At 49.7% G+C, this 144,179-nt stretch overlaps 2 protein-coding genes and 1 long non-coding RNA gene across 7 annotated transcripts; all 3 read right to left on the bottom strand.

The window, feature by feature from the left end:
• Window positions 1-51,056: 51,056 nt before the first annotated feature.
• On the bottom strand, window positions 51,057-92,840 carry LOC144729610 (uncharacterized). The gene is made up of 3 exons (XR_013587735.1): window positions 90,875-92,840; window positions 53,003-53,169; window positions 51,057-51,478 (listed from the first exon to the last, which is right to left on the bottom strand). It is a non-coding gene; the product is annotated as an uncharacterized LOC144729610 (long non-coding RNA).
• A 1,491-nt stretch (window positions 92,841-94,331) lies between these two features.
• On the bottom strand, window positions 94,332-110,175 carry URB2 (URB2 ribosome biogenesis homolog). 2 transcript variants are annotated; one of them, XM_078609991.1, is made up of 16 exons: window positions 110,061-110,138; window positions 109,187-109,334; window positions 108,471-108,627; window positions 106,680-106,847; window positions 105,777-106,097; window positions 104,588-104,772; window positions 104,171-104,387; window positions 103,407-103,698; window positions 102,055-102,284; window positions 99,397-101,953; window positions 98,703-98,863; window positions 98,451-98,561; window positions 97,714-98,070; window positions 96,855-96,951; window positions 95,756-95,901; window positions 94,332-95,383 (listed from the first exon to the last, which is right to left on the bottom strand). In XM_078609991.1, the coding sequence occupies exons 3-16, from the start codon at window positions 108,600-108,602 to the stop codon at window positions 95,174-95,176; spliced, it is 5,184 nt and encodes a 1,727-aa protein (XP_078466117.1). In that variant the 5' UTR covers window positions 108,603-108,627; window positions 109,187-109,334; window positions 110,061-110,138; the 3' UTR covers window positions 94,332-95,173. The 2 variants fall into 2 exon arrangements, with proteins under 2 accessions (XP_078466117.1, XP_078466116.1); XM_078609990.1 differs by lacking the exon at window positions 109,187-109,334 and having other exon boundaries at window positions 110,061-110,175.
• Window positions 110,176-111,975: 1,800 nt separating this feature from the next.
• LOC144729608 (uncharacterized) lies at window positions 111,976-139,782 on the bottom strand. Of its 4 annotated transcripts, none has more exons than XM_078609985.1 (22): window positions 139,611-139,782; window positions 137,962-138,069; window positions 136,315-137,186; window positions 135,717-135,770; window positions 135,226-135,351; window positions 133,583-133,718; window positions 131,223-132,031; window positions 130,743-130,904; window positions 129,668-129,786; window positions 128,266-128,379; window positions 127,546-127,644; window positions 126,837-126,985; window positions 125,711-125,817; window positions 124,930-125,090; window positions 123,976-124,171; window positions 122,114-122,307; window positions 121,064-121,196; window positions 120,223-120,428; window positions 119,248-119,446; window positions 118,517-118,639; window positions 117,116-117,368; window positions 111,976-115,936 (listed from the first exon to the last, which is right to left on the bottom strand). In XM_078609985.1, exons 2-22 carry the CDS (start codon window positions 138,066-138,068, stop codon window positions 115,705-115,707), a joined length of 4,551 nt encoding a protein of 1,516 aa, XP_078466111.1. In that variant the 5' UTR covers window position 138,069; window positions 139,611-139,782; the 3' UTR covers window positions 111,976-115,704. The 4 variants fall into 4 exon arrangements, with proteins under 4 accessions (XP_078466111.1, XP_078466112.1, XP_078466113.1 ...); XM_078609986.1 differs by having other exon boundaries at window positions 111,976-115,933; XM_078609987.1 differs by having other exon boundaries at window positions 117,281-117,368.
• Between the last annotated feature and the right edge of the window lie 4,397 nt (window positions 139,783-144,179).

Raw genomic sequence — 144,179 nt, 5'->3', positions numbered from 1 at the left:
CGCGCGCGTGTGGTCAGCGCGCACGCGGCCGGCGTACGAGTCTGACCACGGACGGATTCAGCCCGCGTAAAGACGCGTTCCAAAGACAAACATCCCCGATTCCCCTTCTCCTCCCCCCCGGAACCGTGTTAGCCCTTAACAGACTGTTGGGGGCAGGTGGTGTTAGCGAGCACCTCTGGAGGTCGGCACGAAACGCGAGGGTGTGCCAGCAACCGCGCCCGGCCGCCTTTGTCCGCCTCGCGGCGACGTTTACGCACCGCAGCGGGTTACTCATTTGCGGCTGAGTCGACCTAGGGGAGGCCCAGGATCGGTTCAGACCAGCGTCGCTGGTGCTGTTGGCCGCGAGCGGGCATCGAACCCGGCTCGGCCGGTGCGTAGCGCGACGCGCACTAACCCGCTACGCGACAGCTTCCCAACCTAATATTTTAACATTTACACACGCACACACCAACACCACCACCACTGCCGTCACCCACCCCCACACCCCTCCTTTGCGAGGAAGTGGCTGGGATGCAAATTTGCAGCGAGCGGTCGTGTCCTGGGTGGCTTTCTTTCGAGGGAAGTGAGATTTGGGTACGGAAATGCACCGCCGAGTGGATAGCGCCTCGTCATCGAATCTCCTTCCCACAACGCAATGTGGCGGCACACACACGTTTTGTTGTAAATTATTATCGATGCGTTTAATTAATAGTAAAAAATATATATCATTGAAGAGTTTGGCAGTTACTCAATACCTACTATTAGGTAAGTATTCATAAGCCAATAAAAATGGTCATCAATAGACGTTACAATTTAATGTAATTCTCACCAGGCTCCATTTATGCGCCATGAAAAAGGGGAATTGCCTGAAACGTCGCCTTTTATATATTTTGTTTACTCTTAAGGCCACAGCGTTATTGGAGAACGCGTTGAAATCTGAAGCAGTCTCATTATTGCAACCACAGTCTCCTGCTTTCCATGGGTGAGACGTTAAAACGATGTGAAATGAAAAAAACATAAACAGAGCATTTCCTTCGCTGAGTGTTTCAGGTGTTGCGATGCTGGGCGGCTCTAAAATACCTGCATTGCGCGATTCGTCACGCCTGGACAGCTTTGAGAGATATTTGTTTATGCTGGCCTTTAGCCGTCAATCTCGCTGCCTTTGCAACTATGTTCCAAGTCAGATCAGCAATACAGGCAAAGGGGAAGCTTTTAGGTCAAGTTTCAGAACACATTTGTTTGCACGAGCCGATCCTTGAACTAGATTGAATGGCAAATGATTGCATTATTATTGCTGTAATCATATTGCGATCAGAGATTCAATTGTAAAGTGCCCTGGGATAGTGTGCATGAAGAGCGCTGTATGCAAGCAAAGCGTATTGTAATGCTTAACCAACGTATTGTTTACATTTTCATTGTTCGGGATGCGGGTTGTGTGCTGGTAATCGGAATGTATTGCCCATCCCGAGTGGCGCTGAGCTTTCACCTTGTGCTGCTGCTTCTGCTGCTGGAGCCACGGTGGCGATGGTGGCGATGGTGGCGAAGGTGGTGATGGTGGCGATGGTGGCGATGGTGGTGATGGTGGTGATGGTGGCGATGGTGGCGATGGTGGCGATGGTGGCGATGGTGGCGATGGTGCCCCCCCCAGCCCCCCCCCCCCAGCCCCCCCCCTCCCAGCCCCCCCTAGCCCCTCCCCCACAATGCCATTCACCAGGGAGTTCCACGATTCTGACCCAGCCATGATGCAGTGCTTCACGGCGCACGTCCGACTCGCGTGCGAATTCTTGCAATCAACAGCAGGCATTAACATCTCCGGTGACATGAAGATCGCGTGGTCGGGTTGCGAACCAATCCGCTCCACGATGAAAGCGAGAAGGGCCATCGCTCCCCTCCGCCCGACCATCCTCGTCTGTGAAACGTCACACCTCGGTGGCAGCTCTGCTCTGGAAGAATAGCGCCAACAACAAACGGTACTAAATTAACACATTCCTGCGGAGGGAGCTGGTAGAAACGTTGGGTTGCTCGGTCAATGGCCAGGTTCAACGGCGGCGTGACCTATTCCGCAAATATTCCCGACTGTGAGGGCGGGCACAAGCCGGCGTGAGTAGGTTAAACGTTGAGTTTTATAATGACCAGCCCCTCCCCACCCCTCCCCACCCAGCCCCTCCCCACCCCTCCCCTCCCCACCCAGCCCCTCCCCACCCCTCCCCTCCCCACCCTCCCCACCCAGCCCCTCCCCACCCAGCCCCTCCCCACCCTCCCCACCCAGCCCCTCCCCACCCTCCCCACCCAGCCCCTCCCTCCCCACCCCCTCCCTGCACGACTGACACAATAATCCCCTGTGGGCTGGTGTAACCAGGAGGTTCCTACCAGTAAGAGAGATTCCTAATCTCTGTCTCTCGCTCTGATGTTTACTCAGAGCACTTGGAACAATCCACTGCTTGATGAAGACATCCACACTCACCGCGCTGGTCGAGTGCGGGATGGTGAAAATAGATCAGCGTACTCTTCGGTTCTTTCGGTAAAGTCACGTAGGTAAAAAAATAATAATAATAATAAAAAAATGAAAATATCTAAACTTAATTTAGTTATTTTCATTTATTATCATTTCATTTAGTTTTTCTTATTTTTTTACCTACGTGACTTTACCGAAAGAACCTAAGAGTATGAATCCTTGCAGTCACGAAAGCTTCAAATCTAGAAGTAGATCAGCAGTCAGGGGCCCAGGCATCGTATTGAAAACACACTAAACGAACGTTGAGTGAATGTTGCAGTCACGTTTTACCGACTTGTATTTGCACGACTAGAAAAACAACCTCTATACCAGGATGGGGGGGGGGAGAAAGCCCGATCTTCTTATGCCATTTACATAAATTACAAAAGTAAATCCAAAACAGGTTTTTCTGGGTTAGATCACATAAATATATAAATGTGTCGTTAAACCCGCCACCACCCGACACAGCCAATTGGTAAGGTTTGTTACGTAAACACCAATTCGTCACTAGTACAGCACACCGGTGTGTTGGAGAGCCACGCCACAACATTTACGATCTGAGCACGACGTTTCGCCAATAATTACAATCGGCATAATTTGAACGACACATTTATATTTACGCGATCCAACCACAAAAAAACCCATGGATGATATTGGTCACGAAAGCCAACGTGTTAGGCTACAAAACTAAACATTTACTCTCTCAGGAGTTGCAATTCCACGCACGCTTGTCACCATGCACGCGCACACATCCTAGTTCAACTCGGGTTGGGTCCGTTCCAGGTATCCTTAGATCCGTTCTCTCGGTGGCAGAAGATCTTCTCGAACGGCCGATCGAAATTGCCTTCGTAGCTTTGTAACTCATCGGGTTTCTCCAGGATGAGTGAAGGTTCTGATTCTGGCCCCTGGCTTTGTAACTCGTGGGTAACAACGCGCCTGCTGGGGCGGTGACATTGCCCAGCGGTAGGCAGCGTCTACGCATTTTGTTGTACTGTACAATATCTATGGAACCCTTTTTTTTTGCCGGCACGATGTCCGACGTTTTGCAACCGCGCGCTTGGACCCTTTTTCAGGAAACGAATAATTAAAACGACGGGGACCTGCGCGGAACGGCAAGGGCGTGCTGCAATCCGAAGGTGCATCGGAGTGAAAACGGGCACAACCGCGACAAAAAACCTTACGTAGTCGTGTGACACATTAACTCGTGTGTCACAGCCTATTACGCAACACCGTGATCATGCTTACGCAGGGCTATGTTCAAATACTCATTTGAACATAGCCCTGCGTTTATTGTTCAATTTAAATCACAGTTCCTATGATTACTGTTGTTACATTGTTTTTATAGCTTTATTTTAGTGATTTGAAAACATATGGTTAATCTAAATTGTCTTATGGTTGTTGTTGTTGTTGTTGGCTTGCACCACATTGTGATTTTTTCACACAGTGTTTTAATACTTTTTTTTGGCGGGGGGGGGGGGATATTTGCTGGTTTATTCCAGGAAGTTTCTGTTACGCGTCATCGCTTTGGGATGTTCTGTGTTCATATTTTGTTTGTTGCGGTTGCACCCGACTCAAGAGCCGCATGGCTCACAGGGCTACACCTAATAAATGAAACTTTAAACTTGTATTTAAACACTCTAGAGATGCTAGCGCAGCGTGGAGATGAAGCGACGAAGCCTGGAGCCACATCAGAATATCTCTGGAGAGTGGAAGGAATCCGATGAGCTATGAAGCTCTTTTCACAGACGTCCAGTAGAGGCAGGTCGGAATGTAGCAACAACTGATAATAGCAAAAGTTTAGTAAAGGTGAACAAACAATAACAAATACACACAAATAAAACTAAACAATGGTTTGTATCTTACTAGGTAAAGTCTACTGAGCTATCTCCTTGGTTCTTTCGGTAAAGTCACGTAGAAGGGAAATAATGAAATAATAAAAATAAAACATAATAAAATAATTCTCACGACGTTTCGGCCACAACGCAAGCAGCCGTCCTCAGGTGAAGAATGAAACACCACCAAGCTTGGAGCGTATATTTAAGCTTAGAGTCGTGAGAATTATTTATTATTTGTATTATTTTATGATTTCCCTTCTACGTGACTTTACCGAAAGAACCAAGAAGATGAATCCCTGCAATCACGAAAGCTTTAAATCGAAATCTACTGAGCTATTTGCTTATTTTTCAGCAGCGAGCTTTCCACAGATGATAGCTAAAATAAAGTGGCTTGTCACGTGGAGATTTCAAGCAGCAAAACAATCTAAGTAATGTAGACATTAGATTTCACCTGATGACGATTTCTCGTGTTGCGATCGAAACGTCGTGATATTGTTATTATTTGTATATTCATATTTATTATTTCAATCTACGGGGCTTCCCCGAAAGACCCAAAGAAAATAATTGTAGACAACCTGTTTGTAAATGCGGAGGGGAAAAAAAACGGAGGATCCGGAGAAAGTTTTCCATCGGACAAGTCCCTAAGAGCACGCTGCTGCTTCCCGAAACCGTGACGGATGGCGGGGGGAACGGGGTGGGGGGGTTGTCCTCATTCAGCAGTGGATAGACCACGGCCGTTGATGGCAGAGGTGATGCCGACGGCTGTGCACGTGTCAACTCGCTGCTTTACAGCGTCGCATTTTCTCCGATGATGATGATGATGATCCGTTCAAGTTTCCTCGAGCTAAAGCGATGAGCCAAAGTATTACGTTTTACATTCAAGGTGACGTTCCGTGCTGATGTCTCATTCACGTGGAGAGATCATTGCTGAGAGATGGTGGGTGGGTGGGTGTGGTGGGGGGTTTCCTCTACAGCAGTGGTTCTTCTTCACAAGCTGGGGTGCATGCACCACCTGGGCGTGAGATGAACCTTTCTGGGGAGGGTGCGAGACACGTGGACAGATTTTTTTGGAAGATAAATCATCGGAACACAAATTAAACAACCTATGTATTTTTTATCATTATACAATGTTTTGCGATTGAGACCCAAAGGGGTGCAAGGCTGCAGTCAAGGCTAGGAACCACTGCTTTATAGTATTTAGCTGCTTTATATTTCCACGTGATAAGCCACTTCGTTAGCGCTGTCATTTGTCATAGTCAGATCGCTTCTGCAAAGGAGCTACATAGTTCAGTGGGCCTTACCTGGTTGAAAAAATAAAGTAAAAAAAATAGTTATATTTCAATAGTTTAAGACGAATAATTAACCCGTAAAAACAAAGTTTTTCACTATAAATCCTTTATATGCGTGGCATCGGTTTTATTTTATTATTCATTTCTGTTTTTGCACTAGCGTTGACCCGTTTTACCACTTTCAAGAACCTGGCGGCTTCAATTTAACTGCTCTATAAATAGTCTCCATTGTACAGCGTGGGGGCAGGGATTTCATGCCATGTGGTTAGTCAACATTTGCGTCATCATGAAACGGGCGGCTAGAGTCCTCTCGTCCTCTGGCTTGAGATGGCTGCCACCTATGGGTCAGATGATTGTCTGCCACCATTAAGCAATTGGTAATTAAATATTAAAAAAAAAATTCCCTAAACAGTGTAAAATTTTGGGAAAAATATTTTCACGAAAATTGATTGTCACGCACAACGAGTCTGTGTGTAAAATCTCAGCTCGATTGGATCACGGGAAGTTGGTTAAAAAACGACCGAAAGATTTGCACGGTCGTAAGCAAGCAAGCAAGTGAACTTAATATAAAGGATTTAAAAAGACTGTCTCTCGCCTATTAACCGAGCAGGCATTGCCCGATCGGCTGCAGGAAAACCGAGCTCATCTCGATTGTCTATCGCTTACTTTGCAACGGGTTCACTACACAGAGCCGTCCCCCCTAGGGGTTACACGGCGAATCGGGGCGATCGCCCCGGGCCCCGCCCTTTGGGGAGGTGGGGAGGTGGGGGGATCGCGCTTCGAGGTCACGGTGTTCAGCTGTAACACGCCTGGTGCAGTGTGAAGGTGTCGGGACGCCGACATGGTGAGGTTTGCCCCCGGCCATGCACCGCCACCCCCATGGGGGACGACCGTGGCCACGGGTTTGTCCAGATCGTCCGATCCTGTTCCCCAACCGATATCTATCTTAGCAATGAGACCCTGACATTTTAAAGTAACAGAACTATTAAACGTAAAAAAAAATAAAGTAATTAAGGCGCGCTATTTAGTTCCTGTTACTGAATCGATGACGCATGCCAGCGTAATAATCGGCGTCTGTGTGTGTGTGTGGCACGCGGTTATAACGCGGCGTGGCAATCGGCCAAATGTAATTAAAAATGACGACGCTTCGGGTTGCAAAAGGGGCCTTGCCGTCAACTTTGAAGTTGGCCACCTCCACGTATTCTCCCGCAAACATTATTACTGACTGCCCGGTCGAAGGTCGAAGGTCGAAGCCGCCGTTCAATCATCATCTCGTGAAGTTCCAACAGTCACAGTTGCGTCCGATGAGACCGCAAGGTCGTCCTGTCAATATTTCTTCGTCGCTTTTTTGTTGGGGCCCGAGAAAGCACGGGTGTTGTGCGCTTTAGCGTTTACAAACACGCAGCAAATCGGCATGACTCCCATCGATCTGTCTGTTAACACTGCGCGCAATGACCGCAGCCAACCCTAATTCGCTGGGTGCATCGCGGTGGCGAGGTGGCATCTCCCTCGGCTGGCACATAGCAGGTCGTGGGTTCAATTCCTGTATATTTCGAGTTTGCATGTCTCTCTCTCCTCGTGGTTGCGTGGATTTTTTTCTCCGGCTCGTGCGGTTTTTTCTCACCACATTTAGAAATTTCGATTTAAAGCTTTCGTGACTGCAGGGATTCATCTTCTTGGTTCTTTCGGTAAAGTCACGTAGAAGGGAAGTAATAAAATAATTAAAATAAAACATAATAAAATTTAATTCTGGAGGTGGCTAACTTCAAAGTGAGAATTGTATTTTATTATGTTTTATTTTTATTATTTTATTATTTCCCTTCTACGTGACTTTACCAAACACATTTAGAAACACACGCGTTTTGATTATTTGGCTGCTATACATTTGCACACGATAAGCCACTTCGTTGAGCTACCGTTTGTGATAGCCAGGTCGTTTCTGAAAAATAGCGAAGAGCTCAGTGGGCCTTACTTGGCAAATAAAAGTTTAGTTTAAAATAGATTCCCGATCATAATGTCGAGTCTCGTTCCATCGCAGGACAGGTGAGAAATGGTGACTCCGGAAAGCCTTCATCCAGCAGTCGATCGACCATGGCTTATGATGCTGCTGAGCCTAGTTTCATCGCAGAACAGAGGCGAGAGATGGTGACGACTTGTGGACATCGTCATCCAGCAGCGGATCGACCTTGGCTGAAGATGATTTACAACTTCAATGATGTAATCTTTCGCTCGCCAAACAAACCCCAGGATTGAGACAGAAAGGAATGTTTGCCGAATTGTTTCTGCACTGTTGAATCATGCGGTCACCGCGTTGCGCTAATGTGACCTATGAATAGAGACACTGTTATGAAGCCTGTTGCGTGATACGGATAGTAATAGCGCCGCACGTGTTTGGACGCTGAGATCAATCGACATACAGGGACCGGCGGGGTGATTTACATTTCACAGAGAGCTCATGACTTGGGGCTGCGTCATCACCAGTGCATGTTGGGTAATATGAAAGAGCGTTCAGTGGCCAGTCTGCGTTAACCATTTTCCGTTGTTCATCGATGCATCATCATTTCATTATTTTCCCGTTCCAAGGCGTTTGCAACTTGCAGGGTGGGTCCCGTTCACCGCCGAATCTTGGAACGTGCAAGCGGCCCAGCGTTAATTTTATTTATAGAGGCGTAGCACCGCTACATTTAAAGACACTGTTGTCACCGCAGATAACTGTAGCCACACGACCGCACGCTATGACGGCTGGCGCCAAACTGGCCACATGCCCTGGCATGGCCTTTTTACTTCTGATTCTGTTCCGATGACGTACACTCATCCGATGACTGACGTGCACTCATCCGATGACTGACGTGCACTCATCCGATGACTGACGTGCACTCATCCGATGACTGACGTGCACTCATCCGATGACTGACGTGCACTCATCCGATGACTGACGTGCACTCATCCGATGACTGACGTGCACTCATCCGATGACTGACGTGCACTCATCCGATGACTGACGTGCACTCATCCGATGACTGACGTGCACTCATCCGATGACTGACGTGCACTCATCCGATGACTGACGTGCACTCATCCGATGACTGACGTGCACTCATCCGATGACTGACGTGCACTCATCCGATGACTGACGTGCACTCATCCGATGACTGACGTGCACTCATCCGATGACTGACGTGCACTCATCCGATGACTGACGTGCACTCATCCGATGACTGACGTACACTCATCCGATGACTGACGTACACTCATCCGATGACTGACGTACACTCATCCGATGACTGACGTACACTCATCCGATGACTGACGTACACTCATCCGATGACTGACGTACACTCATCCGATGACTGACGTACACTCATCCGATGACTGACGTACACTCATCCGATGACGTACACGTGACGTATGTCATCGGAATGGTAAAGGGTGAAACTCTCACAAAAGATGAAAGCAATTTAATTTAAAGTTATGGTTTAAATTAACGGGTTAGAATCTATTACAAATGGATATCAGAATGAGAGTCTTTATCTAGACTGGAGGAATCCGATGAACTCTGACGCTCTTCTTCACAGAAGGCCATTGAGTAATGTCGTACGTGACGCCTACAGCCTCTAAAGGCGCCTTCATTCGCCGAAATTCAAAGTCAAAAGATTCATGGGTGGGGGGGGGTACAATCGTTACAGCCCCAGTGTGTAAACACACGGTTATTTTGGCGACCGTAAGCCAAGATAGAAGACAAAGATTCCCCCGTATAGCCTTTAACAGACTGCTGGGGCAAGGGCAGTTGACGAACGCCTATGAGGGCGGTCACGGGGTGGGTGGCCAGCACCAACACGCGCTATTGTTTTTGTTTACAAGTCATTCCTTCTCGCGATGTTCACGGCTGACTGGCTCGTGCTGGTAAAATATGTCTACACAAATTGGATGTCACTAGCAAGGGTCTGAATCATCGCTGGCAGACGCAGCACTCCGAGGGGATTTTTGTTTACGACTCTTTGGCGATGCACAGGCAACCACTCTGGAAATCTAATTCTTTCTTTGTTTCATCATAATATATCTGTACAAGGAGTTGGTGGTGGGCGGGTGGGTAGTTTTTTTGTACGAATATATATGAAGATGAGAAAGGCACAGTTGCATGGTAGCCGTGAATGATGGTTACCGGGCAGAGATTAGTAATTGTGAGTAATTTTCACGTGGTGGTGGGTGGGGGAATGTCTCTATGACTCAGGCTCACGATGACGATGATGATGCGTGCCACTGATTGAATGGAGGCAGCCCGCACTCGACTCTCCGCGAGGACACGGGGAGCTCACAGCGATTTGATTGTAAGATCGGCGTTATTATCGCTATTAATAATCAACACGAGTGGCGCTTTTCTGCCATTTATACTCTAACTGGACATCCGTGAAAGAAAAAAACAAGTCACGTGGTTCATCGGATTGCTCCGGTATGAAACAAATTCTCTCGTGATTCCGATACTCCGATTGCGCCGACAGAAATGTTCTCCCTGGGAGCGCACGCGACGCGATGCCGACGGCCAGCGGCTCGCGGAAGATGAGGTCCGTTGAACAGGTAGTAGGAATTTTTCGATGTAAAGCTTTCGTGACTGCAGGGATTCATCTTCTTGGTTCTTTCGGTAAAGTCACGTAGAAGGGAGATAATAAAATAATAAAAATAAAACATAATAAAATAATTATACAATTGTATTATTAAAATAAAACAATTGTATTATTTTATTATAATAAAATAATTATACAATTGTATTATTAAAATACAATTGTATCATTTTATTATGTTTTTATTATATTATATTTTATTACGTTTTATTTATGTACTATTTTAATAATACAATTGTATTATTTTATTATGTTTTATTTTTATTATTTTATTATCTCCCTTCTACGTGACTTTACCGAAAGAACCAAGAAGACGTAGTAGTATAAATGTGTCGTTAGACCCGCCACCACCCGACACAGCCAATTAGTGAGGTTTGTCACGTAAACAGAACATGCCAATTCGTCACTGGTACAGCACTAACCGGTGTGTTGGAGAGAAAAAGCCACAACATTTACAATCCGAGTACGACGTTTCGCCAGTAATTACGCCTAGCTTCATCAGGCGGACAGCAGCCAGATTTGTAGAGAAATCCTCTCGTTTCGTTCCCGAAATGGAGGGGTAGATGCGACGACAACACTTGTGTCTGCTCTTCCTGACCAAAGTGAAGGTTGTGGGGGGGGGGGGTTAATGATGATGTCACTTCCCCACGAGGTGGTGGGGAGGGGGGAGTGGCTCGATTTTGTGCGTGCCTCCCCATCGACGGTGAAACAGGGCGTGCTTCAAAAACATGTTAACACTCACACGGGACTATCGTTTTGAATGGTAAAAGAACGATTGATGCACTGTAGCGTGACAAGAAATGTACGTGAATAGATTTCGATTTAAAGCTTTCGTGACTGCAGGGATTCATCTTCTTGGTTCTTTCGGTAAAGTCACGTAGGAGGGAAATAATAAAATAATAAAAATAAAACATAATAAAATAATTCTCACGACGTTTCGGCCACAGCGCAAGCAGCCGCCCTCAGGTGAAGACCAGGTCTGTCGGGGAGACAGCGTCAGATGCAAGCAGCCGTCCTTAGGTGAAGACCAGGTCTGTCGGGGAGACAGACCTGGTCTTCACCTGAGGACGGCTGCTTGCGTTGTGGCCGAAACGTCGTGATAATTGTTTTATTATGTTTTATTTTTATTATTTTATTATTTCCCTTCTACGTGAATAGCTTCAAAGAGCCTCCGTTTTTTCGCCATAGTTGTCAGCGCGTGCCTGGAATCTTCTCCCGGTGGTCTCCAGAGCCCGTAGGCAGCGCAGTTGTTGTGGGCATTGTTGCAAATTCTCACAAGTGTCAACATTTCTTTGAAGCGCCCTGCAAAGTAGGTCAGAGCCCGTTTCCCGCTGCTCGTCTGGGTCAGTCGTCTGTCTCGACAACCTCGGCGTAACATCACAGCCCTCGCTGTTTACACCAACATTTGCACGCTTTTTGCCACAAGTACGTGCGGCTAACGCAGACCGCATGCCCCTTGCCTTGCGTTAATGTGTCCATTTGGCGTCTGAACATCTGAACACCTCCTGTTTTATTGCGATAAAGGATCAATCCTCTTGTCATACATTTTGCATTCATCACTTTGATACTCGCAAAAAGGTCCCAAAGATATAGAACTGCTCAACCCGAGCAATTCATACTTTGAAACTTGCATTGCCTTTGTACTGGTCACCTTTTGGCGTTCTCTGGTGTAACGCTGGTGACACAAGGCCAAAAAAAGTAATATTTAAAAAAAACTATATTTTTTAAACACGCTTTTATGAAATGTACTAGTAATGGAAGAACTCCACGAATCCAGGAATTCCAAATGCGCTTAACGGTGCTCCCTCGTTATTCGTGACCGCGCAAACTACGCTAATAACTAGGGAACATCACGCCCGGCCGCCTTTGTCTCGCCAGTGGCGATGTTTCCACATCACACCAGGAACTCATTTGAGGCTGAGTCGACCTAGGGGAGGCCCAGGACCGGTTCAGATAACCGTCACCGGTGTTGACCGTGAGCGGGAATCGAACCCGTAGTCGTCAGGTTCGTAGCGCAGCGCGCTAACCGCTCCACCACCGCTCCCCACGCACACTCACGCCCACCACACAGCCACCGGTTTATAAACTGGACTGGACTCGTAAGAATGGTCAAAATCAAATGTTCTTACTTACTAAAGATGTGGGCCCCAACTCTAATCTACGGCGGGGTGGGTGGGGAAGACGAAGGTGCGTCTTATCATCCGGAGAATAACGGAGTGATAATAATGAATGATGGCCACGTGGAATCGTGTGCGTCTCGTGTAGACACGCTCTCCGCTCACCTTTAAAGCCTTGCTGAAGGCTTGCCCGTCTTGCTCAGCCGATCATTAAATGCCTTTCATTACCATTACCTTCTGTAATTTCTATGCTGTAGTTATTCCCAATTTGTCTCGGGAGTTAATAACTATTTCAACATCACTCGTGGCGTTCACATCAATCTGTTCGTTCGCTCCGTGCGGTATTTTTTTTTCTTTTTCCTCAAACGTTTTTGTGCCACTGCTGTGCAACTTCGTGCTCTTAGGGACTTGTCCGATATCAAACTTTCTTCGGGTTCTGCGGTTTTTAGAAGCATGGGTCTACATTATTTAGATTATTTTGCTGCTAGAAATGTCCACGTGACAAGCCACTTTCTTTGAGCTATCATTGTGTGGCCAGGTCGCTTATGAAAACACATTCCTGCGGAGGGAGCTGGTAGGAACGTTGGGTTGCTCGGTCAATGGCCAGGGTCAACGGCGGCGTGGTGTATTCCGCAAATATGCCCAACTGTGAGGGCGGGCACAAGCCGGCGTGAGTAGGTTAAACGTTGAGTTTTATAAGGGCACCACGGGGTGACCAGCCCCTCCCCACCCAGCCCCACCCCTGTAAATGCTTACCCCGAGCTCTCATACTCTGATGGTGCATTGTCTTTGAGTTGTGCGCCTTTTGGCGTCATCTGGTCCAACCCATGTGAGACTAGGCTCGAAGGAAAGCTGTCTCGGGTGTGGGGCAATCAACTTCAAGGACAGTGCTACATTATCAGAGTTATGTTTTTTGTTTGCATTATGACTGCAGGTATTGTGGTCAGTTTTGTTGCCAGATAGAAGGGTAAAAAAACAATTATTAGTGAGGGTTGGTCACGTCAACAGAACGTGGCCAAATTCGCCACTAGCACAGCGCACCGGGTTGTGTGTTGGGACAGCCACGCCACGACATCGCTACAGCCGTGGTGCTCATGCAGAGTCGTGGTGCTGCGTTGTAAGGCGCTCACCTACGTTAACCGACAGAGCCCCACCGCCACCACCGCCGCCGCCACCTATGGCGATAACAACGACGGCAGGAGGCGCCGATAGCGTTCGCTGCTGATGGCAATCTGGGCAGAGGCACCGTGTGCAATTGGAGCGGCGTTCGCGTCTCTATGAAGGACCTCAACTAAAAACAGACTAAAATCTCTCTCCCGCCGCCGTACAAAGTACGTAGCCTCCAAGAGGCTGCTGGGGCACTTGCTGTTTGTTAGCGAGCAGCAGCAGCAGCAGCACAACCTACGAAGGCCGGCACTGGTGGCACACGAGGGGGCATTGTGTGGGTGGACAGCAACCACGCTCGGCCGCCTTTGTCTCTCCCCATCCCCCCTACCCCCACTGTGGCTATACACAGTAGCTCTTTTTCAGAAGCGACCTACCCTTCCTGCCACAAATGATGCCTCATCGAAGTGGCTTATCGCGTGGCAATTTATAGCAGCAGACATGATCTGAGCGCGCGTTGATTTTAAACGTGGGGGGGGGGGGGGGGCAAAAGTTGGAGAAAAATCCACGCCTCCCCTAGGTCGCCTCCGCCTCAGATGAGTACCTGGTGCGACGTGTAAACATTGGCACGAGGGAGACAAAGGCGGCAGGGCACGGTGCTGGCCACCCACCCACCCAAACACAGCCTCGTGTGCGGTGCCAACCTTTATCGATGCTATTCGATAACACCACTTGCACCTTCTGTCTGTCAAGGCTAGAGGGGGGGGGGGGATCTTCGTTTTGTGCAGTCCCTGTATCATTATTATTGCCCAAAGCGGTCGCCACTGAATGAAAATGACGCAATTGTGGCTGCGACCTTGCTCTCTGTATACACAGTCGACACTTTGGTATATTAGTAATACAACATATCATAAGATCCGCTTCTGGACGAAGGCGGCAATCGAACGGCCGTAATCATTACAGAATGAAAATGATGATCAAATTGCGCGTGGATTTTCTGTTTTGTTCAATTGAAAGTCACAGTATCGGTATGGCGATATTGCTGTTTTAGTTTAAATATATCGTAATTTGCACGCCCTTTCTCAATCCACTGCGAGATGAAAGCCCCACACGTTTGCATCAGGCACACAGAGGTTGTTGTTGTCCATGCTTCACCATTGTGGGGTTGTGGGTGTTGGGGCAGCATCGGGGGATGCAGAACCGGTTCACTCAACAACTTGCCACTGACGATACCCCCACGCACCAGAATCGAACTTAGGCCGCAGGGTTTACTCTGCTGCCGTAAACCAACCACCACTGCTGCCCTGTTTTCCAATCCACCGCTGGATGAGACCCGTTGTACGTGTGCGTGTTGAACTCCTTTCGCACCGTACGTATCCAACCGTGCTAATCAGAGGTGCGCTGGGTAAGGACAACAACCTCAACACAAACAACACGCCATGCGGGTGGTGGCGGTTAGTTGACCATACTTCACCACGCTGGTCACGGCCTCTGAAACCCGCAACGTCGGCCCGCAGCAGCCTATAGCACCTGGGTTTTTTTTATTTCGAGGTCACACGCCCAAGCACCTTCAAGGCTAAACCATTGTTTGATGTCATGCGATCCGGTGCAATGCAATAAACAGTCATTTCAGTTGTCCGAAGACAATCTCCCTTGATGATCTCGGTTTAATTGGATGTTTATGAAAAGTCCTGCTTTTCTGGAAGCTTATCTAACAAACTATCCGAGCGATTTTTCGTCGGCGGCGTAAAACGACCATTTGTTATATATATACACATAAAGCTCACTTCGCATCCATCGAATTCTCGCGCGAATCTTGGAATCTAAGGCCGCCGAAGAAGTGTCTCTCGGCAGCCGGATGTTTGGACCGTCCGCGGTCTTATCCACTATCGAGCCACGTGACCGCGCGTGCAAGATAGCATGAAAACCTTTGAGCGATAGAGATCTCGCCACGAGATTACTCATGCCACTCTCTCAGGCGCTATGCTCCCGAAATAGGAAATTTTAAAAAAAAGTCGTCTTGCCCAACAAGTATTCACATTCCCCCACCCCCCTCCTCCAAATCACTCTCCCTGCTCCTTAAAAAAAACTGAGTCACGTGACTTGTTCAAGAGGGTCTTGCCGCTGCTACATTGGCTTTTTAATTGTAAGATGTTTTCGGCCAATGAATGAGGAGTTGTGTTTATTATTATTATTATTATTCACATGGGAGGGGGAAAGCGGAGCATTCGGGAGGAGGGAGGGGCAATAATCTAGCCCTGTACAGATGGAAACAGATGGCGATTAGTCCATGTGCTGTGCTGCCTTCTTCTGGCAGGCGAGGGTTATGGCGCCTCCAGCACGGGAAGGGATTTTCACAACATTTGTGGGGTGATCCACCAACCCGATTTTAAATAGAATCAAAATTGTTTGGTGGATTTTTAATGGTCGAGAACAAATTGGAGACTTCATCTCATGGTTGTGGTGGTGATGACGATTATGATGATGGTGGTGGTGGTGGTGGTGATGTCGATGATGGTGGTGGTGACGATAGTGGTGGAGGTGATGATGACGATGGTGGTGATGATGAACGATGGTGGTGGTGGTGATGGTGGTGGTGATGATGACGATGGTGGTGGTGATGACGGTGGTGGTGATGATGACGGTGGTGGTGATGGTGATGATGAACGATGGTGATGGTGGTGATGACGATGGTGGTGGTGGTGGTGACGATGGTGATGATGATGATGACGATGGTGGTGGTGACGATGGTGATGACGACAGTGGTGGTGGTGATGACGATGGTGATGATGACAGTGGTGGTGGAGTCTCTCTTGCTAAGCACCCGAACCCTCGTGTGTCGCTCCACGCGAGACGCCAGGAGGCCACGTGCCCCCCCCTCCTCTTCATTGTCCCCGCGCTCCGCTCACTGCAGCATCAGCAGCATCAGCAGCATCGGCCCACGTGGCCACCCACACGTGACCCACACTAAAACTCCCATTGCCTCACCCCACTCCTCCATCAAAGACAAAAGTTCCCCGTATAGTCTTAACAGACTTTTGGGGGCAAGTGCTGTTAGCACTTAGCAGTCGAGGGGTGGTTTGGCGAACAGCACCACACCCGCACCAGGTACTCATTTGAGGCTGAGTCGACCTTGGGCAGGCCCAGGACCGGTTCAGATAACCGTCACTGGTGTTGGCCGTGAGCGGGAATCAAACTCGGGTGGCCGATATTCGTAGCGCAGCGTAGCGCTAACTGTTGCACCACCGCTCCTCCACTCCTGCATCCTCCATATAGAGAGAGGGGGGGGTGCGTTTTATAATCCGGATATACGGTAACCAGCGGCAGGATTTTTTTCCAAAACTGCAGCTGTGTCACGTCTCAATCTCGTTTCTAGACACCGGGGTTCGCAGTGCCCCCCCCCCCCCGCTTCAGACGAGACTGTCTGCAACATCAACTCAACAACAGGAAGCCCCCCCCCCCTTGCGGAAATTCCCCCCCACCCCCCCCCCCCGCATAAATCTACCGCGGAGTACGAACGGTAATGGAACCTCTGAGTTTGTGCAGCAACAACAACAACCCCCCCAAACAAATAAATGGTCAGCTATGTAGCAGCGTGTCGGGATTATAAGACGCGCTGGAAAGTAAGACGCACCCTCAACGAACCGCGCGGCAGGTGTTGGTGCAATTCTTGCAAGTCTCGTCACCTGCCAACCCACCCCCAGTATTCTTGTACAGGGAAATTTAGTTTTTTTTTAAATCCTTTATATTAAGTTCGCTTGCTTGCTTACGACCGTGCAAATCTTTCGGTCGTTTTTTAACCCACTTCCCGTGATCCAATCGAGCTGACATTTTCCACACAGACTCGTTGTGCGTGACAATTAATTTTCGTGAAAAACAATTCTAAAATTTTACACTTTTTAGGACAAAAATATTATATTTAATTACCAATTGCTTAATGGTGGCAGGCAATCATCTGACCCATAGGTGGCAGCCATCTCAAGCCAGAGGACAAGAGGACTCTAGCCGCCACGCATATAAAGGATTTATAGTGAAAAACTTTGTTTTTACGCGTTACACTTATTTCAGGTCTACACGGCGTTACAGCCGTTTCAATTCGGGCAACAACAACAAAAAATGCGTCTATTTGTTTGCGGTTTTTTTTTTTTGCGATGGGACGTTTGTAGGATGAACGTTGAGATTTATAAGGAGCACGGGGTGACCAGTAAGGTCTGGATTTGTCTGTAATAAGGTCGGGCACTGATAAGGGGTTTACAGCTATGTACGTACACCTACCTGATCATAGTGCTCACTCCCACCGTTTCCCGTACAGGTGCGTCTTATAATCCGGACACGTTGGTCGGGTCCAACGATTCGCGCCCACCTCCCTTGCCGTGGCGATTCGAAATGCACGTCGATTACATCCGTTAAATTTCGATTTAAAAGCTTTCGTGACTGCAGGGATTCATCTTCTTGGTTCTTTCGGTAAAGTAACGTAGAAGGGAAATAATAAAATAATAAAAATAAAACCTAATATTATGTTTTAATAATACAATAAAATAAATTAAACGTAATATGATGTTTTATTTTTATTATTTTATTATTTCCCTTCTACGTGACTTTACCGAAAGAACCAAGAAGATACATCCGTTAACTTTATTGATTTTATTTGCACGACGCGTGAAATGTAGCTTCCGCCGGCGACCGTTGTAGACGTCACGTGGACACATGAGCAATTGAATTTGACGACGAACACGCACACGAGTCCAAAGCGTGTGGGTAATCACGTGACGTTAATCGATGCATGTTGACACATCCGCTGACTCACGAGATACACGCTTTTCCAAGGACACCACAAATATATATTCTTTAAAACAACTGAGCTAAGTTTGGACAAATTAGATCGTTATGTACAGCAATTACGCCTGTTCTTGCGCCGACCCGTGTACAACGCAGTGGGTCTGATTATGATTAAGTGCCCTGTGCGTGTTACATAACAGCCATGGAATGTGAGTCTTATTGATAATTAGTGAACGGTCATGGCAAGGAATGCTCGACTCACAAATCCAATAGTGACACAAAAAATACGTACGAATGTTAGAACCTTACGCGATTCGGAGCATGAATTACGCGTGAACTCGACACTCTGTACGAGTCGATATTATTCGACATTACGGATGATGAACACACAGTCCCATTAGTGAGCTGCTCATTTAAGGCCGAGTAGACCTAGATTGGGGGCTTGGGTTGGAGCGGTTCGGTCAGGCTCACACATCCGACGCACACCACGTGGCACTCTATGAAGATGATGATTATTATACTGTACTGTACCCGGGTTCGCACCTACATCGCCACTTCTCAATAACGACATGTTCACGAAGTGAGCACACTGGTCACGAAGTGGAAAAACAGAAAAGGTCACTCTGCGATATGTGACCGCCACGCATTCCTGAGCAAAGCATCGAACAACGAACGTGAAAGTGCAAAACCTCTCCCTGCTCGTATCCACCGGCGGCTTTGAGCAAGCGGTGGAAAGGTCACATTCCTACGGCGGGGTCGAGTCCATCCATGAGAACGGCCCGCGGTGTTAGTGGTCAGCACGCTGGACTTCCAATCCGGTGAGGTCACCGGCTCCATCTCCCGGCACAGCAGTAGAAACAAAACGCGTGCCTGGTCGTGAGCGGGAATTGAACTCCGCGTCACCAAGTTCATAGCGCAGTGCGCTCAACACTAAACCACCTCTACCCACTTACCACACGCACAAAAGACAAAGATCCCTCGTATAGCCTTAACAGACTGTTAGGGCTAGTGCTGTTAGCGAGTAGCACCTATGAAGGCCGGAACGCCACAAGAGGGGGTGGGCGGCCAACACTACGCCCGGCCGCCTTTGTCTCCCTAGTGGCGATGTTTACACACCATACCAGATACTCATTTGAGGCTGAGTCGACCTAGGAGAGGCACAGGGCCGGTTCAAATAATCGTCACAGGTGTTGGACGCGAGCTGGAATCGAACTTGGGTCGCCGGGTTCGTAGCGCAACGCGCTAACCTCTACACTACCACCACACGTACACACACACGTCAAATCATTCCAGACCCCCTCCCCTCCCCGCACACAAACTAGCAGCGGCAGTAGCATCATGGGCCCGCCAAGGCTAGGCTAGGCACACAATTATTCCACATTTGTGTCGCTAAAAATAGTCGACTTGCGTTCGCTCGCATCCATCACTCGTGAAATCCATTATGGATACATTCGGCTCATTCTGCCCGCACGGATTACGTAAGCGCCGGGGCATTGAAGGAGACCAGACACTCCGGGCTCGCTCTCCGTGGCAATTATAGTGGCCGAGATGGCAGGGTGGATTGTTACTCACTTGATGGTGAGCGATGGCGACCGGCTTAAGGAGGGCCTTCAGTCCAGCAGTGGAATGATCATGGCTGACACGTGACTACTGCGATGGATCCCGTAGTGTAGGAGGCAGATGGACCTACTGCCGAGCGAACCTCAATTCGATTCCTTGCCACGGCTAACATCAGCGGAGAGTGATGTATGAGCCAGTCATGGGTGCTTGTGTGCGTCTCCCCCTTTAACAACCTGCACTGACCAGCCTGGTGAAGTGTGCGTTACGAAATTATGCTGAACTTCTTTCGCACCGCACGCAGCCAACCGAGCCAATCGGAGGTGCCTGGGAAGGACAAACAAACTAAACACACAAAGTATGGTCAAACAAATGGTCAAACACATCCTCGTGGCTTGAGAGATACTTTATAAAGTACTATAGTAATAATAATACGATTACCTCCCCCCCCCACACCATCCTAGTGAATACACATCCCACCCACACTCTGGAGAGCAGAGGACGGACACACTCAGAGAGGTCGCTCAAGGATGGCACGTCCACGGAGCGACGCCTCGTGGCATCTGGCAGAGGGAAGGAAGCGATGGCGCCGCGTGGTGGACACACGCACACACACACGCACGCGCACACGCACACACACATGCACACGCGCACACACACAGACGCACACACGCACACGCACACATGCGCACATGCACACGCGCACACACACGCACACATGCGCACATGCACACGCGCACACACACACGCACACACGCACACACGCGATGCCGGACGCGCCGAGGTCCGCGATGTCTCAACGCGCGTCATCGTGTGCGATTCAGAGCATCTTTTAGTGACATTAATACATTAATAAACGGCTGCGCGCTTGGAGCACGTAACAATGACGATGGTAACACTGTCTAGCACAATTTTTGTTCCTGGGTAGTAAGTGTTATTTCCTAATTGCTTATGCCTAAAAAGTACAGAAAATTGCGATGATTCCATACACAAACTTTGCTTTTGTAACCAGGAGAGTGGAGGACCCAGAGAAAATATCGGGGAGACAGAACATACAAACTCCAAATATCCAGGGGCCAGGGTCGGGATCGAAGCCACGACCTCCTGTATACCAGGCGAGGTAGTAAACATCTCGCATCTTCACACACGCACATCATAAGACACACACACACACACCGGATCGTTAAAACGATGAAACTTTGGCAGCTGTTCTACACGTGACTACAGTAGCCTTTAAAATATTAAATAAGAAATCTTCACTTAGCCTCGTGTGATGAAAAATTAAATAGATGTGATTTTTTTTTCGTTTAACATACAATGACATGTATTGGGCACGCTCATTCCAAAGTTGTATCTTTATTTTACTAAGTAGGCAGAATAAAAAACCTCACAGGACCTCAAGACACTGGGGATGTTTGTGGCCAGTTGAACTCATGGGTGAGTGGCTTCATGCCTGGAGTAAACCGGAAAAGCCGGGGAAAACCCACTTCACGGATACGCATGTATGTAGAACTTCTTTCGCACCGTACGTAGCCAACCGTGCTCTATCGGAGGTGCTGGCTGTGGTGGTGGGGGGGGGGGGCGACAACAAAGAAATGCGATAGGAGGGAAAGGAGTTGACGCTGCACGCACCACGACAACATCGGCTGTGCTCGGGTGGTCACACATCCAAATAACAAGGAGAGGCTCAGCCCAACTTCTTAAGCTTCCGCGAATCCGATGAGATGAGGCGCATTCGGGGCCGATTTTGTCGTCGGGCAATGAATGAATAAATTTAATAGACGAATCAATAAATAAAAACCCGACTAATGAAAACAAAAATCTAGATTGACAACAACAAAAATGTCTGTTGGTGGAAATTCCACATTCCTACGACGCCCCCCCCTCCTCCTCGTCCCCCAATGTATCCATAGTGGTTGCCGATTGTATCGCTCCCTGGAGCGATGATGGGCTGCGCCGACGCTCAATCTCCCGGCATCTGCCAGACCGCGGTGGCATAGAGCCGCCCCCATATCCGGACCCGCTGCCGTTCGCGCCGCGGTGTTCGTCGTAAACACAACGCGAGCCCGACGGCCGACTTAACCGTTGAAACATTCCAGGAACTGAAAGTTCGACACTTGCAAATCTGGTTGCTGGCTCGCAAACGGCGGATTAAGCTAGTGCGGGACATGTAGCGTATGTTATAAAGGGGCCCTAAAAATTTTACTTTAATATTATAACACATTTTGTTTTACTTGCATAGTAAAGTAATTGTATGTTTTCTATACAGGCAAATAATACGACACATCGCTAACCTTAAACACGCAGTCGTTCATAAAGTTGAAGGCAGTATAGTACTATAGTAATAGAGCGAGTGCTAAATCAAATTGCGGGGCCCGTAGCATATTTAGCTAATTTTGCTACTAGGATCATCCGGCACTGCTTACGATACGCGGGTGTTAGAGTGACTACACGATTGGGTATTAAAACAAATATACAAACAAAATAAAATGCAAACCACTAGGAACACTTTCCAGAAGTCAATCTCTGTGACTTTCCAACAGATTTAGCAGAATCATCTCGTTTCACCTCTCTCCCGTGGTGGGACTCTTTTCCTGTTGTCACGTTCCGACTGTTGTCACGTCCTGATCCCGTGCACCTGACTGGACATCTGTTTTAAAAAAAAAACTTTATAGCTCATCGGATTCCTCTTCATAAATACATAACTTGATTCGGATTCTCTCCAAGGTGATTTGGGTTAAATCCCCCCCCCGCCCGCCCCCCAAGATCGTCATTGTCAAGCACGACAACACACGTGATCAGTCGTCATCAGCCATGGTCACTCCACTGCTGGATGAAGCCCTCTCCAAACCGTCACTGACACCTTTTCACAATCCTAAGACGTAACGATCCACCTCTAGCACCCGGAGCTGTTTATATTTTGTTTTAAATCGCTACTCGTCGCCATCTCTCGACGTAGCAATCCATCCAGCACCTACACACTGCCCGCTGCTCTAATCGCTCCATCTCCGCGGTATAAGGTACCCCCCTCCCACGTGTCCCCTCCCTTCCGTTGTTCGTCTCGAGCGCCAGTAACAGTCGCGTCTAGCACGTGTTCTGGCCCAAGCCAAGATATTAGCAATTAGTATGCTTTAGTTTTATACAGCGTCATTTATGGCTACGGCATCCCACAACGCTGCACTTTAATCATATATAAAATGACCAAATCCCAAAAACGCGGTTGGTTACGCACGGCGCGAAAGAAGCCCAACACACACACACACATCGAGCGAATGAAATCACCCTACTAACAAGCAACATCGAAAATGAATAAAAAATATTTGACAAAATTAATAAACTAATCAAGATGACGCCAGTGGTCGTTGTGTGAGTTCTGTCATCCGCGCGTTCCACTCTCTGCATCTCGCTGCATCTCAAATACGAATAGTAGTTACATAATGATAGGTCTCTCCCTGCTCCGTTGTGTGCCGTTTCTTTTTGGTTGGCTACGTTTTAGTTATTCGATGTCCACCTTTCTGACCCGAATGTGCATCCACAAACAACAACAACAACACGTCCATACGTTCCAGTAAATACAATTACTGGAATTCCCACCCTTCCTCCCCCCCACCCTTTGTTTTAGCGTTGTGCATCCGAAGCGAAACCGCGATGTCGGAACGCGTGTACGGAAATCGACGCACACGCGATGACTTTGGGTTTCCCTCGCCCCGTCGTTGCGCCCTTTGGAATCGCTCGCTCGTGCGAGGATATTTGTTTTCATAACGTGACGTATTAATATCCCGCGTTCCCTTCTCGTAACTCTTTTTTCTCTTCAACCCCCCACCCCACCCAACCCACCACCACTCTATCTCCGAATGTCACGTTTGATAAATGACACGGTTAAGAGAAAAAAAATAGATTCCCGAGAAAAATATCTGGGGTGGCTCAGTTAGCCAGAGGTGGGAGGATGCAGCCGAACCAAAAAAAATAGTTTTTTTATGACGATGCTGACACAGAGCCACGCAGCCTACCTGCCCCGCATGAGTTCAAGGTCATGAGTTCAAAGCCATGAGTTCAAGGTCATGAGTTCGAGGTCATGAGTTCGAGGTCATGAGTTCGAGATCATGAGTTCGAGATCATTAGTTCGAAGTCATGAGTTCAAGGTCATGAGTTCGAGGTCATGAGTTTAAGGTCATGAGTTCGAGGTCATGAGTTCGAGATCATTAGTTCGAGGTCATGAGTTCAAGGTCATGAGTTCGAGGTCATGAGTTCGAGATAATTAGTTCGAGGTCATTAGTTCGAGGTCATGAGTTCAAAGTCATGAGTTCGAGGTCATTATTTCGAGGTGATGAGTTCAAAGTCATGAGTTCGAGGTCATGAGTTCGAGGTCATGAGTTCAAGGTCATGAGTTCGAGCTCACGAGTTCAAGGTCACGAGTTCAAGGTCATGAGTTAAAGGGGGTGTTTGGCCCGAATGAATCTACGTTGCATGATGGGCTTAAACTTCTTTCGCACCGCATGAAGTCACCACCACCACGAGCGACACACAGTGGTGGGCGGCACAGCAATCGATGCCTCGTAAGTTGTACTGCACTCTGCTTTCTCTCCGTCAATATAACTCTGCCCGCCGCAATTTCTCCAACGCGCATTGACCAGCGCGGTGAAGTATGGCCTCACGAAACCTGCGGGTCACGGTCTCGTGCAGCGTGAGGTGGGGGGGGCTCCTCAATGCGGCGCTGGGATTTCCAAATTTCGTTTCTTGAATCTGTCCCCCCCTCCACCCCCTTACGACCACCGATCATCATTCAAAGGGGGGACATGGACGTCCCTTTGCGTCTGTTCTGTAGCTCTTCTAGCGATGGAACAGATGCGGAAGACCCCGTACAGAACCCGTGGGGGGGGGGTCGATCATACAAACCTCACGCACAAAGAAAGGCGTTCCCGAACCGGGAATAGAACCTGGGGACTTGTCACTGCCGTGCGGCACGAAGTCTTTCACCACCGCGCGCTGCCGTGCCCTGCTGATTTTTCTAATGCAGGCCATTGGTAGTGTCGTACGTAAGTTGATACTGGTCCGATGTTGACAAAAATCGTCAGTTTCAGATTATTCGAGATGTCGAGGGCACGCAATGTAATCCCACGCCTGTTATTTACAAAGTAACTGAATGTAAATTACCGGATTAACCGGTGATCATTTCGTATTTATTTTAACAACCTGGTTGATTGGAACATCGGATAATAACACGTGCGCTGTAGTTATTATACGGTTATCATAACGTGGCATTCGACGTAGTAATGGTAATCTGAATACATTGAAGACACTGAATAATTCTGGATAACTGGTGTCTAGGTATTGGTAATCCGATTACAATGACGGCGTAATTCGCAGGAACGGAAGTGTTTGTTGCTCACTTCATCACAGCCCTACGATTTTACAGAAATTAAAGTAAATTTTTTAGATTTTTTATATGAAAAAATATCATTGATAACGTGATTGTTTCATACTCTTAGGTTTTTTCGGTAAAGTCACGTAGGTAAAAATGCACATCAAAAGTACGTAGCTTAAACATGTATCTTGAATGTAGTAGCAAGCGACAGCAGATGAAATATTGTTGGTCAAGCCAAACAGTGGGGGCGATGCAGATGGTTAAGACAAAGATCCCTCGTGTAGCCTTAACTGACTGCAGGGGCAAGTGCCGTTAGCAGCTACCTACAAAGGCTGGCACGTCACACGAAGGATAGGGGCAGCCAGCAACCACGCCCGGCCGCCTTTGTCTCCCTAGTGGCGATGTTTACACACCGCACCAGGTACTCATTTGAGGCTGAGTCGACCTAGGAGTTCCGATAATCATCACCGGTGATGGTTGGCCGTGAGTGGAAATCGGGAACTGGAATCGCCGGGTTTGTAGCACTAACCACTCCGCCACCATCAATTGTAAATGTACTCAAATTGTAAATGTTGTGGGTTATCCTTCCAGAACACCGGCGGTGTGATGAACTAGTAACGAATTCATCTTCTTGGTTATTTCGGTAAAGTCACGTAGAATGGAAATAATAAAATAATAAAAAATAAAACATAATAAAATAATTCTCACGACGTTTCGGCCACAATGCAAGCGTCTGAATGACGCTGTCTTCCCGACAGACCTGTTCTTCACCTGAGGACGGCTGATTGCGTTGTAGCCGAAACGTCGTGAGAATTATTTTATTATGTTTTATTTTTATTTTTTCCATTCTACGTGACTTTACCGAAAGAACCAAGAAGATGAATCCCTGCAGTCACGAAAGCTTTAAATCGAAATTTAGTAACGCATTGGCACGTGGCAACCCCTTACTCATTGGCTGTGTCGGGTGGTGGCGGGTTTAACGACACATTCAGATTCACGCGATCTAACCCCCAAAAACCTCTATGACGGATAACAACACTGGGCTCTTACCGGGCAATGGAACTTCGTCGTGGCACCTGAGAAAGGTTATTTCCCGAAACGTCACCTATTGTATATCTTTCATCATTTTAAAGCTACACAGTGTTACTGCCGGTTGCGTTGTCCCCCTCCCCCCCCCCCCCCTGAGTTCAATAGCACGTGCTCATGCTAAGTGTTGAGAATTCAAATGATATTTTGGTCGCGCGAAATAATTTCACGGTCACTCGGTTTGAGCCGTCGCTTTGAAGTTCCCAGGGCAGATCAGACATAGTTGGGGTTCTTCGGATTCCATTGAAACGCCCAGGTTTGAAATGACAAACACACACACGCACGCTACAGTATACACTGTCATAATAACTTAATGTATATAATCAGACACTTCGCCTCCGTTCCATCTCCTGCACCTCCACGTACAAAAACATTCAAGTGTTTATTTAACACATCCCATCAGCCTTCGGTGAGTGGCCTCGATTCGTCATCGCAATTCATGAATTAACCAAAGCGGGGTCCGGGTGTGGAGGAATAGTTTCTGGGCTAAATATAAATATATACCAGCCGTGACCTACCCGCTGCTGGATGTAGACCTCCCTATGCCGTCCCCATCTCTCTCTCTCGCAGTCTCACGATGTTACGATCCATCACCAAAGCTGCTGCACGTGCACGGAGCTCATCCACAACGCTCCGTCTCCACGGCGAACGTCCTCCAACACGCGTCTCCCCCTCCTCTAATCGGCTGCCCCCCCCCCCACACACACCCTGCCCCCTGCCGCTGGCTTCGCGACACACGAACGCCGAGCGGGGTCTTAACGCGCACCGGACGCCGCGAGGAGTAATTCTCGATAATCTCAGAAGCAGCTTTCGCGCAGACGACCTCTGGAGCACGATCCCGGCACGCAGGCGAGCGAGCGGTGCGGCCACATCACTCGCACGGACTCATGACCCCCCCACCCCCCCCCCCCGAGAGGGAGGGGGGGGTGGGGGGGAGGGTCAGGACACCGGTGGCGAGTCGCGGCACCTCCAGAGACCGTGAGATGGCGCTTTCATCCAGCAGCGGAGAGACCATGGCTGCCTGCTGATGAGGCTTATATAGTTTATTTGTATATACACATCGTAGGGTCATGAGAGGTGGCAACGGCCGTGCAGTTGGTGGTGGTGGTGGTGTTGGTGCTGATACAGCAAGGCGGTGTGGTGGTGGTGATGATCATGATGATACTGCAAGGCGGTGTGGTGGTGCTGGTGATGATGCTCCAGCAAGGGAGTATGGTGGTGGTGATGTGATGATGATGGATAATAGCCTTGCGAGTGCTTAGGGATTTCTCACGCGATGAATTCTATCGCGGAGCGCGGGTTGGTTATAAATGCTCCCCCCTAATGGTCATGCTAGGCAACGTGTTCAATTAATGAGTGATGTATTAATCACCTCTACACCCGTACACACACGTACACACACGCACTCACACGCACGCGCCCACACATCAGCCACCACAATCTAGAAATAGGCCAATTGCAAGTTAAGGCACGCGCACGCACACACACACACCCTTACGGACACACACACACACACAGATAAAGATCGCCCGTGTAGCCTGAACAAGCTGTTCGGGCAAGTGCTGTTAGCGTGAACCGACAGAGGCCCGAATAGGGGGTGGTGTGGCGAGAACCACGCCCGGCCGCCTTTGTCTCCCCTACTGCTGGGCGATCGCCGTTGTCTTTATACACAACGCATCACTCATGAAAGGCTGAGTTCACGTAGGAAAGTGCCCAAGATCGGTTGAGATATCACACGCCACTGATGTCAGCGGTGGTCTCGGAATACGAATTCAGACTACGAGCAGTTCGCTAACGGCTGCGCCACCGCTCCCCAGCCACACACGCGCGCACACAAACCAGCCTAGAGAGGAGGCCGATTGCAAGTTAGGACATGAACACACAATGAGGCCAGTGTATGGCATGCTGAACTTCTTTCGCGCCGTACGTAGCCAACCGCGCTCATCGGAGGTGCGGGGGAAGGACAACAAGCTCGACACAAAAAGCAGCGATAAAGAAACGAGTTTGTCAATTTAGATGATCATTTAAAAAAGGCATAGCTCCGGTGGCTTCCTGATATCGGAAGGGAAGAGCGTTCCAGACGGCCGCGGAAGCGCATCTGAAAGCGCGCTGTGAAGAAGGGCCGTAGATCGAAACGTCGCCGATTTACATGATCAATTTATTTCAAGGCTGTGCTATTGACGAATGCGTTGGGTTTGTTTGTTGTCGATTCTACTTATGCGCCACTGCCAACGCAGCAGCAACGTCGCCACCAGATTATGCGCTCACCAAGACCACACTGCTGAATATGGAACACGTGGCAATAGACTAACAACTATTTCCAACCACTGAATTATGCAATAATTGTGGGTTCTTTTTTCATTCAAAATTCGTCTAAATAAAACTCTACAACAATTAAACTATGGGGCTTTTTTCTTCCCCCGGATAAGGCCCACTGAGAATTATATTTTTTTGTTGTTTCAGAAGCAACCGGGCCACAAATGATAGCTCAACGAAGTAGCTTATCACGTGTGAATTCATAGCAGATAAATAGTCTAAACGCACGTTTATGAATATGAATGAAAAAACCGAAGGACCTGGAGACATATCCAGGCGACCACGGGGAGAGAGACACGCAAACTCCAAATATACAGCAGCAGGCGTCATAGTCGGGATCGAACTCCCGACCTCCTGTATACCAGGCGAGGTAGTTAACATCTCCTAGCCACCGTAATGATGATGAGAGAGAGAGACACACAAACTCCAAAAATACAGCAGGCGTCATGGTCGGGATTGAACCCCCGACCACCTGTATACCAGGCGAGGTAGTTAACATCTCCTAGCCACCGCAGCCGAGATCAATCCACTACTGCAGGTCTGCACAAGATCCTTGCCACCTCTCCCCGATCATGCGATGTAACAATCGACCCAACCACCTGCACACGATGTTATTTCATCGCTCCATCTCTCCCTGTGGACGTGACCCACGGACTCGTTACGTTCTCTGCCTGCCAATCCACGGTAAGCCTCAGCATGGCACGTCCTGCTCCAAGCCCCACTCGTTCTTCCCAACAGTTTGAATGATGTCATTAACGTGCGCGTGTTCTCTAATCCACATGGCCCTCTGCGTCTCTTAATCATTTGTGTCATATGGTGTTCGTATATATATACACACACACACACGATATAGCTGTCGATACAGTAGTTTGGAACGAAAGTCTAAAATCCAACACGCAAGACAAACACGAAGATTTACGCGTTCAGTATCGACCGGCAGCTGGCGCAAGTGTTGTTTGCGAGCCCCTATTAAGACATACGGTGTGTGTGTGTGTGTGTCACAAAGACCCCCCGTATAGCCTTACGTCACCGGTTTTGTCCGTGAGCGCGAATCGAACTCGGGGGTCACCGGGTTCGTAGCGGAGCGTGCTAACCACAACACGCCCGATTCCACAAGTCGTGCACACACAAAGATCCCCCATATAGCCTTAACAGACTGTAGGGGCAAGTGCTATTAGCGAGCACCTATGAAGGCCGGAACGGTACACGAGGGGATGGGTGGCCAGCACCACGCCCGACCGCCTTTGTCTCCCTAGCGGCGATGTTTACACACCATACCAGATACTCATTTGAGGCTGAGTCGACCTAGGGGAGGCCCAGGACTGGTTCAGATAATCGTCACTGGTGTTTGCCGTGAGCGAGAATCGAACCGGGTCGCCAGGTTCGTAGCGCAGCGCGCTAACCGCTACACCACCGCTCCCCACACGCGCACACAGAGACACACAGACACACGGTGTGTGTGTGTGTGTGTGCGCTACACGTGTCAGGCCGCTGTTGTCTCCCTGGAGCTGCTGTTGACACAGCCTAAGAGAGTAGTGCACTTGTGCGAAACGATAAATCACCCCTCGTAATTCACAGTCGTCAAATCAAAGTTTACAAATCGAAGTTGCAAACGCGGCTTTAGACGACATCAAATGACCCCGTGTTGTATACCGTCGATGAAACACGTATGCGTAAATACAAACGAACAAATATACAGGAAAAATACATACATACAAACATACGTACGGAAATACATACAAACATACGTACGGAAATACATACAAACATACGTACGGAAATACATACAGACATATATACAAACTACGTAACGGGGACAAACCCCAGATGTCATGCGAAGGCTTTGCGACGGACAGAGACCAGCCTCTCCGTTTAAATCCACGGAGATTGTCCCGGGATAAACCCGGGACGTTCGGCGACTTGAGATGATCGTTTGCGACCACTGCATTGACTCGGCGCGGAATAAGAAGTGCGCGTCAGGCTTGCGGCCATGCCCATCCTGGGCGCGCTCGCCACCGATTCAGAGAGAGAGACACACACAGAAGGCTGCCGAGGGGGCCCAGCGAAGATCGCGAGCGGCTGCCAGTGACCCCATGGGGAGACCCATGGGATCATTGCCGTCTCGAGGACATCGGTGGTGGCTCCATCAAGAGCGCATCGGAGAGTCAGCGGGCCGGATGCGCGCATCTTCTTCACGAGTGAAATATGAACGAGGCGTAGCCACAGCGTTGCGATTGTGGCCATGCAACTCAAACTATGGACTACTTTATTAGACACATGGAGAGATTCGGAGATACCTAGATGCACACAGAGGCACATCAAAGACAGGACGCAGTGCTCCGATTGTGGTTATGCAACCCAAGCTGTGGAACAAACGATAAAGCACTTTAGACTGCGTTCATGCAACGGAGGAGGAACAGCGAAACGACACGAACTCTCTCTCTTTCTCTCTCTGCTGAAGCCCTCTCGTCGTGACCAGCATCAGCAGCGGTCGAGATTAGTGATCATCGAGCACCTGAACGTATCGCCGCCGTCATCACGAGCAAGAAACAGAATGGTGACCTCTGAAACCTCTAGAGATCATCATCATTATCATGATCGTCATCATCATCATCGTCATCATCATCATGATCATGTGGGCGTCCGCTGGACGTTTCGTCATTCGTTTCCACTTGTCCCTCTGTCTTGTGCCAACACGCTCAAGCAGCGCCACATCTTTCTGGCACGAGTCCTCGGGCGATAAGGTTTGCGGCAATATTGCGTGTGGCGCGTGTGTTTTGTGGCTGCGGTTTGCACTTTGTGAACATCGTGCCCTTTGTTTCGTTCGAGCTACCCGGCAACCTTTTAATATTATTTGTCATTGAAATCACGAAGAGATTGGACGCGGGGGTGCATCAGCGATGCAGTGCGAGCATCGAGTCAGGAGCCATTCGAACAATGCCCGTGTTTAACTATTTGCATAATGCGCATTTCTCGGGTGTTAGAAATAAACTTCCAAAAATGTATGTTTAATACGTCCTTACCAACGGATAAGCGTCAATCACCCGTGATATCACCTCGAAACCCACGATTTTATTCTTGCGTACGATGGCAGCAATGTGTTCGGGAGCTTCAATGGCAATGTCGAGGTCTGCTCGCCACGACGAGGAGAGGGGCTTGGGCAGAGAGAGAGAGAGTTGCTGTGCCTCCTGTATGGAAGGAGCGCGAGACCGCAGCGGTTGACGATACCATCCAGAGTTGCGTGACCCAGATCGCACGAGCGTGGCCTGGCGTCGTCAACGTTCCATTCGTGAAGGAGACGCGGTGCGGTGCGTCCCGGTGGTGGTGATCTTCTGATGAGGTTGGTGGTGGTTCCACCGGGAGGTGGAGGAAGGGAGGGAGGAGGATGAGGAGGGGAAGGGGGGGGAGGAGGAGGGGGAGGAGGGGGAGGGAGAGGAGGAGGGGGGGGCGAGGAGGGGGGGGGAGGAGGGAGTGTTAACGCCATGACGAGTGATGTTTGGGTTTGAGACCCATGGCAGGAGCCTCAAGCCGTCGCCAGAGTTGAATAATTGTCATTATAGAGTTGTTTAAAAGAAAAGCCAATTACGCGAGTGTTGATAAGCAATGATGATTAGACTGTGCTTCTTAAGTAGCAGAGTAGGGGTGGTGGTGTAGTGGTTAGCCCAAGACATCATGAAACCAGCGACCTGAGTTCCTATTCCTGGCTACGGCTAACATCAGCGGCGAATGATGTTATCTGAACTAGTCCTGGACCATTGCACGAAACGTCGCCTGTAATATGTATGTCATACGTATGCATGTTGTAAGTATTGTAAGTATGTTCAACTTCTTTCGCACCGTACGTAGCAAACCGCGCCAACCAGTGTCTATTGCCGCACGTGTCCATCGTGTTGGTTACCGAGCGGGAGGAACGTGTTTCATCGTGTACATGAATACGCGTGAAGACAAACGTGGGTTTGGCCTTAATTCGCCCCCAACGACGGGAGAAAGTCCCACGTGACATCACATCTGCGTCGTGACATCAAATGCTACTCCAGCCGACGAGCGATAAACAATCACACAAAAAAACGCCGCGCGGGATCGACTCTCCCCGGTTCGACTTCTCGCAATCGGTGGTCTCGGAAGCCGCTCTCGCAGCGAGGGCCATCGCGTCCCGTGCCCCCCCCCAACCCCCCACCCCACCACACACACACCCGGCGAATTACGCAAAGAGACGTCGATTCGAGAGTGACGCGCGCGCGCGTGTTTCCATTTCGGAGGGATAATGATTTTCTCGATGAGAATCTCGCCTCGTTAAATAATGAAGCGGCATCGATCGAGCGACGGTTTTGAGCGACGATCCATGGGGCTCGCTGTGGCAAATGCCCAGACGCCACCAACAACCGTGAATACACGCGTCGCTCGGAGCCTCGGCAAGGCTAATTAGGAGTAATTAACAGAGATAAGTCACGGGGGTGGGGTGGGGGTGGGGTGGGGGTGGGGGGCACACAATGCACAGCGTGAACTCATGGAGGCGCATGCCCTGGGCTGGCGGAGGGTGAAAATCTCATCCGGAGTTGTCCGGGGCCAAGCTCCAGAAAGCATCATTCTCATCTTTGCCCCCCCCCCAAGCCACACCCCACCCCCTTCTTTGTCAATCCACCGCTGGATGAAGGCCTCTCCAGGTCTTGTGCAGCTATTTGGGGCTCTTCGTTGACCATACTTCACCACGCTGGCTGGCAAGGCGCGGGTTGGTGAATGGGGCGCGAGAGTTCCTGTTCATCCACGAGAGACATTCATTCCCTTTTTGTTGGGTTAGATCGCGTAAATATTAATGTGTCGTTAAACCCGCCAGCCACCACCCGACACAGCCAATTCGTGAGGGTCCGTCGCGTAAGCTAAACGTGCCAACGGGTCGCGAGTTCAACACGCCGGCGGTGTGTGTTGGAGAGTAAACCCACAAAACACGTTTACAATTCGCGAGCACAGCGCGGTAATTAAAACAACGAAGCCTCGTCGGGCGACAGACCGAATTGTGGAGACGTCCTCCCTGTCGCGGTCTTAAACGGGACCCCGTTCAGATGCCGCTCGCCACCAACGAGTGCCGTGGTCGCTTGGGGCGTCGCGCGAGTGCTCTAACCGCTGCGCCACCGCTCTTTCTTCCGCCTTGAAATCGACACTCGGCGGACGGAAAGAGGACTGCGGGTTTTTTTTTCTTCTTACTTTACTGGGACATCCACCACCATTTGAGGATGTTAAACGCGAAGGCAGAATGTGGAACGACGTGAAATGCGACGCTCCGTGTGTCGGTGGTGCGTTCTGTCTGCGGCTCTCGACTGCGACTGTGTACCAGCGTGGGGGGCCCGCTCAGCCAACAGAAACGTTGCCGCTGACGCTCCCCGTACGCATTTCAACTCTTTCCCCTGCACGGTATCCGTGCCGCAGCCTCCCCCTCCCGTCCTTCCTCCCCTCCCTCCCCTCCCTCCTCGCCCCCCTCCCCCTTCCCTCCCCCCTCTCCCCCCTCCCCTCCCTCCCCTCCCCCCTCCCTCCCCTCCCCTCCCTCCCCTCCCCCCCTCCCTCCCCTCCCCTCTTTTTTTTACGATCAGTGGAAACAAGAAGATGCTCGGTGTAGTCGGCACTTTGCTTCGTTCATCATTTCGTAATTTATTTATAAATTTTTAAACTTTGCTTTATGTAAACCCCCACCCTCTCGCTCTCTCTACTCTCTCCCCCATCCCCCCTCCCCTCTCTCCCTCACCCCCTCCCTCCACTCCCCCATCCCCTCCTTCCCTCTCCTCCCCCCTCCCCTCCCTCTCTCCATTCACCCCTACCTCCCTCTGTTCCTCCCTCCCCCCTCTATCTCCTCCCCCCTCCCCTCCCTCCCCTCTCTCCCCCACCTCCCTCTCTCCCCTCTCTCCCCTCCCTCTCTCCCCCATCCCCCTCCCCTCTCACCCCCCCCACCTCCCCTGCTATGGCAAGAGACGCCGAGCCGTGGTGGCGGCAGCCGCAGGCAGGCTGCGACACGCTGGTTGCCAGGATCACGCTGGCTGGCCGGGGGAGGTAAAAGGGGACCCAGAGGACACCGCGCACAGACCAAGCAACAGGTGTCGAGGGATGGCTCAGCAACAACAAAAGACAAAGATCCCCCGTATAGCCTCGAACAGACCGGTGGGGGCAAGTGCTGTTGGCCAGTACCGATAGCAGCCGGAACGGCGCACGAGGTGGGGGCCGTGTGGCCAGTTCCACGCACGGCCGCCTATGTCTCCCCGGTGCTGGAGTTTACGCATGCGCCGCATTCAGGTGGGTATTTAAGGCCGAGTCGACCTAGGGGAGGCCCATGACCAGTTCAGATAATCGTCGCTGGCGTTGGCCGTGAGCGGGAATAGAACTCGGTTTCGCCGGGGTTCGTAGCGGAGCGGAACATCCACCCGTGGGGTGGAGCGGTGGTCCAGCGGTGAGCGCACTGCGCTTGGATGACCATGGGTGGTCTAAGTTCGATTCGCAGCCATGGCTTACACCATGATCGAATGATGTCCGAACCGGGTCCTAGGAAACTCCCACCTTCAGCAACCCCCGCTCGTACTTGCAAATATCTATCTAGATTTGTTAATATCTCTCTAGATATATACACACACACACACGTACAACAACAACAACAACCGCTCGTGCCAGGCTAGGTTCACCCTGAGGCCACGTGAAGTGTCGGAGGCTCGCTGCCAGGAGATGACGAGACGGATCCAGGTGTTATGGGTTAACCAACTGAGATGACTGTCAGATGGAACACCTGCGCGCCCCGCTGTGCCAACTCGCTACATCAGACACGTACCCACACATACATATGCATACGCTGGCTCACACACACACACAGGATACCCACACATGCTTTCACACATACATCTACAGGTGTGTAAACGCGCACACAAAAGATAAAGATCCCCCGTATAGTATTTGACGGGCTATTGGGGCAAGTGCTGTAAGAGAGCACCTTTTCGTGTTTAGTTTCTTGGCCTCCATCCGCACGGTTGGCTGCGTACGGTGTTAAAGAAGTTCAACATACATGAAGGTCGATGCGACACACACGAGGTTTGGGTGACCAGCACCACGCCCAGCCGCGTTTTTATCTCCCCAGTAGCGATGGTTACTACACCGCACCAGGAACTCATTTGTGGCTGAGTCGATCGAAGGGAGGCCCAGGACCATTTTCAAATAATCGTCACCGATGCATTCATTCCATCGCACTTCCACGCACGGGCAAATATATTTGCATTCACGCGCGCCCACGCAAAAAACAAAGACAAAGCTTCCCCGTAGAGCCTTAACAGACTATTGGGGCAAGTGCTGTTAGCGAGCACCTATGAAGGCCGGCACGGCACACGAGGTGGGTGGGTGGCCAACACCACGCCCGGCCGCCTTTGTCTCCCTGTGACGATGTTTACACATTGCACCAGGTACTAATTTCAGGCTGAGTCGACCTAGGGGAGGCCCAGGACCGGTTCAGATAATCGTCACTGGGTGTTTGCCGCGAGCGGGAATCGAACCCGGGTCGCCAGGTTCGTAGCGCCGCGCGCTAACCGCTCCACCACCGTTCCCCACACACACACGCGTGCACACACACACGCACGCACACACACACACACACACGCACAAATTTAACAACGACCCCCCCCCCCTTACACACACACCCCACCCCCCACCACCCCTAGATGACAGCACACTAGAGACTCATTATATCCCACGAACCAATCCATCACTGCCACCCTCTCCACGTCGCCTTGTTAGCAAGCGCCTATGAACGCCACCACAGCGGCAGCGGCGGCGGCGGCCGGGGGTCCGCGTGGTCAGAGCCACGCCCAACCGTCTTTGTCTCCCCCCCTCCACCCCCCCCGTGAGCTTTGTTAGCGTGAAACCCAGACTATCGAACTATCGAACGAGGCCCCGCAACTTGAAATCAGGCAATCGGAGTCGGTAGATATATGTAAGTCTGAATTTCGATTTAAAGCGTTCGTGACTGCAGGGATTCATCTTCTTGGTTCTTTCGGTAAAGTCACGTAGAAGGGAAGTAATAAAATAATTAAAATAAAACATAATAATTATTTTATTTGTATTATTTTATTACTTCCCTTCTACGTGACTTTACCGAAAGAACCAAGAAGATGATATGTAAGTCTGCTTTGAAAACCCCATTTCCTTCTTGGTTCTTTCGGTAAAGTCACGTAGAAGGGAGATAATAAAATGATAAAAATAAAACACAATTATTTTATTATTTTATTATCTCCCTTCTACGTGACTTAACCGAAAGAACCAAGAAGATGAATCCCTGCAGTCACGAAAGCTTTAAATCGAAACCCCATCTCCTGCAAGTGGCTTTCCCTCTTTAGTTGTCCTCGGTTGCCCCCTGGTTCTGGTTTTGTTTCCTGCTTTTCGCATTGGGATCATCGGATGGAATGCGCATTGTGCATTTGAGTTATCATCATCATGGGACGCAGTCGGAGATGGAGCGATGAAATCGGCCCTCGGCGCGCAGCAGGTGGCCCAGTGGACCGACACTTTGCGCGATCATGACGGCCTTGGGGAGACTTTCATCCAGCAGTGGACTGACCATGGCTCATGATTATTTCAGGTTCACACGCAGGTGCTTTATCCATCACCTGGGGGGGCGAACCCAGGTTTACCGGATTCATTGGCAAATGCGCGAACCGTGCCATACGTGCACCCCAAATCCACATTATAAAGATAAATATCCCCCATATAGCCGAACAGACGTTTGTGGCAAGTGCAGTTAGCGAGCGCATTTGATGGCCGATACGAGAGTGTGGGTGGCCAGCATCGCACGCGGCCGCCTTTGTCTCCCTCGTGGCGATGTTTACACACCGCACCAGGTACTCATTTGAGGCCCAGGACCGGTTCTGAGAATCGTCGCCGGTGTTGGCCGTGAGCGGGAATCGAACTCGGGTGGCCAGGTTCGTAGCGCAGCGCGCTAACAGCGACACTACCGCTCCGCACACGTACACACACACACACGCATTACACACACAATGCGAGTGAATACACACATTGTAGGCACACACACACACACACAGGCATGCAACGACTGCCGTAAGCAATCACAGGTATTGTGCTAAAAAAAAAAGACAAAAATCCCCCGTGTAGCCGTAACAGACTGCTGGGGAAAGTGCTGTGCAAATTTTGGAACTCCTGTGAAGGGCGGAACGGTGACCGAAGGGGTGGGGTGGTGTGGCCAGCACCACCCCCCCCCCCCCCACCCCTTTGTTTCCCCAGTTCCAATGTGTCACACAACGCACCATTGACTATTTTTTGTTAAAGGCTGAGTCGACCTAGAGGGGAGGCCAGGCGCCGATTCTGATATAAATAAGCCACTCATGTGAGCTGGCTTGATAGTCTAGTGCGCTCATCAACGTGCCACCCCCAATGCGTTATTATCATCATCGTCATCATCCTCATTCACATTTGTAAGGCGCGCATTTTCCCAATGCGCTATCGTAGCAGCACACGCACAAACACACGATGTGTCCCGTGCACAGCGCATGTAAGCGCGCGCGTTAGAACTTGGCAGTGCTGGCGCAAAGGAATGCAAGGGATGCATCGTTTAAGCAGGTGGAAGCTCGTTAACAAGAGACCACGAGCTATCGCTACACTCGCCTTCACCGAGATTGTGTTTGTATAACAAAGGGACTGCGTGATGATCGTGCGTTCCTATGGCGTGTCCTGCGAATACGTTGCGAATAAGTTGAGTTCATATGGCGTGCACTGCGATTGCATTTCGCGCAATTGCATTGGTATCTGCTCATGACAAACGCCAGATGACTCGCCCACTCCTCCCAACGATGAATTATGATGATGGTGATGATAATAACGTACGAGGTTTCACGTTGATGAGCGCACTAGGCTATCAATCCAGCTCACAAGCAAATAAACGACAAACAAAACACACGCTAAGGCCACGGCGTTATTCACAGATGGTGTTGAGTTTCGGAATTCCACGTGGTATCCAAGTGCACCTAGCCTGGCACGAAGCGTCGTGGTGATATCCCTGCCACGAAGTGCTCAGCAACCCATTACTTATGCCATTTATGTCATTTATTGTGAAAATACCGTCACAGTTCCGATGATCACCGTTTCATTGCTTTCGTGGCTATATTTTGGTGATTTCGAAAAGTTTATTCGTTTAGCCATGTTTGTTTGTTGTAGTACGGAGTAAGACTGATGGCCTTAATCTAAGTTGTCTTGTGGTTGTTGTTGTTTGACTTGCATCCCACTGGGATTTTTGCACACAGCGTTGGTGTACGGCGTTTTCTCTGCAATATTTTGCTGTCTTTTGTTGGATTTTCTGTTTGCACTTAGTCACATATTCACTTTAAGATGTTTTCTTGTTCATGTTTTTGTTTTTTGTTTGTTGCGGTGCACCCGATTCAAGAGCCGAATGGCTCACAGGGCTATACCTAATAAATGAACTTGAACTTCTATTTCGGCGCTCACGTGGACATCACCAGCTAGAACTTTAATTTAACATGGCTTGGGTCTTCTCGAGGTCGACTTAGCCTAGAATGGAAAGCCTGTTTTCAGAAGCAGCACTGGGAGTTAACAGTGCGCTGTTCCAGGTGTGTGTGCCGTGCCGAAATTAATAGGTGCTCGCTAACATCGTCAGTGAGCTGGTGGTGGGAATTACACATTCATATGGCCGGAGTTTGAGTATCTTCATAGGACAACCAATGTTGACTTCCCCAATCAGGATTCGAACGCATGCGGATAACAATTTGGAATGATGTCTCCAAGATTGAGCACGTGCTTGTCATATTTGCCGCACGATGACGGCACAATAAGAACGCGCGCGTATGGCGACAGGTCAAACCTGCCGAAGCTGTTTTGGAAACGCGTTCCTATGATCATTCTTCGGAGTGCATTGGTACCGTGGGTATTTCTCGTTGGCGAGTGAATCACAGAGCCCTTCATTTGACCGGCCGAGTGCTTATTGAGACGTAAGTATTTGTCTTTCAAATCGACAGGTGGATGAACCCACGTTTAAGGTCATTTAAAAATACACTTTTTTTCTTTCCTGCCCATCGGCCTATATATCGGCTTTCCTAACCAACGTCAGCCGGCAGCATTTGTTTAAGAAATGCCAACACAACCGGACAGTGGCTATAATATTTGTTTAACAAACCCGACTCCGCGAATGATATCCAGAAGGTCAAATCGACCTGCAGGTTAACCTGCTTAAACAAATGCAGATGGAAAACAATATTGTTCCCCAAGACTAAATAAAACACCTTGTTACACGTAGAAACGTAAAAAACTATTATTCAGTCAATCGGATTATCGGCTTTCAAAATCGTTGTTATGATTATTATTACAGGAGAAACATGTGCTTAAGCTAATAAAGTTCTGGAACGGATTATACCTTACGGATCTGATCAGCCGTCAGACTGACTAAACCAGGATTTACGAAACTCCAGGGCCACGCAAAGCCGCGGGCCACGCTCCGTCTTTCCGCGTTCAACAATTAACTCCTCCCCATTCAAATACCAATTGAATCGTCCCGCGCCACACGCGCCGGACGATTGTTAAACAACGTCCCCCACGTGACGCGCCAAGCGATTAACGCCGTCTGGGTCACGTGGAACAACGTGTACACGCACGTGGAACACGTGGACACGAACACACACGCGGTACACGTGTACACGCACGGTGCACACGTGTCCCTGCATACCGGGCCAGCTGTTCGTGTGAAGGATTGGTCTGCGAGTCAACAGCGACTTAATGCAAATATTAGCAGGCCCCATGGTGTAAGGTACGTGGTCCAGATGTCTTCTGACACCCCCCCCCCCCCCCCATTAAATTGATCCCTAACCTGTGTTTTTTCCCCCTTTTGCATGTTTATTTCTGTTTTAGATACACTTTACTTTGCAAATGTATATTACGTTTTAGATAATTAATTGGGGGTCACAAGAGACCTGGACCACCCTGTACCAGTCTCCAACCCTGATCAAGTCCATGTTTTCATGAAGCAGGGACATTGCCAGAAACGTCGCCTGTAATATATTTTTTCCCCTTTCAAGGCAACACACACACACACGCGGTGTTATTGGCGCGAAACCTGTTGAATTGTTTTCATGCATTATTTGCGCTCGTGGCACTACGGTTGGCTACGTACGGTGCAAACGAAGTTCAACGTACATTACACATACACAACGTAAATCAGCAGTGTCGCCAATTAAAAACCAAAAAATAATTTGCGCGAAGGCAATTTCAGTCTTCTTCTTTCGCACGGCTGCCGATGTAGATGCAGGGCAGCGCCTCCAGTCTCAGATTCAGGTTGATCTCGCCAGATAACCGCGCTAGTAAGTGGGGGGCAGACCCAGGAATTGTCACCCCCCCCCCACTCAACTCCAAATGCCTGCACCACGATCGTCGAGACCTCCAAAATCAACGAAGCTTGCGACCGGCCATGCGTCGATTGGATTCGTTGTGCCGTCGTGCGTCCGTGCCATCCTCCCGGTAACGGCGGTCGCGACTCAAACTCTGGTGAGGATCGATTCCGCAATAGGGAAGGCGCAACTCTTGTCACGCGGTGTTTTTTTCTGGAAGACTTTGCTGTTTTTTTCCTGGATTTTTCTGTTTGCGCGTAGACACTTAAAGATGTTTCTTGTTCATGTTTTTGTTTTGTTGCGGTTGCACCCGAGTCAAGAGCCGCATGGCTCACAGGGTTATCTCTTTATATATTTTATATATATAAAAGGGAAATTTGTGATTATGTGTCTCTTCAAAATGCAACCCGAGTTCAATTCCCGCTCACAGCCACCACCGGTGACGATTATTTTAACCGGTCCTGGGCCTCCCCTAGGTCGACTCAGCCTCAAACAAGTCACTGGTGTGTGAACATCGCCACTGGGGAGACAAAGGCGGCCGGGCGTGGTGAATCCAAGTCCCGGGCGAAGCCGGGTAGTAAAACTAGTACCTAATACATGAAACTGAAAACTGAAACGTGGGGCGCTACCATTCGCCATGCAATGCAACTGCATGTTGTGACGAGGAGGGTAGGGGAGGAGGAAATCACGTGACATCCCCCGCGTGCGTAAACACGCGGTAACCACGGTGACCATAGGCCAGGTGACAATGGGAGAGTCATTTATGACGTTCGTTTTATGGCGGCGAGGCGGAGAATAATTCTACTCCGGCAATCATCGTCCATGCGCTTTGCCTCCTCCTACACAGCATGCTGCTGATGCTGCTGCTTGGAATGATGATTCAACGCAAACGAACCTCACGTAAAAATATAAAAGTTATACACGTGTGTGTAAAGAATCGATTGCTCGGCCAAATTGATCAAACGGGGTGGGGGGGGGGTGCCGAGAACTTGGAGACAAAAGCCAGAACAATAAATAAAAATGTTAGCAGCTGTATTTGCAAATAAATGTGAGAAATAATGTCGTTTGATTGAGCGCCCTATTACGCCGAGGCGTCGCAGGAGGAATTTACATCTCACATCTCAAACATTGGAAAGGGTCCCCCCCCACCATCCTGCCCAGTGGCAGCTGCCCCTGTGTGGCAACAAGATGACTCAACACCATGGCCTGCAAACGGGTATCAGTCTGGTAGTAAAATTGTAAATGTCTTGGGCTTACTCTCCAACACCACCGGTGTGCTGAACTAGAAACTCATTTGGCACGGTTTTTTTTGTTCACGCGACAAACCTTACCAATTGGCTGTGTCGGGTGGTGGCGGGTTGAACGACACATTTATATTTACGCGATCCAACCCAGCAAAAACTTTAATTCTGGAGTCTGACCGTGTGGCGGGGTGGTGGGCGATGATTGCCGCTTTGTGAGATTCCCAATCGAGCAATTTTCTGGCAATTTGTTTGTTCTAATGAGTAAAATGTGGGCCCCAGTTGGTAAACTGTGGGCTCTGACGGTGGTGCGCGACATGTTCCACTCGTTTCGAATGACACCCAAACATCTGCGACGTCCACCTGTGAAGCAGACGGCAACGATGATTCCAGACCGCAGTGTTAACCAGGGCGGTCGCCGATACGCGAAAGCGTGCAGGCCATTGACGTGGATGTGTGTGTGTGTGCCTGTAGGTCGGCTCTTCCTCAAATGAGTACCTAGTGAGATGCGTAAAACATAGCTACTGGGGAGACAAAGGCGGCCAGGCGTGCATTGTTCTCCGGGCCCTCTGGTTTCCCCCCGTCCACATTCAGAATCAACGTCACGCGTTTAGAGTATTTGCCTGCTATAGATGTCCGCGTGATAAGCCCACTTCGTAGAGCTATCATTTGTGGCTTGGTGGCCTCTGAAAAAGAGCTGCTAGCTCAGTGGGCCTTACCTCGTGAAACAAAAAAATTAACCCGTAAAAACAAAGTTTTTCACTATAAATCCTTTATATGCGTGGCATCGGTTTTATTTTATTATTCATTTCTGTTTTTCTTGAGTAAGAGTTTCATTTTGATCACATTGGTATTTTAAATTAAATATGAAAAAAAAATTTTCCTAAAAAGTGGAAAATTTTGGAAAAAAATTTTCACTAAAATAATTTGGTCACGCACAACGAGTCTGTGTGCAAAATGTCAGCTCGATTGGATCACGGTAAGTGGGCTAAAAAACGACCGAAAAAGTTGCACGGTCGTAAGCGCGCAAGCAAGCAAGTGAACTTAATATAAAGGATTTAAAAAACCTTAAATCTATGAGCGGTAGCGATTTACAATGCACGCTTATGCATTGCACACTCTGCAAAACACTGCAGGCAACAGCAGAGGCAGTGCATTGATGCTGCTGCTCGCGTTAAAAGCGTGCCCCTTAGCCGAATCTGCCGTGTGAATTCCGTCCTGAGAGCACGAGGTGAGGCAGTGTTGGGTGGCAGGATGGCGCGGTGAGTGGTAGCACTTGTGCCACGCAACGACTCAAGCCTGGCTGCAATTGGGCCAAATTCGGGTTCTTCTGCGTATGGAGTTTGTATTTTCTCCCGCTGTTCTGCGTGGGTTTTCCCCAGAATTTTCAGGTTGCTTCTCATAGGTGAAAAAATTAACCCGTAAAAACAAAGTTTTTCACTATAAATCCTTTATATGCGTGGCGGCTAGAGTCCTCTCGTCCTCTGGCTTGAGATGACTGCCACCTATGGGTCAGATGATTGCCTGCCACCATTAAGCAATTGGTAATTAAATATAATTGTTTTTTTCCTTCAAAGTGTAAAATTTTGGGAAAAAAATTTCACGAAAATACATTGTCACGCACAACGAGTCTGTGTGCAAAATGTGAGCTCGATTGGATCACGGGAAGTGGGTTAAAAAACGACCGAAAGATGTGCACGGTCGTAAGCGCGCAAGCAAGCAAGCAAGCGAACTTAATATAAAGGATTTAAAAATACAAAATTACAAAGGAGCTGGTATCGATCACGCATCCCAAAGCAGAAAATGTACCTGCAAATTAATCAGTTGGGATTACACACACACACATCAGCATCGCCCCTCTACTGCGAAAAAAACCTTGAAAAATAATCTCGAGTCTCACTGCGTTACCTGGGAACACACTGGCGACGTCGTGCATTGCTTGCATGCGTACCGAAGAATGTATCTAAAAACAAATAGCAGAAGCACGTGAGAGAACAACAACTGGCCCGGGTCTTGACGAGATGTTGGAGATATGAGCACACGACACCTGTTTTTGGCATCTACACGCTGGCTCCAGGTGGAATTCATTAAACTTTTTCATTCATAACACAGGGTTATTTTGGGTGAGATCGCGTAAATATAAATGTGTCGTTAAACCCGCCACCACCCTACACAGCCAAATTGGTCGAGCGACAGCCAGATTTGATGATGCTAGTTGTATTTACTGGCCAAACGTCGTACTCAGATTGTAAATGTTGTGGATGTACTCTCCAACACACCGGTGCACTGTACAAGTAAGGAATTGCCACGTTCTGTTTCCATGACAAACCTTACTAATTGGCTGTCGGATGGTGTCGGGTAGTGGCGGCTTTAACGACACATTTATATATTTACGCGATCTAACCCAAACAACCTAGATTTATTGCTGCTATTGTTCTTGAAAGCCCGCCACGTGTTAAACCACATTTGTAGACGAGAATAGGGTTTCTCCTTTTATCTGGCAACAAAACTGGTGTTGAGATGTCAAAACACCAAAATTGAAACCTTTTACAAGGAATCCTGTCTGCATTAACCACAATACTTGTGGTCAGAATAACAAAAAAAACACTGATAATATATGCATTGTCTTTGAAACTGATTGGTCCACTTAGGTACGCATGCAAGCATTGCAAAGACAATGTATATATTATCACAGTATTTTTGTTTGCATTTACACCGAGCTCTCATACTCTGATGGTGCATTGTCTTTGAGTTGTGCGCCTTTTGGCGTCATCTCGTCCAACCCATGTGAGACTAGGCTCTAAGGAAAGCTGTCTCGGATATGGACCAATCAACTTCAAGGACAGTGCACATTATCAGAGTTATGTTTTTTGTTTGCATTATGACTGCAGGTATTGTGGTCTATGCAAACATGACTCCTTGTAAAAAAAGGTGTCAGTTTTGTTGCCAGATAGAAGGGTAAAAAAAACAATTATCATATGTTTTACTGGCAAATCAGGTTCCAATGATCTCAACACCTGTTTTGTTGCCAGATAAAAGGGGGAAAACCTATTCTCACGTTTTGTAAACTGGCAAAGGAGGTCCCATGATGCAAATTTATAGATCTCTTACGGAAACTTCGAGGTGGCTTTCAACGCTCTAGCGCCCGTCTAGCGTCGGCTGAGCGCTCGCTGAACCCCCCCCCCCCCCACTGTGATGGATACTCCATCCCCACGTGGCCATCTCGAAGAGGGAGAACGCTCCCCCCGGACCGTGCTGCCACCACGCCACACAAGACGGCGGCGGAGGAACGCTGCAAGTCCCGTGGCTCTTGTTAGCACTTTGATAACTACGCTCGATCAGAATCGGAATCCTTATTTGAAGTGGAGGAATTACCGCTGGTTGTATTCGTAGTCTGCGTTCCGTCTACTAGACAGTGCGCGCGTTGTTACCGTCATCATCATTACTATTATCAAACTAGATTCGAAGCTTTCGTGACTGCAGGAATTACTCTTTGGTTCTTTCGGTAAAGTCACGTAGAAAATAAAATAATAACAAAATACGACGTTTCGGTTGCAACACAAGCAGCCATCATCAGGTAAGAATGAATGATAAAACACAGACACGGAAACAACATAGGCAGACACACATGCAGAGACACACCGAGCGAGACACACACTAAGACAAACAGAAATTGTTTCTGTTTGGCCGCTTGTGTTGCAATTCTATTAATATTTGATTTTATCATTATCATTGGTTCCTACTGTATTTATATTGAAATTGCATCTATACTCGTGAGTGAAGTTTTAAAACAAACGAAAAATTACGTTCGTTCCTTCGTGATATTTCGATAGAAAAGGCGCCGTTTAATAATTTACCTCCTTGCTCTGTAAGATATGACCCCAATGGGCTCTCATTTATTTAGAACTGCTTTGCGCGTTTAGTTTGTTTAGCTTCATGTCCTGCCCCCGCACCTCCAATTAGCGCGGTTGGCTACGTACCGGACACAGTCACTGATTGCAGTGGCTCATGAGATCATTATAATCAGTGGGGCGATCCTGTACATGGTTCGCCCCTGCACAAAAACACAATTGCCCCGCGTGATGGTGGCGACGACGCTCACGCGGACCCACAACGCCGGCGCTCACCTTGCCTGTTCGGCGTGAGCGTTCTAACGATGCACCCAGAGATACAGCGGCGTTGGCGTAAACTGGAAATCTCGCCGAACACCCGATCGCAATCGCTTCGATGATGTCGGTTCGCAGACGAACTTCAAAGGGTTGAGACAAAGACAGATCCATCGCCTCCCTCCCCCCCGTATAGCCTTAGAAGTGCTGTTATAGCGAGGGTGGGTGGCCGGCACCACGCCCCGACCACCTTTGTCTCCCCGGTGGCGATGTTTTACACAACGCACCGGGCACTCATTTGAGGCCGAGTCGACCTAGAGGGAGACGCAGGACCGGTTCAGATAATCGTCACCTGGTGTTGGTGGCCGTGAGCGGGAATCGAACTCGGCTCGCTGGGTTCGTAGCGCAGTGCGCTAACCGCTGCATCATCCCCTCACACACACAAAACAAAGATAAAGTTCCCCCGTATAGCCTTGATAGACTGTTGGTGCAAGTACTGTTAGCGAGCACCTATGCAGGCTGGCACGGTAAGCGAGGGTGGGTGGCCATCACCACGCCCGTCCGCCTTTGTTTCCCCAGTGACGATGTTTTACACACCGCACCGGGCACTCATTTGAGGCCGAGTCGACCTAGGGGGAGGCCCAGGACCGATTCAGATAATCGTCACTGGGTGTTGGTGGCCGTTTAGCCCCGCGGGAATCGAACTCGGCTCGCCGGGTTCGCATGACAACGCGCTAACCGCTGCACCACCCCTCACCCCCTCCCCAACCACCACGCACAGAAAAAAATCATCCACTCAGGTGCGCACACCTGAGCACCGCACGTGACTCCGCGAGGCACGGGGCCAGTGTTCGCGTGCAGCGAAGGTCATAAAGGTGACCCCCAACGAGCGTTAAGATGTTTTGCCATTCTTTTCGCGAGAATGGTGGTACACTTCCGGCTGGACTTACGCGACCGAACATTGCCGAAAATAAATAAGTACAACGTAATGGTCATTACAGGTCTCGCAGTCGTAGTTGTGGTATTTTTATTATTGTTTCTGGTATTGTCGGTGGCGAGTGAAACTTTAATTTGGTCCTCACTTCTATACTCCGGGTGGTAAAGTTAATAAAACGGACGCTGTCGGAAAGACAGCTTCGAATGACGCTGTCTTTCCGACAGCCCTGTTCTTCACCTGAGGACGGCTGCTTGCGTTGTGGCCGAAACGTCGTGAGAATTGTATTTTATTATGTTTTATTTTTATTATTTTATTATTTCCCTTCTACGTGACTTTACCGAAAGAACCAAGAAGAAAAAACTATTATCATTTTTTTTATTTTATTCAGGCAAGGCCCATTGAGTGACACCGTATATCGCTTTATATCATAAGCGACCTGGCCATCACGAATGATAGCCCAGCGAAGTGGGGCTTATCGCGTGGAAATTTCTAGCAGCCGAATACTCTTAAACTCAATCTTGATTCTAAATGTGGAGGGAAAACCCGGAGGACCCGGGGAAAAGTCCAAGCGAAAACGGAGAGAGAGAGAGAGAGAGACGAAAACTCCAAATATACAACAGGCGTCAGGGTCTGGATTGAACCCATGACCAGGCGAGGTAGTTAACATCTCGCCACCGCAGCATCCCATATTCAAACAGCTCACACGAGCGGCACGGAATGAGGAAACTTTCATCCATCAGCAGATTGACAAAGGACGGTACATACATGTAGTATACCTTTACCAGTGCAAGTCTCGAGTAAATCACGTGACTTGTGTGCCCCCCCCCCCCCCCACTTTGAATCCCTCCACTCTCATCTACAGATCATCTCTCCGTCTAAACCAGCTCTGAAGCTTTGAGTAAATCACGTGACTTGCGTGTGGCCACCGCCCACTCTGAACCCCTCTCCCCGCCCACTGTGAAAACAGACGCCGCTCCTCCACGTTGCAACAGCAGCAGCGTCGAGGCCCTGATGCAGCCTCTCCCTCTCCTCGTTTCTCCTGATCTCTTGCCTCCTCGTTACTCAATTCCTTTGCAATACTTTAAACTCTTGTTTCCCATTACTTCTCCACTACCTTCCACATTCCCGTAACTTTTTATTATCCCACGCATTCCTCTATCCTCTCCTTCCCGTGGGGTGCAACGGGTACAACGTTGCTCCTTGTTGTTGTTGTTGTTATTGTTGTTGGCAATGCTGAATTACATTTTTGTTGACCCATTTTACGAACTGTTGACCAAGTCTCATTTTTGATTCACCACCCTCTCCAAGAGTTCCAACATGAAAATTCACACATTTCGTCGATTTGGCTGGTCATAGCGAGCGAACCTCCCGCTCATGTGCAGAGCGAGCGAGTGCTGCCTCCGACTGCGTGTGGCCCGGAGAGGACCGGAAGAGATCTCGAGACGTAGTTCCGTGATATCCACTTCCGGCACGGGAAGGGTTGCCGCTGCTCCACGAGAGATGGGGCACGACACGTGGTCTCGGTGACGCGCCGCCAATAGCGCACACGTTAACCGTGGGTTTACTCTGCAACACACACCGGTGTGCTGAAGTAGTAACGAACGGGCACGTTTTGTTTACGTGACAAATCTCACTAATTGGTGGTGTCAGGTGGTGGCGGGTTTAACAAACACATTTATGTTGACGCTGTGTAACCCAAATAATATTTGTCACGAAAGACTCATGTGCTAAACCAAAAAAAAAATGTAAGACATTATTTAGAAATGCTGCTGCTACTGCATTGGCAGTGGCGCACAAGCACAATTAACTAAAACAAAGTCAACACATTCGTTCGTGACAACACTGTGGCCTTATACGGAAAAAATGTATATCATCGGCAATATTTGGGGGGCATTGGCCGTTATTCATGTATGTGCTATGAAGAAGGGCAATTGTCCGAAACGTAACCACATTTTTTTATTTCATGGCCACAGTGGAATTGATGAACGTGTTGATAAAATATGTACAAAAAATATTTGTTGGCACTAGGCACGAGTTTATGTCATCTGCGGGCTTGCACTTCTGCTGACAGGACCACTCATTCATTCGCGCAAATCAAGATCGTTGCCCGGGGATTTCAGCCGGTAAGATAGAGGACCCCTCAAAAGGTTGTGAAAAAGGCAGAATACCTACTTTAAAAAATATATATACACATACATATATCTGGGTCATTCTTTGATGCAGCGTGTAGCTCATGGGTGTGTAATGTGATCGGAGACAAAATGCTTCGCTCCGTGCTCAGCGAGCGATAACAAACTAAAAAAACCCCGACAAGAATGTAAATAACTAACACAGGCAGGGAGTGGAGTGTGCCTCGCACAATCCGGCAAAGCGTGGGACCCCCCCCCCCCCCCAGACGATTCGGAGCCAGGGGGCGGAAATTCCACTTTCCTATGACACCCGCCTGTTTAAATTTCCACTAAGTGGTGGTGGTCGTTTTAACGACCCCCCCCCTCTGCCCGCCCTCCCCGGGGAGATGATGGGCTGAGTCGACCTTCGACCGGAGTTTGTCGAGACTTGGCCATACATAAATGGTGACAACAAGGCGCATAGCAGACAAAATCAACTCACATTCGCCAAGAATGCCGTGGCCTTAAAAAGGAAACGGGCGCGATGGGTGACATCAGCGGCAAATTGCCCTTTCTTCAGAGCACGTGTGCTGTGAAGAAAGGGTCATTGCCCGAAATGTTGACGATTATGTCCTTTTTTAAAGCAGTATTGATGATGAACGTGTTGAGTTTGTGTTGTTGTTGTTGTTTGTGCTTGTGTAGCATTGCCGCAAGTAGCGTCACCAGTCAGTATGTGCACTGTCAGCGTATCTGCGCCGAGTACGTTGTGTGTGCTTGTGTTGCTGAACGTGATGCCGCCTATCGCTTACCGAGAGTCCGTGAGATGCGCTCAGAGACCACGCGTCGTCGTAATTATTATTATTACCACTTACAAAGCTGTGAAAGTTCATTCACACAAACGCACGTACACAGGCCCTTTGGCACTGCTGGGAGACGTGAATGGAATACGGCAATAACACACCACATCACCCATCGTTCGGGTTTGCTTCTCTCCTATCTGATCGTGCCCGCTCCTCTCCGTTTCAGACTCTCCTCGCTATCTCTCGCGGAAGAGAGATGTTAACTCCCTCGCCTGGTATACAGGCGGTCGTGGGTTCGATCCCGACCCTGACGCCTGCTGCTGTATATTTGGAGTTTGCGTGTCTCTCTCTCTCATCATCACAGTGGCTAGGAGATGTTAACTCCCTCGCCTGGTAGACAGGAGGTCGTGGGTTCGATCCCGACCCTGACGCCTGTTGCTGTATATTTGGAGTTTGCGTGTCTCTCTCTCTCTCTCGCTCTCTCCATGGTCGCCTGGATTTTTCTCCGGGTCCTCTGAGTATTTCCCTCCACATTTAGAATCAACGTCACGCGTTCAAAGTCTTTGGCTGCTATCAATGTCCACGTGATGATAAGCCCACTTCGTTGAGCAATCATATGTGGCCAGGTTGCTTCTGAAAAAGGGCTACTATAATGCTCAGTGGGCCTTACCTGGTAAGATAAAACAAATAAATTTCGATTTAAAGCTTTCGTGACTGCAGGGATTCATATTCTTGGTTCTTTCGGTAAAGTCACGTAGAAGGGAAATAATAAAATAATAAAAAATATAAAACAATACAATTCTCACGACGTTTCGACTGCAAATTTTCTTGCTGTCGATTTCACACCTGATGATGATTGCTTGTGTTGCAGTCGAAACGTCGTGAGAATTTTATTGTTTTATATTTGTATTATTTCCCTTCTAAGTGACTTTACCGAAAGAACCAAGAATATAAAAAAATATAGTTTCGTTTTGGCTTCCTCCCTTTATCCAATTGACCCTTCTCCCCGTGATTATTTGCGTCTGGAGCCTCCTTCAGTGAGCAGTCTTCAGCGAGCCTTCCTTCCCCTCTGCCAACATACTGTTGCAACCTGCGCTGAGATCAAGTTGACAAGGTTGAGTGGCTTCCCCATCTCCCACCCCCCCCATAATGTTCCACGCTGCTAGATTCTGCTTCGCCAGAAACTGCCTCCCGACCACCCTCTGTCTTCTCGAGTTCGTGTGACCTTGCGCAAGTCACATGACCTTGCTCAATCCAAGATACGTACTGTCAGCCGTGCTACGATTCTGTTCTTTGGCTGCTGTACTGCCGTGTGCCACAGACTGCTCGTCCTGTGCTGGGCATCTGCGATAACGAGCACACAGAGAGATAGATGCCATGCCTGATAACACACACACACAAAGACAGATGTCACGCGTGATGGCATCTCAATATGCAAAACACACAGACGCAATTCTCCGTTGACATTGTAAATCAACGAAAGAAAGCACACATTTTAAACGAAACTATTTAAAACTAAACTACGGCCTTGGCAAGAGCCGGTGGCAATTTGATCCATACACATGCCCGCGTCCGATGTACTGTCATTCATCACGATCATAACCATGAATAATCTATCCACTGCTGGATGACGGCCTCCCCAAGCCATCACCATATTCTGGCGACGCATGCTGCCCTGTCCGATATCCTCACTTTTAAAAATATTTATAGTCAGTGATGCCGCTGCTACTACTGCGTTGGCAGTGGTGCACAGGCACAATTAACAATTATGGCAAATCGCCTGATGAAGCTGGTTGTAATCACCAGCGAAACGTCACAGTACTCAAATTTGTAAATGTCGTCGCTGTACTCTCCAACACACCAGTGTGCTGGAGCAGCAACTTCATTGGCACGTTTGGCTTAAGTGGCAAAACCTTTAATAATTGGCTGTGTCTGGTGGTGGCGGCTTTAACGACACATTTATATTCACGCGATCTCACCCAACAACCTTTGCTATGAACAATTAACAAAACAACTCGTTCATCAATAACACCGTGGCCTTAAAGAGACAAGGTAAATCATAGACAACGTGTTGGGCAATGGTCCTTCTTCACAGCACAGAGAAGGGTCATTGCTCGAAACGTCTCCTATTACTGTATATACTTTTTGCTTTTGAAGGCCGCAGTGTCAGAAAATCATCTATTTAATTTCGAGTGATTTTCCAAGTAAAACAAATGAAATATTTCTCATGAAAAAAAAATTAAGCCGGGGGTCTGTCCACCAGGGTCAGCCATCCCGGAATAAATATATCTCAGCAACCGGCACACCACATCCAGTATACCACTCGCTATGGCTTTGACCTATACAACACTCGTCACACACCCATCCATGAATTCCTGCCTTCCATCGACGACATTCGGTGATACATTTATCGCCGTTGGTCAGTCGTGTGAACCATCATCTCACGGGAGAGGTCCCCTTGCTTCGCGCTGAGATGTACAGACTGCAAATCGACGACAATTTCGGGTGAAATTCATTTGTCGTGAAACGTGGCACGTGAACGACCGTCACGCGTGCCTTGTGGAGGAGCCGCATAGCGAGCATTTCTCGCAATCTTTCGTTTGGCTTATCTCCGCTCGTGTCCGTGTGTCCAGCGAGGCGTTTCGGCGCTGCATCATATCTGGAATGCGCTGCTACTGCTGCTGGTGGTGGGAGACAAAGGCGCCCCAGGAGTGGCTGCTGGTCACCCACTCCCTCGTGCGCCGTGCCAGCCTTCATAGGTGCCACTCGCTAACAGCACTTGCCCCTACAGTCTGTTCCGGCTCTACGTGGGGGGAGGGGGGTGGGAACGGCGTCTTTGTCTTGGTGGCGTTAGAGGGAGTGGTGGCGCAGGCGGTTAGCGCACTGCGCTACAAATACGAAATACCTTAAAGGTCGACGATTCCCGTCCACAGCCAACACCGGTGGGCTGCTGATATCCCAGGCCGATCGTGGGACTCCCCACGTGTTGCCTCGGCCGAGTGTGCACTCTCTAGCTGGTCGCGTCTCGCCTGCACGCTCCGATTAGCCTGTACCGTCTGCAGATGCGCGCGTCTGTCCATAATAAAAAGGTGTTTTGGGTGAGATCTCGGAACATGTAAAAATGTCATCTTCTTGGTTCTTTCGGTAAAGTCACGTAGAATGGAAATAATAAAATAATAAAAATAAAACATAATAAAATAATTCTCACGACGTTTCGGCCACAACGCAAGCAGCCGTCCTCAGGTGGAGAACAGGTCTGTCGAGAAGACAGAGTCTGAATGACACACCCCAGGCTTGGAGCGACTATTTAAGCTGGGATGGAGGGGGGAAGAGCGCCTTGACAAAATAATTTGCATATCAAGAGGAATTTAGCATATTTATGGGAAATGCAGATTTGCGATTAGTACTACTTGTGAAATGCGTAGGAGGTTTGGCGGGGGGTTTAAAGTCATTATGCCCGTGCATTATGTGTCGTTACACCCGGCCACAGCCAATTAGTAAGGTTCGTCACGTAGACAAAACGTACCAATTAGGGACTCGTGGAGAGTAATCCCACAACATTTATAATTCGAGTTCGACGTTTCGTCTGTATCACCAGCCGAAAGGAACAAAATTTAGATGTCATTTGCATGACTCGGAAATCATCTTTACCAATAATATTCTACCTCTAGTCGACCAATCGTTGCCAACTATAAATACCTTCTATCCCTGCGACCGTAAACTTCACTCATCGATTTCCCCCTCCACCCGTGTTGTATGTATGTTGAACTTCTTTCGCACCGTACGTAGCCAACCGTGCTGATCCGAGGTGTTGAGGATTCGGCCTACCAGACACTAAGCCCCCCCCTCATCCACACTGCTCACCACACTGAAGGTCACAAACACAAAAGATCCCCCGTATTATGTTTGAACAGACACGATGGGGTGGGTGGCCAGCACCGCGCTCGGCCGCCTTTGTCTCCTTAGTGGCGACGTTTACACATAGCACCAAGAACGGTACTTATTTTAGGCCGAGTCGACCTAGGGGAGGCCGAGCACCGGTACAGATAATCGTCGCTGGTGTTGGCCGTGATCACAAATCAAACGTATGCGACCGGGTTGGCAAGCGCAGTGCATTACCCACTGCGCCACCGCTCCCCACAGACACACACAAAGATTCCTCAAATAGCCGTGCACAGGCTATTCTAGGCCAGTGCTGTTAATAGGTGCTCGCTAAAAGATGCACACTCACGTTCGCTAATGCCAAGCAAGGTGCGCAAACGCGCGCGTGCACATTCCTGCAGATATTAGAGCAGACAAACACGAGCGAACGCGAAACACACGTGCACAAGCATGTACACACTCACGTGAACGCACAGGTACGTGAACACACGAACACGTGAACACGCACACACAAGCACGTGAACACGCACACGTGTGAAAGCACACATGTGAACAGGCATATGTGTACACACACACACACAAACAAGTGAACACACACACACAAGCACGTAACTACATACATACAAAGACAAATATCCCCCGTATAGCCTTAACAGACTGTTGGGGCAAGTGCTGCTAGCAAGCATCTATAACGGCGGGTACGGCACACGAGGGGGTGGGTGGCCAACACCACACCCGGCCGCCTTTGTTTCCCTAGTGGCGATGTTTACACCCCCCCCCCCTCCCAACGTACAATCGCGCTCGGAGTCTCTGCCTTTGTGTTGTAATCTCTGACCATGTGGTGACGTTCTATATGAATGTGTATATACACAACATATATTGAAAAAAAATATTCAATATATATTTTTTTAAATCAATATCAGCGCAGGTGTGGTGAAATATCGGTCTAATTAGCCGCTTGTAAACACATCAGCCCATCGCTAAGCGCGCGAGGCGTCTATCGGAGCACAACTCACAAAGTGCCCCTCGTTCACTATTCATGGCCAGAGTATCACGCGCCGCGCAGCGATTTAGAATTTTCAAGGAAGCCAGAGACTCGAAAAAATATATAATAATCATCATCATCACCACCACCACCATCATTACTCCGTGTCTTGCGGGCAAACTCACTTTGGTTTCGGTGTCACGGTCCTGACACGAGCTTGAGGCATCGGTGACGGGGACAAAAAAAAAACTTTCAAGTGAAATTTCACGGGCGCCGCCGTAGCGTTCCAGGAGCGTGGCTGTCACGCGCTTCTCATCATCACCGTCGGCCATGTTCAATCCACTGCTGGATGAGCGTCTCCTTACACATCGCACGGGTCGTGGGGGTTTGACCATACTTCACCACGCTGATCCAGGTCATTTTGGTGGCGAGGCGCATAGATGCTGGATCATAGTGCAGTATAACAATTTATTTATCTGTGATTCCTGTTCAATACAACGCACGGCAATTGGTAATGCGAGCATTGTTCACGTGTAAAACTGCGCTGATCTTTCTGCGCGATGTGATTCGCTCTAAAAGCATGTTTAGAGCGAATCGGGATCTTTATTTGGGCTGCAGCAGCAGGAGGAGGAATCCGATGAGCTATGAAGCTCTTTCTTACAGATGCCCAGCGTGTGTGCAGTGTGTGAGCGAGTTGAGACGTGGGTCTTGGCATTGCTCTACGATTCGAGAAACCGCGAGTTAAGGAGTTCCGGCCGTGACTCACGAAACCCGGTAAACAATGTTCATCTGAACTTTACCTAAATTGACTCAACATCGTGTGACGCCTTGGGGTTGACTCAGACTAAAATTAGTAACCTCGTGCGATGCGTCAAACAAACGCGGTCACTCGGGCGCGCCTATTTGCTGGATATTCCCACCTCTCTCTCTCTCGGCTTGCCTTTCAATAGGTGCTCGCTAACAGCCGCAGCAAGATTGCCCGAATAGACGCTACTACCAAACTTCACACAGAGAAAGGGGCCGTTCATAAATGACGTCACGCGATTTTGGACGATTTTTGACCCCCCCCCCTAGTCACACGGCGTCACAAAAAGTCAGACCCCCCTCAAATGACGTCACAAAGCTCTGCCCCCCCCCCCCTCAAAATAAAAAAACATGCTTCAAATCGCTTTAAACTATTGTCATTGTAGTGCGTATTTAATGTGGCGCTGCACTCTGATGTTGGAGAAAACATTTATTAAAAAGTCTATTTAATTAAGTAGAACGTGTTGTCTATATTTATTTAAAGCTCCTCCTCCCTTCTGCGGCAACGGCGACACGCTGCAAGTCAACATGATGCGCGGACTCAGCGGCGAGGCTGATGTCCAGCACCACAGCCCTGACCGCCTTTGTCTCCTGTAGTTTAGCGACTCCGCGCGCGCCTGCTTACGAGAACGATTGTTCTGACGCGTGTTGTCTGTGAGTCAGGCCACGTGGTGGTGGTGGTTGTACACTGGCATTTTTAGTCAAGAAACCTTCAGCACCCGGACACGATTGCGAGCTACGCGTACGCAGAGACGTCGTCGTCATCACCATCATTATTATTATTTTGTATACGCTTCCCAAATGTATAAAGATCAGATCCCGGCCAAGACGGGTCTGCATCAAGAGGACCGTTTACTCGTCGGCATCGCGAATTTACCGCAAAGCGCCCCCCCCCCCCAAACACCACACCGCCCCCCAATCGACCGAACCCCGCAAATTAAGCAACCGCTGGGCCCTCGCATTGGTCAGAGACAACCCACGCGCTCAGATTGCTCCCTCGCTCGTGCGCAATGAATCATCGGCACGGCGGTGACGAATGCCCCCGCGCCTCGCCTCGCCGCTGCTTAAAGTCCACGCTGTCTCGTGCTCGGAATATTTATTCATACTGGAGGAATCCGATGAGCTACAACGCTCTTGCCCCCCCCCCCCCCACAGATGTTCAGGGGATGAAATCGTCACAATAATCGGTCGAGGAAGAGGCGTTGTGTTCCCCGGTGGTAAACTCGCCACGCTCCACAATCACGCGGTGTAGCCTTGAAAAGGGGAAAATATTAAATATGAATAATATATATATAATACTTATTAATAGGCATAGCCGGAGTTTAACTTCTATATTTGGCAGAGTGGCAGGGGCTCGCTTTGTGCCTCACATGAGTAATCGCGGAGGCATATATTTATTGACGGATGTGTAATCTTTATTGTAAACTACTGAAGATACATTCATGAAGGTGTCCAGTTTGCGGGGTGGGGCGGGACATTGCCCCTGCCCCCACCCCGTGTCCCCACCCGAAAACTCCGCCCGTGATTAATAGACCAACGTTTTGTGCCATGGCCCTTCTTCAGAGCACCAGAGTCCCTACACTGTACTCTACACCATGGGGCCTGATGAGAATTAAAACGTACAAAGTGTTTTCCGATTAAGAGTTTATTTATACGTACATACTGTATTGGCACATGAACAGATGGCATCATAAAGTGGCTATTTAAAATCGGATAATCTCAACCCTTTTCATCATCGCTTTCACTTCCTCATCAATCGCCCCTCCAACTTCAACAGCTCCAACTCATCTCCAGTCTAGACGTGACGTCATCTCCAGTCTAGACGTGACGTCATCTCCAGTCTAGACGTGACGTCATCTCCAGTCTAGACGTGACGTCATCTCCAGTCTAGACGTGACGTCATCTCCAGTCTAGAAGTGACGTCATCTCCAGTCTAGAAGTGACGTCATCTCCAGTCTAGACGTGACGTCATCTCCACCCTTTAGGTGACGAGTCGCTGTCCAGAGACCGTGGGCTCATGTCTGTTGTCCAGACAGAGCGAGAGAGAGACACACACAGTCGGCGATGGGTGCAGGTGAAGGGGATCGCTGTTGAGTCGGGATTGGGAGTCAACGGCACGGATGTCCGTGGTGGGGAGAGCGGGACGTGTCCAACTAACCCTGCCACCTGCGTTCGATTCCCGCTCACGGCCAAAACCAGGTTACGATTATTCGAACCGGCCCCGGGTCGACTCAGCCTCGAAAAATTAACCCGTAAGAACAAAGTTTTTCACTATAAATCCTTTATATGCGTGGCGGCTAGAGTCCTCTCGTCCTCTGGCTTGAGATGGCTGCCACCTATGGGTCAGATGATTGTCTGCCACCATTAAGCAATTGGTAATTAAATATTTTAAAAAAATTCCCTAAAAAGTGTAAAATTTTTGAAAAAAATTTTCACGAAAATTAATTGTCACGCACAACGAGTCTGTGTGCAAAATGTCAGCTCGATTGGATCACAGGAAGTGGGTTAAAAAACGACCGAAAGATTTGCACGGTCGTCAGCAACCAAGCAACCAAGCAAGCACGCAAGCACGCAAGCACGCAAGCGAACTTAATATAAAGGATTTAAAAAGAGTACCCGGTGCGATGTGTAAAACGTCGCCACTGGGGGGGATACAAAGGCGGTCCGGCATGGTGCTGGCCACTCACCCATTAGGCGCTCGCTTACAGCACTTGCTCCTACAGTCTGTTAAGGTCATACGATGGCTGCAAGAGAGGACCTTGCAGGATATGTGGCTTGTGGACTTTGGAACAGAATCATGCAAAAGGAAGCGATGGGCGAGGTCCTCGCGGTATCAACGACACTCGGGACAGATAACCTCTTGACATTGACCTGGATATACAATATATATTGGTCTCAGCTTTGTATACCTGCCCATGTATACGACTGTGATACAACGTATTGCGGGCCTTCGTGATAGGCGATGAACCTTTTGTCCATTGTTCCCCGGCATTTCTACAGGATGCTCAGAATTGCACACAATGTACAGCCCCCCTCCCCTCCTCTGTCAATCCACTTCTAGTGCAGAGTTGACCCCCAATAATGTGTCATTACAAGGGGGGGGGCGGGGAGGGGTTGGTGGTTGTTTGAACCATACTTCACCACGCTGGCCAGGACCCGTTTCTGATACGGCTTGCCACTGATGTTGGCCCGTGATCGGAATCAAATACAGCAGTCGCATATCCGACCGTCGGTCGCATATCGGCCCTGACCATGATGATCGCTACAAAGTATGACCTGTGTTTTGATTTAGCGTGCTGATCTTAAAGGTGCATTGAAAAATTATAATACTCCGATTGATGCTCCTGCTGTTGTGGAGTGACTCATGCAGCCAGCTATGGCTGCAGGGTTTTGGTAGTACATGTTGTTTATGTCATTTATTGTGAAAATTCTGTCACAGTTCCAATGATCACTGTTTCATTGCTTTCATGGCTTTATTTTGGTGATTTCGAAAAGTGTATTGGTTTAGCCATGTTTGTTTGTTGTAGTACAGAGTTAGACTGATGGCCTTAATCTAAGTTGTCTTGTGGTTGTTGTCGATTGTTTGACTTGCATCCCACTGGGATTTTTGCACACAGCGTTGGTGTACGGTGATTTTTTTCTGCAATATTTTGCCGTCTTTTCTTGGATTTTCTGTTTGCACTTAGTCACATATTCACTTTAAGATGTTTTTTGTTTTTTGTTTGTTGCGGTTGCACCCGATTCAAGAGCCGAATGGCTCACAGGGCTATAGCTAATAAATGAACTTGAACCAATGTGCCGCACGTTCGTCTAACTTTGTCGCAAACCTGCCTCGACCTCTGGCACCAGCGAGTCGGTTATGTGGCGTTGTACTCTGTACATGAGTCTACACACTGCGGTGTGTGTGTGTATATATATGTATATTTATCCACACACACAGCAATATATATAGTAAAGTCCATGGTTTGAACGCATCCTTATTTGGCACCGAGTCAAAGGGCTGCGTGGGCGATCTATAATTGCGGTTTTGCAGGCTGATAGATGAATACGCTTTGGTTTGAGTCACGGGGCTCACTTTGGCCTTTAGGCTCACACGGCGCGCACACACACGGCACACACACGGGGCACGCACACACACACAGAGCACACACACACACGGGTTACACACACGGCACGCGCACACACACACACGACACACAAGGCACGCACAAACAGAGCACACACACACTGGGCACGCACACACACGGAAAACACACGGGGTACACACACACACGGCACACACACACACACACGACACAAACACATAACACACAGCACACACGGGGCACAAACACACACGCACGGCGCACACACACGGGGCACAAACACACACACGACACACACACACAGGGCACACACACAGGGCACACACACACACACGACACACACACGACGCAACATTAAACAAGCCGTGACTCACCGCCGCCCAGCTAAGGAGGCTACTTATTTGTGACGCTCAGCGCTCGGATGAATTAACCCCTTCCTAGACCACGGATAGCCGCTTCGACAAATATGATTTTCATTGTTGCAAAAAAAAGACAGTTTTTGTTGCTGTTCGTTTTAATTCCGATTCGAAGCCAACAGGAATATAATCTGGTTGAGCGCCAGGCGGTTTGACAAAATCCCTCTCGCGAACAACGAGATGAAGGGGAGTGTACTACTTCTCCAAGTGTGGTTTATTTGACTTAATAAAAATAAAAACACGTGTTTGCTAAATCAGTTGCACCGAGGAGATTTTAGTTGTATGTATGTATACATGTATATATCGGCCGGTCATCTCAGTCAGTCATGCCTGTCAACCCCTTATCAGTGCCCTACCTTATTACAGACCAATTCAGAGCTCATTGGTAAACACCGTGCGCCTTATACATCTCAACGTTCATCGTACGGCCGTGTTTGAGCATTGGAGCCGCTATTTTTTTACGACGCAATTTGAACTTTGTATACTGTGTTTATTGATTTAAGGGGCACCACGGTGGCTATGAAATGTTAACTACCTCGCCTGGTGTGCAGGAGGTAGTGAGTTCGATCCCGACCCTGACGCCTGCTGCTGTAGATTTGGAGTTTGCAGTGTCTCTCTCCCCGTGGTCGCGTGGATTTTTTTTCTCCGGGTCTTCCTGTTTTTCTCCTCCACATTTAAGAACAACGTCACGCGCTGAGAGTATTTAGATTATTTTGCTACTATAAATGTCCAATTTATCATCCACTTTGTTGAGCTATCATTTGTGGGCAGTTCGCTTTTGAAAAATAAGTTAATACCTCAGTGGGTTTTGCCTGGATGGATGGGGATGGTTTAGTTGTATTTGTATGTATTTGGGCAAATTCGTTGACCTTTCTTCTACTTTGCACTATTATCGTGGGTTTTTTTGTACTGTTTGTTGTTGTAGCGTTCTTACCCGCCTCGACTGGACGTCTCTGAAAAATAGCTTCATAGCTCATCGGATTTCTCCCAGTAGAAATACATATTCCGAATCAGATATTTTTTTCTCTGTTGAAGTTCCCGACGAGAAACCAGCAGAGGCCCGCGCTGGTTATCACCGCGGGTGTCTCATTCACCCGTGAGGTTACTCCTGGCCCTCTGACAGTGGACGTTCAACCTCCCGTCTTCGTTCCGTCTCTCCTGTCCAACCCTCTACCCGTTGTCCCCCCCCCCCCCCCCAACATTCTGCACAGGCGTTGGCATTGCCAAATCTCGAGGAGCAACATCGTGGGTGCTGCGGGGCATCTCGGGAGATTCCTTCTAGATTTGAAGCTTTCGTGACTGCAAGGATTCATACTCTTAGTTCTTTCGGTAAAGTCACGTAGGTAAAAAAATTAATTAATAAAAATAAAATAATAAAAATCACGACGTTTCGGAGGCAACACAAATCTCGGGAGATGGTCCACGCGGTTCGCTTCTCCCGAGAAGCAGAAGCCGGGGAGGATGATGTCATTAGAGAGTTGCGTTCTTGCCGAGACCCACCCAGAGTCTGTTTAGACTCCGCCATGTGACATCATTCACAAAGGAGAAATACAAACAAATAAACGAATGTTTTTGTTGTTGCCCGTATTGAAACGGCTGTACGCCGTACGGACCTGCAAACTCAATTTCCGTCTGCAAGAATAACGGGGTAAACCATGTGGGTCGACAGGTATGGTCAGTCAACCCATGGCACCTGGGTCTGTCCCGTGACCTACTGCCAACGGGCGTTCGACACATGGCCTTAAAGTGCACCTAGCCTGGCACAAACTCCGTGGTGACGTTTCACAGCTCAGGGGTAAACAACCAATGACGGCTGTGGTGTTCCCACTCACGAAATCAGATGTTAGAATATGTACTGACATTGGAGGAATCCGATGAGTTATAAAGCTTTTATAAAACAGATGTCCAGTAGACATCGTTTGCTCCGTCGTATTTGGTGCATTAGCTCTGCATAGCTTCAGCATATGATTCGCATATCGTTTGCGTGCAGATAAACTATTCCATTATTCGGCGCGTGATTCGATACATTGTGAGAAAGGTAAAACAAAGTAACCGATGTGTTGTTGCACGCAAAGCAATCATTATTTGTGTACCAACAATATGCTCACCGACTCCAAAGAGAAAATATATCTCTCTGTCTCTTGAGATGTTGCTGCCTGTTGTTGTGTTGTGTGGTGTGGTTTCTTTTCTGGACGCGCCCTGACTGGACACCTTCGAACAAGAGCTTCAAAGCTCATCGGATTCCCGCAGTCTAAAATCAAGATTCCGATTCTCATCAAGATCCCGATACCGAGAGGGTGCGCTGAGACAATCCCACGCACACGATTGGAGGCAGAACACTGAAACCAACTGGCCGTGCTGCTGCCTGCAAGGACATGCCGGAGGTGGGGTGGAGGAGGGCTGCATCATGCACACGGTCAATCATTCTCTGCGTGATCCGCCAACCCCAGCCCCATGTGCTGCCCCCATCACCGCCACACCCAGCGGGGGCTCGAGGATGCTTTGCATCGGCTTCAGCGTCACACTCTCCGAGGGAGGCACATTTCCTGGTTCACCGAAGACGTAGACCGTCTATGTTGTTGTTGTTGTTAGTATTTATCACGGGACTCAAAGTCCGTGTCGGACTTTATGTGGCCTGCCAGTAACCCCCCCCCCCTCTCGCTCCCCTCCCCACGCCGCCAACAGATGTCTCTGGATATTCTCCGACTTTACCCCAAATTTAAGACTCTCGGTTCGTTCAGTCGAACACGCGGACAATTATCTCACAGACACCTGCGACAGCGATTAACGGAGTTCATCTCTCGCGCGGCGAAGTGCGGTCATACTTTAGCAAAGAGAAGATAACCCAAGGGTACTTTTAGCTGAACAGTCAGCCCATTGTAACGCCACCAATAATCATGTGAGACCACGCAAATTCCCTCCCACTCCATTGTATATATACCAAGACAAAGGATCCCCGCCCTCCGTGGAGCCTGATAACAAGCAGGCTGTTGAGGCAAGTGCTGTTAGCGAGCACCTATGACGACCGACACGGAACACGAGGGGTGGGTGGTGGTCAACACCACGTCCGATCGCCTTCGTCTCCACCAGCGACGATACTGACACACCGCACCAGGTGTTCATTTGAGGCCGAGTCGATCTAGGGGAAGCCCTAGGACCGGTGCAGATAATCGTCACCTGGCGTCGACCGTGAGCGGGGAACGAACCGTGGGGTCGCCGGTTTCGTAGCGCAGCGCAAGTCTCCGCGACACCACAGACACAAACCCTCGCCCATTCACCGCTAACAAACAAAACAGGTCAGAAGGTTCATTCGGGTTAGGGCAGAACGAGTCTCGAGAAGGGAAGACGATGTCCGGTGGTCAAGACCGACGTCGGAGTAGCAGCCAAAGGAGGGAGTGCGTTCCGAGACGGATGTCCATCGTGCAGCAGATGGAGCGATGGAGTTCAACTCGTGTGAGTGCAGGTGCTGGATGGGATGGCGGGAACGCGTCATCTGGTCCAACACCAATGGAGATTAGGCTCGAAGAAAAGCTGTCTCGAGTATGGACCAATCAACTTCAAGGACAGTGCATATCATTATCAGAGTTGTTTATTTTTGTTTGCATTTTGACTGCTTGTGTTGTGGTTATTGCAAACATGATCCCTTGTAGAAAGGTGTCAGTTTTTGTACCAGTTGAAAGGGTAAAAACCTATTACTATAACGTCAGGGTTGGCGATTTGAATAGTCACCGGTTTCCATGGCACTGCTCATACGTCAGGGTACAGACTATAAATGAAAAACTTTGTTTATATTTACCAGGTAAGGCCCACTGAGCTATGTAGCTCTTTTTCAGAAGCAACCTGGCCACAAATGATAGCCGAATGAAGCGGCTTTTCACGTGAAATTGTAGAGCAGCCAAAGACTCTAAACTCACGTTTCTAAAATGTGGTGGGAAAAACCGGAGGTCCCGGAGAAAAATCCACGCGACCACGGGGGTAGAGAGACACACACAAACTCCAAAAAGACAGCAGGTTTCAGGGTCGTGATCCAACCCACGACCTCCTGCATACCAGGCGAGGTCGTTACCATCTCGTTACCATCTCGTCACCCCCCCAGTATTTGCGTGCATACACACAGCTACACTCTCATTGACGCCTTCTGCATATAAGTGAATAGCAATGAATGCGTTTCCTGTATTCTGGCCCAACGTGAAACCAACGTATGTATTAATAATTTGGACAGCTGTCTAATTTCCCGTTTTATACACAAACTAAAACATTATACCCAAGTTCCTCTTCCATTTAAATATATACAGCATATGGGAAATCACTCATAATTTCAAGGATTATGGGCAGCAGCAAATGTATCAATTAATTGAATAGACAAGAGCCCGTCTCTTGAAGAAAACGATCATAAAATAAATGTACATTTTAGCCAATCGGCTACATACGAGCAAAATGTTTGTCCGTTTGAATTTGTTTACGCAAGCGAACTCCGGGACTGGTTTCACCTTTTTGCGAGTCTCGCTGGTTGTTTACGCACGCAAGGTGGTCAAAACACGACAGTTACAGCTTTGGATTATTGAATCCATCCGTGCGGAGCGTCGAGTGTACATGCAGTTTAATTTTCTTCCGGTGGACCGACTTCCCCTACTCGCCGTGAATAGCCAAACGCTCGTTAATTGAACGACCCACATCGCAGCAGGACCTCTCCCGTGATATGTGCGCCCTGAAAGTCGGCGAGGTCTCCGTAGATGATTAAGACAAGGCCGTTATTATAATATATATTGGGGGGGGAACATCCCCCCCCCTCCAATGTTCAGATATGCTCAAAATGTCCCCCCCCCCAATATATTGCTATAAAAATATTTTAAAATAAAAAATTGCTATGCTATGTAAATAAAAACAACAATTCGCTAAACCTTGGCCACAATATCTGGACTTGTCATATAACAATGCATAGATTTCTGTTCATATGATTGTGGTTATGGTTGTACTTTATTAATCCCTAATCTCTGCCATTACATACAATTAAATAAGAAAAGTAAAACAAGATAAACAGAGCAATGTAATACAATACACTAGTAGACATTATTGTAAAAAATAAAACGTCCATCCCATGTGTTAGTGAATTGAAAATATTTTAGGCAGGAAATGAGTTCTCAAATTTAGATATTTTTTTCTGGGGGGGGGGGGGGGGACTCCCAGACCCCCTGGAAGATGTAGTCCCCCCCAATGTTGACTCCATGGCTACGGCCTTGGATTAAGGTGCACCGCTATTTGCCAACTGTGCCAAATAAGTTAACACTGCGCGGCATAACCTTTAACGAAAACCACCAGGTGGAAAAAGGAGCCACCTGTTCAACAGGCCTCACTTCTACCGAGAGATACCCGGCGAAGTTGAAATTGCGCCAAGGTGGAAGTCGCACTCAGCTGTCATTTATATTTGTCGGGTCGTCTGGGGTGTTGGCCCGAAGTTGGTATCGATACCGCAGGGTAGATGTCCGACACGCGTGGCTGGAGTCTGCGTGATATCATTCGGAACGTGCGGGGTGGGGGTGGTGGTGTCTCCGGGTTTTGTGGCTCCAAACCACACGAACCACACTAAACACAAATAATTGGAAAAAAATTAACCCGTAAAAACTAAGTTTTTCACTATAAATCCTTTATATGCGTGGCATCGGTTTTATTTTATTATTCATTTCTGTTTTTCTTGAGTAAGAGTTTCATTTTTATCACATTGGTATTTTAAATTAAATATGAAAAAAAATTCCTAAAAAGTGGAAAATTTTGAAAACAAAAAAAATCACGATAATAAATTGGTCACGCACAACGAGTCTGTGTGCAAAATGTCAGCTCGATTGGATCACGGGAAGTGGGTTAAAAAACGACCGAAATATTTGCACGGTCGTAAGCGCGCAAGCAAGCAAGCGAACTTAATATAAAGAATTTAAAAAGGAATTTGACCAAGCGTCCCATTCAAAGTACAACCCTATAACTGAACGCCGGTTCTGCGATTCACGATTTTCCTGGGATACGATTGCTCAGTGCACTTTCGATAATTCACTTGTGCGTGGATTATCTGTGCCGGTTGTTCAGCCCGATGTCCGACGTTTCGCCCCCTCCCACCTCCCCCGTGCCCGCTGGTTTTCTTCAGAAACTGAAATTCAATGCGGGAACTGAAATACAGTAGCCGAAAGAACTGAATTTCAGACTTTGGAGCGGAACGTCGGCACAGCGTGCAATAGGGGTGTAACAACCCAAACCCGCATCGCAATTTTCACATATTCATACTGGAGCAATCCGATGAGTAATAAAACACTCTTGGACAGATGTCCAGTCGTTCACGGGTGTCAGTCGCGATGTACGTATCGCTAGCATTTCTCCTCGATTATCCGAATCAGTAAATCAGAGACGAATTCATAATTCCTGATTGCGTTTAAAAGTCATCCCTCGCAAACATCACTCGTATGCTTCCAGAAGCGTGGCTAGAATGAGAATAAAATATTCTTTTTTTTCCATCTGGACACATGCCCTTGCCTAGTTATGTATAATACATAATAAATAAACCCTACATCGTTATAAAGCGCCCAACATTCATGCAGAAGTAAGTGGCGGTGAAGGTAGAGGGGCAGCCATGCAATGTCTCGCCCACGCTAACTGCTGGCGGAAGGGCTTCTCACTAGAGGGAGCTCTAGAGGCCACTCTCTATAGAGTGTACCTTGGCCTACTCCTCCACGCTGGCGAACAGCCTTTCAAGAAGTCGGAGTAACTACAATTTCCGATTTCTACTGTACTGCCGGGTGGACAGAGGCAGTGGGTGCGGGGGGGGGGTTAGTAAGGGGTTAAGACACGTGTCCTCATTGTCTCAAATTGCCGCGACGAGAGATCGAATAGAATTGTCGACCTCTGCATTGCAAGTTCAGCGGTGCTGCTGCTGCTGCTGATTCTTACACACCCACACCAAATTATGCGGCAGTGCCCCAGGCTCGCAGAAGCAAAGCATGCGTCACAAACGCTGCAATAATTCGTAAAGTTTCGAGGGCAAAGGCAAAGAGAAAACACATGGTGATGGCTTTGACAGCCAAGCTCAGAAGAAGCCAACCACCCCCCCCCCAGCCTCAAAACAACCACCCACGCGCGGTGTGAACCGAGACATTTGAGAAGAAAAAAAAAATCTGGGACTTCAAAAAAACACACACAACACGCGCGCTGGCCGGCACGAGCTTGCTGGCTTCACATCCGTGGAATGAAGGTTACATAATGGCTTCAGAAAAAGAGGTGGAGTGGTGTGAAGGGGGGGGGGGTGGAACGAGGTCAGGCTGTAGGGAATTAAAACGAAACGATGTCAACAACTCCCAAGCCTCGTTTGTCACTTGCCCAGCGATCACGCCTCTGGTCAGAACCATTGATGATGATGATGAGGATGATGATCTTCTTATTGGTTCTTTCGGTAAAGTCAAATAGAATGGAAATAATAAAATAATAAAAATAAAACATAATAAAATAACTCACGACGTTTCGGCCACAACGCAAGCAGCCGTCCTCAGGTGAAGACCAGGTCTGTCGGGGAGACAGCGTGGATGATGATGAGGATGATGATGATGAGCCGTCAGGCAATCTGCGAACCGCTGGGGTTCCCTACAGCTTAGCACGTGCCCGACGTGTGACGTCACCGTGGCGGGTGACGTCACACGGGCACTTGTTTATTTACGACTGCTGGAGGAGGAATCCGATGAGCTATGAAGCTCTTCCCCAGTAGAGGGGCACGGGGTCAGAATGTTGCGACGAAAAATGATAGAAAGACGCCACGATACGATTGCAGAGGATAGGAAAAGCAGCTGTTGTTGTTGTAGATCATGATGATGGTGATGAAGTGTTGCGGTTAGCGCTGCGCTATGAAACCCGGCGGCCCCAGTCCGATTCCTGCTCACGGGCCAACACCACTAAAGGTCATCTGAATCAGGTCTTGGGCCCTCCCCTTAGGTCGACTCGGCCTCAAATGAGTATCTGGTGCGGTACGTAAACATCGCCACTGGGGGGGACAAAGGCTTCGAGCTGAAGAAGTGAGGTCCAGACAGTGCTGGGAGCTGCAGGAGCTCCCAGCACGCGGAGCGAAACGTCGGACATCGTGCAGTACAACACACGGAAGGAACCGAAAACACATCGGGGAGCCAATCATTATCATCCGCATCGCGAGAAAATATGTCTAGCCTTCAAAACAAGTCGACAATCATCGTGTATAAATATATATATAAATAATAGTATAAACTATTTACATCCCTTTGTCAATCCACTGTTGCATGAAGGCCTCCCCATGACATGTCGGTTGGTTGAACATACTTCACCACGATCATCGTCATGCTCCCCTCTGCGGTGGCAAGATGTTAACTCCCTCGCCTGGTTTACAGGAGGTCGTGGGTTCGTTCCCGACCCTGACGCCTGCTGCTGTATATTTGGAGTTTGCGTCTGTCGCTCTCCGTGGTCGCATGGACTTTTCTTGGAGTCCTCCCGGTTTTTCCCCTCCACATTTAGAATCAACATCACGCGTTCAGAGTATGTGGCTGCTATAAATGTCCACGTGATGATAAGCCCACTTCGTTAAGCAATAATTTGTGGCCAGGTTATTTCTGAAAAAAATGTGCTGTATAGTTCAGTGGGACCTTACCTGGTCAAGTAAAAAAATATATACTTTAGTTTAGTTTATATATGTGAAGTTCTGCTTCTGTTTGAGAGGACCGATAATGGTCCACGGATAAGCATAACGAGTTCGTGTACAGTATTGGTTTTGTTTGCCTTGAACCAGATCTCATGATTTACATGGAGTGCTTGAGCCAAAAACATCTGGCTTCCCAGGAGCATTTGCTTAACGAGTCTGACTAGTTCTGTTCATGAGACCCAGAAGGTTCGACCTGGTCAAAAAAAAAATTGCTCAAACAAATGCTTGTTTTTTTACCATCCTTGTACATATAAAATAACAATACTCACAACAACAATAATAATCATTTACAGAACTATCCACATCTGGATGAAGCCACACAGTCATTCATGGGGGTTGTTTGACCATACTTCACGGCACTGCCCAGAACCGGTTAAGAGATCACTCTGCGCCCGTGTTATCGCCGTGGCCAAGAATCGATCGTTAGACTCAGTACTTTGGCTGATAACATCGGGCTACCCATGGGGTATTTGGTTAACAGATCTGGCTCAGCTTAGCCCAGGTCCAGAGTTTTTCCTGCTTAAATAACTCCTGCTGGATGATGTTTGCCTGTGTATCCATGTATGTTGAACTTCTTTTGCACCATACGTAGCCAACCGTGGAGGAAGGACAAACTAAACACAAAGCGCTGGTCTAAAGAAATTCGTTTTCAATTTCAAAAAGTGCATAGCTCCAGTGGCTTCCTAACATCGGCAAGAGGGTTCCAGACGGCCGCTGAAGCACATCTAGAAGCGCGCGATGGCGTGCCCGTCTTTGTTCGATGGCCAGCCAAAGGCCGCTGCGATGATGACCGGAGTGTACGTGATGGTTTATGCTCCTTAACGAGATCAGCAAGGTAAACGCCAATAGAAAAACCAATAGGCCCATGGACAATGTGGAGATTTGCCTTCACCCACGGTGCCACGCGTCAGCCCATAATGACCCCGTGTGGAGGCTCACGGTAAACAAAACACGATCATTTGGAATTTCGCCGCGAAACAATTACAATGGGTGAACTCGGCAAATCGTTGACGCCCGTGTACTGTAGACACAACGACCACGATGATCGCGTTGGGGCGTGCCTCAAGTCTCGACTAACGTTGGTTAATGACCCCTAGGTCTGGGTCTTCACTCGACTGGATAGCTGTGAAATCCACGGTGCCACACGTCAGCACATAATGACCCCATGTGGGGGCGACCGCACAGACGTTGTTCAACGCTAATCCCGCCGCACTGTGAGGTGGCCTAATAACTCAGTGGGCTTTGCGTGGTAAGATAAAAAAAATAGTTTAGTTTTATTTGTACATTTATTTGTAAGTGATTTATTTACATTTCCTATACTTTGCACTGCTATTGTGCTTTTGTATTGTTTGTTGTTGTAACGTTCTGACTGACCTACCCGACTGGACAATGTGTGCAAAAAGTGATTCAAAGCTTAGTGGATTCCTCCAGGATAAATGCATATTCTCATGAGGTGGCAGTACAGCCAACAGATTCATAAATCCGTTTGTACAGAGCTTCGAGTGTTTTCCCTTCGTATGGACAGTTCTTCTGGGAGCTGTAGTCTCCCCCCCATCATGTGAGACGTTAATTATTGGAGTTGATCAAACCTACATCATCGTCGTCGTCATTATTTTTACAATCATAATGAGTAGCCTCTACGTTAGTAGAGATGTTAACTGCCTCGTCTAGTACGGAGGAGCTCGTGGGTTCGAGCTCGACGTTGACGCCTGCTGCTGTATATTTGGGGTGTGCGTGTCTCTCTCCCCGTAGTCACGTGGGTTGTTCTCCAGATCACGTTGGTTGTTCTCCAGGTCACGTGGGTTGTTCTCCAGGTCCTCCGGGTTTTCTCTCCGCATTTAGAATCGTTCGTTTCGAGGACTTGGCTGATGTAAGTTTCCGCACGATAAGCCACTGCGTTGAGCTATCATTTGTGGCCGCTTTTGAAAAAGAGCTCTCTAGCTCAGTGGAATTTACCTGGTAAAATAGAGAAAACATTGATCTTAATAGTTTACTTTACATTACTATGACAGGCGTTGGAACGACCACTGTTGACTAGCCCCATCGAGTTATACATGTGATTTACCCCCCAAGTAATGATGGGCTGAGTCGACCCACAACAGGATATGAATAGACCCTTCTGATGATGACTAAAGCACAGCTGGATCAGCATCATCATCATCATCATCACCATCTCTCTGGAGGTCGCTAAAACTACTACCAACTGGTGCGGCTGCACACCACTTACTGCAGTGATGTCAGCATTGGCCGTGTCTGTGGCATCGTGAATAGGACACGTCCTTGGCCGACTCCCGTCACAAGAATGTGGAATTTGTCACACGTGTTTTGTATCTGCAGCTCGCTGGAAAATTGTTTTAAGTGAAATTGGCCACCACTCCATGCCCATTGAGTTCGTGGGCAATTTGCCTCGCAGTTCTATTATTGGTGCAATTATTTAATTACGTGAAGCATCGCACGATAATTACGCGCGCGTTGCCAACACCGAAGCCAATTGCGATGCTGCGAGGCGTTGAACGCGGGTCACGCTGCGAGCTTGACGCACAAGTAGCATCACAAAGACAAAATGTCCCCCGCGCCCCGTGTAGCCTTAACAGACCGTTGGGGCAAGTGCTGTTAGCGAGCAGCGGGCCCCCCCGAAAGCCGTCACGGCCACGCGAAAGGGATGGGTGGCCAGCACCACCACGCCCGGCCGCCTTTGTCTACCGAGTGACGATGTTGAACTCCATCGCATTGGGTACTCATTTGAGGCCGAGTCGACTTAGGGGAGGCCCAGGACCGGTTCGTATAGTCGTTACCGGTGTTGGCCGGTGAGGGGGAATTGAACTCGGGTCCGGTTGGGTTCGGAGTGTAGCGCGCTCACCGCAATACCACCACTCCCCACATTGTATAAATCACACATTCTCGCACACGCACACAAACCGACTTTGGCAACTGTGCAACCGGCTATGGCTCGCTGATGATCGCTAAAAGCAATGGAGCCGGCCAAGTCTGTTGTGTCATGCAGGTGGCAGCGAGCGGCGTTGCGTCACCCACGCGGGAGCGACGGTCACTTGTGGAGGTTTTCTTTCCGTCAGAAGGCACGTGTACTCCTCTTCTGTGTCGCGTGCATGCGGCCGCAACGACACACGAGGGGTTGTGTGGGGTGGTGGTGGTGAATGTGGTCAGAACCACACCCAGCCGCATTTATCTCACCCACCCCCCCCCCCCCCAGTGCTGATGTTTACGCAGAACGCACGAGGTTTATGTTGTTTTTAAGGCCGAGTGAACCTAGAGGAGGCCCAGGAACGGTTCAGATATCGCTCTCGTCATGAATGCTGTGGTCATGGCTGGAGATTGGGACTGGTTTGTCAGCACAGGACCGCCTTTGTTGTCTTCCACGGTGGCGATGTTTTACACGCAGCACCAGCTACTCGATTTTGAGGCCGAGTGGACCTAGGGGAGGGGAGGGAAGGCCCAGGACCGGTTCAGATAATCGTCACCTGGTGTTGGCGGCCGTGAGCGGGGCAATTGAACTCGTGGGTCGACGGGTTTGTAGCGCGGCGCGCTATTTATAAAACACCACACACGGAGAAATGTGTTCTAACACGCTTATGCATTATACACAAGGGAGCTTTAAACGTCTACAGGGTGAGCGGCCTTCATCAATGCACCTCCCAGTGTCCCCACGAGTTGTTCATCACTGTGTGTGTGTGCGTAGCGGTCCTGGGGCTCCCCTAGGTCGACTCAGCCTAAAAAAGGAGTAGCTGGTGAGATTTGTAAACGTCGCCACTAGGGAGACAAAGGCGGTCGGGCGTAGTGCTGGCCACCCCCCCCCCCCCCTCGTGTGCCCTCCCGGCCTTCATAGGTGCCACCCGCTAACAGCACTTGCCCCAACAGTCTGTTACAGGCTTTACGGGGGAGCTTTGTTTTATATATATAGCAAGACCGCGATACGAACTCAGCGAGTTCGATTCCCGCTCACGGCCACCAACACCAGTGACGATTATCTGAACCGGTCCTGGCTCTCCCCCTAGGTCGACTCAGCCTTAAAATGAGGAGCTGTAACGGTGTGTAAAACGTCGCCACTTGGGGGCGACAAAGACGGTCGGGGCGTGGTGCTGGCCACCAACCGCCACGTGTAGCGTGCCGGCCTTCACATGTGCTCGCTAACAACCCTTGGACCTAACACGTCTCTTAAGGCTACCTGGGGGACCTTTGTCTTTGTGTATATTCATGCAGTCCACGCGTCCCACTCCCCACTGCTATTCCGCTCGATTCCACGTCTCGTACTTTTATTGGGAAGCCACTGGAGCTTCGCATGCAGCACTCTTAAATCACATCGATTGAAAACCCATTCCTTTACAACTGCTTTCTCTGTGCCTAGTGCGTTGTACTTCCCCAGCGCCGTTGGCTACGTACGGTGCGAAAGAAGTTCAAGTTGCACACATACGCGTCTCCCACCACTGGCTCCCAGTCCGACCCGGCTCGCAATGTTATTGTTCCGATTGCTTGACTCCACTGCTGTGATCTGCTTTGTTTGCTTTTGGTATTTTGGTGACCCCCCGCAGCCACACCCCCCACTCCCCAGATCACTCTCGCAACTGCAACTCATCCTGGTCCCTGGAGTTATCGAGGTGGCTGTACGAACTGAACCCTGCATGTTGCACTTTTGCTCTCGGATCAAATGCACGTTGACTCTCAACCAGTCTTCAAACCTCCATCTCGCGTCTCAGCCGCGCTCCACTCAACTCCCTCGAGAGCGGTCGGGGGTTTACCGATTCTCGTCGACTCGCCCACGCAGGCGAGCAGACCCCAACAACAGGAGGAGGAGGAGGGAGTAGTTTTGTTAAGTTTTTAGTTTCATATATTTGGTATAGCCCTGTGAGCCATTCGGCTCTTGAATCGGGTGCAACCGCAACAAACAAAAAAATTGAAACATGAACAAGAAAACATCTTAAAGTGACTATGCACAAACAGAAGAATCCAGGAAAAAACTGCAAAGTCTTCCAGAAAAAAAGCACCGTACACCAACGCTGTGCAAAAATCCCAGTGGGATGCCAATCAAACAACAACAACCACAAGACAACTTGGATTAAAACCATCATGCTAACTCCGTACTACAAACAAACATAGCCAAACCAAAACACTTTTCGAAATCACCAAAATAAAGCGATAAGCAATGTAACAGTGATCATACCCACACCTACTTGCCGGTCGACTAACCGTGGTGTCGACATTTTTGACGCTGCTGCTGTTGCCCTGCTGCTGCACGGAGGGGACCGATGCACCAGAGATGGGGATGATATCTTTTGTTTGCGCACCAAATTTGCCACACTGGATCGCAAGTTCAGTGCGCGCGTTCCGTGACCCCGCCACGCGAGGCAGCGCTGCACGTCCGTTTTGAGAATCAATTCAGACGAGAGCAGGAATCGACGATTACACTGGTCAACAACAAAAAAAAGCATTATTTTCTGGCCTGGACTTTTGCAGCTGTTTTAGGCTAATGTCAGGGTGCCGATTCCAAATCTGATCTCAGATTTGCTCTATCACATCTCATTTTTATGCTATCGGCATACCCCATTTTCATTGATTTTACCCGAAATTAACTCTGTCACTTATGATTGCAAGTTGTTGCGAGTCAGTGACTGCTTTAGCGTTAAAATATGGTGCTGCATTTTTAGGATAGTGTGTTTATAATATCATTTTATGTAGATATCCACATTTATTTAATATTTTTCTTCTGCAGTTTTTATTGAAAATGCAATATTTGATATCTCAAAAACCTGATGTGATAGACAAAAACTGATGCCAGATTTGGAATCCGCACCCCAAAATTACCTTAAAACCGTTGCAATACCTTATGCCAGAAAAAGCGTGTTGACCAGTGTTATCGATGAGTGCAACAAATCGTCACGTGCCCAGGTCGCACTCGTTCCTGCTTGCGTCCTTGACCCCCCCCCCCCCCGCGTCGCGAACTCCACATTCCCATGCCAGAGGCAAGTTTACTCACGAGAGGTGAACGTTGTTCATCCGTGTCATCATCAGCCGCGGTCAATGCACACTGCTGGATGAAGGCCCTTCCATTCTGCGCGTCACTCATGGTGATGTTTTTTTTCACCATACTTCACCGCGCTTGGTCAGTGAAGGGTCGGGACCGGTTCCGGTATCACTCCCAACCTATGCCGCGTGTTCGGCGATGACCCGGGAATTGAACTCAGGTCTCGGGGGTTCACAGTGCGGTAATCACTGCACCACCGCACGCGCTCATTTAAAATTCCCCCGATTTGAAAATGTGCGCACGCCGCGGATTGCCGCGATTGGCTGCGCGGGCTCACGTGGGGCGTTACCTCACAGGCGTCGTCACGGCAACAGAGAGAGATGCGAGACCATTGACACGTGACAGCCAAGTTTAATCCCGGTCTGTGGCTGAAATCCACGTTGGAACCCAGAGTGTCAACCGGTGGCGGGGAGACCCCCCCCCCCCCCCAATATTTGATTTGTACTCGAACGATCACGCCCAGGCTAGTTTATAGATCACACCGTGATTACGCTCACGGTATCGAACGTTTGACGCAGCAGAGGCGCTGCGTCTTCTCAAAATGCAGCCAACCACAGCTCCGTGTTAGTCACCCCTTTACAATGTTACATTATTGCTCGAATTGAATTAAATAATACGTGGAACGTCAATGAAATCATTGTCATGAAAAGAAATGCATTTAAGCAGCGTTTCATGCAAGTAGTGTTGTTCTTTTGGACACTGTTGTTGAAAACAAATCTCACGGTGGTTGTCAAGGAGGGGGGCCTGCCCCCCCCTCACCTCGTAGCTTTGGCCACCAGGGTGGTGGCGGGGGAGCTAAGGCACCCCCCCCCATGCTGCTGCCTGCCCCCCACGCCAATCACGCGACTGGTCTCAGCGTCTCTGTGCCGTGATCCAAGCCGGACTCCGAACCCTCCAGCAAAACGCGGAACGTTAGGGAGCAAACCTTGGTCCACAGGTTCCAAATCGCGTGTCAACGTCGCCCCAACGTCGGCATGTTTACTGGAGGGTTATAACCTTCGCTTGGCTGTCATTTTCACGTCAGTACAGTGCCTCTGCATCTGGTTGCATAATGAGCCCGTGCACCCGGGAGCACACCAAGCAGCACGGCACACAGCATCAACACGGGGATTATCACAACACATCGCCAACACGCCCAGAGCTGGCCACTTTTAATAAACATTTAACGATCCGCAGGGATGGCAGCCAACTTTCAAGCACACGGTGAATCTTGTTCTGGGATCAGGGAACAGGGTCGTAAAGAAACTGCCATCATCTTTGTCGTTATATCAGCAGCAAATATATCAACAGGATGACGTGGAGCCAAGCAAATAAACGAATCGTGAATGTTGCTGTTGTTTGTGCTCCCTGCTCGGGCTTGAGATTTCTCGAATTACCCTGGTTTTATCCCACAAAGATCCCCCCTTGTGTAGCCCAAGCTACACACCTATTAAGGCCTGCATGGCACGAGGCGGTGGTGTGGCCGGTGCCATGCCGATCACCAAATGTAACAAAGACAAGGATCCCCCGTACAGCCTCAGCAGACTGTTGGGACAAGTGCTGTTAACGAGTAGCACCTACGAAGGCTGTAACGGCACACGAGGGGGTGGGTGGCCAGCACCACACCCGGATGCACACTGCCACCACCACCGTGACCATCACCACCACCCCAACCACTGCCAAAGACTCCCTGTATAGCCTACATACGTTCTTGGGGCAAGTGCTGTTAGCAAGCACATGTCTCGGCTGGCACAGTGCGCGAGGTGGGTGATGTGGTCATCACCACGCCTGGCCACCTTTGTCTCCGCACACATTTAGGCCGAGGCGATCCAGAGGAGGCCCAGCATCATATCAAATATTTACCACTGATGTTGACCGTGAGTGGGAATCAAGCCGGTCAGCGGTTTCATAGCGCGGTTTGTGAACCACTTAAAAGACAAAAGTCCCCCATATAGCCTTAACTGACTGCTGGGGAAAGTGCTGATAGAGAGCACCTATGAAGGGGGTAGGTGGCCAGTATCACACCCGGCCGCCTTTGTCTCCCTCGTAGCTATATTTACACACCGCAACAGGTCGTCATTTTAGGCCGAGTCGACCTAGGGGGGGGGGGGGCCCAGGACCAGTAAAAAAAATATACGCCACTGTTACGAGTCGTGAGCGCGGGAATCGATCTCGGGTCGCCGGGTTCGTAAGCGCAGTGCGCTAACCATTGCGCCACGGCCCCCCCCCCATCCCCCGCAGATATAAATATAAAACAAGGAAGTGACCAATCATTCAGGAGCCAACACCTGACACCCACGATTTACTCGGTGAGCACTTCCTTGGTCAATAAAGATATATGCGCACACCATGTGGCCGGGCTACGTTGTCAGCAGAGGGGCATTGCAAAACAAACAACAAAAAGCGAATTCCATTGTTGTGCTGTACTACGCCTCAATTTCCACACCGTCAGTGACGCATGACCACGTGGCTGTGTGCAAGGCGAGTGAGGGAGCGGTGGTGCAGCGATCAGCGCGCTGCGCTGCGAACCCGGCGACCCAACACCATTCACGATTATCTGGACCGAGTTCTGAGCCTCCACTAGGTCTACTCAGCCTCAAATTAATACCTTGTTCAATGGGGGCAAGCATTGTCACTCGGGTGACAAAGGTGGCCGGGCAATGGTGTTTGCCACCCACCCCCCTCGTGTGCCGTTCCGGCCTTCATTAGGTGCTCGCTAACAGCACTTGCCCCAACAGTCTGGTAAGGCTATACGGGGGATCTTTGTCTGTGTGTAAGGGAGTCGCGGTGGCTACCCAAGCCCCACGCGGGATGACGCGCGAGGAATGTTCACGGGAACGGTAGAAAGAAAATAACAATTAAAAAAACCGCGGGCCATAATTCATACTTTCCAATAAGTGGCACCTACTTTTCTTAATTAGGGTGGCAAAGTCGAGCCGAATCGAGGTGACCGTTCCGTGGGAAAAAGGAGGCTTTGGGTTTGTAGCGTAACACCAACATTTAGAAAATGTAGAAGCGAGAATTAATCCGGTGTTGATATTTCACGATTCCGTGTCCCCCACCTCAGCATTGCAATTCCATTTCTATTCCGGCGAAAAGTCAAACGCACCAGACACGAATTCAAGAGACGTGGATTAGTCTCATTTACGAAAGAGACCGAGAGAGAAGACCTGGGCCATTCAAAGTCAGTCTGGCATTCGGGGGGGGGGGGGGGGGACAATGATTACGATTCATAAATTCAAGTCGAGACATTTGCCTGGATGTGCCTGGAAGGGTACGTCCATCAACAGCGGAGGTGGAGCGACCGCCCAGATGGCCGATGATGCCGAAAGTGACAATACATTTACACAGCGGCCTGATGCACAGCCAGCGGCTACAGCGCACGGTTAACACAACACGATCAGTTTGTCATTTCGCCGCGAAACGTTTACAATCGGTGAACTCGGCAAATCGTTGACGCCCGTGTACTGTAGACACAACGACCACGATGATCGTGTTGGGGTGTGCCTCAAGTCTCGACTAACGTTGGTTAATGACCTCTCGGTCTGGGTCTTCACTCGACTGGACATCTGTGGGTCTGGGTCTTCTGGACATCTGTGGGTCTCGGCCTTCACTCGACTGGACATCTGTGGGTCTGGGTCTTCACTCGACTAGACAGTTGTGAAATCCAAGGTGCCAACACGTCAACCCGCAATGACTCCGTGTGTGGAGGTGACCGCACAGACTTTGTTAAACTCAAATTCCCGACGCGCTGTGAGATGATCTAATAAACCAGCGGGCATTACCTGGTAAGGTAACAAAAATATATAGTTTCGTTTTATTTGTACATTTATTTTAATCGAAGCGTTTCCCTCTCCTACACTTTGCACTCCTATCGTGTTTTGTATTGTTTGTTTTAATGATCGGACCTGCCCCTACTGGATAATGTGTGATAAAAAAAAATACTTTATAGCTCATCGGATCCCTCGAGTCTAAATAAAGATGATTTTATTCCGATTCACTCGCTCGTCAATTCGTCTCCCCGTCACCGTCACGCTTCGGGGGAGCCGGAGTCCCCAGTCCTCGACAAACATTGATTTTCGTTCAATCACCAGTCGTCCTCAACGAAAGTAAACACATTAAAGACTTCGTCCACCGATACATTTTTCCGTCACCCAATTCCGCGATCAGACTTTGGCCTCCGCGCGAACTCTGCACTAACACGAAGATAAAGATCCCCCGTATAGCCTTAACAGACTGTAGGGGCAAGTGCTGTTAGCGAGCACCAATGAAGGCCGGAACGGTACACGAGGGGGTGGGTGGCCAGCACCACGCCCGACCGCCTTTGTCTCCCCAGTGGCGATGTTTACACACCGCACCGTGTACTCATTTGAGGCTGAGTCGACCTAGGGGAGGTCCATCACTGGTTCAGATAAACGTCACTGGTGTTGACCGTGAGCAGGAATCGAACTCGGGTCGCCGGGTTCATAGCGCAGCGCACTAACCACTACATTACCGCTCCCCACACTAACACACACACACACACCGACTTCGCCCGTAAGCGTGCCCCATCTCCATCCCATCCTCGCTCACGCGATAGCAACAGCGATCCCCCGGATTTCTGCGTGATGACTTTCACCAACGTACATTTTAAGAACGAATGTTTACCAAAGTTATTCCACCGAGCCGACCTATGTTACAGGAATGTTTTTTTTTTATGTAAAACAAGCGATGAACATTCATTCAAACGTCTTCAGTGTTTAACAACTCTCGTGGAACGCGGTCACTTTGCTCCGATTCAGCTTTTAGATTCCCTGCGCACTTCATATCGCTTCCTATCCCTGTGCCCTGCTGGTGACGACCCATGGGTCAGCCCTCGCTTCACAAGACTCCATCGCCGCGTCTCTTGGAACGACAGCGTCGCGTTCGTATTGTCACGCATCGGTTTTTCTTTAGACTTACAATCGCTAAGCTTTACACGCAACTGCTGCGATGGCTGACCGAGCACTCTCTCCCACTCCATCCACAGATTCCCTCTTGGCGACGTACCCCGCCCCCCTCCCCCCACGTTCCATCTCCCACGTGGATGGCAGATGGACAGAAATAGGAGCTCGCAAACAAATAAGCTGCTGCTGGTCCCAGAGCGGTATTTATAGCAGCTTCACAGGGGACAACTGTTTTTGCAGAGTGTGCTGGGTTTTTTTTGGTAATGATCACCGGTTATATTTGCGTGTTATAAATAGGCATTTCATCATCGCCATCGTCAGTCATGATCAATCCGCTGCTGGATGAAGGCCTCCACCAAGTCCTCGCCTTCGCACGCAACCCCAAGATAGTAACAATTCATCAAGCAATACCCGAGGCTGCGACTCTCGTTACATTCCGCGTGTGCTCATCACGACGGCGGTGGTGACGATACATACACACGTGGCAATACAATGCCCTCTCTATACACGTGTAACCGACATCGGATGGAACCATCTCCGCCATAAGAACGTGGAATTTACACCAATGTCTGCTTGTTCAAAGTGACACTCTTTTGACTTTGAGTTGACCCTACGTTTCATTTTTCGAAGGACTGCCCCTCCGCACGCGAAGAAAGAAGGCAGATGTCACCTCACGGTCGGCATCCAGATTTGTCGTCGGCCAACGTCTGTTTTGATCTTTCAGAAGTTCGCGGCTGCTGCGAGGCATGCGGGCAGCGCATTAGCCGCCGTGTAGCGCAAAGCGTTCGTGGAATTTAACACGAAAGATAAAGACAAAGACATCCCCCCCCCCGCATAGCCTTGACAAACTGTTGGGGCAAGTGCTGCTAGCGAGCACCTATGAAGGTCAATTTAATGCACACACACACTGTAAATTTTCGGTGTAGCCAAAAGCGAAATAGTTGATAACACATCACCACTGCACACATGAAAACAATACTATCATTTCAACTTGTAACGCGCAGAGCGTCGTCTCACTCTCTCAGAGAGAGAGAGGACGATTCGGAGGCGGCAGGAGGCGGAACCACAGACACGAGAAGGCAGCAGCAGCAGCCACACAGCGAGGAGCCGGCGTTACCAAGCTCTGCGGTCCTCTGCATATATTAAGGTGCTGTCGGCCGAGATTCACGAGCGCTTTACATGTGGGAGGAAACCGGAGCACAAGGAGTGAAACCACTTCGTGCGAGGGCGAAACGCGCTATCCTGCGCAGTAGGGGACACGTGGAGTCCGCGTGGTTGCTGCACCGCCTTCTCCTGGCGAGCCGGGGCACGGCTTCGACGCCTACGGGAAGGGAGTTCCGGGGTGTTCGTGAGCGATGGTGATTCACCAACCCTCGCTACTGCCTCCACAGTGCTGGAGGGGGTTTTACTGGCAAGCCTCTCTCCAGTTTAAACAAAACACATCCCTGCGGAGGGAGCTGGTAGGAACGTTGGGTTGCTCGGTCAATGGCCAGGGTCAACGGCGGCGTGGTGTATTCCGCAAATATGCCCGACTGTGAGGGCGGGCACAAGCCGGCGTGAGTAGGTTAAACGTTGAGTTTTATAAGGGCACCACCGGGTGACCAGCCCCTCCACACCCAGCCCCACCCCTCCCACCCCCCACCCAGCCCCTCCCCACCCTCCCCACCCAGCCCCTCCCTCCGACGGACGGACACAATAATCTCCTATGGGCTGGTGGAACCAATGGGTTCTACCAGTAAAAAACAACATCTAGCAGTGTGCGACTATGGCCATCATCCAGAACAGAGCGTGCGCCGTATAACGACGACGCAATGCCCCGATTCCCCAAATACGAGTGAGACATCATCGCGGCCGACACTCCTCCGCTGCTGCACGTCCACTTGAACGTGGCATTGTAAAGTTGTTGCTCTGCCTCTACAGCATCGGCCGTAGGCAATAAGAAGAAGACGGCGAAGACTGTCCCGCGGCCGCCACCGCCCTTGCTCGAGTTGGCGCGGCGAGGGCCCACAAAGTGCTGAGTCACCGTCACCACCACACCCCAAAGCAAACACCGTACAGGCTTGCCTCGCTTTACGCCGTGGTAGTAGGGGTAGTGGTGGTCGTCGGGATAGTAGTGGTAGTAGTAGTAGTGGTGGTAGTGGTGGTGGTCGTAGTAGTGGTAGTAGTTATGGTAGTGGTGGTAGTAATAGTAGTGGTAGGGGTAGTGGTGGTAGTAGTAGTAGTTGAAGATGTAGTAGTAGTAGATGCGTTCCAAAGGCAAAAGGGGCGCACAAAATCGAAACCGCGCGAGGAGACAGCTGCCTGCTGAGTAGCGCACAGTGTGTGTGTATATCTGTGTGTGTGTATATCTGTGTGTGTGTTTATCTGTGTGTGTGTTTATCTGTGTGTGTGTTTATCTGTGTGTGTGTTTATCTGTGTGTGTGTTTATCTGTGTGTGTGTTTATCTGTGTGTGTGTTTATCTGTGTGTGTGTATCTGTGTATCTGTGTGTGTGTGTGTGTATGTGTATATCTGTGTGTGTGTGTATATCTGTGTGTGTGTGTGTGTATATCTGTGTGTGTGTGTGTGTGTATATCTGTGTGTGTGTGTATATGTGTATCTTCGTCTTTGTATCTCTGTGTAAGACAGCTGCCTGGCCGAGTAGCACACACAGAGTACACACACGCAACACACACACATTGCCCCATATAAAGTGAACTCAAACCGCATAAAATAACGAATTTTGCCTCGAAATCGGATAACCGCATACACAGCTCGAATCGCACAAACCGAAGCCGCATCGAGCCAGGGACACCTGCACGCGTATCAGCAGAACCCGGGGCAGTGTCCGTCCAAGAGATTCTGAAGCATGCCCTCAGAAAAGGGACTCGTGGACTTGAGAGAGAGAGAGAGCGCGAGAGAATGGAGGTGGAAAAATGTGGCCGAACTTTGCCCTGTTTGGGAGCAGTTGGAGCCGACGGGAGTTCGTTGTTGATCTCGGTCAAGGTTTAACGCACGCGGAAAGCACGTGGCCATAAAGATAAAAGCGGATCGATGACTGTAGAGTGACGTAGCCGTTCATAGTCAGCCCATTGACTTCCATGACGCGCAGGGTTGTTAAACGACAACCGGTGGACCCGGTAATCGTTCCTGAACCGGTAACCGTTTCGGAACCGCTTCCGGGCGGAATGTTCGTAACGAACGCGCCCGATTGGCTCGAATCTACAAACCGCACGGCGGCAGGCCTAAGTCACCGCGTGGGGATATCCAAATGTAAAAGAGTCGGGATCGAACTCACGACCTCCTGTATACCAGGCGAGGTAGTTAACATCTCGTAGCCACCGTGATGATGATGGGAGAGAAACATACAAACTCGAAATATACAGCAGGCGTCAGGGTCGGGGTCGAACCCACGACCTCCTGTATACCAGGCGAGGTAGTTAACATTTCCTAGCCACCGTGATGATGAGAGAGACACGCAAACTCCCAATATACAGCAGGCGTCAGGGTCGGGGTCGAACCCACGACCTCCTGTATACCAGGCGAGGTCGTTAACATCTCCTAGCCATCGCGGCGCCCCTGAAAGGTGCCTGACAATCAAACTGAAGTGCCACCTTCGTGGTGCTTAAGCGTTCATTATTCGAGGCTCTGAGTCCGCGTGTGAAGGTCGACAAAAGCTCACGACGGCCACGCCACGTCACGTCTAAGCCATCGGGGTCAACAAGAAGCGACGTCTCGCGTTGGATCGAAATCGCTTCTCGGACGCGAATCGCAGAGGTCAACGCAGAGGTCAACGGAGAGGTCCCCCGCTGCTAACACGCACGCGGAGGGGGGGGCTAAAGGCTGGGCTGGTTTTTTTTTTGTTGCGGATGAAACGCGTTGTGCGGCGTTGTGCGGCGTGGTGCAGCGGTGCAGCGGTGCAGCGGTGCAGCGGTGCAGCGGTGCAGCGGTGCAGCGGTGCAGCGGTGCAGCGGTGCAGCGGTGCAGCGGTGCAGCGGTGCAGCGGTGCAGCGGCCGTGAGTGCAGCACCTCGCCGTGAACGCCACGGTGACCCCGCCGTTGGGCGATGATTCTGGGCCACGGCTCACATCGATGGCGAGACAGAAGCGAACAGCTCCGGATCTTGGGGCAACCCCATCCTTCACCACCGGAAAACTGAATTGACCAGCGCGGTGAAGTATGGTCAAACAACACCCAAGATCAGCATGGCATGGGGGGGGGGGGGGGCTCGACCACTAGGCGATTAATAAAAGACTGTGAATTATTGTATTTATTTATTATTGTTATGCTGACGACAACGACAATGATTAGAGATGCTGCCGTGGTGTGATCATTATTATAGCACACCGGTGTTGCAATCCAGAAATCACCGCTTGAATGTTGATCTCCGCGCGCGGCAGCTGAAACAATGGACACATTTATTAAACGCACCCACCCCTGCCCCCCCCCCCCCCCCCCGAGCAGTAGAGAAGATCACAACATGATTGATTGATGGGCAGGTTGTGTGTCGTGGGATGACGTGCGGGTACCACCACCTCTTCAAAGAAGTCCGGCCAGCGATGAAAGGGGGAGCAAAAAGTGCCCTCCCGAGGGGCTCTCGAGAGATGATCCCAGTGAGAGAAAAAAATATATATATCGATGGTTTTATTTCATATTTCCAGGTAAAGCTCACCGAGCTATTCGTTGTTTTTCAGAAGCGACCTGGCCACAATTGATAGCTCATCGAAGTGGCTTCTCATGCGGAAATGGATAACAGCCAAATATGCTGTGAATGCGTGGATGTTGTCTAAATGTGGAGAGATAAACCGGAGGACCCGGATTTAAAAAAAAAAAAAACACGTCGCCACGGGGAGAGAGAGCGACACAAACTCAAAATACACAGCAGGTGTCAGGGGTCGGGATCGAACCCACGATCCCCCTCCTGCATACCAAGCGAGATGTCCCTTCCGCCAGCAGTGGCTGTAAGCAAGCAGTTGCACGGACTGCACCTTTACATTTCGACGATGACCACTGCGACTACTCCTACGTACGATGGACACGGACACCCACAAGCTTGCATGGCTCTATGATGTTTCAAGTGGAGTGGTGGGGAGGAGGAGGAGGTGGTTATTGAGTGGTCTTCAGAGGGTGACTCAGTCCCCCTTAACATCAATAAGTTGCTGTCACACGCGGCCCCACTCGCTCTATAAATAGCTCATTCCCACCTTCTGCAATACAGCCCTCGATTTGGGCAATCTTTTTTTCTGCCGTTATCGCAGAACTGTATCGGAAAAGATGAGCCGGGGGTGGGGGGGGTGTTCCGGTCTCCGGGCGCGCTTGTTCAAATGCTCGAAGTGTCGCAGACTCGTTGGGGGTGACGCTAAGACACGTGGATAAGAATATAAATAACGTCAGCGGAGGATAAACTCAGGAAGCTACACCGGCCGACAGCTTTGGGATCCACGTTCCCCGCAAACACCCCACGACTCCAAGACAGACTGCCTTCGATTGGCTCTGCGAGCCTTGCACGTGACCACGAAATGAACCCTGATGACCGAACTTGCAGTTTCCCGGCGATGGGGCTCGCAATTAAAAGCGAATTTGCTCCTCAAGTATTTGATAATCGATGCCGATTCTGTCCATTTGCAGACCTGAACCGGCGGATGGAAATTCCACATTCCCATGGCGTGCGTTTTTATGCCGAGGACAACCGCCGTTGACGTCCCCACGAAGTCTCACGTGGGTCACGTGGGGAGATTTCTTGACTGGGTCTCGGTGACCCGCCCCCAACAACCGATGTCAATTTTCCTCCCTACGTCGGGTTGTTGGAGCATACTTCACCACACTGGTCACTGCGGATTAGTGAAGGCGGTGGCCGGGGGGGGGAATGGCAAGATCGATTCAGATATCACTCGCCACTGATGTTAACGGTGGCCCGGAAACGAGCTCAGGTCGACGATGTTCGTAGTAATGTCGAGTAAACTTCCCCACGCCGAATCCGAAATGTGACTTCGTCTGGCTCTGATTTTTGTGCGCTTTTGAAATCCCCAATCATTATCACCGTCATCATCACCATCATCATCATCCTCAGCCAACGCCAATTCTCCCGATCCTGCGATGCGGTGATAAAGAGCTGCATAGCTCATCGGATTCCTCCTCCTGCTGCTGTCTAAACAAAGATTCTGATTCTGCAAGAATCCACCCGGGGACTGCACAAGCGCCGTTCGCATTGCTCCATCGCCCGCGGTGGACGTGTCCTGACCCGCACTCGTTCCAATCGTGGGCTTCATCCGAAATCCGAAGACTTTGGACAGCAGCGTTCTTCACTGCAACGCCCCGATTACCACTGGCGACCCCCTGGTGGGCCTTTAGTGAGGCCCCGGATGTGCGCCCCCCCCCCCTACACAAAACACAAATGGTGACAACACCACCCCACATCATCATCGTCGTCGTGCTGATGTCGCTGCTGTCAAACCCCCAAGGGTTTCCAATGCGCGGTGGGCCCCTTCCTCAAACTGGTGATGTCTTAACGGCGAAAGTGGATCTCCCCTAGATTTGAAGCTTTCGTGACTGCAAGGATTCACATTCTTAGGTTTTTTCGGTAAAGTCACGTAGGTAAAAAAATTAAGATTAATAAAAGTAAAATAAAAATAAAATGTTTATTTTATTTAAATTAATAAAAGTAAAATAAAAATAAAAAATTTTATTTAAATTAATAAAAGTAAAATAAAAATAAAATATTTTATTTTATTTTACGTTTATTAATTTACATTTTTTACCTACGTGACTTTACCGAAAAAAAGCTAAGAATATGGATCTCCCCTCCCTCTGACACTCAGCTGAAGAACGCGGCTCCAAAAAGACATGCGACTGGTTACCGTGGCGACATCAGAGCCATCGACGCATTGCATCGCCATTAAGTATTAACGACGATTTCACACAACGGGCACGTAACAATAATTAAGCAGCTATGTTGATGGCCGACACAGCACGTGACCCACATGCCCGTACGCACCGGGCCATTATCCCCCCGTTGTTATAATCGACCTTTAAAAATGGTAAACGGTTAATATTTTAAACGTACTTCTTTGGGAACGTAACAAAACCGTGAGAGCACAGCCAGCGATTTCGTTTTTTTTGTTTTTAAGGAACTACAAATTAACCGTGACCCGTCTCTGCCATGCGTATGGCAGGGGGGGGGGTAACCGACCTCATTCGTCACGATTCGCGCGCACCTGCGGTCAAAAAAAAATAAAGAGTTTACACCATTGGAACCTCATTTGCCAGTAGAAAAATATGATATTTGGTTGTTTACCCTTTTATCTGGCAACAAAACGGACACCTTTTTTACAAGGAGTCATAAACCACAATATCTGCAGTCGTAACGCAAACGCCTTTTGGCGTCATCTGGTCCAACACCATGTGAGACTAGGCTCTAAGGAAAGCTGTCTCGGGTGTGGACCAACCAACTTCAAGGACAGTGCATACATTATCAGAGTTGTGTTTTTGTTTGCGTTACGACTGCAGGTATTGTGGTCTATGCAAGTATGACTCCTTGTAAAAAAAAGTTGTCCGTTTTGTTGCCAGATAAAAGGGTAAAAAAACAATTATCAAAACTAAAGAGCGCAAATGAAATAAAAACGGCGTGCCCGGTTCCAAACGTTTCACGGCCAATCGTAGCGCGGCGTCGCGCGAGAAAGTTTGACGAAGCGAATCGATTTCGATTTAAAGCTTTCGTGACTGCAGGGATTCATCTTCTTGGTTCTTTCGGTAAAGTCACGTAGAAGGGAAGGAATAAAATAATAAAAATAAAACATAATAAAATAAAATAATAAAAAACAAAACATAATAAAATAATTCTCACGACGTTTCGGCCACAACGCAAGCAGCCGTCCTCAGGTGGAGAACAGGTCCGTCAAGTTCTCCACCTGAGGACGGCTGCTTGCGTTGTGGCCGAAACGTCGTGAGAATTATTTTATTATGTTTTATTTTTATTATTTTATTACTTCCCTTCTACGTGACTTTACCGAAAGAACCAAGAAGATTAAGCGAATCGACCTGGTCAATGTCAAGCGGAACTCTCTGCCCCACCCCACCCCAGACATTCCCTACCGCCTACACCCCCTGCTCCTGTTTAAAATCCAGTCTCCAGATCTTCCTCTCCTCCTCTGCCTGGCAGCCGCCTCCCGTCACCTCGCGTGCGCCCTGCCGGCCTTCATAGGTCCTACTAACAGCACTTGCCCCAACAGTCTGTGCAAGGCTACACGGGGAGGGGGGCGTGGAGGAACCTTTGTCTTTGGTATGACCGTGTGAATGAATGGAACGGGGGCGCGGGACGTGACACGCGGCCAATTGGGCGATGCAGCAGCGCCATCTGCTGCTCGTTCACCACTGAGGTCGGTCACAATTCCACCCGCTCAACCTCTCGATTCGATTCAGGAATATTTTACCACCCTCCCCCTCCCCCCTCCTCTGTTGCGGTGAATTAATGTAAGCGGCCTCTCGTGGCAAGGTCGCTCAATCGGTAAGAGTGAGGCGCACGCAATCGGAAAGTCGCGAATTCAAATCGTGGATGTCGATTTAACGCATCCATCACATCGTCCCTCGAGTTTATAAAATAAGTATCGTTTTGTGGGTGGGAATCAACAGCGGTTGTGCCGTGGATCGACTTGACTCCGCCATGGCAATGTGCAATTGCCACTACCGGCTCTACACGGCTGTAAAAGAGAAATGATGTGCTCTTTTGAGCAGGAAATCACTTTGACCTTGACTCGTGGCTGCAAGGTCAACGTGGACCCATGACGTGGACAGTAAATTTAAACGAGTGGATTGCGAGCGTGGGAATCTATAAAAACTATAAACTACACTATGAACTATTTTTTACCAGGTAAGTATTTGGCTGCTATAGATTTCCGCACGATAGCTGTATAGCTTTCTTTTCAGAAGCGACCTGGCCACAAATGATAGCTTCAACGACTTGGCTTATCATGCAGAAATCTATAGCAGCCAAATACTCGAAACGCGTGATGTTGATTCTAAATGTGGAGGGGAAAACCGGAGGGGTCCCGAAGAAAAATCCACGCGACCACGGGGAGAGAGAGAGAGAGACACGCAAACTCCAAATATACAGCAGCAGGCGTCGTCAGGGTCGAGATCGAACCCACGACCTCCAGTACACCAGGCGAGGTAGTTAACATCTCGTCGCTGCATTGAAAGCAATTCGTGACCAGCCCTTAAATCCCTTCCCGTGTCCAACGCCTCTCCAGGGGTTGATTCACCATACTTCACCACACTGGTCCGTGCGCGTGTCGGTACAGGGATGCCGGCCACGTCCCGATTCAAGTATCACGAGCCACTGAAGTTAAGATAGTCGTGTTAATTAGTTGCGCAGTGCACTAATCACTGCGCCACCGCTCCACTCCAGTTGAGTGATCGTCTTATCGGTGTGCCGTCTTATGAATTTCCACATTTGGCCATCAATGCACCGGAAAGCCAAGTTCAACCAGTGGCATTGGTTTAGGAGGTCAAACCGTGCTGATGATGCAGACAAGTCACACCAGATCAAGAGCCAGCATTCCGTCAAGTAAATAAATAAATACAATAAATGCAATGGTCGCGTCGCAACACAAGCGGTCGTCATGGTGACGACAGCTTGTGTTGCGATGGAAACGTCGTAGTTTTTTTGTTATTTTCTTTGAACCCATCTACGTGACTTTACCGAAAGACCCACAGAATATGAATTCCTGCAGCCACGCAAGCTGCAAGTCAAGATTTAGGAACCTCATAAATGTCCATGTACAACTTCACGCGTGTCCACCCATACCCCATCGCCTCTCATCCACGCTGCGCCCATCAGACACCCTCGCTCGCCATCACGTTCCACATCATTCTGCCTTAGCTACCCCTACAACATCGGCTCCATTCTAGATTTGAAGCTTTCGTGACTGCAAGGATTCATACTCTTAGTTTTTTCGGTAAAGTCACGTAGGTAAAAAATGAAATTAAAATTAATAAAAAATATATATTTTTATTAATTTTAATTTCATTTTTTAATACAATATTTTTTTTTATACATTTTTATTTCATTTTTTACCTACGTGACTTTACCGAAAAAATTAAATTAAAATTTATAAAATTCAAAATATTTTTTTCATTAATTTTTATTTCATTTTTTACCTACGTGACTTTACCGAAAAAACTACGAGTATCAGCTCCATTCCCAGTGCCCGTCCCTCCACCCATTCAATCGCCTTCCTCGCCGAACGCGGTCGGATTTCATCTTAAAGCGCCCTGCAAAAGGGCGCTATGTAAATGCGATATAGAATACCGAGAACGAGTGAGGCTTCCCAAGACAAGTGACGGGATCTGATCAGTGATCTGGGGTTGTTAGCTTTAGAGGTTTGTGATGGGCGAGGCGTTGCAAGTTGCAGTAAACATAAACTGCGACACGCACTCTGGCAACCTTCTCTGTACGTGTATTCGAAAGCGAACGGTGGATGTGCATCTTCTCAACCCGGTGAGGTGTGTTGCGTTTCGCGATCAAATCGCAGAACGTTATTGATACACCTGGGAAGCGAGTCAATGGGTGCCGTGCATTATGTAGGATTAGCAGCAACAAAGGGAGGAGGTAGGGTTAACCCAGCTTAAATATACGCTGCCAAGCTTGGTGGTGTTCATTCAGACGCTGTCTTTCCGACAGACCTGTTCTTCACCTGAGGACGGCTGCTTGCGTTGTGGCCGAAACGTCGTGAGAATTGTATTTTCTTTTTATTATTTTATTATTTCCCTTCTACGTGACTTTACCGAAAGAACCAACAAGATGAATCCCTGCAGTCACGAAAGCTTTAAATCGAGACCAGGGCACTGTCGCTCAACATTTACCCGACGAACAACTGCTGCAGTGATTTCAAAACAAACAAAACGGCTTCAAGAGCCACGCTCCACACTCGCCTCCTGATCATGCAACCCGCAATGAAAGGAAACAAACTCGCGGCTCATCCCGGGCTCACCGCGCTTGTCATGAACGCGCCAACAGCATCGGCAGCGACTTGCACAGAGCAGGGTTGGCGGCACGACTTGCTCCATCTTCCCGTCAATTTATTCGCCACGAGAGAGAGACAACGAGGGGTGGTGGTGGTTGTGGGTCGATGTTTATTTACGTGACTGAACACAGGTGGTGGTGGGGAGAGGTAGCAACATCACTACAAGAGAACGCTCCAAGCCCAACATGCACAGGAAGCAATGACTCGCTCACAAGCCAGTCCCGTTTTATACCGGGTTGGTGACAAAAGCAGCGCCGAGCCGCGTGGCCGTAATCAAACAAACTATTCCAGATGTATTTATTTAGGCACGTCACACTAATCAAGTCTGATAGAACTCCCATTGTGTGCGCGCGCGTGTGCCTGCGTCTATTGAGCTGTAGGACTGTCAAACTCTCGCGTGTCTCTTTTTTTAATTGCCTCAATGCTTTTTTAATTGATCTATTGGGAATTACACAATGTTTGGTGATGCCGCTTCTGCAGCTGCGTCGGGGTCAGTGATGAAAAAAGCACAATTTATAGAAATAACGTCCCCAACACGCTCTTCAAGAGCACGGTGACCTTAAAATGAAACAAATATTATTGGTGAAGATTTTGGCAACGGTCCTTCTCAGTGTGCTGCGAAAAAGGGCCATTGACTGAAACGTCGCCTATAACCGCATATCTTTTTTTTTCTTTTAAGGCGACTGTTATTGGCTAATGTGTTCGAGGTTTTTTTGTTTATTGGGAATGACTGCGCACAGTTGCATTTTATATATGCGCCGCGGTGGCTAGATGTAAACTACCTCGCCTGGTATACAGGGGCTCGTGGGTTAGATCCCCACCCAGACGCCTGCTGCTGTATATTTGGAGTTTGTGTGTCTCTCTCTCTCATCATCACAGTGGCTAGGAGATGTTAACTACCTCGCCTGGTATACAGAGGGGTCGTGGGTTAGATCCCGACTCTAAACACCTGCTGCTGTATATTTGGAGTTTGCGTCTCTCTCTCTCTCCCCGTGGTCGCGTGGATTTTTCTCCGGGTCCTCCGGGTTTCCACTCCACATTTAGAATCAACGTCGTCACGCATTTAGAGAGTATTTGGCTATTGCTTTAAATTTCCACACAATGATGAGCCACTTCGTCGAGTTATCATTTGCGATGGTCAGGTCGCTTCTAAAAAAGAGCTCTATAGCGCAGTGGGCCTTAGGGGCCGTCTATAAATGACGTCACGCACCTGGGGGGGGGGTTTAGACATTTGTGACGATGTGTGACGAGAGAGGGGGGGGTTTGAGAAATGTGACGTCACATCAACATGTGCAACTTTAAATAAATATAAACACGTTCTACTTAATGAAATACTTTTTAATAATTTTTTTATCCTACAACATCAGAGTGCAGCGCCACATTAAATACGCACTACAATGACAATAGTTTAAAGCGATTTGAAGCATGTTTTATTTTTGGGGAGGGGGCAGAGCTTTGTGACGTCATATTTGATGGGGGGTCAGACTTTTTGTGACGCCGTGTGACGATGGGGGGGGGGTCAAAAATCGTCCAAAATCGCGTGACGTCATTTATGGACGGCCCCTTACTTGGCAATTATAAAAATATTGTTTTGGTTTAGTTTTTATAATCCACATTTAAAAACTTCAAGTTTATTTAAATAAACACACCGCTGGGCGTCACGTATCAAAGGGGATGTGCTCATCCCCTTTGACAGGTCAGTGCTGGAAATTCCACATGTCCATAGCAGAGGCCAGTCTCTTCATACGACAACCACCGTCGACCTGCCACTACGCAGTGCTCACGTGATAGGCCAGAGGGAGGGATGTAGCGGAAAGGTGGCAGCAGGGGCACGTGACGGAAGCCCGGGAACCCGCTGGTAGGTTCTAGAAAGGGGGCGTGGCCAGGGCGGGGCGGGGGCGGGGCCACGCTAGGAGCATAAAAGGGCCCCCCCCCCCCCGAGCAGGAGCTCGGGGCTGTCGTTTGGAGGAGGGATCCACGTTGTGTTGCTGGAGTCTTCGTCTTCACCATCTCGGCGTCGTCAGTCAGGCAGTCTTCCAGCTGTCCTGACTGGGAGCTGTAGTTACTAAGTCTGAACTGTTATGGCTGCTAATAAACAGAGTGCCTCCGACTCTTAGTGTCTCTGGGTCAGTCACGACACCTGTCTGGCGACCAACTTGCGTCAAGCGAGCATCCTTGCTCCGCTGCACCCCGCCACCCAAATCGATGTGCCGTGTCCTCCCAACTCTGGGATTCACCTCCCCTCCCTCTCTCTGCAATATTTTGCTGTCTTTTCTTGGATTTTCTGTTTGCACTCAGTCACGTATTCACTTTAAGATGTTTTCTTGTTCATGTTTTTGTTTTTTGTTTGTTGCGGTTGCACCCGATTCAAGAGCCGAATGGCTCACAGGGCTATACCTAATAAATGAACTTGAACTCTCCCTCCGCTCCCTCCCACCGGATGACTTTCGTCGCAGCCTTCGAGGGCCTGACCCTCTGAAATGGCACGCCGCCGTTGTGCGATCCGCACGGACGACTGAAGAGGGTAGGCCGAGATCGCATCGGTGAACCAAGCTGGAACTCGCGATGGGCAATTACACATTGTTGAGGCATTTATACTGGTAGGAACCTCCTGGTTACACCAGCCCACAGGGGATTATTGTGTCCGTCCGTATCGTCTGGCATCCAAAAATGGGAGGGGTGGGGCTGGGTGGAGGGGAGGGTGGGGAGGGGAGGGGCTGGGTGGGGAGGGTGGGGCTGGGTGGGAGGGGTGGGGCTGGGTGGGGAGGGGCTGGTCACCCCGTGGTGCCCTTATAAAACTCAACGTTTAACCTACTCACGCCGGCTTGTGCCTGCCCTCAGTCGGCCATATTTGCGGAATACACCACGCCGCCGTTGACCCTGGCCATTGACCGAGCAACCCAACGTTCCTACCAGCTCCCTCCGCAGGAATGTGCTCGCATCGATGTTTAGTTTGTCCCCCCCCCCCGCACGCACCGATTAACGCGGTTGGCTACGTACGTACGGTGTGAAAGAAGCTCAACACGCACACACGTTTTGGTTTTGATAGCGGTATGTGGGTGTGATTTCCGCGTGTTGAGCAGCGTCTGCAGGGCATGTCCAGATGTGCGCCACCCGGTGTGGAGAGGATGCAGCTGAAGGGACTTCAGCAGTAGTTCTGAGACAGCCTTCCGGGGTCCGCTCGGTGACCTCACTCCACCGGCCTCGGGATCTCCAAACGGAAACGTCGTGAACGTCATCATCGTCAACATCGTCGTCGTCAACGTTGGTGTCAACGTCATCAACGTCGAAATCAACGTCATCAATGTCGTCATCAATGTCGTCAGTCAACGTCATCAACGTTGTCAACGTCGTCAACGTCGTCATCATCATCGTCGCATGACGGGGGGGGCACCAACGATTGCACGACTTCGGTACGATCGCGGAATCGAGACGTTTTTTATTTGAACCCTCCAACGCACCTAACACACACACACACCACTCAACCGGCGCGAGGACCGAGCGGTGCCACGGCCACCGTTTGCCTCCCTCTTGCGCTCTCGCGAGCCGCGCCGCCGTCGAGCCAAGCCGGGACATGGCGGGCCCGCAGGCCCACGACGCTCTTCCGCCTTCGCAGGCGACGAGAGCACGTCCCGAGCCACCACACCCCTCGCCCTGCTTGACCCCCCCCCGGCCAGAACGAAATTTAAATGTGTGCTGGGGCCACCGTGCCGCAGTTTTGGTTCCGAGATGTTCCCACATCTAAAAAAGTAAAATCTCCACAGAGTTACGAGGTCGATTCGCGCCTCGGGTTGTTATGTTTTTTTCCCACAAGGCTGCGTGCGGGGGGGGGGTGACCAAGTGAAGAAACCGCGGCAAAGTTGGACGTTCATCGCAACGACGCCGTGTCAATCTAGCTCGGGTCAGCAAGACGAGCGGATGTTTCTCTCATGCCGCCATGGGAGCCGCCACACGGTGCAAAGCTTTGCACACTTTTACTTTTGTGTTGAGTTTGTTGTCCCTTTCCCGCACCTCCGATTAGCACGCTTGGCTACAAACGGTGCCCAAGAAGCTCGACACACATACAGGCGGACAAAGTGTGGTGTGCGCGCACGTTGCATTCGCGCTGTCGCACATCGGAATGGCCAGACACATTCCCGCACCTCCGATTAGCACGGCTGGCCACGTACACACACGCGCAACGTACAAAGCGGTACGCGCGTTTTCGCACTGCCACGTCTTGCAGCGGCCGGACACGTTCGCCAGCTCGCCTCTCCTCGGCCCCGCTCATTCTTCGTCGGGCTCGAGTGCGAGGGCCCGCGGCGACAGGTATTTATGGTGCTTGTGGTGGTCGGCCTGCAGCTGGCGGAAGAGCTCGCGCAGGCCGTGCGAGGGCAGCGTGGCCGCCACCATGCGCGCGTCCTGCTCGCGGCACAGGTCCAGCACGGCGTAGGCGCCCTCCGCCAGCGGGCGCCGCACCTCCGCGCGCAGGCTCGCCTGCGGTGGCAGCGACGGCGGTGGCAGGAGGAGGAGGAGAAGGCATTAGATGGAGCAGCGGCGGCAGCAAATGCAGCGGAGGAAGACGCGGCGGGAGCAGATGCGGCAGGAGCCGATGCAGCAGTAGATGCGGGAGAAGTAGATGCGGGAGGAGTAGATGAAGCAGTAGTAGACGGAGGAGTAGACGCAGCAGCAGGAGTACATGCAGCAGGAGCAGCAGATGAAGCATGAGTAGATGCAGCAGTAGAAGGAGGCATCAGACATAGCAACAGCAAGCTGAGAATTACTCGCCTGCGTGGCATGGGCAAATCAATGAATTCGTTTTTCTTTCTTTATCTATAAGCATAACGACCTGGGTAACGTCTCGCTCACCTTCTGCAGCTCCTGCACAAACTGCGCCGCCATGAAGCCCGCGAGAGCCGGGAACTCCTGGACGCGTGCCGCGACCTGTACATACAAGCGCTCGGCCGTCTGGGCACAGCTCGCCGCCAGCTCGGCCGCTTCACCGCCACCCGTGCCTGACGCAGAGACAGAGAAGGCGTCCAAACCCACAGGGCCTCGAAACCCACACGGGGCCACGAATCTAACAGGGCCTTAAAACTCACAGGGCCTTAAAACTCACAGGGCCTCAATACTCACAGGGCCTCAAAACTAACAGGGCCTTAAAACTCACAGGGCCTCAAAACTCACAGGGCCTCAAAACTCACAGGGCCTCGAAACCCACAGGGCCTCAAATCTAACAGGGCCTCAAAACTCACAGGGCCTCAAAACTCACAGGGCCTCGAAACCCACAGGGCCTCAAATCTAACAGGGCCTCAAAACTCACAGGGCCTCAAAACCCACAGGGCCTCGAAACCCACAGGGCCACGAATCTAACAGGGCCTCAAAACCCACAGGGCCTCAAAACTCACAGGGCCTCAAAACTCACAGGGCTTCCACCGTTACAGGGCCTCAAAACCCACAGGGCTTCGACTCTCACATGGCCTCAAAACCCACAGGGCTTCGACTCTCACATGGCCTCAAAACTCACAGGGCCTCTGAACCCACAGGGCCTCAGAACCCACAAGGCCTCGAGTCTCACCGGGCCTTGAAACCCACAGGCCTCACAGAGCGCATGGGAGTGTTACTACCCAAGGCATGACACTAAAGTACGCCTCCTATTCTCGTCCCTCTCAGTAATGTTCCATTGAACTTATGAGATTTTAGAGACTTATTTACATCCTTTTCTATAGCCCTGCACCAACGTGAAAACCGGGCCATCATGGTACAAAGGTGCATGACCGTCCCCTAATGTAACCATTGTAACAAACAAACAAAAATGTAAAATATATTGTTTGGCAATTATGGCGGTGGTCCCACGACGTGGGACAACACTGGTGGCTTAAAAGCGTCACGGCGTTGGCGAGGATAGCCACGACACCGCCCCCCCCCCCCCCAAAGAGAAGACGGTCGGACGCAGCGGCGTGGTTACCCTTGTCGCCGTCTCCCCGGAGCCGTCCCTCGTGCATGGCGGAGCGCACGAGTTTGTGGAAGCAGCCGAGGAAGGCGGGGGCCGCTCTCAGCATCACCTGACGGGCGCGGGAGGGTCGGAGTAGGGAGGGAATTTTTTTTATTTTTGTTAACGGGCAATACATCACAGGTGGGGCGACGATGAGTTTAGTGCGGCGTAAGTGCGGTGTCACCTCCCCCCCTTTGTCATAATGGCCTCTCCATGTCTTTATACGCGAGGATCGTGTTGCACGACAGAGGCACAGGGGCCCCGTGTGTGTACGCGAGTTGACGAGTCTGAGTGTCACTCGTTGTTGGAATGCCCCCGGACAAATTGCAACCATCCCCACCATCATAACCACTACCACCATAACCACTACCACCATAACCATCCCCACCACCACCACTACCACCATACCCACTATAACCATCACCATCCCCACCACCACCGCCATAACCACTATAACCATCACCATCCCCACCACCACCACCATAACCACCATAACCACTACCATCATAACCACCACCACCATAACCACTAAAACCATAACCACCACCATAACCACCACCACGATAACCACTACCACCATCACCATCCCCACCACCACCACTACCACCATAACCACTACCACAATAACCACCACCATCACCATAACCACCACCACCATAACCACTATAACCATCACCATCACCGCCATAACCACCACAACCATCACCATCCCCACCATCACCATCCCCACCACTACCACCATAACCACTACCACCACCATCATAAGCACTACCAAAATAACGATCACTGTCACCACGATCACCACCGCCACCGCCACCGCCACCGCCCTCACCTGCGGGTGCATCTGCATGATGGCGAAGAGCAGCTCGTGGCAGGCGTGGAACATCTCGTGGTGGCGCGCGGGCGTCAGCCGCTCCAGCGGCGCCGCCAGCACGGCCTGCATGGCCAGGGCGGCCGGCCCGTGGGGGCCCACTGGACGCGGCCCGTGGGCCCCTCCCCGCGGGGGGGGGCCGCTCTCGATCGGCGTCTCCTCCTCCTTCGCCGTCGTCGTCGCCGTCGTCATCGCCGTCGTCGCCGCGACGTCCCAGTGGCCCCCGCGCGCGAGCAGCGTCGCGGCGCAGTCGAGCGCGGCGAGCACCGGCGCGTGGGCCTCGCCCGCCAGCCAGCGCGGAGCCTCCCGCGTCACCGTCTGCCGAGAGGAGGCAATGAAGGCGCAGCCCCTGCAACTGCCGGCTCGCGCAGCTGCTGCTGGCGATGCGTTTACGCCCTTAAGGTGCCTCCCACCCCCCCAATCATTTCCCATTATTCTTATGGGGAAAATTCCCCGCTGGGCGTCGTTCCGGTCCCTGACGTATATCGGGGACCCCCTGTACATGTTCCCTCGTGTCTCAACTAAAAAGGTAAATGTGCAAACGCTGATATTTCGAGGGAACTCTGGAGGGTAAATTGGCCTCCTCCTCCATGGTGGCCACCAGCCGTCTCTGAAGACGAGGGTGGCGACCCAAGCTTGGCCCCGCCACACGTGAGCCGCCGATCGACTCGTCGCCGCCACCGGGGTGCGGTGCTTACCACGATGGCGGAGAGGAAGCGGGGGGCGGCCCGCCAGAAGGCGTCGCAGGGCCCCCCCTCGAGGTCGGCGAGCGCGAGCAGCTGGCAGAGACGCAGCGCGGAGACGGCCTCCTGCACGGGGACAGGAGTGGGAAACCGGTGAAGGTAAGAGGCCCGACAAACCCACTTCTTCAGAGCCGCTATTTGCGTTTTAGTTTGTCGTCCCGCACCTCCGATTAGCGCGGTTGGTCGCGTGCGTGCGGGCGTCGCTACCTGCGTGTGAGCGCCCTGCAGCCGCTGAGCGGAGAGCGCGCCGAGGAGTTCGAGCAGCAGCACCCGGAGCCGCTCCGCACCGCACGCCGCCGCCAGTGGAGCGCCCAGCGCCGACAGCTGGGGCCGCAGCGCCGAGAACTCCTCCCGCGTCACGCCGGGGGCTGCCACGGTTCGCGGGGGGGGGGGGGCACGGCGAGGGGGGGCATGGGCAGCGGGGGGGGGGGGGCGCGGAGGGGACACACAGACGGGTGGGAAACTATATTAGGCGAGTAACAATGCATCGACTTCCCAGATTGATTATCAGTGGTTAAGCTCACATTGCACTGCATTGTAGGTTCATTTCAATGTTTATGCAACTAGAATATTCATCGCGCTACGACGGTGAACAAACTGTACGATACAAACGGGATCGGGATGTAAAACTAAAACACAAGTGACCGATTCACCCAACATAGGCGGCGAGTGAAACGCGACCTCGCGGTGACCCCGTGGTGACCCCGCAGTGACCTCAGTCGCGTCACCGCCCCCCCCTCACCCCGACTCTCTCCCCTTCCCCAATCCACCCGCACGGCACGGCCAAACAAACCCCACGACGGACAGGGCACGGGGGGAAGGAGGCTGTGATCCAACAGTCGACTTGCAGATGGGACCGCGAACCGTCTAGGCCCGACCCCTCCCCGGACCGGCGCCTCACCGGCCAGCAGGTCAGCGAGTGCCGAGAAGAGCGCCGGCGCCGTCGTCTCCGCCACTCCGCCCCCCCGCTCCCCAGCAGCCCCCCGCAGCAGGAGCCGCAGGAACCCGGCGTGGGAGGCGACGCGGCGCCGGGCGTCCTCGCCGCCCTCGTACGAGCGGAGGCGGCGCGCGACGCGCTCGAAGACGCGCGCGTACACCGCGCCGTGCCGCAACCCCTCCGTCGCGGCGCCGCCCGGCGCCTGCAACTCGGCCTCCAGCAGCACGGCGGCCGGGACCACGAGCAGCTCCAGCTTCTCGTCGGCGGCGTCGACGCCGACGGAGTCGTCGGCGTCGAGGAGGCCCCCCACCGCGGCGGCCGCGGCGGCCGTCACGGCGTCGAGCTCCGTGGTGTACGAGCGGCGCCTCGCCGCCGCAGAGTCGGCCAGCGCCGCCTGCAAGAACGCCGTCGCCATCTCCAGCAGCGTGGAGGACGGCGCGGCGACGGCGGAGCGCCGGCGCCGCTTGACGCTCGGCGTCACTGCGCGGCACCACCCGGCGCCATCGGCCTGCGCCAGCAGGAACTCGGAGAACGCCCGCACGGCGAGCGGAGCGCCGCGGCGGCCGCGGGGCTGGGCGGCGATGGCGAGCAGCGCAGCGCGGAACAGCCCCCGCACGGCGCGCCGGTGCTCCGTCTCGGCCGCCGCTCCGAAGGAGGCGGCGCACGCGCCAGCGCGCAGCAGCGGCCGCGCGAGCGCCTCCAGCGTCTCGGCAGGACTCACGGCGCGGGGCGTGCCCGCCGCGCCCGCCGCGCCCGTCCCCCCGCGCTGCAGCGCCGCCAACAGGCGGCAGCAGCGGGTGAGCAGGCGCAGCGAGGCCTCGTCCGCGGGCGCCACGCTCGAGACGACGGCGAAGAGCGCGAGGAAGCAGCGCGCGGCGGTCCCCGGCGGCGCCGCGTCCAGGCGCTGCGCCGCCAGCGCGTCGAGCACGCGCTCCAGCGCGGCCAGGCGGGCGGGCGGGAGCCGGGGCGGCTCCGCGCCGGCGGCTGCCCTGCCCAACATGCCCTGCGCCACCTCGTCCAGCAGCGCCCAGGTGGCGGCGCGCGCCGGCGGCGCGTCCTCCGCGTCGACGTCTCCGTCGTCCCGGTGAGGCCTCACGTAGGCCGCCTTCCGCGCGGCCGCGCTCGCCTCCGCGGCCCAGGGTAGGTCCCGGCGGGCGAGGGCCGGCAGCAGCGACGACGGCGGCGCCCCCTCCCGCCCGGCGCCGTCGTCGTCGCCGGCGCCCAGGGCCTCGGCCGCTCGGGCCACGAGCGCGGTCACCACGGCGGCCTGCACGGCGCCCAGCTCGGGGAGCAGCGGCCCGCGGAGCAGGGCCCACGCCAGCGCCCGCGGCGTCGCCCCCCCGGCGTCGCCCGCTCCCTCGTCGTCCGGAGAGGCGAGCGCGGCGTCCGTGACGGCGTCGGCGACGGCCTGCACGTCGCCGGGCACCAGGTGGGGCAGCAGCAGCGGGAGGTGGCCGAGCACGAGGCGCCAGTGCGCGGCGGCGCGCGACGCCTCGTCCACCGAGGCCAACTCTCCGTCCCACGGCGCCTGCCGCGCGCCGTCCGCCCACGGCGCCAGCCGCACGGCGAGATGGGCGGCGCGCCGCAGGCCGCGGGCGTAGCCGCGAGAACCGGCGACGGCGCGCCGCAGCGACAGCGCGCGCACCTTCTGCACGCTCAGCGTCGCCAGCAGAAACCGCGCCCGGCCGCTCGCGCCGTCGCCGCCGCCGCTTCGGCGCAGAGGCCTGGTGAGCTCGCGCCAAACCCGCGCCGGCACGGCGGGCGCCAGGCAGCGGAAGTCGTACGTGCCCACCGATGCGTCGGCGGCAAAACCGCCGTCGTCGCCGCCGTCGTCTCCGCCGTCGTTTACGGTTTCGGCGCCGCCCCCCGTGACGGCACCGGCGGCGGCGTCCCTGCCGGGCGACCGGTACCGGGGGCAGTTGAGTTGGAAGCAGAGGTCGAGCTCGGCCCACGTGTGCGCCAGCGTCAGGGCGGCCTCGAGGGCGGGCGCCGTCTCCGCCCCGGCGCCGCCCTCCGCGCGGCACAGCAGGAGCAGCGGGGCGAGCGCCTCGCGCAGCGTCGCCTCCATGAGCCGCGTGGCCCGCGCCACGGCCGGCGCCGGCCACGAGGCGTCCGGCGAGCGCGCCCGGAAGAGCACGGCGTGGAGGAGCAGCGCCACCGACGGCAGCGGCCGGGCCCAGCGGGGGCCCCCCCGCTCCGGGGCGCCGGGGGGCGGCAGCCTGGAGCGGACGGCCTCCAGCGCCAGTTCCCACACGTCGGCCGCCTGCCCCGCGGGGAGCTCGGCGAGGCACTCCGACAGCTTGTCCCCCAGAGCGGTGCCGACCAGGCGCGACGAGGAGCCGCGCGGGCTCCCGTCGTCGTCGTCGTCGCGACACAGCGAGGAGAAGGCGGCCCCCAGCGGCTTGGCGAGCTGGCGCAGCTTGGCGTAGGTGGCGAGCAGCACGCACAGCAGGGCGTCGCGGGCCTTGCGTCCGCGCGGCTCTGGCGGCTCGGGGCCGAGCCACGCGATGGACACCAACGCCTTGGGGACGGGAGAAGACGGGGGGTCAGAGCCGCAGATACCCCCCTCCCCCCACCTCCGCGTTCGGAGGGCGCGAGATGCAACTTTGTCACGGCGATCACCTGCAGGTGGGGCTCCAGGATGAGGTGGTTGAGGCCCAGCAGCGAGCGCAGGCAGCGGTGCCACGCGGGCAGCGCCGAGCTGGGGCGCGCCAGCAGCGCCGCCGCCAGGCGCTCGTAAAACGCGAACTGGAGCGCGCCGTGCTGGATGCGGTCGACGGCGACGTTGTAGACGTCCGCCGCGGCGACGGCGCTCAGCAGCTGGTCCAGCGCCAGCAGGGTGTGACGGGAGCCTTCACGGGGTGCGGGGGGGGGGGTGGGAGAGAGGGAGGCGTCAAGAACGGTCGGGTCGATTACGTTCCGCGTTGAAGCCAATCGATTTACTATTTCTAGGCAAAACACATACGGGGACACCCTCCACTTACGAACGAGTTAGGTTCCAGAGGTTCTGTTAGAAGTAAATTTGTTCATAAGTCCAACTTTACTCCTGTAGATTCCAAACATGTTGTACGGCGTGTACACTAACGGCTTTAAAAGTTGTACAATCTCCCGTTCTGCAGATGTAGATGCCACCACCGCCATCTATTGCGCGGCGGTTTAACTTACGACTCTCGGTCCCAACATACGGACCAGGTTTGTTCGCATCTCTGAAAGTTCGTACGTCAAATGTTCACAAGTAAGAGTCCCTGTGTAGCGTAACTGTACGAGAGAGCCGGAAAAATAACGCAACGCAAACGCGGTGACAGAGAAAGACACGAAGGATCGACCCTTGGACCAAATCGCGACCCCGCTCCGTGCGCCGTCCACGTTGCGCTCGCTGCAGCGCTGGCGAACGGTTAACGCGCCTGGACGGTGAACGGGTCCGCTCGTGCTTTCGCTCCTCTTTGACTCAGTGCCCACATCTCGGCTAGTAAACGGGTTACCTTTAAGCCAGATCACTCGCCGACACACTTCCTACTCCTCACCGCCCACTCGATTTAAGTTCGCAATAAGTACACTTTCACCGCCTACTGTAACGTACGTTTTGCATTGTTTCTGGACGGCCAATCCTCCCACCAACTAACCTCGCCAACGTGACGACACGGCTGTATTGCCCATCACAACACTTCTCTATTCTTGCGGCTCAGCACGCCACGAAGTTCCCCGCCGGTGGCTAGGAGATGATGTTAACTACCTCGCCGGGTACACAGGAGGTCGTGGATTCGATCCCGACCATGACGCCTGCTGGATATTTGGAGTGTGCGTGTCTCTCCCTCTCATCATCATCACGGTGGCTAGGAGATGTTAACTACCTCGTCTGGAATACAGCAGGCCATGGGTTCGATCCCGACCCTGACGCCTGCTGTTTATTTGGAGTTGACATCTTCGCTCTCCCCAAAAACAACAAAAACCACCAAATCGCCGGTGCCTCTCACCCAACGCGTCGATGTTCGACGCGGCGCCCGTCCCCTCCGCCTCCTCTTCCCCCGCCACCGCGGCGGCGGCGGCGGCGTCACCCGGCTCCACGCCAAGCGCCGCCACCATCCGGCGCAATGCTCGGAAGCACAGAATGGCAGCCGAGTCCGACGAACCACCGTACGCCTCCAGCAGCTGTCGGTAGAGCAAGGGGACGGCTCCGCACGGCACGGGATCGACGTCGTCGGCCGCCGAGGCTCCGTCCCAGCCCGCCACGCCCGGCGAGCTCACCACGTCCAGGATCGTCCGCAGCTGGGAAAAAAACCCCGACGGGAAGAGAGCGGGAGGGATGGGCAGGGATGGGCAGTGAGGTCGAGAGGTCACAGGTCGGAGGTCGAGAGGTCACAGGTCGGAGGTCGAGAGGTCACAGGTCGGGGGCCGCGAGTCCCGGCCTCCGACGTGGAGCAGGCCCGCGGGACGGTGGCAAACAACGGCGATGACGCGGTTGCGACAGCTTTGCGATTCCTAACGAGTTGTAATTCCCGTGCAATTGTCATCCGAGATGTCGATGCTGTGGTGGGCAGCAGAGGTTGGTGCGGCGATACCCCCAGGGTAGAAAAAGAGTGAGCACCCCTTTGTCTTAAGTCAACCAATGGTGGCCATCCAAACATAACATGCCCATTCCGGCGACGTGGAGGTTCCGGATCGACACAGGGGCTCTCACGCACGCGTACGTACGTACGTACGCCTCCAAGCGTACAGCTGGAGGCGTGTCGGCGCTTACCGGCGCGAGCCCGGAGGACGATTTCCCGGGCGCCTTCCGGTGCTGCTCCTTGCTGCCCCCCGCGGCGTCCAGCCGTGGGGGCAGCAGCTCGTCGCGGTACGAGGGCAGCAGGTCGGCGTGGAAGAGCGCCGCGGCCACGGCGGCCTCCAGACGGGAGCGGATGTCCCGGGCGACCGGGGCCCGGGCGCCAGCGTGGGCCTCCCCGGCCGCGGGGTCGCTGCGGGGACAGATCGTCATCGTCGTCAACTTGTACGTACGTACGTTTAACCTTGTAAGTATTATTGTCGTCTCATTGTTTTGATCACAACTCGACGTAAGCCGTGGCCCACTGGATATTCCCACAAAAGCGAGATTGACATCTCATGTTATTTATCCGGCGAGGCGAGAGTTGGGGAGGGGTGGGGGCCCGGGTCGTACCGTGGCAAGGTGGGGGGCGGTTCCTGGGCCGCCCCGAGCGCCGCGATGCCGCCCTCCGACAGCAGGAGGTGGCGGAGCACCACGGCGGGGCCCAGCAGCTGCCCCGTGAGCAGGCGGAAGACGCGCTGCGGGTTCACCTGCTGCCTCTGCGTGGCCGCGTACAGTGCCAGCGTCTGTGACAGCACCTGCCCGCGAGGACGGCGAGGGGAGACGCGGTTCTAGGGCGTCGCGTTGCGGGGGGGTCGGCGCACGCGCGGGTACCGTCCGACGGGACGGGGAGAAATAACGTGTTCCGAATTGCGATTCCTTAACGGACGCGCTTTGCATCGACGGCGAGCTGAATAAGTATCGTTAGACCGTCGCTTTGAAAAACAACGCGGAGAAAACTGTTTTGTTATCACGCTGCTGCTGCTGCTGCTGCTGGAAAGCGTTCTGGGTAGCTTCCTTCCCATCTCACCTCCCACCCGTTCGCTCTCGTGTTCGAGAGAAGTTTTAAACTAATAAAGACTAAGATCCACTCTCGCTAAAACATCTAATTTAATTAGATACAGGCTCGAGTGTCCCAACTTGTCTTTTTATTGGTCATTGATTTTTTTTTTACCAAGATCAAAGTTCAAAGGCTCTCCGCGAAGCTCATCAACAAAACCATCCGGTCAGAATGAGCCCTTAGTCGACTCTGTGTGACAGATATTACTCAAAGTAGGTCCCGTGACAGACAGGCTCACTCACAAAGGGACAAATTAATTATCCATATCGTGTAGATTAAAGGTCAAGAGGTCATGATAGCCAATACAATTGATGTCATCACACCTCACCGTCTGCCACATTCCGTAGCTGTTGCCCACACGAGAGAACCGACCCTCCGAGTGTCCGCCCACGTTATCCCACTATCAGGCTTCAGGCCTTTCCCGTGGCCTCAGCGACATCTGGGTGCCACTCCAATGTCCCTCTCGGTCACCTGCCCTCCTCCATCCAAAAACACCAATCGCAATGCCCTCCCTGCCACGATCTCTTCGGATCTTCCCAAGTTCCTTAACTCCCATCCTGCCGGGAGACTTCCCGACAAAACCCGGCAACGCGCCCAACGCGGCACCCAAGCCTGGGGCAGCAACGGCCAAGGCGACGGTGCGGCAGCCGAGCCTGTCGGGTGCGTGCAGCGAATCCGGCCGCGGTCAAACTCCGGCGAGACCTGGAGAAGCGAAGCGACGGACGGAGAGTCGGACGAGGAGACGGGAGCTGCCCCTCCCCGCCGCGCTCTCTCCTCCCTGGACGCCGCCGCCGGCGCCGGCGGGAGCAGGGAGCGGCACGCCATCGTGAGCAGCGCCCGCAGCAGCCGCGCCAGCAGCTCAAGCTTGGCGGCCAGGATGGTGCGGAGCGGCGGCGTGCGCAGGATGTCTTGGAAACACGCGAGGAGCGTCGCAGGACTCGGGGTCTCCAGCTCCGCACCGCCGGCGCCGGCGCCCTCCGCCGCCCGGAGGCCCGCCAGCTCGCACAGCCGCTCCACCAACATCTGCGCGGAGCAACTCGGCTCGTTTCGTTCCACCGTTCTCGGACCGGCTCAGATATCGCTCGCCGCCGCCGCCGCCGCTGTCGGTTGCGGCTGGGAATTTAATGAAGGTCGGTGGGGGGGAGGGGGTGGTGGCGGAGGGTGGTCATAGCACAGCCACCCCCAACAGCCGTGCTGTCGATCCGTATGACACATCACATCGGATGATTGTCTCGGAGAGTGTTAAACTACTTGCTGTACTGCCAGCTCCAGTAGCGCTCGACTATCGATTGGAGAGTTGTGAATTCAAATCCCAGTCAGGGGGTTAACCGTTTGCCCAGGGGTTGTAAATAAATCAAAGCAATGCATTGTGGGAATTCAGTAGTGGTCACTGGCAGTGCCCTTGCACAACTGCACTTTAGAAGAGCGGCGAGCTGTTATCCTTTTATTTTCTACTCACATCCTGCGAGGACGTAAAGACAAGCGGAACTTATCGAAGAGTGAAACTGCATCCGTGGCGAGTCTCTTCACCGAGCGATCTACTCCCCCCACCCCCCCCCCCCCGTTGTGTCACCGAGAGGGCGAGCGCGGGGGCAGTCAGCTGACCTGCGCGACGGGCGCTCGAAGAGACACGGGCCGGCCCTCGCCCCGCACGCGGGCGCTGCCCAGCACCTCTCCCAGGAAGGCCCAGAGTTGCGTCGCGACGCCGGGGCCCAGCGGCAGCTTGCGCGAGTAGTACGACGACAGCGAGTTGCATGCCCAGTCCAGCAGCAGCTGTCGGTCCGCAACGCCGCCGGGAGAGAGAGCATCGTAAGGGACACGCGCGGTGCATCTCTCCTGACTCACCGTGTCAAGTTCCCCACAGCTTTTGGCCTCCGTGCTAAGCGTGGTGTGGCGAGATGTTAACGGCCTCGTCTGGTACGCAGGTCGTGTGTTCGTGACCCCGACCCTGACGCCTGTATGTTTGGAGTTTGCATGTTTCCCCCGTGGTTGCGTGGAATTTTCTCCGGGTGCTCCGGTTTTATCCCTCCACATTTAGAAACACGCGTTTTGTGTATTTGGCTGCTATAAGTGTCCACGTGGTAAGCCACTCTATTGGGCTATCATTTGTGGCCAGGCCGCTTCTGAAAAATTGTTATATAGCTCAGTGGGCCTTACCTGGTAAAATATAAAAAAAATTGTTCCTAGTTTTAGGCTCAGGAAAGTGCTGCGACAGACAGACCGACTCGCGGATTGGCAAATTAGGTTTCTTAAACTGCAGGCAACACAGCATCGCGATGCTCACATCGCAAAGCCCAGAGGCAGTGTCCAGCTCCGCCACAGGTAACTCTCGATTACCTGTGGAGGGATTATCCGGGTTACGGATTAACCGTGCAACGGATTAACAGTGCTTCGGGAACAATAACATATATTTATATACTGGTTTTAATTAGTCGCTGCTTTTCACTCATTCAGTGCCCACATAACCAAATGTTCCAGCAAGTAAACAGATTATAAAGCGATGAGCGGTAATAAAACAGACAACACATTTACATGAGTTGCTCACTATTCGTGTACTTGATTTATCTGGGCAACCCCTCCTTCCCATTTACGCTACCCAGGGTGTACGAATGTACGCACCATACGTAGCCAACCGTGATATTCAGAGGTGCGAGGGAAGTAAAACAAACTAAACTCAAAAAGCAGTTCGAACGAAATGTTTCCAATTTAGTTTTAAAAGTGGATAGCTCCAGTGGCTTCCTAATAATCGGAAGAGCTTCTAGATTTGAAGCTGATGCAGCTAATTCGGCTGTGACGGTCCCACCTGATGACGGAGACTTGTGTTGCCTCCGAAACGTCGTGAATTTTATTTTGTTTTGTTTTATTTTACTTTCATTAATTTTAATGTTTTTACCTACGTGACTTTACCGAAAAAACCTGAGAATATGAATCGGAAGAGCGTTCCAGCCGGCCGCAGAAGCGCATCCGAAAGCGCCGCGCGACAGAGGTCGCAACCGGGTACCCGTTACCCGTACCCTACCCGATACCCAGCTACCCGTACCCGGCCGGGTACCCGTTTGCGACCCTGGTGCGGCCGGGTACGGGTACGGGTTAGGCCGTGAGTCACCGGTGAGCAACCGTTTGTCACTCATTTCGGGTAGGGTACGGGTAGCGTACGGGTACCCGTACCCGGCCAAAAGCTGCCGGCGCTGCGAGGACGACCGGAGTTTGCACGATGGTTTATTGCGCGATGGGTGGACCAACCATCGCTAGAGTCCACTCTTTTACACATCCTCGACTATTTCCTCCACCTGTGTGCCTCCCCCTTGCATCCCGTGGCACCTCTCCGCGCGTGCTCTCCTCCTCCTGCCGACCCCCCCCCCCCAATCCGTCTCCGACTCTACGATCCTCCGGTACCTGTTCCTTGTTGGGCAGGAGGCAGCGTGGGGAACTCCACGCGGCGCGGGCCAGCTTCAGTTTCTCGGGCCACGGCGTGCGGCTGCCCTTGAGCGTGGCCGGGATGGTCGCGTAAACGCCCGCGCTCGCCATGGCTCGCTCCGCCGCTCCGGGGCTACTGCTCGTAAAGCGACGGCGACGACAACAGCAACAACCACCAGAGGTGGGACAAAGTCATTGTTATGCAAGTCCAAGTCGAGCAACAACATCAATAACAATAACAGCAGCAGCAACAACAGCAATAACAGTAGAAACACAGCAGCAGAAACAACAACAGTAGCAGCAACAACAGCAACAACAGTAGCAGAAAAAAACAACAGCAAACACATCAGCAACAACAGCAGCAAGAACAACAGCAGCAGCAACAACAGCAACAATAACAACAGCAGCAGCAACAACAGCAGCAAGAACAACAGCAGCAGCAACAACAGCAACAATAACAACAGCAGCAGCAACAACAGCAACAGCAGCAAGAACAGCAGCAGCAACAACAGCAGCAGCAACAACAGCAGCAGCAACAACAGCAACAAGAACAGCAACAGCAGAAACAACAACAGCGCGTTTAGCCGGGGAAGGTGTGGCAAGGCGCGCTTGTGGTTCCGGCAGCTTCTACCTCCTCTCCATTCCCCCGGCACCTGATGTTCAGAACGACGGACTGAGCTTAGCCAGCAACGTACCACGCGCTTAAGAAGACTCCCAACTTGAGGGGTGGTGCCAGGCGGCTATGAGACGGTTCCAGCACGCGGGTTGGGGGGCCGCGTCTCTGCAGACCCGTAAAGGCGATCTATCCCCAACGCGTGCACGGAGACTTATCTCCCGTTACTCCTGATAATATTAAACAAAATTTAGTTTTTTTCTTCTTGGTTCTTTCGGTAAAGTCACGTAGAAGGAAAATAATAAAAAAATAAAACGTAATAAAATGTTTTATTTATTTTATTTTTATTTCCCTTCTACGTGACTTTACCGAAAGAACCAAGAAGATGAATCCCTGCAGTCACGAAAGCTTTACATCGAAAAATTAGTTTACCATCCCGATGGAGACTTTCCCGTTACAAACACATCATTACGCGTGGCGGCGGAAGACGCGAACGCCGTGGTCACTTTTCAAAGGCGTTTTCGCTCATCGCATCTCTCGTGCGTTCGCCGTTGTGGTCATTCCTCTGCAATACGTTGGAGGCGAAAGGGCCTCCTCCACTAGACGGAGGTCTAGGACCAACTACTCTTTCACGCTGGCCATAACGCCTTTGGAAGGGGAGTCAAGTACCCACAACTTTACCCCCCCCCCCCACACACACACTGCCGATTCACCCATAAAGAGAACTGCTGGCGGGCTGCGAAATAGAACCGACAAACATATCGCGTGCACGTCCACTGCGCCAACCGTTGCAGCATCCTGAGCTACATCCAATATCGTCACGAATGAAAGGTTAGTGCCGGTTAATAACAGAGAACGGTATCAACATTTGCAAGCGCGGTCTTAAATTTAGGCAACCGGTTTCAAGCGTCGCACATTTCCAGCGTCAAAACCCCTCTCCCGTGGCATACACGTACCGTCGTCCAGTAAAGTATGTTTTTGTTTGTTGTTGTTGCTGCTGCACTTGTAAACTTAAAAAAAAAACCCAGAGGCCTACGGCGAGTGAGAGCGAATCACCACGTGGCCACCCAAAGCCACGTGCGGAGCTCCCCACGGCACCGGCCTCGCTCCCTTCCGCTTCCGGGTCCGAGTCGGTGGTGGGGGGGTGCGTTCGTAAACTCCAAGCTTTTCGGAAATTGTTTAAATTTTTTTGTCAATTAACGTTAAACGATTAGAATCTGCATATTGATTTATAATCCGATGAGCTACAAAGAATATTTTTTGTTATATTTAAGCAGACGTCCCAATTCAACCGCAGCCACAATAAAGCTGTGTTAGAATGCGGTGTTGTTAACATGCGGTTTATTGAAGCGGCTAAGAGTATGATGAGAGAGATATTTGTTTGAAATGTTTATTTTTTTTTTCTAAAAATGCGCATGGCACCAGTTTTGTAACGCGTTTGTTTAAAGTTGAACGCTGAAGTTTCCCTTTAAACCGCTCCAAGGAGGTCGTCCGTGGACATTGCAGCGACTCCGTCGAGGATGTGCGTGGGCTGGGACATTGCGTCGAGCGATTCGTTTGATGGTTTATTTAATAATATTTTAAAAATACTTTCTTAAAAACACGCTTTAATTAAATTTACTAGTAATGGAAGAACTCCACGACTCCAGGAAGCTTGCCATAACGTAAGGGACCGTCGCCAATTACAGCCAACGTGATTTGAGCGTAGACAATTAGACCCAAGCCGAAACTTAACATATAAAAAAGAATGTTTAAAATTGTTTTATGATAGAATATAGTATTGTCATCAGTAAGACATAAGTATGCCAAGTTTGCAGTCGATAGCACATTGGGAAGTGGGTTAAAATTGAGTTACAATATTTGAGGATACAACAACAAAGTGAGTTAATAGAAAGCGTGTAAAAAGATTGTTTAAAAATATATATTTAAAATTTTATGATAGAATATAGTATTGTCATCAGTATGACATAAGTATGAGAGCTCGGTGTAAATGCTTACCCCGAGCTCTCATACTCTGATGGTGCATTGTCTTTGAGTTGTGCGCCTTTTGGCGTCATCTGGTCCAACCCATGTGAGACTAGGCTCTAAGGAAAGCTGTCTCGGGTGTGGACCAATCAACTTCAAGGACAGTGCATATATTATCAGAGTTGTGTTTTTTGTTTGTATTATGACTGCAGGTATTGTGGTCTATGCAAACATGACTCCTTGTAAAAAAGGTGTCAGTTTTGTTGCCAGATAAAAGGGTAAAACACCAATTATATATTTTACTGGCAAATGAGGTTCCAATGGAGTATATCTCATGTGTGTGTATATATACTATACTTGAACATTGGCACAATAGAGGATTTGCTATCGAGTTGAGAAAACATTGAAAAGTTACCAATATATTTTTGCCATACGTTTTGTTATAAAGGGCTTACGAAACTGACCCGCCCCCGCTGGACATCTGATTCCTCCAGCAGTCTAAATAATGATGCTGGTAATCGTATCAGCTCTTCATTCATTGAAATATAATGGGAAAAAAGTAAATATTTGTACTTTTATGGGAGCCAAAAATCGGATACGTTGAGGTTGTTGCATTTCTTGTATGAATAAAGCAAATTGTGACTTAAAACGGAGTTGTTTAATACGTGTTATTTTATTTTGCCCTTGTTTTATAAGTTGTCAATGGGCTCATATTTGCTTAAGCAAATGCATGCTATTGTATGACACTTAAAACCCTCGGTGAATATTGCAGCTGTAAATTCATGAGCTGCATTAGCGGGACATTTATTCCGAATGAATTTAATAAAATTGAAAAAAAAAACACATCACAGGCAAGCGTCGGCTATAGAATATTCAGAAATTATAAACCTCAAAAAATTCAACGGATTGCTTCAAAAACATCTTTATTAACACCGAAACAACTCCAAGGTGTGAAATAATGCACGAATGACACTAGTCATACATTTATACAAATCGTAACAGCAGCCGAAGCCTTCAAATCCAACAAAACGTTAAACTATTGTTAACAAATTATTAACACTTTCTCAACGCCCACAAATCAGGCAAAATTCAACTCGAGCCATCACTGGTGCTCACAACCACTGCTGGCGAAAGGGCCTCCACAAGACGGGAGGTCAAGAGCCAACTACTCTCACACGCTGGCCATAACGCATTTGGAAGGGCTAGAAAGGACCCACAACTTTACCCCCAACCTGCCGATCCACCTCTACATTACTGCTGGCGGGCTGCTGGGAGATGGAACCGGCGTCTCCTGTGCTAACCGTTACAACAGCAGCATCGAATGTCGTCACGAACGGAATGTTATAGTGCTGGTTAATAGCAAACGGTAACAACATTTGCAAGTGTGGTCTTAATTAGGCACTTGGTTTCAAGCGTCGAAATATTTCCAGGTTCAACCTCGGTCCTGTAGCACGCGTACCGTCCAGATTATAATAAAACCACAATACGAACGCACGTGCAAGTCATCTCTCTCCATCGTGGCCAAGTCGACAATGGTCACCCTCTATGGAGAGACGGCCGAATGTGGAATTTCCAGCACTGGCTCGAGATCCTCAAACAAGAAGAACAAAAAAAAAAGAGAACGTGCCAAAGCTGGATTGAACATAGGAACATACGTAAGACATAAACAAGAATAATTACGGCAAAATCAAGTCGGACACCATCAATAATAAGAATGGTAAATAAAAAAGAATGGTAAAGTCAAATTTCGATTTAAAGCTTTCGTGACTGCAGGGATTTATCTTCTTGGTTATTTCGGTCAAGTCACGAAGAAGGGAAATAATAAAATAATTAAAATAAAACTATTAAATCATTCTCACGACGTTTCGGCCACAACGCAAGCAGCCGTCCTCAGGTGAAGATCAGGTCTGTCGGGGAGACAGCGTCTGAGAATGATTTTATGTATTATTTTTATTACTTTATTATTTCCCTTCTACGTGACTTTACCGAAAGAACAAAGAAAATGGTAAAGTCAGTTTGGTGACCTGCCCAGTGCTATGATAATTTACGAGATGAAAGAGACAGACACATAGTTTGTTCCATTAAAGTATTATTAAATCATGGCATATATATTATTGACTGTTATGACAAAACTTACTAAACTAAACCTTCGAACTTGCCAATGTTGTATTGTCCAATACACACGTGACGTTACCTTTAAATTAAATTGTACTGACATTGGCATGTGTCCCGTGTATCATCATCTGGGATCCAATTTATCTACATATTGAGTACGCTTGTACAACACAATTCAATCGATTAAGACTGCTTTTGAGGAGGGAGTGGTTACATTTCCTTTCTAACACGCAAAACACACTCGTCGTACACAACATGAAGCATGCCTTACTAGCAATGCATTGACCAGTGTGTATTGACATGAGTAACCTTATGTGGGTTACGCATTAAACAGCAGTTACAACCTAAATATTCGAAGATAACTAATGCTTACCCATTGTAATATATTGTACAAATGTTTTTTGTTAACAAATACATTTTTACTTTTTCTCAATGCATTTAATATTGCATTGGGGTGTTTGCAGCTGTTTGCAATCCTGTATATTGCATGCTCAATTCCAGACCGACTTCCTGCATTTTCCCACTCTCCACTGAGAAAAAATGTGGCTCTCCATGATCTCCTCTAGTTTAAAACTACCAACACAAAACACAAATTGCCAAAATAAAGGGACATTTAAATATATATCCAAACTTTTCTAGAATTTAGACTAAAAGGACTGTTTTATAAACTTTCTGTTTACCTGTAGCTTGCTTGTTATAGCAGCTCGCCACACAACATTGTGCGCGTTACACATCAGACTTACGTGTAACATTATAATAGCCTAGCGTCTTCAAGGGAAATGCAACCCACACAAACACAATTAGGTCATTTTTCATTACCAATATAATAGTTCCCTAGCAATGTAACTAACACGTGCAATTAAAACACACAGTCAAGTTCCTCCCTATAGAACAACGTGAATGCAGCGTTTATGGGTTTTAAAATTTTCTTCCATGTAAGTTGGTCCATGAAACAAAATAACATGAAACAACTTCCACTGTTGTACACGGTGCATCGTGGTGTAGCTAGAGTAGTGAGGCTCCAGCATGGCTTGAATGCCAATTATATATCGGACGCAATGGCATTGCACCTGAAACTCACATTTTGCTATATTCTTGGTTCTTTTGGTAAAGTCACGTAGAAGCGAAACAATAAAATAATACAAATATTTTTATTATTTTATTGTTAATAAAAATGAATTTTGTATTGTTAATAAAAATATTTTTTATTATTTTATTGTTTCCCTTCTCCGTGACTTTACCGAAAGAACCAAGAATATGAATCCCTGCAGTCACGAAAGCTTTAAATCAAAATGTAACTTTTGCTGTTCTTTTCAATTCCGTAAAAAAACGAGTTAAGCTTCAAATCGCATTGGACAGGTCATGAAACCCAGTCTTGGTATGAAGGAACAAGACAGATATTTATTCTTTGGGGTTGTCTTCCTTGTCCACTTTACAGCGTACGGCACAATTTTTATATGGACTAGGTCAGTAAATATTCATCACCTGAAATGTAATCCCATTACTCGCAAATGCAGAAAACTGCGAAAAAAACGAAGTTATCCCTTCAACCAAAGAAGATAAATTGCAAGACAGAAGGAACAGCTTCGTCGGAAGAAATCTACAGCCTCGTGAAATTAGACCATAACACAGGATGGTACAACAGCATAGAACAAAGTACACAGTACAAGCGAAACATCACAAAAAGCGCAAATTAAACAGTACATATACTGAACGCAACAATACAGGGGAAAACAGGCAGTGCAAGTGGGGCAGTACCAACAGCACCAATGAGACAGTATAGGGCAGTACAGACAAGATAGCAGACAGGATAAACAAGACAAAAAGAGATGACTTTGTATTAAATTGTCACTACTAATTGTGACAGATCATCATATCACATCAGGGGTGAATCGATACGTGCACACTCAGAACCAGTTGCAGATGTTCACAGCAGGCATCAAACCATAAGCAATGTGCCGAGTGCCTTAGTGGGGATTGCACCGATGACGAGGCTAGTCAGCCACGGCAGCAAAACTAAAATGATACATCTGTTGTTTAACACAGCCTTCTGTGACTTGCATTATTCATGAGAATGTGGAATACTTTGTTGTGAAAGCAAAGGGTCAAAGGGCCTGCAGGCATCACTGGAATGTGCATCATCCGGCACTGGTGATACACTGACTGTGCCTGCAAACCCTCAAGTATTTCCACCAGATCCACAACTTACGTGCAAAGCAGACAGAAGATTTTTTGCGGAAATCAATACTAATGCTACGGTGCAGTGAGCCAAAGCACACTCACACATACACCAACGGTCGCTCGATATACATTTATTTATTATTTTAAAACAAGGTGTTTGCCGTCGTCAGTCCACGAGTCCGATTATGGAGCGCTGAAACAACCACAAACCGGGTAATAAGAGAACATAAGCTGCGACGCACTTGTGCCAAAACGTCGTAACGCCGGACTGAGCCGTGCTCGTGGATGAACTGCAGCACGTCGTCACCCCAGTGTCCCCGATGAGGAAGCGTCGACGACTCATTTGTTGTTGGGGAAGGTGGTACGCGCACCCCGCGGTGTGGGCATGGCCATGAGTCCCGGCTTGCGACTGAAACCGGTCCAGCTTGCGCCCGTCGCGCGCCCGGGGGGGGTGTAAGAGCTGTCCATGAAGCCCACCGCACCCCCGCCGCTCTTGACGCTTCCGCGCTTGCGAGCGCCGGCCCGGCCCCTGCCGCGGAATTGTCCGCCGCGTCCACCGCTCGAGTAACTGCTGTGGGCAATGGAGAAATGGTGGAGAACGGAGGGGGTTGGGGGGGGCGAGATGGTAACTACCTCGCTTGGTATACAGGAGGTCGTTGGTTCGATCCCAACCCTGACCCCCTGGATATTTGGGGTTTGCGTGTTCTCTCTATCTGTGGTCACGGGGGTGTTTCTCCGGGTCCTCCGGTTTATCCCTCAACATTTAGAAACATGCGTTTAGAGTGTATTTGCCTGCGATAAATTTCCACGTGATAAGCCACCTCGTTGAGCAATCATTTGTGCGGTCAGGTCACTTCTATTTTACCTGGTAAAATAAAAATAGTTCATAGAGAGGCAGCAGTGGGGAAGGAGGCATGGACGGAGCTGGATAAATCACGGGGGTCTAAAACTATGCTCACGTCAGCATAATGGCAACCCCCGAGCTAAAATCAATACACTGCAACTTCAGTCTTTTCCCGGAAACACACCCTCGCAGCCTAAATGGGAGCAAGAAAACAAACCTTGCAGTGGTGCTTCAGTTAAGTGACGGTGCCACGCGTGCATCATATCAGCCGCCACCACAACAAATGTCGTAAAGAGGCATTATATGATCGGCAAAACGGCCGTTTTAAAGGCTCTGCGTATACCGGCATCAAGCGGAAAAGGTCGTCGTAGGCAAAGTGCGGTTGCCTTTTCGAGGACAACAACGTCGATGTCGCAGCCCTCCAAGAGACTCGCGCTTAAACGCCTGTGTCACAGGCTGTCCAACCTGAGTGTCAAGCTTCTTTAATTAAAAAAGTCAGTCATAACCATGCATTGCATCAATGTGAATTATTACAATGTTTTGATGATGTAATACATTAGCCCATAATTGTTTGTTATATCTTGAATCTCTGTCATACTTGCATTAAATCAAGAGCCCCTTTTGGAGGGTACTTACATGCATCTAAACAGTGTATTAGTAAAACTCTGTCTTCTCGACAGACCTGTTCTCCACCTGAGGACGGCTGCTTGCGTTGTGGCCGAAACGTCGTGAGAATTATTTTATTATGTTTTATTTTTATTATTTTATTATTTCCATTCTACGTGACTTTACCGAAAGAACCAAGAAGATGAATCCCTGCAGTCACGAAAGCTTTAAATCGAAATTTAGTGTATTAGTACATGCCTATTCGTGTTCATCGGCTGCCCTCTGTGGTAAGGAACTCACCTGCCCTCTCCGCCGTCCGCCGAGACTCTACGCCGCTTGTAGTTATTGCCCTTGTAACTCCGGCCACCGCCTCTCGCCTTGCGCTTGCCCGCCCTGCCACGGCGCCCCGAGCTAAAGTACGCGGAAGACGATCCCGCCGATGGCGGAGGGGATGGGGGGACATACGGTGATACGTGGGATGTGCCGGACGACTGCCCGGGTTCCATCGGGCGGCTGCAATCCAGCCACGTTCCTTCGGTAGAGTTGCTGTTCCCTGGGGCAGAGATGCATAAATGCAGGAGTTTAAGACATTACATTTCGAAATTTTGCTAGGTTATTTAATTCAGTGTGTCTATCTCCCTGTCCCCTCATTTTTGCAAGCTTCTGCAGCGTGCCACTCATTGACATGCTAATTTCTCTAACCCCTCCCTCTCTCTCCGCCCCCGCCCCCTCTCTCTATTTAAGGCCTCGACACAGAGGCGTGGTTTCTCTGTGTGCCTATGTTTGTTCTCTCTCTATGTATCTCTGTGATATCTGTCTGCTTATATGTCTGTCTATATGTCTCTGGTTCTGTGTTTTATCTCTCTCTCAAATTTAGCATTCTCAGGAAGAACGTAATCAACCAGGTAGGGTGTTGACTGTTATGCTATCCGACTCTCTGTTGAATGACATTACATTTCTAAGTATACTAGATTTGTGTTTCTATTTCATTTATACCTGATGATGATTGCTTGTGTTGTAATCGAAACGTCGTATGCTAGTATTTAATTTATTATTTTCTCTTTATACGTGACTTTACCGAAAGAACCAAAGAGTAGTTTAAGACCAGTTTAACACGTATGCTTTCACGACCAATATTATCCATAATACACGTTTGGTGGGTTAGACGCGTAAGTATATAAATGTATCGCTAAACCCGCCACCACCCAACACAGCCAATTATTAAGATTTGTTTTAAGGAACGAAACAGGAGGATTTCTCCACAAATTTGGCTGTCGCCTGATGAAGCTAGTTGTAATTACTGGCGAATCCAGGCAGCTATTTTGACTATACCGGGCTCTTAAGTACAGCAAGTCGAAGATCTAAACTCAGTTACGAATAACTACACAAAACCATTATTTACTTTTCACTTAATATACCGTCATCCAGCTACGAGGACTAAAATAAATACGGGTATCTTGCCACGTGGCAATCTTTGAAGAACACACACACACTAGGTGTGCAACCGAGTGTGGATACGAGGTATAGGAACGGAATCACGTCGTCGTTACGCGACATCATTTTCCAGCGATCATTCTCGGACAACAAGTGATGATGATTGATCCCGTGATACAATGTCGACGGCATTATACCAATAAGAATCGAAGACTAGCAAGGCAAAGTTTCACACCAAGTAGCCAACGCAGGTGTGTAGGGTCTTACCTGGGAGGCGCCACTGTGTGTACTTGCTCATGACCTTCAAGACCTCGGTGCCATACTTTTGCATCTTGTCTTCCGTGACACCCTCGATCTGCAGGAGAGCCTCCGCATCGTCCGAGAAAGATTCTGTGGTCATCAACGACATCCAAAAACGCAACGCATTCAAATGAGCACAGGGCCGAGCCCATCTTCGTTTCTGACCCTTAGCCAGCAGGAGGAAATGTATACATTTTTACGGGTGGTAATCTGTACAACTGTACGAATATCACTGTTGACGGTACTCTACTTTCATCAGGCTCACAGAGACAACCGGCAAAGTCAGTCCACGGACAGAGGATTGAACTCGAAACCTTCAGGTAGTTAACATCGTGCCATGGTGGCGAGCTGTTAACTACCTCGCCTGGTATACAGGAAGTGGTGCGTTCGATCCCGACCCTGACACCTGTATATTTTGGAGTTTGCGTGTCTTCTCTCTCTCCCCGTGGTCGCGCGGATTTTTCTCCGGGTCCACCGATTTTTCCCTCCACATTTAGAACCAACGTGCGTTTAAGAGCATGCGGCTGCTATACATTTCCGCACGATAAGCCACTACTACTACTACATTGAGCTATCATTTGTGATCGCCGGGGTCGCTTCTGAAAAAATAGCTACGTAGCTCAGGGAGGGGCCTTACCCGATAAGATTGAAAAAAAACAACAGCTTCAAATTTGGAAGGCCGCGTGCGTCCTTCGTACCCGCGATCTTGCGCAGCGTGACGGTGCTGAAGACGTTGTAGTACTTGATGCCGCGCTCGTCCCCGAGGCGACGACACAGCTCGGTGAGCTCCTGCGCACACTGCTCCGCCATCACCTGCACCGTCGAGGAGCCTCCGCACACCTGGGCGCGGCTGCGGCGCATGCTGCTGCTGCAGCTCTCCGTCTCCTGCAGCTCCACCTGGGGCACACATCGGGGGACGCGCGACACGACTGGGTCTAAACTATTGCGCTGCCGCGACCAATTCGTCGTTATGTGCTCCGACAGCCAGGTCTGGGTCCGGATCGGATTTTCCCCGCACCTCCGATTAGCACGGTTGGCTATGTACGGTGCAAAAGAAGTTGAATATATATACATAACACAAAATAGTTGGGGGGGGGAGGCTCACCCTTCTTGTCACGTTTTTATGTTGAACGGGAGGTGATGGACAAGGCATATGATTCATCGGCATTGGTCAGACACATCATGCTGGCCGTAGCTCGTAGGGGGTTTCCTGCCTTCGGGAGACAGGATGTGGGTACGACCGCCATTTTTCAAGGGGCCCCGAGTAATCAACCACAAAGTGATCTATGACAATTTTGAGTTCATCAACCCTTTCCCGTTCCGATGACATACAGGCACGTCAACGTACAGGCATGTCAATGTACACGTACGGCATAGTACGTCAACGGAACGGAATCGGAGTAAAAGGCCATGCGGGAGGGCGTGTGGCCCAGCTTGGTGCCAGCCATCATCGAGTGTGGTCGTGTCGCTGCGGTTCTCTGCGGTGAGTAGATTGTCTTTAAAAACAACGGCGTTACGCCTCCTCTAGATAAAATTAATGCCGAACCGCTTGCGCGTTCCGATAATTCGGCGGTGAACGGTACACCCGCCCTGCGACTTGCAGACGTCTCGGAACGAGAAAGGACTGGATAAACCCAATTGTCCCAGCTCTAGGCCGCGGAACTGGCTCGCACCTTCAACATCGTTCCTGCGAGCAGGTCGTTGCCGCGCGATCCGACCCCGACGTACGACACCGCCTGGTCATTGCCGGTGATGTGCAGCTCCTCGTGCAGCAAGCCGTCCAGCACCAGCTTGCGGAAGAGCCGCTCTGCGTTGTGACGCGAGAAGCTGGAGCCAATACCGAACATGGGGCCCGAGGTCATGCGGGCCGACTTGATGCCTTGCGTGGGGGGAGGTCACAGAAACATGTTACCATGGTTATGGGTTTTTTTTAAGGGTTTAGTCGAAACATGTTACCATGGTTATGAGTTTTGTTTTAAGGGTTTAGTCGAAACATGTTACCATGGTTATGAGTTTTGTTTTAAGGGTTTAGTCGATGTGTTTTTTTTTTAAACACATTTGCCCACGTCCAAAAATTTAGAGCGATTAATTTAAAATGTTGCCCTACATTTGTGGGAGGCTTTGGGAATTGCACCAAGAGGCAACCTACACAGACCAGCGTGGTCAAGTATGGTCAAATAATCCCGTCGACCCGCACAGATTCGGGGAGGTCCCCTTTATCCGCAGAGTCGTCCCCTCAACTTCGTCTGGCTTTTGAGACGTTTTACCGTTTCAAGGTTTTAAAATCGACGCCTTCCTTCTCCAAAAAGCCGATGCGATCAGCAAAGTAACTCGTTTACGGTGAACAAAAAAACACAGGCGTACGCTCATTATCTAATTTCTTTAGAACTGCTTTTAATGTTTAGTTTGTTGTCCTTCCCCCGCACCTCCGATGAGCACGGTCGGCTACGTACGGTGCAAAAGAAGTTCAACATACGTACGTACACACACACAGAGCCAAGCACGCGGGGGTACCTAGGAAGATGTCGACGAGCATGTTGAGGGTGTAGCGCGTCGTCGCCATGCCCCCCCTGCTCCCCCAGCTCGACGATTGCAGGAAGCGCACGACCGTCTTGACGTTCTCCGTCACGTCGCGCAAGCGGAACGTCTGTTGCGGACAAGGAGGCGACGAGCCGCCGCCGTGCGGTGAGCAGTTGAGCTCGACAGACAGGTGCCTCAGCCGATGTCGGTTTGAGAACTTATTCAGCCTGAGGGTCTGTGTCCCCCACTTGCGATACGACATTTTCAGAAGGCTCTCCCCCCAGGTACATTTGACACATGGATGTCAGAGCTCACAGTAAGCCATACATTCTCATTAACTTAAATACATCTAAATTACTTTAATGTTATATTATTGGTTCTTTCGGTAAAGTTCCTTCTACGTGACTTTACCGAAAGAACCAAGAATATTAATCCCCGCAATCACGAAAGCTTTAAATCAATACTTTAAAGTTAATTTCCGAATTTTACATCTTAACCATGTGTATATATATATGTGTCCCCACCAAGTTACGTTAGTAAACGCATTTAAAAAAAAAATTGAAAACTTTGATTCATGTAGATAAACAGTCCCTCAATAAAATGGCACACGAACATTGAACTTCGATTTAAAGCTTTCGTGACTGCAGGGATTCATCTTCTTGGTTCTTTCGGTAAAGTCACGTAGAATGGAAATAATAAAATAATAAAAATAAAACATAATAAAATCATTCTCACGACGTTTCGGCCACAACGCAAGCAGCCGTCCTCAGGTGAAGAACAGGTCTCTCATTCAGATGCTGTCTGTCTGACAGACCTGTTCTTCACCTGAGGACGGCTGCTTGCGTTGTGGCCGAAACGTCGTGAGAATTATTTTATTATGTTTTATTTTTATTATTTTATCATTTCCATTCTACGTGACTTACCGAAAGAACCAAGAAGATGAACATTGAACTATCGATACACAGCTAAGGATCAAATGTGACTTTATCCAGCACTAAACTCCTGCTCAGGATGTTTTTTTAAAGGAAGACTTCCAGACCTCACCTGCATGCTGCTGCAGTTGTCGCAGGCCACGGTGGGGTTCTTCCGGCAGAACCCCGGGTCGAACCCCTTCTCCCCAAAGTAGGCGAGCAGCTGCAGTCGCCGGCACTCGGAGATGTTCTCGCAGAAGTGCACCATGCTGTGGAGGTTGCTCATGTGCATCTGCTTGCTCTCACGCGAACCACCTTCCCTCTCCGCTGTTGCATCGAAAACATCAAAACGAAGTGCTGCGTAAAACTAATCATTACTGGCAAAGACTCATTAGAGAATCCATTGAAATTTAGAGAAACAGAAATAACTTTAATCGCTCTGACAGCTACAGGCTTAGTGCAGCCTGGAAGCGTATTATTAAATAAAACATATTACAATTCCATATAGGGGAAACAAATACTAATTAACCGATTACTAACGTAGCATATAATTACAACAACACACATTACAACTGATTACTAATCTACAACTCACGTCGTAACAATTGCCTGATTTCCAATCTAGTATATAATTAAAATACCCCCCCCTCCGCCTCAAATCGTTGCACCTGATAAGTTAAATGATGACGTCACCCTGCTGCTGCTCTACTTAAGACCGGGAGCAAGAGCAGAGCCTCACCATTATGGCGAATTGCCCGATGATGCTGGATGCAATTACCAGCGAAACGTCGTACTCAAAAATTGTAAATGTTGTGGATTCACATTTCAACACACCGGTGGGCTAAAGTAGTGAACTATTTGTCTTTTGTCAACGTGACACTTTTTTGCTGATTGGCCGTGTCGGGTGGTGGAGGGTTACGACACATTTATAAATAACGCGATCCAACCCAATAACGTTTATTATGAATAATATTAGTCGCAAAAGCCTACGTGTTAAACAAATGTAAATTATTATTTTTTTTACCAGGTTAAGGCCCACTGAGCTATGTGTATCTCTTTCTCAGAAGTGACCTGGCCACAAACGATAGCCCAATTAAGTGGCTTATCATGTGGACATTTATAGTAGCAGGTCCAACACTCTAAAAGCATGTCGATCCTAAACGTGGAGGGAAAAAAAACCAAAGGACTCGGAATCCACACGAGCGCGGGGAGAACGTGCAAACTCCAAATATACAGGGGGCAGGGTCGGGATCGAACTCACGACCTCCTGTACACCAGGCGAGGTAGTTGACAATTCGCCACCGTAATGAGACATCACGCAACTTAAGCACAATACACGGTCTGTGTCGTTTATATGACAGTGCATTCGAGTCGATGCTGAACACACCCCTCTGGAGCCGACATGATGAGTAATGTGGTGGAAGTCAACAGTGGTCGCCCTATAGCGAGACCGGCCCCCGTCATAGGAATGTGGAAATTCCACCACTGGCTCAGGGCAAACAATGGGAATAATCATTGCTTTAATGACTGGCTGAGTAGAGAGACACTTTAACGTTCAACCACGAGAGCATCAAAGTAAGTACAAGTTTGCTTACTCTTTAGTTCTTTCGGTAAAGTCCCGTAGGTGAAAATAAAAATAATAAAATAAAATGAAAACAGTTGCTGAGGCATACCTCAGCAAATGTTTTCGCTGTGGTTGTCGCCACCTGAGGACGGACGCTTGTGTTGCGCCCGAAACGTGATTTAATTTAGTTATTTTAATTTTCATTTAATTATTATTTTTATTTCCACCTACGTGACTTGCAGTCACAAAAACTTCATATCTAGAATTACAAGTTTGCTTTTATTCCTTCCTTTTCCCCACTGTCGACAACCACCTTTACATCCCGTCGTTTTTATACGCAATATAAATCCACGTTGCATCGCACTCCAAAAACACGTGGTAGTTCCCACAACCAATACGAAATCGCGACGGCCCCTCGCGTACAAACTCACAGTAGATGATTCTGCGCAATCGCGTGACGTCCCCGTAGCCGTAGAAGAGCACGCACTTGGCCACGATGCCGTCGCGACCCGCGCGGCCAGACTCCTGGTAGTAGCCCTCAATGGACTTGGGCAAGGACGCATGGATGACGTAGCGCACGTCTGGCTTGTCAATGCCCATGCCGAACGCTATGGTGGCGCAAATGACCTGCGGCAATGCACAACCAATGCATGTGAACGCAGCGTACACTCACAATATACGGCGTACTTTTTTATTAATGATCGCTATTTGACCAAGTGAGAGAACAATGCGGTGCATTAAACACTATTTCTGTTCCGTGGTGGCACATGCCTGTAAGCCAGCTTCAGGCGAGTAACTCCTACCAATAAGGCACGAGGTAGCCAGTCGATACCAATAATCAATTTAGACTAGGGTTGTTCAAAATGTTAACTGGCAAAACAGTACTCTGAAAGTCAACACAAATCGAAAGGGCGGTAGGCCTAAGGCACCACAAAGTACATTTGCCCTCCTGCAGCGGTGCAGCTCCTTTCTCATGCCACCATTTGCAGAAGACGCGCCACTGAAGGGCGCTCTAGAATATATTAGATCTCATCTTCCACGGGGACCGAACATGTTTGAAAAGGTGGGCATACCCATACTTTACCCCACCACATGCAACCTGCCGATATTTAAAATGCTGGGTGGACAGAGGCAGGGAGATTGAGGAAACCTATAGGTGTTGCAACCTCGATACTGCAAGTGCCGGAGTACGAACCATCGCACCACACAGCAGTGGTCGTTGGTGATGCATCTGGTAGAGGCTTCTCTCCCTTCTCTCCCTTGAGTCTCAAGGGGACCTTAGTGGCAGCTTTGCCTGTGCGGCGCAAGTTCAACGCAGCGCCTGGACTGCAAGTGGGCGTCAGTCTGAGAGATGCATCACCAACGACAAAAGTGCACGCACGAACCTTGCACCCGCGCTGGTTGATCCAGCACTGTTGCGACTGGTCGCGCTGCTTGTCTGTGAGCCCTGCGTGGTAGCTGAGGGCATCCAGCCCCGCCCGCCGTAGGGACTCGGCCATGGTGTCACACTCGTGCCGCGACAGGCAGTAGATGATGCCCGAGTCGCCTGCGGACACACAAAGATTCACTTGTAGCCTTTACCGGACTGTTGGAGGAAAAGTGCCGTTAGCGAGCACCTGTGAATGCCGGTACGGCAGACAAGGGGGTGGTGGTGTGGCCAACAACATTCGCAGCCACCTTGGGTTTCCCCCCATACGACGGTTTGCCCAACACATCAGTTACTCATTTAAGGCTGAGTCAACCTAGGGGAGCCCCAGGACTGGTTCTGATATCACTGAACTTAAATTGCTGGATCCGTAGTGCAGTGCGCTACCCACTATGCCACCACTCCCCAGAATACATGCACGGGCACACACACGTACATGCAACACAGAGATTAAGAGACTCCACATTTAGACTAATGGCAAGGACTGTTAGCAAAGACTCATTAAAGTTAACTGAGCAAATAATGGGGCGGTGTTCTCAGAACCACAAATGGCCATTAGTGCCAAAAGTGATATCACACTCGATAATAATTTAAGGTTGAATTAACAAAGACAGTGATGACACCAGAATCATTATACTACTTATAACGAAAGATGTACATGGATAGACATTTCATGCCATATCGTGGCAAAACTACAGCAACACATGTGCGTGCGTGTGTGCGCGTGCGTGCATGCATACGTGGGTAGTTGCTGCGTATCCACTGCACGCAGTCTTCCGCAACCTTCTTGGGCTTCTTTGGCAAAACCTCGTACTTCAGGTTATCCCTGTTGAAACTCTGGATGAACCTGAGAAACAGTCAAGGTCACACGCCAACATATGTAAGATCATGTAATGCTAGACTGCTCGGACGACCATGAACACATTCCTGCGGAGGGAGCTGGTCGGAACGTTGGGTTGCTCGGTCAATGGCCAGGGTCAACAGCGGCGTGGTGTATTAAGCAAATATGCCCGACTGTGAGGGCGGGCACAAGCCGGCATGAGTAGGTTAAACGTTGAGTTTTATAAGGGCACCACGGGGTGACCAGCCCCTCCCCACCCAGCCCCACCCCTCCCACCCCCCACCCGGCCCCACCCTCCCCACCCAGCCCCTCCCCACCCAGCCCCTCCCCACCCCTCCCACCCAGCCCCTCCCTCCCCACCCAGCCCCTCCCTGCACGACGGACGGATGGACACAATAATCCCCTGTGGGCTGGTGTAACCAGGAGGTTCCAACCAGTAAAAGCATCATCTGCATTGAAGCCAACAGTTGGTGAAGATCACCTCAATATATACTAATGCTTCATCAACAACATAGCCGAGTTGACCTAGGGGATGCCCAGAACCGATTAAAAAAATTGTTACCAAATGTAAGCCGTGGCCAAGAATTTTACTCGGGTTGTTGAGTTTGTAGCGCAGCACGCTAACCACGACGCCACAGCTCGCCACATCCAATTACGCGTGCATGCACACACACAGCACCATGCCGCTTACAAAACAAATGCAAAGATCTCCCGTATAGCTTAGACTGTTGGGGAAAGTGCTGTTAGCGAGCACCTATGAAGGCCAGAACGGTAAATGAGGGGGTGGGTGGCCAACACCATGCCCGGCCGCCTTTTTCTACCCAGTGGTCATTTTTACACACACCGCACCAGGTACTCATTTGAGGCCGAGTCAACCTAGGAGAGGCCCATGACTGGTTCAGATAATTGTCACCGATGTTGGCGGTGAGCGGCCATTGAACTTGAGTTGTCGGGTTCGTAGCGCAGTGCGCTAACCATTACATCCCCGCTTACACACACACACGCGCGCATATGAGAGTACACACGTGAGTGGCGCCTTCATGGTGAGCTGGTGCAGGATGTCGGTCTGCACACGTGTCGTCGCCGTGGCCGTCAGCGCCATTATGGGCACCGTCGGGAAACGGCGCCTCAGCTCCGACAGCCGCTTGTAGTCCGGCCGGAAGTCGTGTCCCCACTGCGACGTGTGGATTGTGAGTGACACGCGGCGAGGAGTTGTTATGAACGGATCGGCAAGGGAATGGAAAGGTGCTTGGCAGAGTAGACTTCCTTTAAATCTTGCCAACTTAACCCTTTCGTCATCACTCTGTGGTTGATAAAGTTAAACTTTGTATCAAGTAAACAAGGGTCATATTTGGGAGCCTCTGGAATCCGCTTTAGGAATGCAAAATTTCCACCACTGGCTCAGAGTTGCAACAGAGGCAAGTACCGCTGGACACTTTGTTTGCGTGTTTGGTTTGTTGTCCATCCCCCACACCTCCAATTAGCACAGTTGGCTACGTATGGTGCAAAATAAGTTCAACGCACATACATACAAACAAGACGATGAAATATTTAAACTTACAAATATAGCAACCACTAAAGTCAGTATTTTCCATATAGTTCATTTTCTGCACGTTATGGCCTGTTGAAATGACAACACAAGTCAAATTACACGTCTCTGAATGTTGCCCGAGGCATCTGCATGTCCCACACAGTGTCTTCATTCGAGTGGATGGGAGGAAAAAGAAAGCTTACCTGGCTCACACAGTGGGCCTCATCGATGACAAAACGGGACAGCAGCTGCCTCTGGTAGAGATTATCGAGCGCCGACAGCAGACGAGTGCTACAGCTCAACTGCGCAAGAGCCACAAGCAGAGGGGCAACACCGACACAATCCAACCAGATTGGAGCGAGTTTAAATTGACCATTTAATCGACTTAACCGGTTTAGACATCCAGTCCAAAAGCAGTTATTCTATTTTTCATCATTTTCGTTTTTTGTAAAGTACACAACCTTAGCTCAGCTCGTAACAGACTTAGCAAGTGTACTTCACGGGCACATTCTCAAGTAATTAAATCACTGTGACATCATTTGGTGCTTAATATACCTGATGGGACAAAATGTGCAACGGAAATTTTAATGTACATTTTTTTTTAATTGTTTTTGCTGGGCAGAAAATGCAATTAAATTTCATGACCTAACGAGAGTCCACTAAAATTAGAAACAGTGCTATCACAGAGAAAATATTCCCCTCCAATACTCGATCGGTGCAACGAAGATACTGGCGGCGAAAAATAAATATAGTTTGCAGCCCCAAGTGGCAGGCTCATGTGAAAATAATCTCCAGGTCAGACGAGGCATCCCTGGCCACAGGTCCCTCACACCTGGTGTGAATTAACAGTTGTACCTAGAGCCTATCTATGCAAGTTAAAGTGGTGATCCTCTTGTCTTCTGCCCATGCACACATGGTCGAACCTTTTCTGGTGTCACATATAAGAGCTTGACCACTGGCTCCTTCTTGGCGAGCTGCATGTAAATGGAAGCCAGGTCTCCGTCATTGATATCACCAGAGAGGTGAGTGGCCGGGATCTGTGAGACACGCAGCACGAGTAGCACCAACACTCACCATACACACCCACACACTCTGTGCACCTGCTCCATCTACGTAAACATATACACACGCACACTCTCTACCACCGAAGACAAATATTCCCCATATAGCAAGCACCTATGAAGGCAGGCACGGCACACGAGGGGGTGGCTGGGCAGCCGCACACCCGACCGCCTTTGTCTCCCCAGTGGCGATGTTTACACACCACACCAGGTACTCATTTGAGGCTAAGTCGAACTAGGGAAGGCTCAGGACCGGTTAAGATAATCGTCACTGGTGTTGGCCATGAGCAGGAATCAAAATCAGGTCCCCAGTTTGTAGCGCAGTGTGTTAACCGCTACTCTACTGCTGCCAACTCTCTCACATCTCACACTCTCAGACACACAGACATGTGCACAGCAGTCATCCTTCATCACACATACATACACACAAACGTGCACATTACGAACATGGCATGGAGAGAAAAGCATCTGCTGTAATATAATCATGATCTTCCTCCTGGAATTCCCTACAACTTTGCTTCGCGGTTTTCCACTCTAATAAATTTAATCCACCATGTAATTTGTTTACCTTGGAACGAGTTGGGATGAATGGTTCATCCCTCCATGATTGGAATGTCGATATTCTGAGTCGTAATTATATTCACACACTTTGTTTTCTCTTGTATTGTATGCAGTCTGGATAATAGTCTGAATTTATTTTGCCAACATTGACCATTTGATGCATCTATTGTGAACATAAGAATCAATCCCGATATCTCGAGTGACAAAAGATTGTCACTTATATAAGTGGAACCTTGATGATCACTGTTATAATTATATCTTGAGCAGTTTTAGACGTAGGACACTTTCATAGTCAATATTTCAGCTATGATAATGGGCACACAATAATGTCCACTTGCAAATAACACTGTCGCATTAACTTTGTAAGGATAATTTGTACTTGGGTAATCCCTTAAATAATAAATTGGCAGCTGTCAGATGAACACTTGAACTTGGAAAGTTAACAGTCAACATGAGCCAGTTTGTTTAATGAAGCAAGCATGCTAACAACTAGGCTACTAATTTACCACACATTCACTATAACTATTGAATAAGCGATCTAAGATTACATACAATGCACAGGACAAATTAAGGATAGATGTAGAGGATATTAATTATTTTAGATCAGATGACTGCCAACTGAAATTGTCTTCTACAAGAGGCATCTTGGTGAAATTTAAGCTGCAGTATGCGATTGCCATGGGTGCTGCAAATTGCAACGCACATCAAGTGATGCCAAACGCTGAACTTGGTCGACGATGAGAGACCTCAGCGGTGACACCACCACGCTGACCCCAGGACACAGGCACGCGGGCAGCTGGTAACACAGACTCTTACCACCCCCTGCACACACACACACGTACATGTATGCAGACACAATAGTCAAAAGACAAAGGCTTAGCCTTGTAAACCAGGGGGAAGAGACCTCAGGGATGAAGGTGTCACGGCACATACTGAGGTGTGTTTTATTCATTTAGTTGGGCTTGTTTCACCAGGCGAAAACTCAAGAGGCCAGGGTAGAGAAACCTGGCTCATCAAAATTATAAAAACAAACCAAGCATCACTTCCCGATGCCTTTATCTTTCCATTGCTGATCTTCATACACTGCACAAGGTACTGGCAGAACGCTGGGTTGCCTTAAGCAAGGCCTAACACAGACTCGGATACCATTTGCGCACCAATTTCATGCACGGCCAGGAATTGAACGTGGATTTGCAGGTTTGTACCTCAGCAAGCTTACAAAAATATAAACATCAAAACCAGTACTCGCGCACACACACACTCAAAGACAGACTGACATGACATGCTTTGGTCAACCCATCAGTCAGAGGACTGAAACCTCTTCCCCCCACGGACAACTGCCAGAATTGACAATAGTGCTGCGCAGGAATATTGAAAGTGCATGCATATTACACAACAACAACCGCACATTCGCCACTAAGTGGCAGTGACGTCACCACACAATAAACAAGACAAAGATCCCCCGTATAGCTGTAACAGACTATAGGGGCAAGTACCATTAGCGAACACCTACGAAGGCCGGCACGGCACACGAGGGAGTGGGTGGCCAACACCACGCCCGGCCGCCTTTGTCTCCCTAGTGGAGATGTTTACACATCGCACCAGGTACTCATTTAATGCCGAGTCGACCTAGGGGAGGCCCAGGACCGGTTCAGATAATTGTCACCGGTGTGGCCGTGAGTGGGAATCAAACCCGGGTCGCCAGGTTCGTAGCGCAGCGTAGCACTAACCGCGACACCACCACTCCCAACACAACAAACACATGCATACATACACACCAGTGGGCATGAGAACAAAGCAGTCCCGGTTGAACATGGCTGCGTTGATGGCTTCTAGTTGGTTTTTGCGAAAGCGGAGGAGGCCAAACTTGTGCCGGAACACCTTGAGCATCTCAGCGGAGTGGGGGAACGATGTCCCTTGGAACTCGTGCAGAACTTGCGCTGATACACACACGTGATAACAAAATAACAATAGATATTATAACTTACTTGACAGGCAAGTCTACCATAACTATTTTCTTAACATGAGTTACATAGAATAAAACATTTTGTTTATGGTTGAAACTTGTTATCATCAATGGAAACATTTTTCCTGATAATTTACGTCAGTTTTAATTTCTTTGCTTTCAGACGGGCTCGAACATGGCTCGGTAAAGTACCAATCTCGATGGCCAACCACTCATGAACTGACAAAGCAATTGATTTACAAATTAGTGACATCAACTTTGAAGGAAATCGTTTAAAAGACGGCGAGTTTACCTTCGCGTAATGAGCTTGCGGTGATCGGCAAAGTCTGTGCAGGCGTGGCATGGACGCCCGTAGACAGGCTTTTACGCAGTGGGGGTCCTTCTTTGATTGGCTTGGGTGTCATACAATCAAAGCCTTCTTGCCCATCTACGCAATCACCATCCGCCACCTGCTGTGCCCAACTTTCATCATCGTCGTTAAAGTCATCGATGTCAAAAGCATGGTCGTTTCTGAAGCGTCCGCCATCGTTGTCCTTTTCGGCGATATTTTCCGAAAAGTCGTAATCATCGCTCAGATTGTCGTAGTCGGGGGCGTCTTCGCGAGCACGGTCGCACGATGGTGGAGGTCGCCCCCGCGGGGTCTCCACGTATGCGGGAGGCGCGTGTGTAGCCCCTTGCGTGGCGTTGGGTGTCTCGTAGCTGGCGCTGATGGCAAAGGGACTCCAATTTTTGCTGGCATCACCTGGGTTTCCAGGCCTGTGGCTCACAGAGTCACCACGACGGGCACTAGCGGCAACAGCTTTCGTCATGAGCGATGGAAGATTTAAATCATCATCGTAATTCCTGTCAGAGTCACCATCATTATAATAATTACGCTCATTCGATTTCATGCGCAAAGAACTCGTTGATTTTGAGCTCGCGCCTGGGTTCGGGGTGAGGTTTGAGTCTTGATTTATTACATTCACGTCCGAGCTTGAATAAAAGTTGGTGTTCATGAGTGGCGGGTTTCCGTTGCTCTCCACTGATCTCCGATCTTGAGCATCTGAAATCGTGTGTGGTGGGTTGGTTTCCAATATGTCCAGCTTCCGTATAATGGCTTTGCTGAATAGAGCAAAAAAAAAACCCATAAATGTTCATATTATTATTTCAATTGCACAGCGCCTACACAATCACAGTCACTGCAAATTGCAGGGAAATAAAAATGATTTGGAAATGTATTGTTAAAGTAATAAAATGTGTAATGTGGTTATATTGGTACTTGCAGCAATAGCTGAATGTGCCATTGCACCTGGCAGTAAGCACAAATGCATGCCAATTTAAATGTAAGTGGAATCAAACGTGTGGCTGTATTATTGGTTGTGCAACTTCAAATGATTGCCATCTTCACTAACAAGTACTGCCACATAAATGAACAATATATGCTAATATTTAGTAAATTCTCCTTATTCATGAGGCATAGATAATATACTTATACTTTAAGATCCTTGTCCAAAATATTAGCTGAGTATATAGTTATACAGCCATAATAATTTTAAAGCCAATGTTAATCAATTACAAAAGGAAAATATATCCATTTGGCATTGTACATTTGGCTGTTTATTTTCCCTACACAACACAATACTTGCTTATGTAAGTGCAATTCACATGTGACTAAGCATGGTTGTGTGTGACAATACTGGCTGATAAGCATTTGGTTGTTCTGGTTTGTGTACTCACATTGCGTGTGGCTGTATGGGAGAATGTTAGTGCAAATGTACATGCAGCAGCAGCAGCAGCACTGTGATTGAAAATGTGTTGTATACACAACTGGAAGTGTGGTTAGAAATGTAACTGTGCCTGTTTTCAAGTTTCAGGTTTATTTTGTTTACCCAGGTCAGGGGTCGGCAACCTACGGCTAAGGAGCCGCATGCGGCTCTTTACGGGCTGCTTCTTGACGATATGTACGTATGTACAGTATGTACTCAGATGCATTGCGGCTCTTGAAATACTGAATTTTGTACCGAATTGGAAAGAAATGGCTCTTCTTGTTATATTGGTTGCCGACCCCTGACCCAGGTGGAAACGCAAGAGACCAGGATCGTCTCATTTGCAAGAGAGGCGAGGGGAATTAGTCTGCGAATCACGGGCGATGATTGCTATGCACAATCCCCAATGGAGTAACTTCCAATTTTGGCACACAATAGTCTACTCTTGCAAATGAGATCAGGGGATCTTTAACGTCCACTTCAAAGCCAATGGCGAGTATTCATGTTTATTACACCCGCAGTAATAATCGGGGCGGCAAACTGGATTCGAACCATGAATCTCTGGAGCAAGCGGCGCTGCCGATTGGCCACATCACCGCATGTGCGACGTATTACTATTTTACACTTAGTTGCAAATTCTGATCTGAGGCTGTACATGCAGTTGTAAGAGCAATTCTACATGCAGTTGTAACTATAGTTGTGTTCATTTTTTACAGTGCAGTTGCACTTACAGGTGCATATGTAACTGCATGTGTACATGAGGCCTTGTATTTCTATACACACACACCTGTACTTGTTGCTGTGCAAGTAACTGATATTTCTTTGGCTCCATTTTTCGCTCTGCATGCTCACTGCTGCTGTGGTGTGCGGTTGCAAGTTCATTCATGCATGTAGGTGCGACACCCACCCCCTGGTGAGGTGCGAGAGTAGCTTGTGGGCATCGGCGGGTGGGATGGGCAGGCTCAGGATGGCGCGGTGTGGCACAGTCTCCAGCAGAGCACACATCGAGCGTGACACATCGCACAGCATTGTACGCAGTTGCCCTGCACACAGGCAGCACATCAAACACAATCTTAACCATCAACCAGGAGGCCACATGTCTTCAGATATGCTTACAATAGGCCGAATTTGATTTGTTAATTACATTTTCTGGGTTATGCATTGTGGTTTACCAACAATCAAGAGTTCGTTATACATATGCCAGGCGGTGGTGGCATACTCCTGTAATCCAGCATGTGGAGGTGAGGGTCGGTGGATTGTACAAATGTTGTGAAACCTTTGGCATCAAGGTGCCATAACCTGAATCGCCAGAAGGCAGTACAGCAAGTGCATTAATTGCCATCTTTTCCATCTCTACGGGAATACAGTGTTGCCCCCTCGCGCACATGGTTTTCTCCGGGTGCTACAGCATCCTCCCACTTGTACAAATACTTATCGTTAATCGGCTGAAAACATCTTAAAATAAATATCCAAAGCAGGACTATTCTGAAAAAGAGTCATATGATTCGATGTGGCTTCCCAGGATACATAAGTTAATTATTGTTATCATCAATTCACATGCAAGCACATCTTCAAAACGCTTTGGCTGTATTTTTAGTCATAATGTGTGAAGGGACTTTGTGGGGCACGATACAAAATATTACCCTCCATATAGCCCCGCAGCCTATAACACCTGCTATAGACTCAACCCCTGCAGAGCTTCCAGCTTGGCATCTGATGAGGTCAGGTACATTCCGGGTGATTTTGTCATGGGGTTTCATTATAACTTACATACAGTCACACCTCGGCATACGACCACTTCGGAATACGTCGAATTTGGTATACGTCGTGTTTTGACGAGAGAAAAAATGTCTTGGGATACGACGTCTTGCTTGAGATACGACGCGCTTGCTAGAACTTGTATGGGTCGGGATTAGTCACCGCGTACACAATACTGTTACGGCTCTAACAAGCTGTAACAGTATTGTGTGAAATGGCCAGACAATGTCACATTTCAGGAACATTCTTAGAAGGCAAAAACAAACTTCAATGGACAGGTTTTTAGTAAAACTCAAACCTGGTGAGCCTCAACCAGGTCCAAGTCAAGAAAAAAGACAGAAAAGAGAAAGAGAAAAAACCCCACAATTTCAGCTTCCTGAAGTTTGAATCCTTCTCCTCACCTTCCTCACCACCATCCTCGCAGGCTATCAACTCCTCTCAGCAAGGTAAAGTGACGTTAAATTTGTATTATTATTTAAATTTATTTTAATTTATTTATTCATTTATTTTAATTCATTTATGCATTTTAGTAATAAGTAGTGTCTAAATTATTTTATACAAGCCCATTAATGTATAATATGCCATATAAAATATAACTTCTTAAACTCTGGAACGGATTATTTCCTTCCCCTTTATTTCTTATGGGAAAAATTCGTTTGATATACGTCATTTTCGGTATAAGTCCTACCATCTGCGACAAATTAACGACGTATACCGAGGTACCACTGTACTTAAAATTTGCATGCTACGTGTATGTCACTGTTCCGAGGCAGATGGCAACATGCCCATTACCTGGCTCTGTGGGCATACTGGAGGGCAGAGTTGCGTTGTGGCCCAGGCTGCTCACAGAGACGATTGGTGGGGGCGACGGAGATGGCGGCACATACTCGTCCTCAAATGAGTCGTCCTCAAAGTCAACTGTGGGTTCAAGGGTGATGCTCAGGGCTCGAAGGACACGCAGTGGCGGTGATGATGAGACAGTGGTTTACGACTGCAGTTACGGTTGGTTGTACAGCAAACTTTCGATTAACCGGGATAATGTGGGGGGATGGGTGGCCAAATTAACTAGAATATGGAGGATGCAAAATATCTGCATGTTACCAGGCACGTGTACATATTGCAAACCTATGTAGAATGGGGTTGAGGATTTAGGATGTGTCATGTTTCATTGTTTCTTTGAAGTAATCGGTTTATGTCGCGACGTGTTTACGGTTATGCAGGCACTGAGCGCATGGTGCCACGCATTCTGCTATTTACCATCCAAAAGCGCAAGAAAAACTTACGTTCATGGAGTTCGACAACACCCGGGTCGTATCTCATCTCTTCACACGGAGTTCCTTTAAATGCCCACAAACACACATAGAACCCACATTATTAAGCAATGAAATGTATGGGGCCAAACCTCCCCGGCACATGTAACTCACATTTCCTCTTATATGAGCAACATAGCCATTCAGTAGTACTGGTAAATGACTTGAGCGTGCCACGCCATTATGTGCATGAATCTTGGCCAGACTGGGTGGGTGGTTGATTTGGACTGTCTGCATTACAAACAGACTTCGTCATTGTATTCCATAAGCTTTTCTGTGCTTAAAATACCCGAGGATAAAATTCCAGGTTCCAACATCAAAGAATGAGCCATTGTGTAGCAATGTAATTACACATTTTAAAAAATACAAACTTTTTTTTAAAATGACTATTCATAACATTTAATTCCATGCGAATATGTAATTAAGGTTAGGCCGCTCTACCAAGAGATGATGGATCACACTTCCATTGCACCAAGTTAATTACTTTATAAAAACGAATTAATTGCAAATATATCACAGACACATATTTACCACTTAATCGGTATTTTTTTTTAAGCAGTCCCTTATGTACCATTAAAGCATGGAGACGTCTGGCCGGTCTGCAAATCCGTCCCAGGAAGTAGAGGTTGCTCAGGAACCAACACCGTAGCATCGCCATAGTCATCATCATCCTCATCATTGTCATCAATTAAGATCCTCCCACGCTTTCTTCTTACGACGATGTCATCATCATCGTCGTTAATACGCCCGTCATCAACGGCTACGTCCGAAACAGTAATGATGCTGTTGGAAGTGCCTGAGAGGCAAAGAGCTGTTGTTGGAGCGTTCTCTTGAACGAGACCTCCGCCATTAGCTGGTTGGACTGCTCGCAGGGTAGAGCAGTTCAGAGCTCTCTGTTGCTGGTGGGCTGGTCCCATTTCGAAGTCATCAAAGTCCGAGTCTGGGTTTGCATCATCAAGATCTGTTCGTGCGTTCACCGTCACATCGTCCACCACACTCTCAATCTTCTGCTCGCTAATCGGGCATGTACGGTCACCCATGGGCGTCACCCATGCCACTTGACGCGCCGGAATCGGCGCCGGCAACGTGACCGCGGGCTGAACCGGCGAGCGAATCCCGGTCGACGGGGGCTTGTCGTTGTTCGGCACCCGAGAAGTTGTTGCAATCGACGCTGTTGCCAAGGTCGCTGCGGTCTGCTGAACGGACGGAGAAGGCTTCGAATCTGGCCTCTGCAGGAAGGTGCTAATGCGGCTCTGTTGCGAGTTCTGCAGGAGTTTTTGTGGACCCCTGTTGGTTCCGACAGGCGGTCTCCTGGTCGGACTGCCAGGCAATTTGTTTGCAATGAGAACGCCACTGGAGGGAGCGAATGTTCTCTTTGGAAGGGCACTGGACAGTTCTAGAATTGCTGGGCCGGATCCTGTCTTTTTAAATGTGAATCCAGCCCTGTGACACACAACCAACCACACACAACGTAAAATTATGTTGCAGTGAATTTACTAAGTATATGATTGGAAGCTACAGACAAGAGACAACACACTGTGGGGCCAAGTTTTTCAAACAAGTTGCAGTTCTTGCATGTATTATTATCAATCTTCAGAACATATTGTTCGAGCTAAACAGCCGAATAAGGCAAGCTACATTTTCCACTCTTCTGGTATTTACTCACATTCTACAATACGAATATACAGATAAATATAACCACAAGTTAGTGTGTTTAAAAAATATATATACAATAGGCAACGTTTTGAGTAATGGCTCTTCTTCACAGAACATAGAGAAAGCGTAAAAATAGAGTAGGTATTAAGAGTTGGAGACTAACTATAAACTTGTATTTTACCAGGTAAGGCCCACTAAGCGAAATAGCACTTTTTCAGAAGCGACCTGGCCACAAGTGATAGCCCAATGAAGTGGCTTATCATGTGGAAATTTATATCAAATACTCTAAAAAGCATGATGTTGATTCTAAATGTGGAGGGGGAAACCGGAGGACCCGGAGAAAAATCCATGCAACCACGGGGGAGGGAGAGAGACATACAAACTCCAAATATACAGGCGTCAAAGTTGGGATCGAACCCACGACCTCCTGTAAACCAGGCGAGGTAATTAAACTCTCACCACGGCGTAAATGTCCTTTGCTGGACAACACTCGCTGTACGTGTTCACCTGCACTTGCCCGCACAACGGTACACGTACAGATAAATGTGTGCGCGAGTCTCACTTGGGCTGGGCTGCGGGAGGCGTGAGGGCGGCATTGCGGGAACGCGACAGCTTGTTCTGATGCAGCCGCAGTTGCTCCTCGAGATTATTCTGAGGCAGGGGGTTCATCCTGAGTGCACACATTCATACAAAACATTACGAACACCCATCACCACCACCACGAAACACCCACCACCACCACCACGAAACACCCATCACCACCACCACCACGAAACACCCATCACCACCAGCACCACGAAACACCCATCACCACCACCACCACGAAACACCCACCACCACCACCACGAAACACCCACCACCACGCAATCAACAACAAAAAATCAGCATGCTTTCACGCACCAGATTTTGTAGACAAGTTAACAACTCAAAAGGTGCCGAGCCAAGCTAAGGGCTGCCTCCCTAGGCCTGACCAAACAGACGGTAGGACTTGAGCCGTTTCTTGAAAGTCAGAGCGCATTTGATGTTGTGGATGTGCAAAGGGATTAGAGAGTTCCACACCAGGGGGCGACAGCAGACGACAACGTAGTAAGCATCAACCAATTTTGTCAACGCACATTATAAACAATAGCAATTAAAAATTTAGATTTAAAGCTTTCGTGACTGCAGGGATTCATATTCTTGGTTCTTTCGGTAAAGTCACGTAGAAAGGAAATAATAAAATAATACAAATATAAAACAATAAAAATTTTCTTGCTGTGGATTTCACACCTGATGATTCTAGATTTGAAGCTTTCGTGACTGCAAGGATTCATATTCTTGTGTTTTTTCGGTAAAGTCACGTAGGTAAAAAATTAAAATTAATAAAAGTAAAATAAATTTTAAATTAAATAAAAATCACGAATTGAATGTTTTACCTACGTGACTTTACTGATAATTGCTTGTGTTGCAGTCGAAACGTCGTGAACATTTTTACTGTTTTATATTTGTATTATTTTATTATTTCCCTTCTACGTGACTTTACCGAAAGAACCAAGAATATAATAGCAATTGTAATTAAGAGCCCTGTACTGTGCAACGCAGTCCTGGGACATGTAGTTTCCACCAGCGGTCCAGGGCCCACACAGTGGGTGAAAGTCTGCAGTTGATGGAGGGGCTTTTTTGACTTTCAGAAGTGACAGCGTGACGGGTAAAACTCTGGGGGGCGAGATATGCAAAGGAGATGACAGTGAAGATAAAAGAGAAGATACAAATGAAGACACTCCACAGACTGTGTGAGCTTTCATACTCATCACATCAACCTGCCCACTCAAGATCTCAAATCACCACTAAGCTTCTCAGGACGGCATTGCGGTGGATCGCTAAATTATAGATCCCATTAGCGTATAAGCTTTTCACGTCATATGAAAGGCAGTTCTGAGAGCTTCAATTGCTGGCCACGGCTACCATTTGTGGTTAGTGATCTGAAACTGACGCTGGACCACTCACCTCACCAAATCCGCAATGACCAACGTGGGGTTGTGTGGTTGGTGGTGGTTGTTGTGAGCGTGTGAGTAAGGGCTTCAGTGTGGTGGTGGTGAACGTAAGTACCTGTGTGGTTGTGGGCTTCAGTGTGCTGGTGGTGAACGTGTGAGTGGCTGTGGGGTTCAGTGTGTTGGCTGTTGTGAAGGTATGGATGAGGGCTTGTGTGGTGTTGGTGGTGAATGTGAGTACCTGTGTAACTGAAGGCTTCAGGGTGGCGGTGATGGTGGTTGTGGTGGTTGTTGGTGGTGGAGGTTGTGGTGGTTGTTGGTGGTGGAGGTTGTTGTTGTTGTTGGTGGTCGGAGGCCTCTCCAGGCCTCGCCGCCTCTCCACACAAACTCCCGCGCGATCCCACTGCGACTAAGGGCCGCGCCTATTGGTCGCCTGGCCGTGACGTCACCCACAGGGTGCGTGACGTCACGCACAGGGTGCGTTCGTTAACTAAAACCCCGCACGGTCCATGTCTGTACAGCAGCCGTATCGCCACAGTTACTGTCGTGTCTATAACAATGTTTACGTGCTGTGAGGAAGGGCCTATTGCCCGAAACGTCGCCTATTACATATTTATTTTCATGCCCTCGTGTTGACGAATGTGTTGAGTGTTTTTTTTTTTGCAATTAAATACCGCATCTAAATCTGTGACATCTGTGTGGCTCCACCCCCCACACTCTAAACCCCTCCCCCTTTCCCCGCCCCCTTTGAGAACAGACGCTGTTCCTCTGTGCGACTCACGGATGCTTCTTGATCCTTTCTTCATCTTATTCTTCCATACCCCCCCCCCTCTCTCTCATCATCCGCGACATCTTGGCCCTAGTCATTCCTTTTCTCGCCGTTCTCCGCTCCCTGCCCGGCGCTTCATTCCTTTCTGCTGCTGCTGCTGCTCATCTTGAGTCGTGCCCTCTCTGTCTATCCGGGGTTCCTCTTCATCCAAATCATTATCTTCACCCTTAAATTTCGATTTAAAGCTTTCGTGACTGCAGGGATTCATCTTCTTGGTTCTTTCAGACAATATCTCCCCGACAGACCTGGTCTTCACCTGAGGACGGCTGCTTGCGTTGTGGCCGAAACGTCGTGAGAATTATTTTATTATGTTTTATTTTTATTATTTTATTATTTCCATTCTACGTGACTTTACCGAAAGAACCAAGAAGATCTTCACCCTTTCTCACCCGTCGGTCCCGTTTTTTTAGTCCCGTTCCCTCCCTTTTTCCTCTCCTTTCCCATTCATTATCTTCGCTCTTCCATTTCGCGTTCCTTTTCACGTGGGGTCGTCCATAAATGACGTCACGCGATTTTGGAAGATTTTTTACCCCCCCCTTCGTCACACGGCGTCACAAAAAGTCAGACCACCCCCCCTCAAATATGACGTCACAAAGCTCTGCCCTCCCCCTAAAAAGAAAGCATGCTTCATATCGCTTTAAACTATTGTCATTGTAGTGCGTATTTAATGTGGCGCTGCACTCTGATGTTGTAGGAGAAAACATTTATTAAAAAGTATATGTAATTAAGAAGAACGTGTTTATATTTATTTAAAGTTGCGCATTTTGATGTGACGTCACATTTCTGAACTCCCCCCCCCCATCGTCACACATCGTCACAAATGTCTGACCCCCCCCCCCCTAGCTGCGTGACGTCATTTATGGACGGCCCCTGTACCCACCATTCCTTGCGTCCTTGACTCTACTCCCCATCACATCCCGTGGTGTGTCACCGGTCTAAAGGTTTGCCGGTGCAAATTATTTCGTGACACTGCGTTTGGCAGTGGCGCACAACCACTCACGGACAACGAAATAAGAACTCTACACGTCCGTCGACAACACTGTGGCCTTAATAGGGGATAAAAATGCGTATAGCAGACAACGTGTCGAGCAACGGTCCTCCTTCATAGCACACAGGCCAGAGAGAGAGAGCGAGAGTAGATAAGAGTTGAAGACCAATCATCCCCTACAATAATAGGGGATGATTATTAATTTTTCTTTAATGTTTCATGTAAATAATTACCTAGGTAATGATTTTTTTTTTAATGACACATGATACCCAGGTCACGTCCAATACTTATCCATTGAATCTCTCCGGCATCTCCTCTTTATGCTATGAATGTTACGACAGAAATGTCGCAAATTATATTCTTCCGTTTCGGGCCACGGGGTTTTATTGACGAATGTGTTAAAAAAAAATAGAACAGTTAATTTGTAACTTGATGTGAAGCTTTCGTGACTGCAGGAATTACTCTTTGGTTATTTCGATAAAGTCACGTAGAAAGAAAATACATTCAATAATCGAGTACGACGTTTCGATTGCAATACAAGCAACCGTCATCAGGCAGCAGCAGCCACCAGCAGACCCACCTCTCTCTCCCTGCCCCCCCTCTCTCTATTTAAGGCCTCGACACAGAGGCATTGGGTCTCTGTGTGTCTATGTTGTGTCTCTCTCTGTGTGTCTGTCTGGGTGTCTCCGTGTCTGTGTTTTGTCTCTCTCTCAGATTTAGTTCTACCTGATGACGGTTGCTTGTGTTGCAATCGAAACTTCGTATCCTATTATTTAATTTATTTTCTTTCTACGGGACTTTACCGAAAGAGTTAATTTGTACTTGTGCCCTACAGTACTGCACCCTGCAAAACCACCGAATCACGTGTATTATTTTAAGCCGGTTGCAAATGAGATAAAATTCTATTTTTTTGTAAAAACCCAAACAACGTAAAGTCCTTTGTCAAAGTTCAGCTGAATGAAGAACTCCCCCATGGCGTGGCAGTCACGAGTTATGTTTTTGGAATGACTTCACCACGATCGTTAGAGGTGCATATTGGGTAAATGTGACGGTGGGTGGGCCAAGATCGGTTCAGATATCACTCACATCTGATGTTAGTCTTGGCCGGGAGTCGAATTCAAATCGCTGGCTTCACGGTGCGATCCACTAAACCACTGTGCCAAGATAAATATTGATTTATACACACTATAAGTGAAGTACAGTACACTACACTTTCTGTTAATCATCCACCCGGCGACAGGACCTTCCTACTTTAGTATACAATTACGCATTGTTTCCAGGTAATGTGTTGGCAGTGATGTACAAGCACAACTAATAAAAAAACTCAACACAGTCGTCGAAACTGTAACCCTAAACCACAAACGTACAGCATTCATGCCGGGGGGAGGTTTTGGACATTGGGTGTTTCTTCAATGTAGAGTGCTGCATTGTGTGTGTCACTAGATGGCACCAAATGACTGAAAGGTAACATTGACAGCAGTGAAAACGGGCACTGGCGGGATTTCGCAATGGTTTGACATTTATCGTGAGCAGAGTGTGCTTGAAATCATTCCATGTGCGCACGTTGTCTATTTCCCCACGGTCGTTTCCCCACAAAATTAAACCCACAAGCGTGTGATTGAATAAAGTGATGACAAAAGAAGTGATATTTAACCATCTGCCACCCATGCCAATGTTGACCCTTTAACCACTGAACATGTCTTCGCAAACCACCACCTCATAATCGTGGTGGGCTATCTCACGCCCCCACTACGAAGTTTGTGCCATCCAGTTAAAAACATCTGCCTAAAACAAAGTGCTGGATTACAGGTGTCCACTGCCACACCCACCAAATATATTTCATAAGAATTGGCAATGGCATGCCCGCGTCATAACCCAAATACTGAGAGATAATCCGCAATTAAAATGTACAAAAATAACAACTGCCCTTAAAAATGTACAAAAAAACAACTGCCCTTAACTAAGTAGGTTGAAGGAAGGTATAACTTGAATTACGAATCATCGTGGCTCTGACAACCAGCTTGAGCAAATTGTAACTAAGTTGGGTATGATAAAAACAAGTTTACAAATTCTGGATCCTGACTCGTGTGTTGCATAAAAGCCAGCTTCTGATTATTTTCAACAGAAGAGCCACATGTTCCAGTGATAGTCGTGATAGGCTATTTTTAACCAAATACGGTCTTTGTTAATTGCCTCGCCTTGCATGTAGGAGACGTGGGTTCGATCCCGACCCTGACGCCTGCTGTATATTTGGAGTGTGCATGTTCTCCCTGTGGTTGTGTACAATTTCTCCGTTTTTATCCCCCACATTTATAATCGACATGCGTTTAGAGTATTTGGCTGCGATACATTTCCACTTCGTAAATATATAATTGGTGGTCAAATTGCTTCTGAAAAAGAGCTATATAGCTCAGTGGGCCTTACCTGGTAAATATATAAATAAATAATGCGCACTAATAAATGAACAAAAATCTAATAAATGGATTTAAACTCATTCAGGAATGGCTCAAATATTCTGAAAATGTAAGTGTACCTTGCTTTCCAGAACAAATGTGACTTTCAAAGTTATCAATGCATTCAGCTGGGGTATTTTTAACATCAGCCATAAACTCATTAGTATCACAATACAATTAAAAGAGAGGTCACAACGTGGCTCAAAAGTCACAGCGCTGGGTCAAACCCAACCACTGAGATCCTAAAACAGAATTCGACCACCCTTCTGTGGTTAAACCAGGTCCTCCAGTGTTGACGAGATGATGGTCGTAGCCGGGCCAACAATGACTGCACAAAACACCCCATCATATCCAGAATTGTTTTGCAATTGCACTGGGCTACATTCCAGCTCTGAGATATTGTTAGATTGAGTGTTGTGCCACAAACAATATCATACATGGGTGTATGGGAAAATGCCACCCATACTGTGTAAACTATTTTTTTAAGGTCACTTGTCGTTTTTTTTCAAGTTCTCTCTTTAAAAATATTTTCTGGGACCA

This window comes from Lampetra planeri, chromosome 33 (assembly GCF_965212315.1).
Source record: "Lampetra planeri chromosome 33, kcLamPlan1.2.h2, whole genome shotgun sequence".
Classification (NCBI taxonomy): Eukaryota; Metazoa; Chordata; class Hyperoartia; order Petromyzontiformes; family Petromyzontidae; genus Lampetra; species Lampetra planeri.
This window is presented reverse-complemented; position numbering and strand designations above follow the sequence as displayed.

What these genes read in the sequence shown, in the direction of transcription:
- URB2 (XM_078609990.1), bottom strand. Translation starts at nt 108,602, where the DNA reads ATGGCGAGCGCGGGCGTTTACGCGACCATCCCGGCCACGCTCAAGGGC. An exon ending in CCGTCGCTTCGCTTCTCCAG is followed by an intron (nt 104,773 to 105,776) that starts GTCTCGCCGGAG and finishes CCTCGCGGGCAG; the next exon opens with GTGCTGTCACAGACGCTGGC. An exon ending in CGTCCTCCGGGCTCGCGCCG is followed by an intron (nt 103,699 to 104,170) that starts GTAAGCGCCGAC and finishes TTTTTTTCCCAG; the next exon opens with CTGCGGACGATCCTGGACGT.
- LOC144729608 (XM_078609985.1), bottom strand. Translation starts at nt 138,068, where the DNA reads ATGAACCCCCTGCCTCAGAATAATCTCGAGGAGCAACTGCGGCTGCAT. An exon ending in ACCATGAAGGCGCCACTCAC is followed by an intron (nt 125,818 to 126,836) that starts GTGTGTACTCTC and finishes ACTGTTTCTCAG; the next exon opens with GTTCATCCAGAGTTTCAACA. An exon ending in GCTCGTCGACATCTTCCTAG is followed by an intron (nt 120,429 to 121,063) that starts GTACCCCCGCGT and finishes CCCCCACGCAAG; the next exon opens with GCATCAAGTCGGCCCGCATG.